This window comes from Pseudorca crassidens, chromosome X (assembly GCF_039906515.1).
Source record: "Pseudorca crassidens isolate mPseCra1 chromosome X, mPseCra1.hap1, whole genome shotgun sequence".
Lineage (NCBI taxonomy): Eukaryota > Metazoa > Chordata > Mammalia > Artiodactyla > Delphinidae > Pseudorca > Pseudorca crassidens.
In genome coordinates, this window is record NC_090317.1 from 1,900,086 (window position 1) to 2,007,373 (window position 107,288).

General features: G+C 56.8%; 7 protein-coding genes and 1 long non-coding RNA gene across 34 annotated transcripts; 6 read left to right on the forward strand and 2 right to left on the reverse strand.

Moving 5' to 3' along the window:
- Nucleotides 1-23,094: 23,094 nt before the first annotated feature.
- IKBKG (inhibitor of nuclear factor kappa B kinase regulatory subunit gamma) lies at nucleotides 23,095-45,741 on the reverse strand. 8 transcript variants are annotated; one of them, XM_067722905.1, is made up of 11 exons: nucleotides 45,562-45,741; nucleotides 39,000-39,121; nucleotides 36,991-37,192; nucleotides 33,477-33,688; nucleotides 28,818-28,936; nucleotides 26,372-26,524; nucleotides 25,788-25,863; nucleotides 24,646-24,789; nucleotides 24,220-24,362; nucleotides 23,990-24,051; nucleotides 23,095-23,721 (listed from the first exon to the last, which is right to left on the reverse strand). In XM_067722905.1, exons 3-11 carry the CDS (start codon nucleotides 37,175-37,177, stop codon nucleotides 23,579-23,581), a joined length of 1,239 nt encoding a protein of 412 aa, XP_067579006.1. In that variant the 5' UTR covers nucleotides 37,178-37,192; nucleotides 39,000-39,121; nucleotides 45,562-45,741; the 3' UTR covers nucleotides 23,095-23,578. The 8 variants fall into 8 exon arrangements, with proteins under 8 accessions (XP_067579006.1, XP_067579007.1, XP_067579009.1 ...); XM_067722906.1 differs by lacking the exon at nucleotides 45,562-45,741 and adding an exon at nucleotides 40,663-41,066; XM_067722908.1 differs by lacking the exon at nucleotides 39,000-39,121 and having other exon boundaries at nucleotides 28,818-28,933.
- Nucleotides 41,195-53,931, forward strand: G6PD (glucose-6-phosphate dehydrogenase). Of its 4 annotated transcripts, none has more exons than XM_067722897.1 (13): nucleotides 41,196-41,352; nucleotides 42,207-42,334; nucleotides 49,532-49,569; nucleotides 49,650-49,758; nucleotides 50,281-50,498; nucleotides 51,305-51,463; nucleotides 51,551-51,676; nucleotides 51,929-52,022; nucleotides 52,301-52,487; nucleotides 52,575-52,810; nucleotides 52,899-52,975; nucleotides 53,059-53,151; nucleotides 53,252-53,931. In XM_067722897.1, exons 1-13 carry the CDS (start codon nucleotides 41,241-41,243, stop codon nucleotides 53,340-53,342), a joined length of 1,668 nt encoding a protein of 555 aa, XP_067578998.1. In that variant the 5' UTR covers nucleotides 41,196-41,240; the 3' UTR covers nucleotides 53,343-53,931. The 4 variants fall into 4 exon arrangements, with proteins under 4 accessions (XP_067579001.1, XP_067578998.1, XP_067579000.1 ...); XM_067722899.1 differs by having other exon boundaries at nucleotides 41,198-41,315; XM_067722898.1 differs by lacking the exon at nucleotides 41,196-41,352 and adding an exon at nucleotides 41,482-41,640.
- Nucleotides 45,087-48,076, forward strand: LOC137216824 (uncharacterized). The gene is made up of 3 exons (XR_010939864.1): nucleotides 45,087-45,364; nucleotides 46,405-46,501; nucleotides 46,665-48,076. It is a non-coding gene; the product is annotated as an uncharacterized lncRNA (long non-coding RNA).
- Nucleotides 53,932-54,816: 885 nt separating the features above from the next.
- On the forward strand, nucleotides 54,817-69,892 carry FAM3A (FAM3 metabolism regulating signaling molecule A). 9 transcript variants are annotated; one of them, XM_067722918.1, is made up of 10 exons: nucleotides 54,817-55,113; nucleotides 59,231-59,303; nucleotides 61,335-61,448; nucleotides 62,045-62,068; nucleotides 64,150-64,273; nucleotides 64,359-64,435; nucleotides 64,780-64,830; nucleotides 65,152-65,236; nucleotides 65,313-65,439; nucleotides 66,152-66,843. In XM_067722918.1, the coding sequence occupies exons 2-10, from the start codon at nucleotides 59,291-59,293 to the stop codon at nucleotides 66,245-66,247; spliced, it is 711 nt and encodes a 236-aa protein (XP_067579019.1). In that variant the 5' UTR covers nucleotides 54,817-55,113; nucleotides 59,231-59,290; the 3' UTR covers nucleotides 66,248-66,843. The 9 variants fall into 9 exon arrangements, with proteins under 9 accessions (XP_067579019.1, XP_067579020.1, XP_067579018.1 ...); XM_067722919.1 differs by lacking the exon at nucleotides 54,817-55,113 and adding an exon at nucleotides 58,111-58,225; XM_067722913.1 differs by lacking the exons at nucleotides 54,817-55,113; nucleotides 66,152-66,843 and adding exons at nucleotides 58,699-58,896; nucleotides 69,247-69,892.
- Nucleotides 69,893-70,041: 149 nt separating this feature from the next.
- Nucleotides 70,042-74,488, forward strand: SLC10A3 (solute carrier family 10 member 3). Of its 4 annotated transcripts, XM_067722894.1 has the most exons (3): nucleotides 71,870-72,336; nucleotides 72,710-72,861; nucleotides 73,011-74,488. In XM_067722894.1, the coding sequence occupies exons 1-3, from the start codon at nucleotides 72,221-72,223 to the stop codon at nucleotides 74,255-74,257; spliced, it is 1,515 nt and encodes a 504-aa protein (XP_067578995.1). In that variant the 5' UTR covers nucleotides 71,870-72,220; the 3' UTR covers nucleotides 74,258-74,488. The 4 variants fall into 4 exon arrangements, with proteins under 4 accessions (XP_067578992.1, XP_067578996.1, XP_067578997.1 ...); XM_067722891.1 differs by lacking the exon at nucleotides 71,870-72,336 and adding an exon at nucleotides 70,042-70,757 and having other exon boundaries at nucleotides 72,710-74,488; XM_067722895.1 differs by lacking the exon at nucleotides 71,870-72,336 and adding an exon at nucleotides 71,154-71,494 and having other exon boundaries at nucleotides 72,710-74,488.
- A 611-nt stretch (nucleotides 74,489-75,099) lies between these two features.
- On the forward strand, nucleotides 75,100-77,780 carry UBL4A (ubiquitin like 4A). 2 transcript variants are annotated; one of them, XM_067722920.1, is made up of 5 exons: nucleotides 75,100-75,267; nucleotides 75,442-75,547; nucleotides 75,763-75,977; nucleotides 76,092-76,198; nucleotides 77,616-77,780. In XM_067722920.1, the coding sequence occupies exons 1-5, from the start codon at nucleotides 75,220-75,222 to the stop codon at nucleotides 77,725-77,727; spliced, it is 588 nt and encodes a 195-aa protein (XP_067579021.1). In that variant the 5' UTR covers nucleotides 75,100-75,219; the 3' UTR covers nucleotides 77,728-77,780. The 2 variants fall into 2 exon arrangements, with proteins under 2 accessions (XP_067579021.1, XP_067579022.1); XM_067722921.1 differs by lacking the exon at nucleotides 77,616-77,780 and having other exon boundaries at nucleotides 75,102-75,267; nucleotides 76,092-76,277.
- A 5,400-nt stretch (nucleotides 77,781-83,180) lies between these two features.
- LAGE3 (L antigen family member 3) lies at nucleotides 83,181-85,771 on the forward strand. Its single transcript, XM_067724122.1, has 3 exons — nucleotides 83,181-83,538; nucleotides 83,892-84,020; nucleotides 84,276-85,771. The coding sequence occupies exons 1-3, from the start codon at nucleotides 83,306-83,308 to the stop codon at nucleotides 84,388-84,390; spliced, it is 477 nt and encodes a 158-aa protein (XP_067580223.1). The 5' UTR covers nucleotides 83,181-83,305; the 3' UTR covers nucleotides 84,391-85,771.
- Nucleotides 85,772-89,752: 3,981 nt separating this feature from the next.
- On the reverse strand, nucleotides 89,753-105,414 carry PLXNA3 (plexin A3). 5 transcript variants are annotated; one of them, XM_067724117.1, is made up of 33 exons: nucleotides 105,332-105,414; nucleotides 104,064-104,166; nucleotides 102,867-103,489; nucleotides 102,003-102,542; nucleotides 101,406-101,588; nucleotides 100,307-100,435; nucleotides 100,138-100,238; nucleotides 99,748-99,871; nucleotides 99,506-99,662; nucleotides 99,330-99,429; nucleotides 98,703-98,817; nucleotides 98,383-98,583; nucleotides 97,764-98,180; nucleotides 97,539-97,684; nucleotides 97,332-97,452; nucleotides 97,079-97,215; nucleotides 96,826-96,996; nucleotides 96,550-96,643; nucleotides 96,225-96,464; nucleotides 96,003-96,146; nucleotides 95,691-95,925; nucleotides 95,463-95,605; nucleotides 95,120-95,376; nucleotides 94,965-95,031; nucleotides 94,633-94,779; nucleotides 94,388-94,547; nucleotides 94,123-94,226; nucleotides 93,797-93,893; nucleotides 93,312-93,502; nucleotides 92,839-93,008; nucleotides 92,106-92,318; nucleotides 91,804-91,954; nucleotides 89,753-90,841 (listed from the first exon to the last, which is right to left on the reverse strand). In XM_067724117.1, the coding sequence occupies exons 3-33, from the start codon at nucleotides 103,461-103,463 to the stop codon at nucleotides 90,746-90,748; spliced, it is 5,748 nt and encodes a 1,915-aa protein (XP_067580218.1). In that variant the 5' UTR covers nucleotides 103,464-103,489; nucleotides 104,064-104,166; nucleotides 105,332-105,414; the 3' UTR covers nucleotides 89,753-90,745. The 5 variants fall into 5 exon arrangements, with proteins under 5 accessions (XP_067580218.1, XP_067580221.1, XP_067580220.1 ...); XM_067724120.1 differs by lacking the exon at nucleotides 105,332-105,414 and having other exon boundaries at nucleotides 95,120-95,334; nucleotides 97,764-97,954; nucleotides 98,084-98,180; nucleotides 104,064-105,007; XM_067724119.1 differs by lacking the exon at nucleotides 105,332-105,414 and having other exon boundaries at nucleotides 97,764-97,954; nucleotides 98,084-98,180; nucleotides 104,064-105,005.
- Nucleotides 105,415-107,288: the final 1,874 nt, after the last annotated feature.

The following is a 107,288-nucleotide window of genomic DNA, read 5'->3' on the forward strand; positions in this document are numbered from 1 at the left end:
ACTTGGTTGCATAAAAGAGGTACTGTAAGCGTTAACATTTAATACGTTTCCAGTTTTCCCTATTATAAGAAACGAGTCAGTGGAATTCTTCTGTGTAAGTATTTGCCTGACTGGTTATGTCCTCAAGGTAGATTCCAAAGGGTAGAATTGCTGAGGTAAAAATTCACTTTTCTATTGATTTTTTAAGGCTGTTGGTGTACAGTACATGGTTGCTGCTCAGAAAGTGTGCCCTCCCACCAGAATTCTAGTTTGCCCACCACCTTGTACCAGTAGGTCTGATTCCTGCCAAAATAAAAAGCTTAGTTTGCAGAAGATCAAACAACCCAGAAACACTGGAACTGGAACTTTGTGGTCTACTGACCTTGTTTCAGACGAGTGAAGAAAAGTTTTGGGACAATTAGTTAAGTCTTTGGGGGAGGAGTTAGCCCCCTCTAATGTATAGTGTTTCCTGCAACCTCGCTAAATTCCCTTATAGTTTTAGTAGCTCTTCTGTGAATTACATCATATTTTCTACATACATGATCAGGTGGTCTGCAGATAAGGTAGTTTTACTTTTTCCGTTCCACTTGGGATGCCTCTTTGTGATTGATTTCTCTCCTAATGGGACTGGATTTTCCTGCTGCTTTTCGTGCGTGGTGATTTTATATTGGACGCCAGACATTGTGAAATTTTACCTTGGATGCTGGATATTGGTGTTCCCAAACATATTCTTGAGCTTTTTTTCTGGGACTCTGTTAAGTTACTTGGAAACAATTTGAGCCTTTCAAGTCTTCCTTTTGGTGAGAACAGGGCAGGTTTCAGTGTAGGAATAATTTAACTAATTAACAACCTCCAATATTTGTTAGAAACAGAGACTTTTATACTTTATCAGTTGGAGTGTTAGTAAAGCTATCGGGACATTTATTTGGCATTTTACATTGAAGTTTAAGCTGTTCTTACCCTTTGGCCTACCTTTGGGAATCTTTCAGAGAGAAACTCTTGCATATGCAAACAAGGCAGAATTAACCAGAATGTTAATTATAGCATTGAGTAAAAAAGCTTCAACTGAGTAAAGATTCAGTAAATTACAGTAAGCCCATCCTAGTGGAAAACCGTGTGGCAGTTAGAGAAAGAGCAAGGTAGATAGCTGGGTACTAAGAAAGATTAAAACAAGTTGAGAATCTCTGCGTGGTATATGCTATGTTCTCTGTATGGTATGTTCTGTTCTCACACTGTGCTGCCACCATGTGAATGTGTGGGGATATGCATAGTAACTACCTAGAGTGAGCCACCTCCACTATCAGGAATGCTCATCTCCAGACATTAGCATTAGCGACCTGGTAAATTTCACACGTACATTAGCATTACCCACCTGGTAAATTTCACACGTACGTACTGTTTAAATATTTTCATCACGTATGTATTCCTTCTGACATAAGTATTTTTATTTTGGGAAAGTACAAATACTGTTCTGTTAGATTAAGGAATAATCTTTCCTAGTCTTGTTCCTTTAAAACATTGGACATTGATTTTGAATTTGATGAAAAGTCTGCACCACTGTAGAGGACATCTATGGGTTTTGTCACCCAGCATCCGTGTCCCTTCTCTTGGTACCGGTATCGTCATGTCACGCTGGAAAATCTCCCCTTTCCTTTTCTCTCGGCCATTATGGTTCTGATAGAGTTGACGTCACCTCTGATTCCAGGGGTGGGCATGTGGCTCAGGCCTGGCCAATCGGAGCACTGCTTTCCTCCGGCCGTGGTGATCCCGTCCAACCAGTGACACTTTTGGGGCTGCAGGAGGGCAGACTGGTAATGGACAGAGGGGAAGCTAGAGCAAGAAGAAGACACATCTCAGAGAACCGAGTCCTGGATCCAGCCATGCCTGAAGACAGGAACTACCTCTGTACCTTTCGGTTATACAGACCCAGAAATTCTCCCTTTCGCTTAAGGTAATGGGAATATTTTTGATTGTTTCTGTTCTACTTTTTTTCACTTGCAATAGCAAAGTCTTGAGTATTAATGAATTGAGGGAATCATAATTTTATTTAATCATAAATCATAAATTTATTTTCATAATTATAATCATATTTATTTATAATTGAGGGAATATTTTTGATTGTTTCTGTTCTACTTTTTTTCACTTGCAGTAGCAAAGTCCTGACTATTAATGAATTGAGGGAATCATAATTTTATTTATTTAACTACTGTGGTCTGAGGACTTGGCCCTCCTTTATTACTTCAAGGGAGAAATAGGCCTCTTTTCTTGTTAAGGGATTAGCTCCTTGCTGATCAACTCATATTGTGGTAGAAAAGGAGACAAATGAGTCAAAGGAGGGGAGGCACTGCAAGGGGCAGCTGGAGGAAAGGGACAAGGAGAAGGACCTTCCCTTTCCAGACAGGGCACCGAAAATTGGCCCAGAAGTGGGCCATATAGTGGATTTGGAGAAGCCTGTGCCTTCCACATTGTTTTCAATAGCTGTATAATATTCCACAGAATGTGTATACCATAGTTATTTTAACCAATCTCTTGTACATAGGCCTTTAGGCTACTTATAATTTTTCAGTATTATGAACCATGCTGAAATTAATACCCTGGTACATTTGTTTTTGTGTAACACATTATGTACAATAGGATTTTAGAAGGAGGCTTGTTGGGTCAAAGAGTAATCTCTTTTTAAAGTGTTTGATATGTATTACCAAGTTGCCCTCCAAAACGTTTGCATCAATTTAACTCCAACCAACTGTGTATGAAAGTGTCCATTTTCTTACTTCCTACCCTCTATTTGGCAGCTTAGCCCGCCATAATAAAATAATAATAAAATACCACAGACTAGGTGTCTTAAACAGCAGAAATTTATTTTCTCATAGTTCTGGAGACTTGAAGTCCAAGATCAAGGTGCCAGCAGGTTGGTTTCTGGTGAGGCCTCCTCCTTGAGTTACAGACAGACACCTTCTCGCTGTGTCCTCACATGTCCTTGTGTGTGTGTGTGTGTGTGTGTGTGTGTAGGGAGAGAAAGAGAGAGCTCTTTGGTGTCTTGTTCCTCTTCTTATAAGGACACCAGACCTATTGGATTAGGTACCCACACTTATGACCTGATAAATATAACCTTAATTACCTCTTTAAAGTCCCTATCGCCAAATACTGTCACATTAGACAATAGGATTTCAACATACGAATTAAGGGGGGATACAATTCAGCCCATAATGCACACCAAGCAGGACATTTTCAATCCTTTAAATCTTTGCCCATATAGTAACCAAAATCATATCTCAATATTGTTTCACTTTCTTTTGATTTCTAAACTGGTTTAACAATATTCATATGACACCTGGCCACTGGTAACTCCTCTTCTGAGAACTGTCTTTTCATATCCTTTTTTTCTATTTTTTAATTGTAATAGTCATATTTCACTTATTGATTTGAGAGTGCTCTTTATATGTTAAAGATATCAAATCTTTGCTGTAATTTGAAAACGCTTTCCTTCCTCATTGCTTCATTTTAACTTTGGTCATACTTCTTTTCTATATAGAAGGTTTTTAAAAACTTTTAAAATGTATTTAAGTCACCGATCTTTTCATTATGATTTCTGTAGTTTATGTCCAATAGAAAGCCTTACCCACTACTGTAAAACTGTAAAATTTGTCACTCATAACGTCTTCTAGTACTTTAAAATTTTAATCCACTAGGAATTTATTTGGGTGCAAAAAATGACATTGACCTAATTTTGTTTTGCCCCCAAAGGTTAGTCAGGTGTTGGAACGTTATTTATTTATTTATTTATTTATTTTTAGTTTTTGCAGTACGCGGGCCTCTCACTGCTGTGGCCTCCTCCGTTGCGGAGCACAGGCTCCGGTCGCCCAGGCTCAGCGGCCATGGCTCGCGGGCCCAGCCGCTCCGCGGCATGTGGGATCTTCCCGGACCGGGGCACGAACCCGTGTCCCCTGCATCGGCGGGCGGACTCTCAACCACTGCGCCACCAGGGAAGCCCTGGAACGTTATTTATTTATAACGTTTATAATCCGTATTTCTCGACCGAGTTGAAATGTCGTCGTCACCAAAGTTTAACCCCCACCTTTGTTTATTCTTGCAATTTGTTCTTCTAGCTAATTCGGGTTGAGTGATCTGGGATGGCCTCTCTGAGGAAGTGACCTGAAGGATTCAGTACAGAAAGTTGGGATTGGGGAGGGAGAAGAAAGAGACAGAGAAAGACAGACAGACATTTGATTGGTTCAGCTTAAGTTGCCTTCCCAAGAATGCAGGGAATAACGTGAGGACAAGAAGGGGATGAGAGAGAGGAGATTAAAGCATCAATGGATTAGAGGACTGTTGAGTTGGGGATACTTGAACATTTGAGTTTTTCTGTTTTTTACTATTATAAATAATGGTGTTGTGAATATTTTGTTTAAAAAGGTTGCATACACACATGTGTAAATATACAGAGTCCAAGGTTTAGTGATGAGAGAGTTTTCAGGTGGAGTTCATAATTTTGCAAGAACTATGCATTCCCACATGACATATTTATGCAGGTCTCTGTAATTATAGCATATTACCTGGTTAGGGAATGAGGGAACATTACTCTACCATGTAGTAGGGTGAAGGATAGGTGGAGAAAGGCCAAGATATGTGTCTGCAAAATTGACGTCCAAAATAAAAAACAAGTTCCATATTCTCACGGAAGGTAGGGTTTATCAGCCAGGATGCCAGCAGTTGTGTCTAAGGGACCAAGCCAGAGATGTGACTGGAGAGAAAATGTAAAATTAAGTCAGCAGTCAGAGTGAAACCGAAATTGAAAGAGTACATAAAGAGCAATGGTGAAATTACTTGGATTACACAAGTCAGAAGAAAGCTGGTCTAGATTTTACTTTTCACAGAAACATTAATTTCCAAAAGAATTAAACTTGAAATGGGAATAAATGAAAGCATACAATTAAATAGAAAATATGAAACCATAAAAATGAAAGGAGAAAACATTGATGAAGACATTTATGCATGATACAAAACCCAGAAGCCATGCATGAGTAAATATGAATCAATGTCCGAACACAAAGAAATGTGAAACGTATTTATGGCAGAAAACACCGTGAAAGCATCAAATTGGGAATCAATTGGGATGATTCTTTATAAACCAGATAGTAAAAAATGCAGGAGGGCTTCCCTGGTGGCGCAGCGGTTGAGAGTCCACCTGCCGATGCAGGGGACACAGGTTCGAGCCCTGGTCCGGGAAGATCCCACATGCCGCGGAGCAACTAGGCCCGTGAGCCACAACTACTGAGCCTGTGCGTCTGGAGCTTGTGCTCCGCAGCAAGGGAGGCCGTGATAGTGAGAGGCCCGTGCACTGCGATGAAGAGTGGCCCCCGCTTGCCACAACTAGAGAAAGCCCTCGCACAGAAACGAAGACCCAACACAGCAAAAAAATAAAATTAATTAATAAACTCCTACACCCAGCATCTTAAAAAAAAAAGAAAAAAATTTAAAAAAAGGCAGGATACAAAGTGCAGAAGGCAAAAAAATAAAATAAAAGCAATGTCTAATTATACAAAAATGTTAAACTCTGTTATGAACAAAACACCATAAATAAGATGAAAAGACAAACGAGTTAGGAAAAAATCAGTGACACAAATAGCAAGCTAAAGAAAATGTCTTTAAAATGTGAAAAAAAACCCAAAAAACTCTTAGAAATCAGTACATAAAAGACAAACAATCCAATAGGGAATTGTACAAATGACAAGAACATGGCATTCATGGAATAAGAATTATAAACAGCCAAATTGGTACTTGATGTGATCTTATTTATGTAAAAAAACATTGTAAATGCAGGTTAGCATATCCTAGGAAAAAATCTGGACGAATACACATAAAACTGCTCATAGGGGTTAGTGCAGAGACATTATGAGGAAAAATTTTTATTTATTTATTTATTTATTTATTTTTGGCTGCCTTTGGTCTTTGTTGCTGCACTTTGCGCCAGCAGGGACCACTCTTCGTTGCAGTGCACGGGCTTATTGCGGTGGCTTCTCTTGTTGCAGAGCATGGGCTCTAGGTGCGTGGGCTCAGTACTTGTGGCTCGTGGGCTCTAGAGCGCAGGCTCAGCAGTTGTGGCACACGGGCTTAGTTGTTCCGCGGCATGTGGGATCTTCCCATACCAGGACTCGAACCCGTGTCCCCTGCATTGGCAGGCGGACTCTCAACCACTGTGTCACCAGGGAAGCCCCCTATGAGAAATTTTAACTTTCTAATAATGCACCTTTATGTAAAGCATAAATGATTTTATTTATTTCATTAAATTTTTTTTAACCATTTATAAAATTGAAGTATAGTTCGTTTACAGTGTTGTGTTAGTTTCAGGTGTATAGCAAAGTGATTCCATTACACACACACACACATATTGTTTTATATATATATTCTTTTTCACATTCTTTTCCACTATACTTTATTACAAGATATTGAATATAGTTCCCTGTGCTATAGAGTAGGTCCTTGTTGTTTATCTATTTTATATATAGTAGTGTGTATATGTTAATCCCAAACCCCTAATTTATCTTTCCCCGTCTCCCTCTGCTATCCTCTTTGGTAACCATAAGTTTGTTTTTTATGGCTGTGAGTCCATTTCTGTTTTGTAAATAATTTCATTTATATCATTTTTTAAAGACTCCACATATAAGTGATATCATATGATATTTGTCTTTCTCTGTGTTACTTCACTTAGTATGCTAATCTGTAGGTCCATCCAGGTTGCTGCAAATGGCATTGTTTCATTTTTTTATGGCTGAGTAATATTCCATCGTATCTATTCCCACATCTTCTTTATCTGTTTATCTGTCAATGGGCGTTTAGGTTGTTTCCATGTCTTGGCTACTGTGAACAGCGCTGCTCTGAACATAGGGGTGCGTGTATCTTATTGAATCATAGTTTTGCCTGGACATATGCCCAGGAGTGGGATTGCTGGATCATATGGTAGTTCAATTTTTAGTTTTTTAAGGAACGTCCATACTGTTCTCCATAGCGGCTGCACCAAATTCATGCCCACCAACAGTGTAGGAGGCTTCCTTTTTCTCCACACACTCTCCAGCATTTATTATTTGTGGACTTTTTTTTTCTTTTGCTGCGTTGGGTCTCCATTGCTGTGCGCGGGCTTTCTCTAGTTGTGGATGTCGGGGGCTACTGTTCGTTGTGGTGTGCAGGCTTCTCATTGCGGTGGCTTCTCTTGTTGCGGAGCACAGGCTCTAGGCACACAGGCTTCAGCAGTTGTGGCGCGTGGGCTCAGGAGTTGTGGCTCGCAGGCTCTACAGCCCAGGCTCAGTAGTTGTGGTGCGTAGGCCCACCTGCTCCACGGCCTGTGGGATCTTCCCGGACCAGGGCTCGAACCCGCGTCCCCTACACTGGCAGGCGGATTCTTAACCACTGCGCCCACAGGGATGTTCCCCCAGCAATGTTTTAAACAGTCCCGCCCCTGCCTTCTGGTGTCTCTGTTTGAGAGAACCACTGGCTTCAAGTACGACCTATTCATTTCCTAGTGGTTTAAACTCTTGCCCCAGAGCAGGAATGAGAGAAGCAGCAGACACAGACACTCTCCACACAGACCTTTGCTGAATTAACGTTTGTTAAGTAAGTGGTTTTAAAGGGAAAAGAATGGAGCAGGCTATTGTTTTCCACAGGAAAATCATTTCAAAACGAATAATTCCTTATGAAAATATTTAAACAACATGGAAATCTAAATAGTGAAAGGTTTCCTCCCTAAAGCCCAGTGATGACATTGAAAGCAGGGTGGCTCATTCCAGGTGGTGACTCTGCCTTTCCCCACATGGTCATATGGTCGGAATGTATTCAAAAACAGGAATATGCCATACCCAGAATTCTGCAATTTGCTTTCATCTCTTTCCATATTAGTTCCCAGCTATCTACTGTGCTCTGACTGCCGTATGGTACTCCACCAGGACGGACTTGCTGTGATTTACTGAACGTTTGCCCTGTTGATGTACATTCTACCGATTTTTCACAATGACAAACAATGCTGTAAATAACACTGTGGTCAATGCTGCCTTGTTCACATACACAAGAGTTTTTCTGTGATAGTTTCCCAAAGGTGGGTCAGAGGATATGCATATCTTAATATTTAAGAGGAAATGCCAATCAAGTGTCCAGATAGATTTTACCACCACTCTGAGAGTGTATGAGTCTTTGTTTCTAACTATAGCCTTCTCAAACACAGAAGATTTCAGTTAATTAAATTAATCCAAAGAAGACGTGGCACATATATACGATGGAATATTACGCAGCCATGAAAAGAAACGAAACTGAGTTATTTGTAGTGAGGTGGACGGACCTGGACTCTGTGATACAGAGTGAAGTAAGTCAGAAAGAGAAAAACAAATACGGTATGCTAACACATAGATATGGAATCTAAGAAACAAAAAATGGTCATGAAGAACCTAGGGGTAACACGGGAATAAAGACACAGACCTACTAGAGAACGGACTTGAGGATATGGGGAGGGGGAAGGATAGCTGTGACAAAGTGAGAGAGTGGCATGCACATATATACACTACCAAACGTAAAACAGATACCTAGTGGGAAGCAGCCGCATAGCACAGGGAGATCAGCTCAGTGCTCTGTGACCACCTAGAGGGGTGGGATAGGGAGGGTGGGAGGGAGGGAGACGCAAGAGGGAAGAGATATGGGAACATATGTATGACTGATTCACTTTGTTATAGAGCAGAAACTAACACACCATTGTAAAGCAATTATACTTCAAAAAAGATGTTAAAAAGTATTAATCCTACAGTGAGACCTGCTCTGGTCCCAAAAAGCAAATCTTATAAAACTAAGACTCAGGGGCTTCCCTGGTGGCACAGTCGTTGAGAGTCCGCCTGCCGAGGCAGGGGACACGGGTTCGGGCCCCGGTCCGGGAGGATCCCACGTGCCGCGGAGCGGCTGGGCCCGTGAGCCATGGCCGCTGAGCCTGCGCGTCCGGAGTCTGTGCTCCGCAACGGGAGAGGCCACAACAGTGAGAGGCCCGCGTAACGCAAAAAAACAAACAAAAAAACTAAGACTCAAGAGGTTCAAACTGTTTCCAAGTCACTTAATAGGATCCCAGAAGAAAGCTTAAGAATAAGTTCAGGAATAGAAACACATCCAGCACCCAAGGGAAATCTTATAATGCCTAGCATCCAATCTAAACTTACCGGGCATGCAAAGAGGCAGGAACATCCAAACCGTTATGACAGAAATCAGTTAAAATGCATCGATTGGAAAGGAAGAAGTAAATGTGCCTTTATTTACAGACAAAATGACTGTATATGTAGAAAGGCCCATGGGATTTATAAAAAGAGCTATTACTATCAACTAGTGAGTTTAGCAAGGTTGCAGAATACAGGAGCTTATCACCTCACCCCAAACACTTAACCAACTGCCCCAGCACTTTTCTTTGCAGACCTGAAACAAGGTCGGTAAGCCACAAACTCTTGCTTAGTATTCTGGCGTTATACGTTAATATAAAAATGTAACTATAGAACTAAGAAAATATTCCAAAATTAACACTGAATGGCAGGACACAATTTTCTTTTTGTTCCACTTCTGACATTGTCTTCAATTAGGTGTGCTACCGGAATAGCTGAATCCCAGACCTCCCCTCCAACCTGAGCACAAATGCAAGAATATTAGGAGGTGCAGAAGCTAAAACTAAACTCAGACACAGAACAGCAGCTCAGCTGTATTTTCTGCAGTTAACATTTAATCACCAAACAGAATACGTGCACACTGAGCGCCCAAGGGCCAGTACAGGCAAAAGACGAGGCCGCAACAACTGGTGACCACGGAAGAAAGCAATGCCCTAGGGAAGGCCGCCAAGGACACGACACATAAGTTAGGGTTAGCGCCCTGGGGCCTGCTGACGCTAAACGTAAAAGCGGGTAAAATTGTATCGCAAGATGTGAACCACCCAGGAAAGCTGGTCGACACAGAAGATGATGGAACTTCGGAGTTGGCCAAAGTCTTCAGCAGTGAATCGGCTAAAAGGGAGGGAAAAATACAATTCAAGTTTGGGGAGGCACACGTCCCTCCCTGTCCCCCCACACCGACAATCCCAGAGCAGCACACTTCTTCTTTAGGCTTAACCCTCCCTTACAGCTCCACCTGGCCTGAGCCTGGCTCTGGCCACCTGCCACCAGCCCCTCCCTAGACCCCTGTAGAACCCACATGACCAGGACGGGGCCCTCCACATTGAGCTCCCTCTGAATGGGCTCTGGGACTACAAAGTATACACTCAGCAACTGGTGGGCGACCTCCGCGTCCATGGGCGATGGGAAATGCACAGTAAGGGTGCTGGAGGAGATATGGTTAAGGCACCACCCGCACTACTGATTTCGCCTGTGCCTCACGTCCGCTGGGGACGGCGTGGGGCCGGGCCGCCAGGGGCTCCAAGGCTCCGGGGACACAGATTTCAGCGACTTCAGGCTGCAGGCTTGGCCCGAGCTGGCCTGGTGCATGGGGGAGACCGGCTGGACGCAAGGGCTGCGGTGGCGGGGGATGGGGTGGGGGAGGGGTGGGGGAGGGGCGGGGGTGGGGGAGGGGCGGGTGCCCCACCCCAGGACCACCCCCAGTCTCCTGGCCGTTTGGTGGCACAGACCTCATGGGCTTTCCCTCCCCCAGGAAAAAAGTCTTGCGGCTCTCCGGGGGCCTGGAGGTTCCGGGTGCCCTCAGCTGGGAGGTGACCCTGTGTCTGCGGGCCTGCTGGGTGACGGTCTACTTCTGTGTCTTGAAGGGGGTCAAGTCAACAGGAAAGGTACAGCCGGGGTGACGGCAGGCCTGGGGGCAGCACTGCCTGGGGGGGGGGGGTGTGGGTGTCTGCCAGCAAACACTGCTGCCACGGGAGGAGACGGCACGAGGGCCAGAGCCCGAGGAGGGGCAGGGACTTCAGTCCGGGCCACTTGATCCCCACCCTCTGGCTGGAGAGTCCTCCCCACCCTGTGCCTCCAGGCCTGGCAGCCTTCTCTCCCGAGTGGATGTGGAGAGGCCCAGGCAGCGGCTGCCCCTTCCCTGGGGTGGGGGGCATCCCTGGCTCGCCTTCCCTCCCTTCCAGTTCCTCTCGGTTCTGGTTCTGAGTCAGTTTTTGACCGTCTCGGTAGACCTGGTCTACGCCTGTCTCTCTCACCTGCCTGTCTGCCCTCGGGGACCCGGCGGGGAGCCTGGACACATGGCTCCCTCTGGGGCTTCCTGTCAGGTGGGGAGACATATGTAAGAACAGTTGTGCCGCAGAACAGGGCTCACCGGATGAAGGTTGAAGTAGATGGCGAGGGGCCAAGCCACAGCACTCAGCAGGGTCCACCCTCTGGCTACTGGACTCCGTAGTAATAGCTGGCACTTCCTATGTTCCATACACTGTTTCTATTGCTTTGCGTGTATTAGTCCATCATGTAGGTTTTCAGACAATATTGCCAACGTCAGTCTCCTGTCTCCCATTTTGCAACTCTCCTCCAAACAGATAAAACACACCCACTCTCTCCCCAACACTAGCGATTCAAAGACTTACCCTTCTCCGGGGGGGTGTCCTTTCCATGTCTAATTTAAGCAGATACATGCACCCCAATGTTCATAGCAGCACTATTTACAATAGCCAAGACATGGAAGCAACCCAAACGTCCATCAACAGTTAATGGATAAAGAAGATGTGGTATATATATATATATATACAATGGAATATTAATCAGCCCTAAAAAGGATGAAATAATGCCATTTGTAGCAACATGGATGGACCTAGATATTGTCATACTAAGTGAAGTAAGTGAGACACAGAAAGTCAAATATATGATATCACTTATATGTGGAATGTTAAAAAAAATGGTACAAATGAACTCATATACAAAACAGAAATAGAGTCACAGATGTAGAAAACAAACTACGGTTACCAGGGGGGGTAAGCGGTGGGGGGAGGGAGAAACTGGGAGATTGGGATTGACAGATACACACTACTATATATATAATAGATAACTAATAAGGACCTACTGTATAGCACAGGCAACTCTACTCCATACTCTGTAATGACCTATATGGGAAAAGAATCTAAAATGAGTGGATATATGTATACGTATAACTGATTCACTTTGCTGTACACCTGAAACTAACACAACATTGTAAATCAACTATACTCCAATAAAAATTTTTTGAAAAAACCATCGTCGGACCTATCATTTGCAAATATTTTCTTCCATTCAGTAGGTGGCCTTTTGGTTTCGCTGATAGTTTTCTTTGCTGTGGAAAATCTTTTAAGTTTGAGTAGGTCCCATTTGTTTATTTTTGCTTTTATTTCAATTTCCTGAGGTGTCTCAGGGCACCTGTCCTGTTCAAGATGCCTTGTGTTATGGAGTGCCTGGTTGTTTTTGAACTGTGTACTGCTCATTGCCCTTAAGAAGTTTTTCTGTGGGGATTCTTTGGAGCCTAGGATGGCATTCTCCAGAAAAGAATTGATTGCTTTTGCTTGGCATCTAATGGTACTATTATGGGTTGAATTATGCCATAGAATGAATGTTTGTGTCCCCTCAAAATTCATGTGTTGAAATCCTAACCTGCAAAGTGGGGCCTTTGGGAGATGATTTAGGTCATGAGGGTGGAGCCCTCATGAATGGGATTAGTGCCCTTACAAAAGAGACCCCAAAGAGCTCAGTCGCCCCTTCTGCCATGTGAGGACACAGTGAGAAGACGGCTGTCTACAAAGCACAAGTGGGCCCTCACCAGACACCAAATCTGCCGGTACCTTCATCTTGGACTTCCAACCTGTCTGTTGGCAGCAGACGTTCATCCACATGGTTCTGAGAAATCAGTCCCCACCTCGCCCCCAGACCCACAATGCTCAGAACCAATGGAACCAGTGGAATTCTCAGAACGGTTCCATCCCTGGGTCTCCCTGCTTCCAGAGCCTCCAGGACCTACCACACTTGCCCTGAGCTCTGCTCCACCAAGGATGTGGTAGCGTCAGCTGCTGCCTGCCCACCCCCGACATGCACACCCCCCTCTGTGGGGGGTTCACCTCTGAATGACTCTAGAGAAAGCAGCCTCTAGGGAAAGGACAGAGTGGGGTCACCTGCAACATGAGACCAAGGCAGACAGTCCCCTGTTCTCTTCTGCCCTGTGGTTAGTGCACACGGCACCACCTGTCCAATGGTCATCTGTCAAACAGAGCTTTGGGAAAGGTGTAAATGTTTTGCTGTATCTTCATTTGCATTTTCAAAGGAGCTCAGAGGAAGCTGCACAGGGCTCTTGGACAACGTTTTTTTATAACGGCTTTATTGAAATAAACTCACACACCATACAATCCAGCCGTCTAAAGTGCACAGTCAAGCGGGTTTTAGTATATTCATAGATTTTTGCAACCATCACCACAACCAATTTCAGAATCTTCTTATCATCCCTGTACCCACTAGCAGTCACTTCCCAATTCCCCCAGCTCCTGCAGCCTAGCAGCCGCCAGGTGGCCCTGCTTAAAATTTAAACTTACATTCACAACAATTATAATCTAAAGGAAAATCCAGTTTTTTGGCATGGCCTGAACTGGAATTGCTTTCACAGTTTTCCCTTCCACCTTTGGTTTTTTTGTTCTTGTTTTGTCTTGTTTGGTTTTTTTGGCTGCGTTGGGTCTTCATTGCTGCGTGCGGGCTTTCTCTAGTTGTGGCGAGCAGGGGCTACTCTTCGTTGCGGTGCCCGGGCTTCTCATTGTGGTGGCTTCTCTTGTTGTGGAGCACGGGCTCTAGGCGCGAGGGCTTCAGCAGTTGTGGCATGTGGGCTCAGTAGTTGTGGCTCGTGGTCTCTAGAGCTCAGGCTCAGTAGTTGTGGCACACGGGCTCAGCTGCTCCGTGGCATGTGGAATCTTCCCAGACCAGGGATCGAACCCGTGTCCCCTGTGTTGGCAGGCGGATTCTTAACCAGTGTGCCACCAGGGAAGTCCCTTGCCTTCTACCTTTGGTTGTGCACTACTCTAAGTGTGTTGCGTGCCTCATCTCATTAGTAACTCTGAAGTAACCAGATGGCATTCTGCCCTTTTTACAAATGGGGAAACTACAGCTCAGAGAGATTAAATAAGGGGCAGAGCTGTGACTTGTCCAGGTGACCCCAGGGTCTGTGTTCCTGCCTGTACATAGCCAACATGATCTACCCATTCGTGTACCAGAGAAATATCAATAAAAAATACAGATGGTTATAAGAGGCCCCCCAAGTTAAGTCACATGCTCCCTAAAAGAGGTTTTCTGTGTGATCATCTCTAGCACATTAATACACATTTCTGTCAAGTACCATTTATCGGGATGGGGTGATGTCTGCAAAAATATGGACAGAGGGATCTTGATGGGGCTTCAAGGCAAGCTCACGCCTTCTATATGCACACTGTTCCAGGGGATTCTGCCCTCTAGTGGAGGGAGATGGAAAACAAACCAGAAAAGATGGGGAATTCAAACAGGGCAATGGATTTAGGATGGAGACTATAGATGAAGGAGGTGATGTTTCAACTTCAAGCTGAACAACAAAAGAGAAACCAGCCATGCAAAGATTTGGAAAAGGGCATTCCCCGCAAGGGGGTGGGGAGGCCAGCTGGAACAAAGACCTAAATACACAGTTGAGGAAGGGGAAGAGCGTGACGTTGAGAACTACAAGAACTCTTGGCAGGAACATTCCATTCAACCCCTGGCACTCAGGGATGGCAAACACTGTCTGGCTTCTTGCAGCCTAAGGTCACGACCCTGGGCCGGCCCAGCCCCCTTTTGAGTTCCTGTCTGAGAAAAGAGGGCTGGCAAAAGAATGTACTGTTTGCTCCAGCCAACACCTGACCTAGACCCCCACCATCCTCAGAGCCTTTCCTAAGAGGGCTCCCAACATGTGAATCCTTCCTCTGTCCCTTTGAGACAACCCAGGAGTCTTTCTTGGGGACCTGAGAGCCATTCCTCTGAAACGAAATCCTCAGGAAGGATAGGGCCTCGGTCTGCGTGTGTCTGCGTGGGATGGAATCCTAACTTCCAGAACTGACTCCCGGGGTGGACGCTGCTGACCTCACCGCACTGACACTGACCCACCCCGCGTGGGTTTTCACTTGAGCCCCTGCTCGTTGCCCCCACCTCACTCTCCCTTCAAATCGCCAGCAATTCTGTGCCCATCAGAAGGGTGCGCAGCACCTTCCCCTGCTGTTGGTAGTTACCAAACAAAACCTGTTTTTACCCCTTTACCTAATGGCCGGCTGAGCTGCTCTTTGCATGTCCTACGCTGCTGACACAGGACAGAGATGAGGACTGAGAGGGTGGGAAATGGGGTTAGTGTCTAACAGGGAGAGAGCTGCAGTTTGGGAGAATGAAAAAAGTTCCGGGGATGGATGGTGGGGATGGTTGCACAACGCTGTGCAGGCGCTTCATGCCACTGAACTGTGCGCTTAAAAATGGCTAAGATGGCAAATCTCACGTGTATTTTCCTACAGCTTATAAAAACACCCACATCACGAAGTGTTCGGAGAACACCTTTGAAAATAAAATTTTAAAATCATCTTTTTAAGCTTTCGACAAAATTCAACACCCATTTATGATAAAAACCCTCCAGAAAGTCAGCATAGAGGGAACTTACCTCAACATAATAAAGGCCGTATATGACAAATCCACAGCCAACATTGTTCTCAAAGGGGAAAAACTGAAACCATTTCCTCTAAGATCAGGAACAAGACAAGGCTGCCCACTCTCACCACTATTACTCAACATAGTTTTGGAAGTTTTAGCCACAGCAATCAGAGAAGAAAAGGAATCCAAATAGAAAAAGAAGAAATAAAGCTGTCACTGTTTGCAGATGACATGAGAATCCTAAAAATGCTACCAGAAAACTACTAGAGCTAATCAATGAATTTGGTAAAGCAGCAGCATACAAAATTAATGCACAGAAATCTCTGGCATTCCTATACTCTAATGATGAAAAATCTGAAAGTGAAATCAAGAAAACACTCTCATTTACCACTGCAACAAAAAGAATAAAATATCTAGGAATAAACCTGCCTAAGGAGACAAAAGACCTATATGCAGAAAATTATAAGACATTGATGAAAGAAATTAAAGGTGATACAAATAGATGGAGAGATATACCATGTTCTTGGATTGGAAGAATCAACATTGCGAAAATGACTCTGCTACCCAAAGCAATCTACAGATTCCAAGCAATCCCTATCAAACTACCACTGGCATTTTTCACAGAACTAGAACAAAAAGTTTCACAATTTGTATGGAAACACAAAAGACCCCAAATAGCCAAAACAGTCTTGAGAACAAAGAACAGAGTTGGAGGAATCAGGCTCCCTGACTTTAGAATATACTACAAAGTTACAGTAATCCAGACATTATGGTACTGGCACAAAAACAGAAATACAGATCAATGGAACAGGATAGAAACCCACACATGTATGGTCAACTTATCTTTGATAAAGGAGGCAAGAATATACATTGGAGAAAAGACAGCCTCTTCCATAAGTGGTGCTGGGAAAACTGGACAGCTACATGTAAAAGAATGAAATTAGAACACTCCCTAACACCATACACAAAAATAAACTCAAAATGGATTAAAGACCTAAATGTAAGGCCAGACACTATCAAACTCTTAGAGGAAAACATAGGCAGAACACTCTATGACATAAATCACAGCAAGGTCCTTTTTGACCCACCTCCTAGAGAAATGGAAATAAAAACAAAAGTAAACAAATGGGACCTAATGAAACTTAAAGGCTTTTGCACAGCAAAGGAAACCATAAACAAGATGAGAAGACAACTCTCAGAATGGGAGAAAATATTTGCAAATGAAGCAACTGACAAAGGATTAGTCTCCAAAATATACAAGCAGCTCATGCAGCTCAATATCAAAAAAGCAAACAACCGAATCCAAAAATGGGCAGAAGACCTAAACAGACATTTCTCCAAGGAAGATATACAGATTGCCGACAAACACAGGAAAGGATGCTCAGCATCACTAATCATTAGAGAAATGCAAATCAAAACTACAATGAGGTGTCACCTCACACCAGTCAGAATGGCCATCATCAAAAAATCTACAAACAATAAATGCTGGAGAGGGTGTGGAGAAAAGGGAACACTCTTGCACTGCTGGTGGGAATGTGAATTGGTACAGCCACTATGGAGAACAGTATGGAGGTTCCTTAAAAAATTACAAATAGAACTACCATATGACCCAGCAATCCCACTACTGGGCATATACCCTGAGAAAACCATAATTCAAACAGAGTCATGTACCACAATGTTCATTGCAGCTCTATGTACAATAGCCAGGACATGGAAACAACCTAAGTGCCCATCATCGGATGAATGGATAAAGAAGATGTGGCACATATATACAATGGAATATTACTCAGCCATAAAAAGAAATGAAATTGAGTTATTTGTACTGAGGTGGATGGACCTCGAGTCTGTCATACAGAGTGAAGTAAGTCAGAAAGAGAAAAACAAATACCGTATGCTAACACATATATATGGAATGTAAAAAAAAAAGGTTCTGAAGAACCTAGGGGCAGGACAGGAATAAAGACGCAGACGTAGAGAATGGACTTGAGGACAGGGGGAGGGGGAAGGGTAAGCTGGGACGAAGTGAGAGAGAGGCATGGACTTATACACACTACCAAATGTAAAATAGATAGCTAGTGGGAAGCAGCCGCATAGCACAGGGAGCCCAGCTCAGTGCTTTGTGACCACCTAGGGGGCGGGATGCGGGGGTGGGATAGGGAGGGTGGGAGGGAGATGCAAGAGGGAGGAGATATGGGAATATATGTGTACGTATACCTGATTCACTTTGTTATACAGCAGAAACTAACACAACAAATGTAAAGCAATTATACTCCAATAAAGATGTTTAAAAAAATTAGCTTTTTAAAAATGAATTACCAGTTTGGAATTATGTGCTCTTAGGTTTCCAGAATGAGTCGCATCATGTTTGAAGTTGCTTTGGGAGCACATGTGGACAGCCGTGCAGACACCTCGATGTCTCACTTGGGCAGGCCAGGGATCAACACAGAGTTAGCAGTCAGAGTGTGTGTGTGTGTGTGTGTGTGTGTGTGTGTGTGTGTGTGTGTGTGTGTGTGTGTGTGTGTGTGTGTGTGTGTGTGTGTGTGTGTGTGTGTGTGTGTGTGTCTGGTTTGTTGTGAGCAACACCATGCAGTTGCTGGGGACATGCTCAGAGAAGCCCAGCTGTTAGGAAGCCAGTGGTTGCCAACAACTGGGTAACAGAAGCACTTATGTAACAAACCCCCGGGTCTGTCAGAAGTTCCTCAGCTGTGTTACCACACTCGAGAATAAGGCTTAGATGCATTGTTCACTTCTTCCTGATTTCCTAAAGCAGCAGCTCCTCATGCCTGAGTGAAACATGGGGTTGGCCACCCCTGTGGTTAGCAGAGCAGCTAATCCAACCAAGAACACTGGAACCTCTGCCGTGGAACACCGTGTTTACAACATTTGTGTCAGCCCAACAGTCCCGCTATGTTCTTATGAAATCAGTTTTGCTTCCCACCCTACGTTCAGTTGGTTGCACTTAACTGCTCTCAGATGTCAGGGTCAGCGGGAAAGGTACAAGCACGGGTCAGCGTGCAGCTGTCTGTCCGAGCACGTTTTCGCATTCCATTTCTGAATATCTACACACTGGTTTACCTTGATGGGGCTAGAGAGGTCTTCTGTAAATAAATGAGGAAACACAGTGAAGGCTCATGACCATGCCCACCTGGCTGACCTCACAGATGCGGCAGTAACGTGCTCCCCATTTTACACACCTGGATTTGGGGACATTCCCCCACCCACCCACCCATGGTGCAGCGCGCAGCTTGACTGTAGGTTGAGACGTCTGCTTCGGAGGCTTGTGGTTTGCACCTCAGCCACAGTTCAGCTCTGCCTTGGCCAAGGTTGTTCAAGACCCGCCCTTGCCGTGGCTTCACCGCCACTAAGGCATGAGACACTCCAGAAAGTAAGGGAGGAGGTCGCAGAAACCATGAGGCAGCCACACCCCACACTGCCCACCCGGAAAGTGCTGCTACTGCAGTGCTATTTCGTTTCCTCTTCTCCATCCGCCATGTACGAACAGTGTGCGAAGGACAACCCGCTCAAATGGAAGCCGATACTCGGATGGTCCCATTTCATGGCTGAGGAGCCTGAGGCTCAGAAAGGTAGAGTCACCAGGCCGCCATCAAGCAGCAGACGGGCCAGGGAGACGCCGTCTGGGCCCATCTCCTCCCCAAGGAGCCGCTGCTGCTCTTGCTCCTAGCGAAGCGCGCACAGGGACGTGTCTGCTCTGTCTGTTCAGACGGGCAATGTCCTGCCGCGGCCAAGGGAACCTGCTCAGCCCTGTCCCCTTTCTAACATGTCAGTGGTTGGCTGGCAACCAAAGGCATCCAACTCGCAATGCAGGCAGAGCTGTGTTTTCTAACAGAAAATAGCAGACTCGTTGCTGTCTCGGGCCTCCTATAGAACAGGGCTGAGTGACCCACGTGCTATGGTTGGAATGTGTGCCCCCAAAGAAGACACATGGGAGTCCTCGCCCGCAGGACGTGAGAGTGCCACTGCATTTGGAGACAGGGCCTCTACAGAGGTGAGCGAGTTAAAGTGAGCTCACGGGGGTGGGTCCTCATCCGATGGGACTGGCGTCCCTATAAAAAGGGGACATTTGGAGGCGCAGACACGCACAGAGGAGTGACGGCGTGAAGACACAGGAGCAGACGGCAACTACAAGCCCAGGAGAGAGGCCTGGAACAGACCCCCCCTCGCGGCCCCCAGAAGGAACTGCCCCTGCCCACAGCCCTGGATCTTGGCCTCCCGGCCTGCACAACTGGGAGACGACACGTCTCTGTCGTTTGCCCCATGCACTGTGCGCACGCAGCATGGAAGCGTCGAGTCGGCCCTCGCACCATCTGCTGTCAGCCACCTGGTGTCAAAGCCCCCTGCTGCACCCACCCCAGGGCAGTAACATACATCCTCTATGTATCAAACTCATACCTGCAAATGATAGGCACCTAGGAAATACATACATGAGGAAAGCTTAATCACTGGTAATCCTACCACCACATCCATCCAAGTGGTAGCAGGGTGTGCACGGCATCTTTTGCTCTTTTATTGGGGGTCGCACTTTATACATAACTGTGTCTATTGGCTTTTTCACACCAAGGTGCTACAGAGTGTATTCCAGGTGATGAGGTGTCCGCAGTGCTGGCTGCACAGGCCCAAGTCGTCACCCCGCCTGACCGGCCCCCATGGAAGGGGGTCCCTGCGCCTTGTCGGCAGAGCACTGGAAGTCTTCATTTGTCGCTATTTTGACGTCACTTTGTGTGTAGTCTGAGTCTGTGTTGTTTTAGTCTTTCGTGAGGGAGAAAACCTTTCATATGCTGCTTATTTTATGGTCATCTGGATTCCTCTTAAGCAGGTAACGGAGTGGTGCGTGTGGGAATGACAACAGGGATGTGCTTCTGTCTGTCTGTCTCTACCTCCCAAACCCAGGGTCACGAGTGTCAAGGGGCCACAGCTAATCCTACAGGCAGGCTGCTTCCCTCACGGGAGGAATCCAGCCACTTGTTCGCAAAGCCAGAGAGTGGAAGCCCTGGTTTAAAACCCTCGGTCTCTCAGGTCCAGTCGGCCCTACAGGAGGAATCAGGCTCCCTAACTCCAGACTATACTCCAAAGTTACAGTAATCAAGACAGCCTCCAGGAAGAGAGGATTCCAAAGAGCAGTGGTTCTCGGCCAGCGCCTGGTCCCATCCCAGCCCCGACTCAGCCGGTCCGGGGCATGGGCAGCACGAGTGTCAAGCTCTCGCCGCTGCCGCCGTGCGGCCTGCGTGGGGGTCACCGCCGAGGTGCTGGCGCACTCCTTGGGGGGGAGAACGTCCGCCTCGCACCACTCCAGGGTCTCCCCTTCTTTCAACCCCCTTTCAGAAAAGGGAGCTGATCAGAGAAGGGCTCCTGTGCGCCTGCCACCCTGTTAGAAGCACGAAGCCAATCCCTACACAGCCAGGAGCCAGCACAGGTTGCAGGTGGTCCAACGGCACTGACCCCTTTTCCCGGCCACGTCCACTGGCCGCAGCAGCGGTGTCCAGCTGGAGACAAGACGTCCTAAGGATCGACAGTCCCCAAGCCTGCAAGGGCCCACCCACCGCCAACTCCAGCTTTCCTCACCACCATCACCCTGGGGAACAAGCCCTCCGACAGAGCTGCAGCTCCTGGAGACGCCTGCCTTTGACTGCGTTTGTCCTAATCTGTGGGCTCCAGAAGACGCCCCTGTGCTGGGCTGAATGGTGGCCAAGAGAGATATACGTGTCCTGACCCCCAGAACTTGCGGCTGTGATCTTATTTGGAAAAAGCGTTTTGGGGGATGTGATGAAAGTTAAGGGTCTACAGATGAGGCCATCCTGGATGACACAGGTGGGCCCCAAATCCAACGACAAGTATCCTTAGAAGAGAAGAAAGAGGACACAGACAGAAGTGGAGAAGCCCACGTCAAGACGGAGGCAGATGCCGGAGAGACGCGTCTGCCAGCCAAGGAGCACCGAGGACAGCCACCAGGAGCTAGGAGACAGGCCCAGAACTGAGGCTCCCTCAGAGGCGCCAGGAGCCAAGCCCGCCCACACCTGAACCTCAGACTCTGGCCTCCAGAACTGGCAAAGAATGAATTCCTGTTGTTTTAAGCCACCAAGCTTGCAGCCATTTGTTACAGCAGCAACAGGAAGCTAACACATTCCCCCCAAAACACAAAGTGCTCGTCGAAAAATTGCAGGATGTGGACTGAAACACAGCACCCAGGAGCGGAGAACCTCTCTGTGCCTTTAACGTGCTCCCGAAGGACCATCTGCAACTCCATACTTGGGCTTCAGGAAGTGGGCCAGCCCCTCCCACCCCTGCAGATGCCAAGAAAGCCCCCAGCCAAGGCCTGTTTTTGGAACAGGATGCTGGCTGGGCCGTCTTCCAGCAGGAGACTTATACCCCGATCCTAGCCCACCCTGTCACTGCCGCATAGCAGGGCGGCCTGGACAAAACCCATTCCCAACCAGGGCAGCCCACGGGGTGCAGGAAGAGGCTGGGCGCTGAGGAGCAAACCACAGTTGCAGGGGTAATGCCCACAGCTTTGACATCCTCGGAAATAGCCAGAATTTTGCAAAACAACCAGGAAGAGTCCTCTGGTGCTGGTAATCTGCCAAAGATTGCTGAGTGGCTTCTGCTGGCCAGGCCGGGGCATTTGCGGCTGGTGTGGGGAACGGCATCACAAACTTCTGGAATGTGATGACATACGGCCGCCACTGCTCACGCTGGGTGGCAACGCACTTGGGGAGGACAAGAGCGCACTGCAGTGTCAGGGCAAGGACAGGGCAAGCGTACATGTGGGACGTGCCCCTCGCCAGACCAAGAGGTGGTCGCAACAACTCCAAACCCAAAGCCGTGAAGGAACAGTGGATAAACGTGACTACAAAGATGACAAGCTCCAGGGCTTCCCTGGCGGCGCAGCGGTTGAGAGTCCGCCTGCTGATGCAGGGGACACGGGTTCGTGCCCTGGTCCGGGAAGATCCCACATGCCGCGGAGCGGCTGGGCCCGTGAGCCATGGCCGCGGAGCCTGCGCATCCGGAGCCTGTGCTCCGCAACGGGAGAGGGCACAACAGTGAGAGGCCTACATACTGCAAAAAAAAAAAAAAAAAAAAAAAAAAAGTGACAATCTCCAGTCCAAACACACCGGTACCAAGTCAGGAAGAAAAGATAACCGAAATTTCTATCACACACAAGAGCTGATCCCACTAATGACCAAAGAGCTGCTGTAAGTCAAGGAACAAAAGACTAACAGCCCAATAGAGAAATGGGCAAAAAATACAAACAAGCTGTCTACACCAGAAGAACTGAACAGGACCCTTCAAGCTCTCAAGAGATGCTCAAGCTCCCTCTTAACAGAGAACGGCTCGCCTGGTGGACGGCACAAGCCCACGGGCTGGACACCCATCATCTGCGGCAGGGCGATGGGGAGTGAGGGAGGAGTGGGAAAGCACGCCCAGGGTAGGGGAGCGCCGGCACTGTCTACCCCCCTGCTCAATGGTGCCGCTTCTGCGGCATCCAACCAAAAGGTACATATGACGGACGCACAAGGATTTTCAGCGTGGTGTTGTTTATGACAGTAAAAAGACCAGTAACAACGCAAACGTCCGCTAGCAGCAGACAAGTTCAATCCACAGTGGTGCAGCCGCCAATGGAACAGCACACGGCCCATGAGAGCAGCACCGCACTGTGCCAGGCGGCCGGGACGAAGGGTCCTGCCCGTCTCAGCCTGGGAATCAGTTGTCTGGGAGCCCTGGCCTGGGCTCTTGGCTTCCCCAGCACAGGTGAAAGAAGAGCGAACCCCGGACTCAAGCAGACAGAACGAACAGAAAAAGCAGAGCATTGCACCTATCTGGGGCTCTGTGTGCCCTAAAAGAGGTGAACCAGCGGACGGGGACGTAAGGCCCTGCGGCTAGGTCTCGGGGCTCAGAGAAGGGGCCCACCCTCTGTCACCCAGCCCCTAATTCAGGACCAGGCAGACAGGAGAGGAAAGCAACAGATTGCACTGTCCTGGGCTGGGTGTCGGTAGGCAGCCCTACTCGATGCACTCCATGACGTGTATCTGCAGGGTGTCCATGTCAGGAGCCTGATACTGGCACTTGGGGCAGCAGAAGTTGGGCGGCTCTTCAGGGGGGCTTCTCCTCTGGCTGGGCAGGGCCATGTGAAAGGAGTGATGAGCTGGGGAAAGAGAATAGGCACTGGTGGGGGCGGGCTTCTTGTGTGTCCCCTTGCACAAACTGCAGGGAAGGGCCAAGGCAGAAAGTGCCAAGATACCTTGGTTCCAGTGACCTGGGTCCCCACCGCTAGCGCCTCCCCTTTAGCCCCGCTCCCAGGGGCGGTACCGCTGGGAAGGAGGGGCCAGGGGCTCTCTCGCTGGGCTCCAGGATCCTCAGCACCTCCTCCCAGCACCCTGCCCTCCCCAGCCCTCCCCCTGCAGCTCCCTCACCTGGGGCAGGGGCTAAGGGGGCCTGGGAGACCTCTACATGCCGCTTCCTCATGTCTTCGATCCTTTGAGAAAAGAAACCGTCCGATCAGTACGTATGAGTCAATCTCCAGCACGTACAAAGCTGATGGAAGGACGAGGCGCGAGGCGGGGAGAGGGAGGCCAGCTCCCCCTAACCTGACAGGCCCGGTACCCGCTGCCACTCCCCGTGGGTCCCGCGCTCCGAGGCCCACCTGGCCGACTCCTGACAGCTGGTCTTCAGCCTGTTGTGCTCCCTCTGCAGCTGCTCCAGCTGCGCCTGCAGGAACTCCTTCTTCTCAGCCAGCTTCTCCCGGGCCTGCCTCTCAGCCTGGAAATCCGCCTTGTAGATATCCGCCTGGCAAAGCCAAGACAGGGGCAGTGCCCACTCTCCATCAGCCACGCACTGGACACTCCACGGCAGCCACGGGGGCCGGGGGAAGGCAGAGCCCGCTCCTGTTCTCCCAGAGCCCACAGCACGAAGACAGTCACCCCAGAGGCATCGAGGCTTCCAGGAACACTGCGAGGGACTCAAAGAGCTTCCGAGAGGCCAGTGCAAAGCGCTGCCAGAGGCATGCCGGTCCCAGCGCCAGTGGCCCGGTCTGCTCACCCGCGCGCAGGCCGCAGAGGAGAGCCCTCACCTGGGCTTTCAGCACCGGAACCGTCTCCATCACAGTCTTGTGTTGCTCAGCCTCTTCCTTCAGTTTGTCGATCAGCTCCTGTTTAGCCACCAGGGCCTCCTCGGCCTGCTTGAGCTGCTGCTTGAGATCTTCCAGCTGCAATCCCTAGATGTGGGCGACGGGGAGCTGACAGGGCCTGGTCTGGCTCAGCCTTGGGGCAGGGCTGCCCCCAGGCCAGCTGCCGCTCCAGGAAGGCAGAACCGAGAGGAACGAGAGATCGGGCCCAGCCAGCCCGTGCTATGCAGGGCCCAGGAAAGGCGGAGGCTGGAGGGGACCTCGAGGTCATCTGGCACAACCGCCCCCAGGCCGACATTCCCTTCCCAGCTGGACAGTCCTCTGACCCCTCAAAGGACGGGGGCCACACTCCCTCCTGAGGCCACGTGCTGCACACTGAGCCAGTCTCATGCACTAATGCTCCACCATGTGCCCGCTAAGCCGAGGCCCGTCGGTCCTTCCGCTCTGCCACCTGGTCGAGGGTCTGCTGGTCCCTCACGGATGCCCCCCCCCCACAGCCCCACACACAGACGCACACACACACCACCAAGCCTTCCCTCTGGAGATCAAAGGGACACGCTTTCCTAACTAACTCTTCCTCATGGGACCCACTTTTCAGGCTTTACCCTTATAAATCTCTTCCGGGTATGTTCGGGTTTGACTACATCCTTCTTAGAATGTGATCACTAGAAGCCGCACTCAGTATAAGTCTGACGAGGACAAACTAGAAAAGGGGTATCAGCCACCTTCAACACTGGTATGGAAACATTCCCAGGGAAATCTGGGGACGCCTGGCGGGAGGGACCAGCTGCAGAGACAAGCGTGGTCCTGCCCACAGGCGGAGCATCTGGAGGCGCCGCCTAGTCCAACATGGGCTGCAAACAACACAGCCCCAGCGTCCCCGCCTCCCCACTGCCTGTCCTGAGCCATCACCCCAGAGCCCTGACGAAGCTCTAGGTCGAATGGAGGATCCCTCTCCAGAGCCAGCTGTGTGAGTCTGTTAAGGTAGGGCCTTGAGTTCCAGTACCCCTGAGCTGAGGGAGTCAGCCCCAGGCCGGCAGCCCAGGAGATGCCGCCACCATGTCCACTCGGCTCCACTCACTGCTCACCATGCTGCTCTTGATGTGGCTGTCATACTCTTGGAAGAGCTGGTGATAGGCCACCTGCAGCTGGGCCAGCTTCCTCCTACGGAAAAGGAGCTGAGGCTGGAGAACCACCTTGTGCTGACCCAGCCACAGCTCTTACTGCTTCCAACTCCACCCTCTTCCTTGTCGTCACGGCCACAGACCAGAATGTGGCTTTCAGGGTGCCTGTGTGCCTGGAAGGCCGTCAGCTCTGAGGCAAGCTTTGCTACCTATTTCATATCATTTTCCATCAATCTGGCATTTCAAAATGTACACAAAGAAATGTTTATAATAAAACAGAGCTGTCCTGTACTGGTCAAAAAAGTCAAGTTCAAGAAAAACAGAGAAAAGCAGGAGGACTGTTCTAGATTAAAGAAGACTCAAAAGACACGCCAACAAGGAGAAGGTAGGATCCCAGACGGGACGCTGTTGACATGTGGACCGGAGAGCGAACAATGTCACCCTCTGAAAGCCAGATCGTTGGGGTGTGACAACGGTAAGGGACAGCATTGGGCCCTCCCCACCGGCCGGCCCCTGGAAGGGCTCCCAGGAGGCAGCGGCCCACTCACTTCTCCTCCGAGGCAGCCTGGCGCTCCATGCGCAGGGCGGCGTCCATGCTCTGGTTCTGCAGGCGCAGCTGGTCCACCTGCACGCTGTGCTGCTGCTGCAGCGCCTCGCGCTCGTTCTCCAGCTGCCGGGCCTGCTCGCTGGCGGCCCGGACCCTGGTGAGGGCATGGGCGGTCACAGAGGGCCTGTAGCAGGACCCTCCTGTGCTCCCAGCATCCCCGCCACGCTGTGCAGAGGCAGGGACAAGTCACGGCACAGTGGGACCAAGGAGGGGGGGACAAGTCACAGAGAGGTGGGACCAAGGGGGTCCTCCAGGCATCACAGTGGACGCACTATCACTGGAAACAGGGACAACTGCAGGGCAGCCGAATGGGGGCAGGGTCGGGCTGATGGCAGCCCCCAGAGAAGCCCTTTGGAAGGCGAAGGAGGTGGTCCCAGGGGAGAGGAGCCCCAGGGAACTGCCCATTGGGTTGCGACACGTGGGCGCTGGGGGCCCTGGCCAGAGCCATCTCAGTGGATGGGCTGGGAGGGACTGGGAGGAAAGCAGGTGGAGACAGCCAGCAAAGAGAGCCTTTCTGGAAGCCGGAGAGGGAGAAGGTGAGAAATGGGGCAGGGCGGGGGGAGGTGAAGGGGAGGCAGGGTCAGTGCTCAGAGGCTCTCTGCCGACCAGTCACAGCTCCAGAAGTGGCGAGGGGGCGCAGGCCCGTCTGGGCCCTGGGGTCCGCACCTGCACGAAGAGCCTCGCGCCTGCCCACCCAGGAGACAGCAGCAGCCTCAGCAGAGAATTCCCGGTGCCCTGTCCCATGGCGCAGTGACAGCTCAGCTCTCCTCAGCCACCTCCGGCCCAGCCCGCCATCTCCCCGCTCCACATCCCTACGTCCACACAGCTCCCTGCGCGACGACAGTGGCTGCTTCTTGGTGGGGGAGGCTACTGGGGATGGTCTCTGGTCTCACCGTGTGCACGCGCCCATCCAAATCTACTGAACACAGGTCCCCATCTGGGAGCCGACAAAAGTTAGCGGCTGCCACTGTCATCAGCAGATGGAAGTGCTGCCTGCCAGGGGCCCGATGTGACAGGCCAGGGCTCAAAGGGCAGCCATGTGCATTAAGTCTGAGGCCACTTAAATGGCCACGCCGAATGATGTGAGATGCGCCAGGCTTCCTGCCCCGAGCCGTCCAGCTCAGCACGCACATGCTCAGCCACGGAGACAGGGGCGGGGGACAGGGAAGGAGGGTGCCCAAGAGCCTACAATTGCTGGAGGAACGCCCTTGCAGGGTCATTAAGTGACCAAAGTTGGCTTCTTTCATGTGCATAGAAAAAAGATAGGCGGGGAAGACCCAAAAGCGCCCTAAAAATTACACGTGCCTTTTTGAAACCCGGAGGGACAGAAGCGTGTACGGGAAACAGCAGAATGCGAAGAGCCAGGGGCCAGCAGGCTCAGCCTTCCGCGGCCTCCCTTTCGCCGTCTTCTTTCTAGAGGGCAGCGCGCTCACACGCTGTCACCCCTGCCTGCTCCTCCAGCCTCCTTCACAAAGGCGCCCCCGACACCGCCCAGGGCACCCCGATCACCTCCCGCGCTGGGAGAGCTGGGGCCACCTCTGTCGCCTGGACCCATCTTTCTGGACGGCAGCAGCCGGGCGGCGTGAGAATCACTGAAACATCCGTGCCCTTTGACCCAATGACCCCACTTACAGGAACCTCCCTCTGCAGGAGAGAGCGACTGGTGGACCTGAGGCTGCCAGCTTTGTAAGGGCCAGCTTGCAAGGCTGGCCCCGGGGTGGTGCCCGGGCAGTGGGCTGGTGCGAGTGCCCTGCATCAACAAGACACTTTCCCTACTGATAAGGGTGGTCCCTGTGCCTGGACTCTGGCACCACAGGGTGGTTTAGGGGGCGCACCTGCTTTCCTCTGGGAATCGGGAAGTTTGGCACGTGCCGGGCAGCGACCAGCCCTCAATGAAACCCGGGGCGCTGAGTCTCGAGTGGGCTCCCTGGGTCTCCAGGGAGGCATCTGTCACTGCCGGAGAAGGGAGAGTGCTCGGCTGGCCCCTCATGGGAGGGAGAGGGGAAGCCGAAGGTGTGGGGTTCTCCACCCCCGACCCGCGTCTTCTGTCCTTGGGGGTGCCGGCGCATGCCCTGTCCCTGTCATCAACCTCAGCCAGGAGGGCACTGGAGTGCTTTCCTGCAGGTCACGGGGGTGCTCTTCCCCACTGCCCGGCAAATGCCCCCTCAGGAAATAATCCAAACTCCAGCAAAAGGTCAGAGAGGCCAGAAGTGCCGCTGGGACTCAGGTCCTGGACACCCAGTCCACAGCCCCGCCACACACCTGCCCCACGCCCGTGTGCTCCCATCCATCCTGTCACAGAGGAGCTCTCTGGAAGCCCCTGAATGGCCTCATTCTTCTCGGGCGCCCTGACACGGCCTCCAGGCTGGCTTTCCCTCCCTACTCACCTGCCCTCCAAAGCCTGCCGCTCCTTGGTGGCGGCCTCCAAGCGGCTCTGGCTCTCCTGCAGCTCCCCCAGCAAGGACGTCACCTGGGCTTTCACTGAGGCCTTGTCCTCGGCCATCTGCTGCATGAAAAAAAGCCACCTCCTGTCGGCGATGCTTCCCTACCAGCTGCTCACCCCTGGCAGCCCCAAGCCCCAGGGCAGCTGAAAGCACTGAGACGGGTCCCCCGAGGGCTCCCCTCGCACCCTCAGCACCCCTACTCATCTCACCTCTCACCTCTGGAAGCTTCTCCCCCCCAGCGAGGCAACTGAAGTGGTGGAAAGGGATCGAGTCCCATGAGCCCCCACTCCAAGCCCCTCCTCATCCCTGCAGATGGGGCAACAGGAGACCCAGGGACACGGGAGCACGGAGGTGCCTCGAGTCTCACGAGGCTGACAAGCAGGCCGCGAGGGCTGAGCCCAGCAGGAGTCTGTGTGCCTCCGTCATCAAACTGTCCAGATCCCGGTCCCCTGAGACCTCGGGCTGCTCAAGCCAAGGATGCAGCCCCGGTCTTCTGCATACCCGGCCCCTCCGCAGTAACCCCTCGGTAGGAACCAGCAGCCCTGTGCTCCCGGCCGCACACACGGCCCCACCCACCATCCTTCTCAAGGGCAGTCTCAGGGCCGCATCTCCTCTCCAGCTATACGCGCACGATGATGACCTGCTCCGTCTCAAGGCTTTCAGTACCCTCCACGGACTGAGGGCTTCCAGATTCCTCCCTCCAGGACAGACTTCCCTCCGGCACCCCAGCTTAGCTACCCAACTGCCTGCCCAGCTTCTCCACATTGAGGCCCGGAGGCTGCAGTAAGCTTTCCCCAAAAGGACCACAAAGCAGGGGGCTTAAGACAACAGAAACGGATTGCCTCTAGAGGCCGGGAGTCCAAGAGTAAGGTGTCGGCGGGCCTGGTTCCTCCTGAGGGCCCTTGGCTGTAGCAGCCTCCATTGTCACGTGACCATCTTCCCTGGGTGTCTGTTTCTCTTCTTTGAAACATACCAGTCATTGGATTTAGGCCCATCCTAAGCCAGTGTGACCTCATCTGAACTTGATTACATCTGCAAACACCCCATTTCTAAATAAGGTCACATTCTGAGGTCCCAGGGGTTAGGATATGGGCATTTCTTTTGGGGGAACATAATTCAACCCATAACACCCCTACACTAGACAGGAATCCAGATAATGTCTCACACTAGCACAGCACCTTCCCACGGGTCCTGTCACACTCAGGATCAAAGCCCAAATCCTTCACTGGCTTACTAATCCCACATGATTAGCCCCACCATGACTCTGCCCTCCTCAGCCCCTATCCACTCTGCCCCAGCCATGTTTGCCTCTTCGGTCTTCCCTGAACATCACAGACATGCTCCTGCCTAAGGACCTTTGCACATGCTTTCTCCACCTCTAAAACAGTCTTTCCCCAGATACCCACATGTATTCCAGTCCTGACTAGATGGCACCCCGGTGAGGCCTTCCCCATCTAGTCCATCCTCCAGTTAGCGGCACAAAACCTTGGAGTCTTCTCTACCTCTCACAGCTCACATCGGATCCACCAGGAAATCCTGTCAAAATGTTTCTTAGAATCTATTTGATGACACTAAGCAGGTAACGGTAACTACTTTAGGTGTGATGGTGGTATTGTTCTTATGTTTCTTAGAGATGCACACTGAAATATTGACAGACAAAACTATGAGGTGTCTGGAATTTGGTTCAAAATAATGGGGGAACTCCTAGGTATCTACCTGAAAGAAGTGAAAACCCACGTCCACACAGCAGCATTACTCCTAACAGCCAGAGTGGAAACGACCAAAATGTCCATCAAATGACGACTGGATAAACAAAACGCAGTCTCTCCATGCACTGGAATATCATCCAGACAGACTACAGCGTGGATGGACCTCAAAACACATGATGCTGGGGCTTCCCTGGTGACGCAGTGCTTAGGACTCTGAGGTCCAATGCAGGCGGCCCAGGTTCCATCCCTGGTCAGGGAACTAGATCCCACAGGCATGTTGCAAGTAAGAATTCGCATGTCAATAGGGAGGGTGGGAGGGAGGGAGACGCAAGAGGGAGGAGATATGGGGTTATATGTATATGTATAGCTGATTCACTTTGTTATAAAGCAGAAACTAACACACCACTGTAAAGCAATTATACTCCAATAAAGATGTTAAAAAAATTTAAAAAAGAATTCGCATGCCATGACTAAGGAGCCCACCTGCCACAACTAAGACCTGGTGCAACCAAATAAATAAATAAGTAAATATTATTTTTTTTTAAAAAAAAGTGATGCTGAGTGAAAGCAGCCAGACATGAGAGCCACACGGTGGATCCTACTCACAGGAGACGCCCAGAGCAGGCAAACACAGACAGGAAGGTGAGCATGTGCCCGGGGCTGGGCAGTGACTGCTCGTGGGGACGGGCTTTCTCCTTGGGATGATGACAATGTTTTGGAAGCAGATGGAGGTGGCGGTTGGACAACTCTGTGACTATACTAAAAACTACTGAATTCTACACTTTCAAGGGGTGAATTTCATGGTATGTTGAGTTTTATCCTGGAAGAGCTGTTGGAAAAAACTCCAGCCTGTGGCTCTACCACTTTCTCCAGGGACGGGCACTCAGCTATGCCCAGGTTTTTGCTGGGGTCACCGTCTTATCCCCATCACCTGTTGTCCATGTGCAGGAGTTTCTCTTACGTATACCAGGGGTGCAACTGATGAGTTGGGGGTGACCTAAATTTTCAACTTGAAGAGAAAAATGCCAAATAGTTTTTCAAAGCAGTGGCACTGGGGCTTCCCTGGTGGCGCAGTGGTTGAGAGTCCGCCTGCCGGTGCAGAGGACACGGGTTCGTGCCCCGGTCCGGGAGGGTCCCACATGCCGCGGAGCGGCTGGGCCCGTGAGCCGTGGCCGCTGAGCCTGCGCGTCCAGAGCCTGTGCTCCGCAACGGGAGAGGCCGCAACAGTGAGAGGCCTGCGTACCGAAAAAAAAAAAAAAAAAAGCAGTGGCACCAACTGATGCTGCCACCAGCAACATGAAGCCATGGCCCCTCCAATACCCGCTACTGTCAGGCTTGACAGCTAGAAATAGGGCTTTGGCAGTGGCTCTGATCGCTACCGTGAAGCCAGCATCCCATCACGTGAGCACGGGGGAGGCGGATGCTCTGAAGGCATCCTGAGAACAGCAGCCTTCTCCTTCTCACTTTTGCGCTGAGTACACCAGTTCAGGATTGTAGTGGCTTTACCGATGGCCCCAAAGTGACATGGCCACGGCCTAACCCCCAGTACCTGTAAATGGGACCTGATTTAGAGACAGGGTCTCTCCAGATGTGACCAACTTAAGATGAGATCGTATTGGAGGAGGGTGGGCCCCTGATCCAGTGACTGCTGAGAACTACAAAAGACTCGGACACTCGAGCAAACTCTAGAGTGGCTTCTTGCAGCCTAAGGTCACGACCCTGGGCCGGCCCAGCCCCCTTTTGAGTTCCTGTCTGAGAAAAGAGGGCTGGCAAAAGAATGTACTGTTTGCTCCAGCCAACACCTGACCTAGACCCCCACCATCCTCAGAGCCTTTCCTAAGAGGGCTCCCAACATGTGAATCCTTCCTCTGTCCCTTTGAGACAACCCAGGAGTCTTTCTTGGGGACCTGAGAGCCATTCCTCTGAAACGAAATCCTCAGGAAGGATAGGGCCTCGGTCTGCGTGTGTCTGCGTGGGATGGAATCCTAACTTCCAGAACTGACTCCCGGGGTGGACGCTGCTGACCTCACCGCACTGACACTGACCCACCCCGCGTGGGTTTTCACTTGAGCCCCTGCTCGCTGCCCCCACCTCACTCTCCCTTCAAATCGCCAGCAATTCTGTGCCCATCAGAAGGGTGCGCAGCACCTTCCCCTGCTGTTGGTAGTTACCAAACAAAACCTGTTTTTACCCCTTTACCTAATGGCCGGCTGAGCTGCTCTTTGACACCAGTGTCTTCATAAGAGGAGGAGAGATGCCCAGACATGCGGGGAGAAGGCCCCATGACAGTGTGTTTGCAAACCAAGGGACGCCAAGTCCTGCCAGCCAGCACCCGAGGCTGGGAGAGAGGCCTTGGCCAGATCCTGCCCTCATCTTGATCTTGGACTTCCAGCCTCCAGAACTAGGAGACAATACGTTTCTGTGGCTTAAAACTATCCAGTTTGTGGTACTTTGTCACAGCAGCTCCAGGAACCTAACACACCTCCCCAAGGGCCCCCACCAAGCAGTCTACACCACCAGGGTGATTTGGGGCGGGGCCCCAGGCCACATGTATCACCTTGACCTGCGGGGCACAGAGACCCGGGAACTCAGGTCAGTCACGTGGGTGCCCCAGGCCTCCAGGACCAACCCCCACTCAAGTCCCCAGACCGCACCATTCACGGGAGCTTCCCTGGCGGTGGTACCCGTGCGTGCCATCACACGTGGCCCAGCCTCTCCTGGACCCGCCCTCTGTTCCTTTTATCTTTGCTGATTTCAACCTGCATCCCTCCTGGGTGACTAAGCCTAACGCCATGACCACGAGGACAATGGCTTTTCCCAACTCCAGGAGCCCCCCCCCACGACCCCGAGCACAGTCCCTGCGGGTCCGGGGCGGGCAGCAGTGGCCCGCTACCTGCTGGCATGTCTTGAGGCGCTCCACCTCCTGCAGGGCCTGCTCCCTCTGCCGGTGCAGCTCCCGCTTCTCCAGGCTCAGCCTCTCCACCAGGTCCCGGGCCTCCTGGAACTTCTGCATGAGGAAGGCCTTCTCCTCCCTCTGGCTGCCCTGGAAACGCTGCAGCTCCTCACAGCGTTCCCGCAGCATCTGGTTGCTCTGGCGGATGGCATCTGCAGAGGTGGCAGGGGGCAGGTGAGCCTGGTGGCCGCGGCCTCCACCACCCCGCGGCCTCTCCCACCCTGACAGCTTCCAAACACTCCCTTCACTTCGCCAAGCGCTTTCGACGTCAACTACGCAAATGACGTGCCCCCAGTGTCTCCAAGATATTAACCACGTCAGCTTCACTTGAAAGCATGTGTCCGGGAGCTCCCTGGCGGCCTAGTGGTTAGGATTCCAGGCTTTCGCTGTCAGGCAGTGGGTTCAATCCCTGGCTGGGGAACTGAGATCCCACCGGCCGCACATGGCAGCCAAAAAAAAGAAAAAAGCACGTGTCAAGTGCCACTTTCTTTGCAAGTGACTCTGGAACTCATCTGCCCTCTGCGTGGGTCAGAGGTGGGCCGCCCTGGGGCCCTGGGTCACTGCCTTCGGGATCAGACTCGGGGGCACAGCCACCAGAACAAACTTGCCCGTGGCACTGCTGGCCACAGACCGGGGGGGGTGGTGAGAAGCCTTGGAGCAGGCCACTTAGCCACCTCTCTGAGCCTCACCATCCTCATGTCCATGTTCAACGGGGACAAGCACACCCATCTCACAGGATGAGGAAAGGTGAACAAAAAAGCAGCCCAAGTGCCTGGTTTTCAAGACAACCTCAAGAACCAGTCCATCCTCCTTTCCCCGGGCAGTCAGCAGGGCCTAAGGAAAGGACAGCCACACACCTGGGGACACCCCAGGCAGCAGAAATCCGTTGGGAGTGACAGAACTGATCCGTGGCATGCAAAGGTTCTAGCCACCACAGAGCTGGACAAGAGGGGGCAGGCAGTAGCTTCAGGCCCCGCTCTGGTCAAAACCCCCAACGAGCTAACTGGTGCCTACTGATGGAACATTCTTTCGCCGGAACCACAGTGGCTCCTGAGCCTGGCTCCAAAGCCACCTTGTGCGCCCCACTGTCCCCTGCCTCAGGTTCCTCACCAGCCTCCACCAAGGCTCAGCTCAGCTCACACGCAACTTCTGTTTTTAACTGAGGTACAATTCACAGAACACCAAATTCACCACTTGAACTATTTTAAAGTATCCGGTCACTCAGTGGCTATAGTATACTCACCAAGCTGTGCGCCCATCACCTCTGCCTAGCTCCAGAGCATTTCCATCTTCCAAAAGAAACCTCATACCCACTGGCAGTCACTCCCCTCTGGCCCCAGACACTGGCGCCCACTCATGCTTCTCACTGGACTCGCCACATCAATGGACTCCTACACCAGGTAGAAACAACTTCTACCATGAAGCTTACCCACAAATACTCCAAACAAATCCTACGTCCTCCCTCCTGCCCCCTCCTCCATGGACACAATCACAAGCATCACAGGGGCAGACACCTCGGGCCCCAGGGGTTTGGACCAGGGCCTGATACACTGCAGCCATATAAGCAGAAACGTGCAGAGCCCGAGCTCCCTGGGGGGCAGCTGGGGGTCCATGGTGCCTGTCTGGCCAGCCCGAGTCCCCTTTGCCAGAGCGCTGTCCTGGGGATGAGCAGAGACTACGCACATAGCTATGGAGGGTGAGCTGTCTCCCCGCCCCTCAGCCCGGCTGCCAGCTCTATGTGGCCCCAACACAGTAGGACATCTGATGACATCTGGGGATACTGATGGTTGTCTTAACTGAAGGGGTGCTATTGGCACCTCGTGGGTAGAGGCCAGGGACGCTGCTCAACACGCCACAGTGCCCAGAACAACCTCTAGATGTCTGAGCGCTGAGGGGGAGGACCCTGTCCTCAAGCAGGTAGGTCCCAGCCCTCTGTGCGTGAATCAGGGCTGTCTCCAAAGCAGGCCAGCGCTCCAAAAGACCAAGCAGCCCCTAAGTGGCCGGCTGACCTTTCCATCCTGCAAGAGAAGGCGACTCATCTTCACAGAAAAAGAGACACATATTCTGGGCACAAGTTTGGTCCCTGCCTGCAGGGCCTCAGCCAGCACCAGTCTCCGAGGCCTACAGGGCACGTGACTCATCAGCACAGGGCCCCGCGTGACATCCCATCACACCAGAGGATGCACTGTCCAGCAGAGGGGTCGGGGAGTGGTCCCATGACTGTGGCCTCCACTGCTTATGTCACATGCCAACCTGCCCACCAGCTTGGACAGTGGACGGCTGAGTGAAAATAACCAAGGCCCTGTCCTCTGGGATATGGTGTACACAAAGGCTGCGACCTTTCTAAGCCCTGAGTTGCCAACAGGAACCAGGATGAAGCAAAAGTGGCCATGTGCCCCATCACTCCCCGTGACCCACCCGGGGAGTCTGCGCCGCCCACCTCCACCTGCAGCTCTGGGCTCGGCAGTGTAGAAGGTCCTCACAGCACAAAACACAAGAGTCTCACTGAGTGAGAAGCAGGGGCGCCGCCTGGGCACCTGGGGCTACCGTACCCGAGGAGCGGCGCGCCAGACGAGGAGCCCCCGGGGCACGACCACCAGGGGGGAGGGCTGTCTCACGCGAAGCAGGCAGGAGTGGGCCACACCCCAGGGCAGCCACACCAGGTGAGGGGCGCGATGAGACGGCCCCTGGGGCCTGGAGAAGCTGCCCCCGATGCAGGCGAGCACATGGACAGTGAGTGAGCGGGGGCTGTGATGGCGATGGGGAGGGGGCGGCCCGGAAGGTACTCGAACCCGGCCACCTGGGGGGTGGGTGCTGCTGGAGGACAGCCCTCAGCTCCGGCATCTTCGAGGAGCGCCCCGCCGGGCTCATGCCCCGCCCACAGAGCCTGGACGCCCCTTTTCCAAAGCAGCCCACTGGCCCTTCTCAGGGAGGCCACGCCCATTCCCAGAGCAGACCGCAGCCCCTTTCTGGAGCAGGTCACGCCCCCTCCCCAGGATAGCCACGCCCCTTCCCAGGATAGCCACGCCCCTTCCCACGAGAGCCAGTGCTTAATGACTGATCAGTACGGAGACACAGGGGGCCTGGCCGCGTTGGCCCAAGTGGGACAACGCAGAAGGGTCTTTCCCGCTCCAGAGCTCCTTGTAGGGCTGGCCTGCACTGCGGCCCAGCTTCTCCCTCCGCCCTCCCCTGCTTCTTCACTGCCCTGCCCTTCCCCCCCCAGTGTTACTCCTAAGAGAACTCTAAATAAACGTCCTGCATGCCACTCTGTATCTCAAAGTCCACTTCCAGGGAATCCCACCTGAAACAAAGGGGAAGCGTGGCTGAGCTTCAGCCTCTAACTGGCCCACCCCAGTCCCAGTCAAGGCAGAGGGGCAGGTGAGTGCGATAATCCTTCCCCCAGCAGTGCCGGGTCCCCGGACATCTTACTCCGCACACCCGCTGTCTCCCTCACCTCGGAGCTCTTGATTCTCCTCCAGACAGCGCTGGAAGGTCTCAGGAGCAGCCTGCTCTGAAGGCAGGTGGAGCATGGCTGGCTTCCCCAGAGAAGACTCTTCACCCAGCACGTCCTGGTCCCCTGCCGGGCCGCCGCTAGGCTGCACCATCTCACACAGTGGACTCTTCCAAGGGGGCCTGCTCATCCAACACGTCAGGGTCTGAAACAGACAGCCAGCAGAGGCATCACGTGAGGAGGCCTATGCAGAATTCTCCCACCCTGCAGGCCGGGGAGGAGTTCGGGCGCCACACTTTAAGCAGAATGACGAGCACTGTGCCAAGCAGAAAAGGCTGCTAAGAGGTGGCACATACTCCCATTCCAAAGGGAGGCACAGGCATTTATGTGGCGCTTGGAAAGGTCACGGTTCAGCACTGGTTGTAAACTGTGCCTAGCACTATCTCCAGGCTGTAACCTGAGGAACTTCACCAGAGAGGAGAAATCACAGAGATTATTTTTGGAGGGAGGTGCCAGTGTGCCGGGAATCCTACCCCGACACCTACACCTCCAAGCACGAGTAGAGGGTGCTGGCCCCTCACCTAGTGTACTGAGTGGAATGATGGCCCCCAATAAGGTATGTCCACGCCCTGACCCCCAGAACCTGTGACTGTGACCTGACTTGGCAAAAGGGTCTTTGCAGATGTAATAAAGTTAAGGATCTGGAGATGAGATCATCCTGGATGAGAGTGGCCCTAAATCCAATGGCAGGGTCCTTATAAGACACAGAAGAGCAGAGATACAGACGCAGAGCAGAAGCCACGTGAAGATGGAGGCAGAGATGGGAGGGATGCGGCCACAAGCCAAGCGGCACCTGGAGCCCCCAGAAGCTGGAAGAGGCAGGAAGAACCCTCCCCTGGAACCTCCAAAGGAAGCACGGCCCTGCCAACACCTTGATCGCAGGCTTCTGGTCTCCAGAGCTGGGAGAGGATAAATTTCTGTTGCTTTCAGCCCCCTGGCTTGTGGAAATCTCCCACGGCAGCCCTAGGAAGTCCAGACACCAAGTAAGAGGGGCTTCACTCAGAGCCTGATGAGTGTTCCCTGGACCTGAGGGGCCGAGGTGGACATCTAGCATCTGATGTGTACTGAAGCATCTGAAAGTGGGAGCTGGGCTCACAGCCGAAGAGAAAGTGGCAGACACAGGCTGAGCTGTTTGCGTTCTCTTGTGAACTAGAGTATAGAGAGGGAGGCTATGCTGGACAGCAGCAGCCTGGAGCCCTTTTAAGTCCTGACCAAGAAGACTGACTACATGGAGGAGGAGGCCAATCCCAACAGAAGTTTCCAGGAGTAGGGCCTGAGCTTCAGCCAGAGACTCGAACACCAAGTGAGCCTGGACGTTTCACTATTACTGATACTTACCTGAACACCCTCCTGACCCACCAGCAGTATCTGACGGATCGCTGGTCCCTGATTCCAGAACAGCCCACTCTCCTGGTTCTCCTTCTGCCTCACGGGCTGCCCCTGCTCTGGCTCTTTCACTGGACCATCCTCGTCAGCCCAGCCCTTCACATGGCGGTGCCCAGGGCTCTGTTCTGGGATCTTTTCTCTAACTCCAGTCACTCCAATACTAATTCCATCCAGACTCAAAGCTGTAACCCTCATCTTAATGCTGATGATACCCCAAATCAGAACTCCTTCCTGAACTCCAAACTAACACATCAAACTCCACATCTCCACTTGGGTATCTAGTCATCCTCTCAAAACTAATGTCTCGGGCTTCCCTGGTGGCGCAGTGGTTGGGAGTCCGCCTGCCGATGCAGGGGACGCAGGTTCGTGCCCTGGTCCGGGAAGATCCCACGTGCCGCGGCGCGGCTGGGCCCGTGAGCCATGGCCGCTGAGCCTGCGCGTCCGGAGCCTGTGCTCCGCAACGGGAGAGGCCACAACAGTAAGAGGCCCGCGTACTGCAAAAAAAAAAAACAAAAAACTAACGTCTCTAAAACTGCACTCCTGACAGTTCCCAGAAGCCAGCTCACCCATGGCCTTCCTTATTAGCAGTTGGTGGCAAATCCATCCTCCAGTTAGCGGGACAAAACCTAGGAGTCCTTCTTGAGTCCTCTCTGCCGCTCACAGCTCACGTCAGATCCATCAGGAAATCCTGTCAAAATGTATCTTAGAATTTATTTGATGATGCTAAGCAAATAATGGTAACTATTTTAGGTGTGATAGTGGTATTGTGGTTATGTTTCTTTCAAAGTCATTTCTTAGAGATGCACACTGAAATATTTGTGGACGAAATTACACTGTCTGGAATTTGGTTCAAAATAATGGGGGAACTCCTAGGTATCTACCTGAAAGAAATGAAAACCTGTGTCCACACAGGGATGTTCACAGCAGCATTACTCCTAACAGCCAAAGAGTGGAAATGACTGAAATGTCCATCAGCTGATGAATAAACAAAATCTAGTACGTTCCCACGCTACAACATTATGCTAAGAGAAAGAAACAAGTCACAAAACACCACTATTATATGATTCCATTCATGTGAAATGTCCAGAACAGGCAAATACATAGAGACTAGTGGATGCTTAGAGCTGGGGTAGATGGGGTGATGGGGGTGATGGCTAAAGTTTATGGGATTTCTTTTTGGAGTAATGAAAATGTTCTGGAATTAATGGTGATGGTTGTGCAAGTCTGTGAATATACCAGCAAACTGTACACTTTAAATGGGTGAATTGTAAGGTATGTGAATTATATGTCAATAAAGCTATTTTTGAAAATAATAGAATACTGTGAGGGGTATAAATTAAACAAAAGTAGCCACGAGTTGGTAACTGTTGAAGCTGGGAAGTGGATACATTGGATTTACCAGACTATTCTTTCTACTTTTGAACATCTTTGAAATTTTACATAATAAAATGATCAGAGCAGCATCGTCTCTCACCTGGATTACTACAATAACCTCCTAACAGGTCACCCTGCTCCTACCCTTGCCCCCTGCAGTCTGTTCTCCCCACCGCGCCAATCAGCGAACAATCAGCTGAACAATCAGCCTAAAAGGTGACTCTGATCACATTCCTCTTCTACTCGGATCCCTACCATGGTGTCTCATTGCCCATCGCGTAAAACTCAAAGACCCTACAACCCGCCTACAAGGCCGTGCACTATCTGGTCCCCCATGGCTTCCACTCTAAGTACTCTCCCCTCGCTCACTCTACTCCAGATATAGTGGCCGCCTTAATGAGTTCCTCGAACATGCCAGGATGGCCCATTCATCCTCAAGTCACAGAAAGGATATGAGGTCCGGGAGACAGTCACCTTTTGCAAAAGGAGCAAAATGAGGCACATGAGTTAAGATACTTAGCTGCCAAGTTATATTTGAGGCCTTTTTAAAGAACTTAACCTCAAATGCAGTCAAGTTTGATGAACAGAAAATGTCTCCGAACTAGAAGAGTCATTCACAAACTAGGGGTGTGGTCAGACTCCGCCGTGGTGGAGGAAGAAGAGGCAGGAACAGTCCCGCTCGCCGCTAAAGTAACCTGAGTCCTAAATCGGCTGGGCTCGGCCCCTGGTCTAGAAGCTGGCGGCAGAACCTGGCTGGGGCCCAACAGGAGGGGGAAGCCTGGTCGTCCGGGGGGGGTCTCGGAGGCAGCGGAACACCCACCGATGGTACCCTGTCTTCGGAAAAGAGGACCACACCTGTCAGCAGAGTCGGTCCGACGTGAGAAAGGCGGGAGTGGCGGGCCCCGAGCGCTCCTCGGGCCCCGATGCTCCGAGAAAGCCTGGGTTCCGCGGTAGCCCTTCCCTTCTCCCGCTGCCAAATTCCCACTTCCGGCTTCCGGTGTCGTAACTGTGGGATCCGGAAGTAAAACACTCAGGCCCCGACCCCGGCCGGCCGGGGAGAGGTGTGAGGGAGGCTGCCTCAGACCGAAACCCGAGCCCGGCAGCTTCAGCTGGCCCTCAGGACGTTCCCCAGTAATATGCGTCGCGAGCCGCATTCCCCCTTGTCTCTCCGTCGGCTGCATCCAGCCTCGGGGCGCTTGGCCGCCCCGCCCCCGTTATGGGAGGAGCCACGACGAGGCTATCATCTAATAGGGCCGGTTTGACCTGATCCGGCGACCGGTCCAGCGAGGGGACGGGGCTGCTGAAGGCCCCGCCCACAAACAAGGTCGAGGGGCGTGACCACGCGGCCGGCGGAAGTGGAGCCCTTCGCGAGGGCGCGGGACCTCCCAGGGCACGCGAGAAAGCCGGACTATAGGGGCGGGGTCGGGCCGGGGATGGGCACGCGGGCGAGCAGCAGAGAGCAGCACGCGGACTTTCGAAGCATCGGGGACACGGTACAACGGCGGCGGGTAAAGAAAGCAGCTCGTAGCCCGGCGGCCAGCGCAGGTGCTCAAAGGGCAGGGTGGGCCAGGGCTGGGCCCTCGCACAGGGTCCGCTGGGGGGGGGGGGGGGGGGGGCGGCCTGGAATGCGCGCGCACCTGCCCGCCCCTTGGCCCTCCCCGCCCCTCGAGGGAGGGGCCTGCAGAGGCCCCACCCGCGCGTCTCGCCTGAGGCTGGTCAGCTCAGACCAGGTGCCCGCCCCCGCCGGTTAAATGGGCCGGCGGGGAGTAGCCCCCGGAAACTGCCGGGAACTCCGGGGCTGCGAGCGCGACGGGTGGCAGCGTCGAAGCACAGGTAACTGAGTGGGCGGTCGCGGCGCTGCGAGGCACTTTGATTTCCCATACTTGGGAACGGGGCAAAATCGAGAGGGTCTTAGCCGATCTTACAGTCCCCTACATCCCCGCCCCCCCGCCACACTGGACACGGGGCTTGCCGGTGTCTCGCAGCGTGGCAGGAGGAGGGCTGGAGCTACACTCCATCAGCTGCACAATCTAGCATGCTCCAGCTCATTGTGGAGTTTCCGCCTGAACCCCGGGTGAGATAGTCTTAAGCAGGTCGTACAATGCTACAGCAGGGTTTTATTCAGTCCCCCAGAGCGGAGGCCCTAGAAGGAATTCATTAATGCTTTGGGTAATTTGGTAACATACACCATGAAAGAAGGTTGCCCAGAGAGTATGGCCAGAGCCCAGGGCCAGCAGTTTCTAACCTCCCAAACGTCCTGCTCCCCAGCCATTCACAGTGAGTGGTTTCAATAATCAGGCACCAGCTGGGTGAGAGCCCAAAGGACCCCTCCAGAAAGGGGCCAGCTTCTCAATGCTCTTCTGTTCTCCTGCCTTGTTAACCAGTTTTTCTTCTACCAGAGAGCATCATGGCAGGGCAGGTGGCTCTGAGCCGGACCCAGGTGTGCGGGATCCTGCGGGAAGAGCTGTACCAGGGCGATGCCTTCCATCAGGCTGATACGCATATCTTTATCATCATGGGTGCATCGGTGAGTCTCCCCCAGGCCCCACATCGTAGAATCAGCAGACTTAGAGCGTGACGTTGCTTCAGTTCCCTTCCCTTTAGGTACCTGGGCTTTCCCAACTGATTGTCGTCGGGTCCCTCGGGCTCTGCTCGGTTGGGCTCTCGCTGTTGCCCTTGCTCATGTGCCACTCCTGCCACCACCCAGTATACACACACCGCGAGGCATTTCTGAAGTCCGTGTGCAGCCATTGACTGTAGACCTATGTCCTGGAGCTGGGAGGTCCTTAGAGACTGTCTCGTTGGACTTCCTCCTCCACAGGGAAAACTGATATGCAAACAGGGGAAGCGATTCATTCTGGGAGTATGTTTTCCAAACCTGTTTCTGACTTGACAGATGTCACACAGTTAGATCCAGAGGTAGGATTCGAGGCTGGGTCTCTGCCTTATCTCTCTACTGTCAAGTTCCCTGAGGAAAAACACTCAACCTTTCTTGAAATACCATCTCTTTGCCCCAGCTTCCAAGGCCTGCTGAGGAACTGAGACCAGCCCCATTGTCTAGCCAGTGGAACTGCCACTTTTCTCTGATCAGAAAGGCCAAAGAGTAGAAGCAAAGTCAGAAGTAAAGCACGCTGACCATACGTGATGAGGGTGGGGGAACAGGAGAGGGAGGGTGGGTCCTCAGAGAGCCATGACCCCTGACGGAAGCACTCTCCCCACGTGCCGTGTGGAAACAAGATCTACCCAGTGGTAAGACATGAGCAGGGGCTGGGGAGCTGTCAAGGTTTCGTCTCAAAGTGAAAGTGGTCTTTTTTCTCTTTTCACTTTTCACCGTGGACTTGACCAAGAATCTGCTACCCATGATATGAGCATCTTTGCTGGTAACTTATTATATAAACCTCAAGCAAGAGTTCTACCCAAACTAGTCAGCTCTTGACGGAGCAGACATTGTCTCTCTGTGACTTCCACACCACTGTCCCCTCAGCTCTGGAGGAACTCAGTTCTTCGTTCATGTGTCGTAACACGCCACCGTGCTTTGCAGAGCCTGCCTCCTGCCAGTTTTGTGATTCTCTTCAGAACTTGGAAAAGTGAGCCAGAATGCAGGGCTCTGCCAGTGGGAGGGAAGGAAGGTCACCCCAAACACTGTCCCCTGACCCCCTGTCACCCAGGACTGGGGGGTGCCCAGGAGGAGCACACGGAGCAGACCTGGCCCCCACCCTGGCCCCGGCCTCATCCCCTTAGAGGAGCCAGAAACCTTAACACCTGGGACCTTGTCTAAGAAATAGGTTGGGGGAGAAAGTAACTCAGGATTATTTTTCCTCCTTCCCCCCGTCCCCCCCCCCCCGCCCCGTCCCCATACCGGCCTGTCACAGGATGCTCCAACAGAGGGTCCCAGGCCTCAGTAAAAGGCATATGACCCCAGGCCCTCAACACTTAGATACCTCATTGAGAGCATCCAAGTTTGCTCTGTGGCCTGGGGCAGGTGTCTTTCCTTCTCTGAACCTCATTGTCTCCACTTAATAACTGAGGTCTTTTGAAACAAGTGTGGAGGGCCCTGGGGCTCTGCTGAGCTGATTCTGTGACTCCACTGCATTCATGTGGGATGGGCTTGGGCTTAGGCAACTTTGTTTCTTTGCCAACAGTAGGGTTCCCCTTTGCTCTCCTCTGCTGTGGGAGCAATAACCAGAGGCTTCTAGAGCAGAAGTGGGAAGTGCCGCTCCAGCAGGGTGGAGTGGGGGAGGAGGAGGGTCCTTGAGGAAGAGCCCTTGTGTATTTCTCCCTCCTCCTGTTCCGGGTGCGGGGGGGGGGTGTCCCTGCAAGGGCAGCACCTAGAAGAGCTCCCACCTAGCCCAGCTGGGAGGCTTCCTCCCTCCTCCCTCCCCCCTCCCCCCTCCCTCCCCCTCCTCGTGGGAACTGTGCTGGGGGCCGGAACCCAAGGTGAGTGCATGTGACAGCAGACACTGCCAGGCCTTCATGTTCCCAGGGCCATGGAACAGAGCCTTCCTCTCAGAAGGACGAGCGGACGCAGAGCCCCTGGAGCAGGCTGGGCTGCGGGGCCGTCCTCTGCCCCCTCTCCTCCCTGGGCCACTTACCCAACCGTCGCCCGCATGCCCAGCTTCCTTCCTGGGCGTGTCCTGAGGCTGGCTTGTGGTCTTACCGATGGGCTTTCAGCCACTCTCTTCTCCCTGCTCTGAGACCACTATCTCCCTTCTCAGGACTCCCACCCTCAGCTGGGAAGGGAGTGGAGGTACTTACTGTCCCAGTCCAGAGAGCTCTGGAATGAAAGAGCTCAGTTTCTCCTCATAGACCAGCATTGGGAGAGGAACCTGGGGCCTGGCAGATCACATGTGTCCTCTCCCAGGCCGGAGCCGCTTTCCCCCCACAGTGGATGGAGAGAGCAATCGGGGCGAGAGAAAGAGAACAGGACTGGGAGCCCCCTCGGGCAAGATTGGCTCACTGCATGGTCCTCAGCACGTCCCTCGCCTCTCTGGGCCTCGGTTTCCCCACCTGGACCACGAGGGCCGTGGGCTCAATCGGTGCTCAGGTCCCATCCCAGTGATGGGCCTGTGCACGGCATGATCTGGCAGCCTCAGCCCTCCCTCTCCTCAGGGTGTTTCTGGGCTGCCTCCCCTCTTAGGGCGATAAGATTCTTGCTGTGTCATGATGACTCTGGCACTCCCCCAAAGGCCTGATGATTCATGAGCCCCAGGGAGTAGGAGTGAGGCCCTTTTGTTGGTTTTGCAGCCCAGCCTGCCTCAGCAGCCCCAGGGTCTCACCCCAGTGGCTGGGATCCAGCTGGGCCCCAGCAGAGCTGCGCTCCACCCCAGGACCTGGGCGATCCTTGACCCGGGTGGCCCTAGTGGGACAGGGATAGCCCACCCCTTCCTGGCCTCCAGCTGGCAGCCGGCCTCTGCATTCTCTGCCGCGCCCCTCCACCCTAAAAGCCTCTGAGACCGAGACCGAGGGTTTATAAAACTGGAGACTGAGGTCAGACCTGGGCGGTGACAGGCAGGTGGCGGCCCACGGCCCTTTGCTGACAGCTGGAAATTTGAATCAGGTACTGCTTCTCCTGCTACATCACCATGTGTCCCCAGGCACGTCCCTCCCTGCTGTGGTCCTCGGGAGCCCCATCGTCGCCCCCACCATGTGCAGCATGCTCTCTTCCCACAGCGGTCCTGGCAGAGGAGCCCAGCCCAGGCTGGTGGGGAGGGTGGGCCTCCCCGGGCCCCTGCCCCCCACTGTCCTGGGTCCTACCTCGTCTTCCCGTCGGGTGAGTCGGAGCCCAACAGGCCACTGGTTGCAGGGCTGAGCTGAACAAGGCGAGCAGGTTCTATCGCTAGTTAATCCCAAAGGGACCAGCGAGAGCAGTGGGGTGTGGGGCGCCGTGAGTCAGGCAGGACGGCCCGGCGGGCAGCCTGCTGGAATTTGATCGGAAGCAAACATTCCACTTGGCCAGGAAGGCGGGAGGTGGCTGTGGGCCGTGGTGCTGGTCGTTTCTCCCGGCCAGTCCCCGACAAGCCCGGGAGGAGACGGGGCCCACCGAGCCCCGGGGACCAGAGTGGAGTCTCCCACCGGCCCGGTCCCAGTGATGGAGAAGCAGGAAGCAGGCGCCGATGGGCCCTGGGAGGAGGTGGCCGCAGCTGGGGGCTACTGGGCTCGGGGGCAGCTCGAGGCCCCGGCTGGGGGTCGGAGCCGGACCTTGATGCACTGCTGTCTCCCATGGAAGATGGCAGGCACGTGGGGGATCAGTTCTGAGCAGTTGGCAAGACATGGGCAGGGGCAGCAGCATGGGGAACGCTGGCTTGGGAACCGCCCACTTCGGGCAGTCGGGGTCCCAGTGGAGCCTGGAGGTGGTGACCTGGGGTGGAACAGACACCTGGGCTTGTCTGCATGCAGAGGTCGGCTCAGCCCGGGAGTTGGAGGCTGAAGCCAAGGACAGGAGGAACGCGAACGTTTGAGTCTCATAAGTGGTCCGCCCCGACCTCCACCACCACCCAGGAGCCCCCCAAGTGCCTTCCTAACTGCCTGTCTAGGGGGCAGGGATTTTAATCAGGTTGGAATTGCTTCACTTCTGGTCACGCAGCTTCCATTCTGCAGTGGTTCATAGAACCCGTCCAGTGGTTACGTGGCTCCTAAGGTCATTTTGCCGCGAAGATTTGGGTCCTTATCTCTGGAGGTGGTTTTCCTGCCCAGGGTGAGTCCAGCGCCTCCGCCCAGCGGCCCTCCCTGATTACAGGGCGGGCGCATGAAAGGGTGGCCTGCTGTGCCCCGCAGGCTTCCTCTGCCCCCCACCCCACCCCCCCAGCCATGCCCTCGCTGGAAGCCTCTTCCACCTGAGTGGAGAATTCCTTTGTCAGGTCACCAAATTAACGCATGTTGCCGTGGCCACGGCGACTGAACTGGAGTGGAGAGAAGGGACTTTTCAGTGACATTTTAGTGAGTCTTCTGTCACTTTCGTGGGATGACCATATTGTTGCCCACAGTTACTGTGTGTTCATACCCTTGCTCTTACTTTGGAAAGTTTCACGCGCACACAAGTCAACAGCTAAGCGCTCAGGCTACCCGGGCCCCACCCTCTGCTCGGTTATTATTCTTTTCAGTCTTTTTATTTTTAGGTAAAACTTGTACACGTTGAAAGGCACCCATTTTCACTGTAAAGGTGCACACACCTTTATTAGCAAAGAGGATGTTCCCACCTCCCCAGGAAGGCCTTGGGCGGTGGTCCACCTCCTGCTCTGGAACACCGCGGCTGCCACTTCCATCACCGTGCAATCATTTTGCCTTTTCTAAAGCTTCACTTAAATGAGCTCAGGGTATTTAGTCTTGTGTCTGGGGCTGGGGCTTAGCATTATGATTTTGAGATTCACATGTGCTGGGTGGGTCACTGGCTCATCCCTTTTTTGTTTGTTTTTGTTTTGGCCTCCTGCACAGCTTGCAGGATCTTAGTTCCCCGACCAGGGATCGAACCCAGGCCCCCTGAAGTGGAAGCAGGAGCCCTAACCCTAACCACTGGCCCGCCAGGGAACCCCTCGGCTCACCCCTTGATGCTGCCTGTCCATCCCCTGTTGATGGATTTGAGCCTTTGGGTGGATTCATCTTCTTTTTTTTTCTTTTTTTCTATTCACCTTCTTAGTAGTGTATTATGGTGAACAGGAGTTTCTAATTTTGCTGAAACCTTCATTTATCCGTCTTTCTGATTACTGCTTTCTGTGTCCTAAGAAATCTGTTTCTACTCCCATCTGTTGATTTTTTAAAATCTATCAGCCTTGCTAAAATCTCATTAATTGTAATAATTTGCCTGTAGCTTGCTTTGAGGTGGTTTTCTTTTAACGGACAGACTGTCAGCTACAAAGAGGGCCAGCGTGGCTCTTCGTTTCCCGTCCTCACGTCTTGTCTGCTCTCCACCTGCCGCTGTCAGGGCTTCTGGTGGGGCATTGAATAAACAGCCAATGGCAGGCGCTCTTTTCTTGCTCCTGGCTGTTTAAAGGGGATTATGTCAACATTTCCCCACAATATGTGATGTTTGTGAGAGTTTTTATAGGTGCTGTCTATCAAGATAAGGAAGTTCCCTTTTATTCCTGGTTTGGTAAGAGGCCCTATTGTGATAGATGTTGATGTCTGGAACACTTTATCCACATCTGGTGAGTTTAGCAAGGTTGCTAGATTGAAAAATCAAAAGGAGTAGACAGGTTTCTTACAGCTTTTTTTCCTTTAATCTGTTAATGTGGTGAATTTCAGTGATTTTTTTTTTTTTTTTTTTTTTTTTTTTGCTTTTCAGCATCAAACCAACCTTTCGTTTGCAGGATGACCCCAACTTGATTCTGACATATTCCATTTTTGACGTTGCATGATTGGGTTTGCTGGTATCTTCTGCAGAAATTTTGCATCTGTATCTGCGTACATGGGCGAGATGGGCTTGGGGCCTCCTGTGTGCATTTCTCAGAGGTTCCAGCCGCAGGGTTCTGGGGCCCCATCACATGGCTCAGCAGGTGCTTCCCAGGCAGGCTTTGCCTCAGACTGGTGTTCTCTCTTCCTGGGAGACCCGCTGGCAGAGCTTTCTGTGCCAGGATCAGGGCCAGGCTTGTCTCGTTGGGAAGGCTGTGGCTGCAATCCTGTCTCCTTTATAACCATTGCCTGCTCAGGTCCCTTGCTCCGTTTTGGTATATTGGATTTTTCTAGAAATGTGTCCATTTCATGTAAGTTGTCAGACATGCAGTAAGGTTGTTCATAAACCTCTCTTCTGTCTTTCCCATCGGTAGTTTTGTCCCACTGCACTCCTAATTCTTGGTGCCTGTTTAAAAAGCAGTCTTGGGACTTCCCTGGTGGCGCAGTGTTTAAGAATCCACCTGCCAGTGCAGGGGACACGGTTTGAGCCCTGGTCCGGGAAGATCCCACATGCCTCAGAGCAACTAAGCCCTTGCGCCACAGCTACTGAGCCCGTGAGCCACAACTACTGAAGCCTGTGCTCCACAACAAGAGAAGCCACCACAATGAGAAGCCCACGCACAGCAACCAAGAGTAGCCCCCACTCGCTGCAACTAGAGAAAGCCCACGCACAGCAACGAAGACCCAACGCAGCCAATAATTAATTAATTAATTATTTTAAAAAACCAGTCTTGCCAGAAGGCTGTCTGTTTCGATTAGTCTTTTTCAAGCACCAACTTTCGGCTTTTTGATCTTTTCTTTAGGTTTGTTTTCCATTTTATTCATTTTTATTTTTCATTGTTCTCTGCCTTGTAATTTGTTTGGGTTTAAAATTCTGCTGTCCTTTTTCTAACTTCTTCAATTGAATTCTGAGCTCAGCAGCTTCCAGCCGTTCTTTTTTGCTAACCTAAGCATTTAAGGTCATGTCTCATTTGATGTGTGCTACTTCCATTGCCATTCGGTTCCAGGGAATTTAGGGTTTTCTTTAGCCCATGAGCTGTTTAGAAGCGGGCATCTTGTGTTGGCTTTGGTTCTGCCTGCTCGACCAGAGACTGGGGTCTGTGGATCGTGGAACCAGCGGGTTGGTGGTTGCCTCCTGGCCAGCACGAGGTCTCTTTGCCTCGAAGTGCCCCCGGCAGTGTGCGAGCACTGTCGGGTCAGGGTCAAGGGCTAGGCTGGGCTCTAGTTCAAGCTGCTCAGGCTGTACACAGGGGCAGGACAAGGATACCCGGGTGTCCTGGGGGGAGATGATCTAGGGCATGTCCTCAGCTCCTAACCATGCCTGTTTTCTCTGCCACAGGGTGACCTGGCCAAGAAGAAGATCTACCCCACCATCTGGTAAGCTTGTTCCCCCACTGCTCACTGCCCCCCACGGTCCTCTTGCCCTCGCCCTCGCCACAGCTGTGCTCTGCCCTCAGGTGGCTGTTCCGGGATGGCCTTTTGCCCGAAGACACCTACATCGTGGGCTATGCCCGCTCCCGCCTCACAGTGGCTGACATCCGCAAGCAGAGCGAGCCCTTCTTCAAAGTGAGTGGCTTCTGGGGTCTCCATACGTGCCACACCCGCCTCCCATCGCAGATGCCCTTCCTCCCTCCCCCCAGGCCCAGCCTTTCGCCCCTGTGCCGGGGCCACTTCCTCCCTAGCGATCCTCAGCCTGGCACTCCTCCCCACCTGCTCCCACTGCTTCCTTGATGCCAGCCTGAGACCCCTGTTTCCCAGCCCCCTCTGACTTGGGCTCACCAGTTCCTCCCCACTGTACCCTGTGGCCCCTCCACCATGGAAATGCTGCAAGCCTGACTTTTCTCAACATACCATACTTTGGTGGAATGACTTTGGAGAGAGATCTGTCTCCCAGGTCAAAGTTTCCTGAACTCTGGCTTCCGTCTTAGGTCACGCGGCCCCCGCCCCCATGGGTGTGCAAAGCCGACGAGATGGGAGTGAGCCCAGTGCAGGGCTAGGATGGCTGACTTCTCAGGAAGCCCACCCTGCCTATGGGATCAGGGAGGGAGGGAGGGGCCGGTCCGACATCCTTGTGTCCGTATTTTCTAGGCTGCCCCGGAGGAGAAGCCCAAACTGGAGGAGTTCTTTGCCCGCAACTCCTACGTGGCTGGCCAGTACAACGATGCAGCCTCCTATGAGCGCCTCAACAGCCACATGAACGCTCTCCACCAGGGGCCACAGGCCAACCGCCTCTTCTACCTGGCCCTGCCCCCCACTGTCTATGAGGCTGTCACCAAGAACATCCACGAAACCTGCATGAGCCAGACGTAAGACTGCTGTTTCACCCTCCCTTCCTGCCTCCTGGGCCGACCGATCTAGGGAGTCTGAAAAAGATAGATGTCCCGTGTTTGTTCTTGCCATGAATTACCTCTCCAAAGAAGGCAATAGGAGTAAGAGTAGTTCTCTAACAGCCTTTACTGAAAATGCTACCACCCGTGTTTAGCTTCCAAATCCCCCGTATGAAATCCCGTTGTCCCTGGCAGCAGTCCCGCCTAGGACCACAAGGTGGCAGTGTTGCTCCACGAAACTCTTGCTGCCAGTCGCTTACTCTAGCTTTCGGCGTTTCTCAGGGTCCCTTCGACCACCACCAGAGGGCGGCGTTGGTCCACGGGAACCCTGCTGCCTGTGCCGCAGCAGCTCAGCGCTCTGTCGTTTTTCCAAAGCCACGGCCATGTCGGTTTCACTTTGTCTCACATTAACTCTCCGTGAGGAATAAGGGATCTTTCTCCACATTAAAATCCATGGAGGTGGCTCTGCTTTTGGCATCCCCTCCCCGTTTTCTCACTAGGTCGGGGCCCAGGAGGGAGCAGAGCCAGCCAGTGGCGCTCCTTCCAGCCACCAGCCAGTCAGCTTTGAGCGTGGCGCTGAGGGCTGGGAAGGAGAGGAGGTGTTCTCTGTGCCGAGGCCGGGGGAGGGCCGGCCCGGCAGAGCTTTGCTGGCTCATCTCACTGCGGAGCGGCGGCAGGGAGGCTCTGCCCTCACTCCCTGGGGAAGGGGCTTTGGAGGGGGATGAGGGGCTCAGCCCTGGTCCCCAGGGAGGGTGTGGGAGTGACGCAGCTCTGGCCTCCCGCAGAGGCTGGAATCGCATCATCGTGGAGAAGCCCTTCGGGAGGGACCTAGAGAGCTCCAACCGGCTGTCCAACCACATCGCCTCCCTGTTCCGCGAGGACCAGATCTACCGCATCGACCACTACCTGGGCAAGGAGATGGTCCAGAACCTTATGGTGCTGAGGTGCGACCGGGGCCAGGACTGGGCGCTGGGGGGCCCTGCTGCTGCCCCCTCGGACGCCCACCAGCCTTCACCCTGCCCCTCCTGCAGGTTTGCCAACAGGATCTTCGGCCCCATCTGGAACCGGGACAACATCGCCTGCGTCATTCTCACCTTCAAAGAGCCCTTTGGCACTGAGGGTCGTGGGGGCTACTTCGATGAATTTGGGATCATCCGGTGAGAGCCTGGTTCCCCTTCCTGGGAGATCGGGGGGGCGGGCATCCCGCCACCCTGCAGGGTCGCCTCTTCCTGTTTTGGCAGCAGGAGTGTCTGAGCAGTCAGGAATAGTCACGGTCTTCTTCCTTTGCCTTAAGGGGACCTGGCAGACACGGGGGATCAGGAAACAAGCCCAGTTTAAGGCCCTGAGCCCCCAGAACCTGGCCAACAAGGAGAGGCCTTAGCTCACTGTCCGTTCCTTCCTCCCACCAGGGATGTGATGCAGAACCACCTCCTGCAGATGCTGTGTCTGGTGGCCATGGAGAAGCCCGCCTCCACCCACTCGGATGACGTCCGCGATGAGAAGGTGGGTGGAGCTGTGCCCTCCCAGGCCCCTCCCCCTTCTGCAGCAACCAGCCCTGAGCCCGAGGTGTCTTGTCCCAGAACTGACCTTCTAGGCCTCAGCTTCTCCTTCAGAAACAGTGAGGGTGGGCTGAGGTGGCCCCAGAGGGCCCTTGCATGACGGAGCCTCCTGACTATCTGGGCCACTCACCCGTCCAGGAAGGCCACCCCTCGGAGTCACATGGTTCCTGGCACCTGCTGTCCTTGTTACCCAAGGGGCCCCTCTCCCTGGCTCTTCTCCAGGTCAAGGTGTTGAAATGTATCTCAGAGGTGCAGGCGAGCAACGTGGTCCTGGGCCAGTATGTGGGGAACCCCAACGGAGAGGGAGAGGCCACAAAAGGGTACCTGGATGACCCCACAGTGCCCCGGGGGTCCACCACAGCCACCTTTGCGGCCGTCGTCCTCTACGTGGAGAACGAGCGGTGGGATGGTAGGTGATGCCGCTGGGCCCGCGGTGGTGGGACCTGGCCCCCTCATCCACCCGAACGGCCCCCCAAGGCTGGCCTTGTCCCCCCAGGGGTGCCCTTCATCCTGCGCTGTGGCAAAGCCCTGAACGAGCGCAAGGCCGAGGTGCGCCTGCAGTTCTGCGACGTGGCCGGGGACATCTTCCGACAGCAGTGCAAGCGCAATGAGCTGGTGATCCGCGTGCAGCCCAATGAGGCCGTATACACCAAGATGATGACCAAGAAGCCTGGCATGTTCTTCAACCCCGAGGAGTCGGAGCTGGACCTGACCTACGGCAACAGATACAAGGTGGGTGCCCACCTGTGAGGAGGGGGTGGCGTCCAGGGCTCCAAGGGGCGCGCGCTTCGGTGACTCCCTCCCGCCTGTCTGCTGGCAGAACGTGAAGCTCCCCGACGCCTACGAGCGCCTCATCCTGGACGTCTTCTGTGGGAGCCAGATGCACTTCGTGCGCAGGTGAGGGGTGGCCCCTCCCCCCCTTCCCCACCTCCTTCCCTCTGGGCCGCCACCCACCCCATCGCCGCCCCCTGTCCCCTCAGTGACGAGCTGCGGGAGGCCTGGCGGATCTTCACTCCTCTGCTGCACCAGATCGAACTCGAGAAGGCCCAGCCCATCCCCTACGTCTACGGCAGGTGCGGGGGCCGGGCAGGGGGAGGTGATGGGGGTGATGGGGGAGGGGGACTCTGGGGCTCAGGGTTTCCTCACCTCTCCCCCCACCTGTCCCCCTCCCAGCCGTGGCCCTGTGGAAGCGGACGAGCTGATGAAGAGAGTGGGCTTCCAGTACGAGGGCACCTACAAGTGGGTGAACCCGCACAAGCTCTGACCCTGTGCCGGGCCCACCCCCGCCTCGCCTCTCCGTGCTCCCCCGCCGCCACCACCCCCTCCCCGCCCCCGCCTGACCCACCTCGGGAGGACCCGCCTCTGGAGGACTCGGGACCACAGCCCTTAGCCTCACATTCCCGCCCGGGCTCGGGCCACGCCACCCGCCCCTGGGCCCAGTCTCATTCCTCTGCCACCCAGCACTGTGACCATCCCCACCCGAGCCAGCCTCTGTCCCCCAGACTGAGCCCTCCTGGAGGAAGGAGAAGGAGGGCTGCAGTTGTGGGCAGCAGGGGGGCAAGGTCCTCGGAGCGCAGGGGAAGGGGGCAGGCGCGGCCCAGTCTCAGCGCCACTTGACATTCCTGGTTCCCCACTGGAAGGGACCTCTGTGCTGGAAGGGCCCAGCAGCGCACCTGTGTCGGGCCTCCCGAGTGGCCTTCTGCCCCCCACAGCTCCCGCGGCCACCCTAACTCAGCACTCCACGGCCGCCCCATCTCACCCCGCCCTCAGGTGGTGCCCTCGCCACCAGAAAAGCAGAAGCGGCAGGTGGGATGCCCCGGCTCAGTCCCCTGCCATTAAATCCGCAGACAGGCCTGCCTGTCCCCTGGTTGTTTCTTTCCTGCCACCTGCGACCATGGGCCCCAGCCCTCGCCTCTCCCTGCCACCCACTTCCCTCCACCGCTGGCTTGGGCGGGAACGTGACCTTCAGTCCTGACCAAGCCCGGCCTTCCCCTCCTCTCTGCCCCGCACCCTAGAACTTCGTCACGAGACCACCTTGGGCACAAGAACAAGTCACGTTCATTTCCCCTTCCCTCCCCAGGCAGTGCCCCTGCCCCAGCCAGGGCACTCAGGAGCACTGCCGGCCCACTGAGGCGACAAGTATTTAGGAAGGAGTGGCTAAGGGATTCGGGAACAGATGCCAAGGGGGAGGGGCAAGTCCAGGGCGCACCCTGGGCACCGTGGAGAGGTGCACAGCTGGCCTCACCAGCCTCCCTTGCCTGTGTTTGCTGGGGCCCCTGTAACAAAGCACCACACGCAGGGAAGCTTAAGGCAACAGAAAGGTATCCTCTCCCAGTGCCGAGGCCGGCAGGCTGAGCTCCAGGACCAGCGCCCTCCAGGGGCTCAGCTGGCCACGTAGACCCGTCGCTCCGGTCTCTCTGTGTCTTCATGTGACATTCTCCTTCGTGTGGCTGTCTCGCTCTGTTTTCCCTTTACAAGAACACCAGTCATATTAGATTTGGGGCCCAGTCTCCTCCAGGATGACCTCACCTTGATCTGATTACGTCTGCACACACCCCACTTCTGAATAAGAGGACACTCCCTGGGCGTCTGTCCTGCCCCTGCCACCGGCTCAGCTCTTCACTGAGCTCCGGGGAGAGCAGCAGGCTGACCCAAACCAAACGAACAGACAAAAGACTCAGATGCTGGTACAGAACGAGCCAGCAGCCCGATGCGTGCCCCAGGCAGGCAGACTCCATGCCTCAGGGCCTCACAGCTGGCAGGGCTCAGGGCTCCCGTGTCGGGGACGCTCTGTGGCAGCGGGGCCAGGCCCTCAGGCCGTTGGCAAGAACCTGGCCCGTGGCTCCTCCCTTCAGCTGGGCCTGTGGCCCGTCTGTCCCCACCCCCACTGTTGAAGGCAACTGTCCAGGGCTCTTCGCTCCCATCACGTAGGCCTCTCCTCAGCCTGACGCTGACAACCAGCTCTCCTTAACCCCCGCACGGCCCCCGGGGCTGGGGGCAGAGCTGAGGCTCCCGCCCAGGACTCTGCAGCAACGGTAAGTAGACGAGAAGGAACCCAAGTGGGGGCTGGCCGCCTCCTGTCCCACAAGCTAGGGTGGTGAGTCACAGCCTGCACACAGCTGCATCCTCAGGTGCCATCCCCGCTCTCCCCGACCCCTCCTGTAACCAGAGAACGTGCCGCTTCCATCCAGCTTCTGCAGGAGGGAGACCACAGAGTTCACGTAGACCTAGGTGAACGGGGACGGGGTGGCGGGGGGGGGGTGCTTTCTGGGACAGGGGCGGCTGGAATCCGGATCCTGCAGTGCCTCCTGGCCCAGGTCCATGCAGAGCAGCTGAGAAAGCCCCACGTGGACAGGACTACAGGCCAGGCTTCAGCCTGGGGGCGGGGGGACGGGCAGTGGCCTTGGTCCTCCCGATGCCTGTGGCCTGGAGAAGGGGCCGTAAGTCGCTCAGGTTCGCCGGGAGCTGATGGTGTGGGCCTAGGGACTCGCGCCCTCCTGTAACACTTTGGCTCCAGCGTGGCTACAGAGGGTCCTGCCCTTGACTCTCTGTGGTGCAGCCACGTGCCCGTGAGGGGCAAATGAGGCTTTGCAAAAGGCCCAGGATGGCACCAGACCCCGAGATGGTGGCCCAGAATGCGGTGGCGCGGGTCCTCGGAGCTGCAGCCTGGCCTTCTGCTAGCCGCCAGGGGCGCTGTGCTGCTCCCGGGGAAGGGACAGCCGCGTCCCCGGCCCAGTCCTGGGACCTCAAACCCTCAAAATCCGGGCCTGAGGATGACCACAAACCTTCGGGATAAAAACCAAATAAACGGAGGTGCAGGGAGCCCTTCCTGACCCCGCTGGGGTCTTGGTGCTCAGAGCCCCCTCACAGAGCCCCACAGACGCCTACAGCCTTTTGGGGGACCCAGTAGAACTGTGTGCTGGGGGTAGTCCTCCCAGGACCCACGCTGCTTGGGGAACCTTCTGGCATGGCGTCACCGAGGGGGACTCTTAGCAACACAGAAGATCCATGTAGGGGCAGGAGCCTGAAGTGGAGGAGGGACCCAGCTCCTCCTGGGCCCCCAAAATGTGATAACCGCCTGTGAGAAGGGAGGGAGGGAGGGAGGGGTGGGGACCCTCCCCTCCCCATCTGTCTGGGTGGGGACCCTCCCCTCCCCATCTGTCTGAGTGTCCCCACCATGACAGAGGGCCCAGGTCAGGGCAATCAATGGACACCTCCGATCTGGGTGCTACCCTGTGGCAGTGATGAGAGGGCTCTGGTGAGGATGGTCCACTGTCACCTGACACCGGGTGCCTGTGAGTGACAGAGATGAGAGGCCTGAGAGGGACAGTAGCTGTGATCTCAGCTCTAGGAGCCTGAAATGAGGAAGAAGCATGAGGTCCCGGGTAAGGACGTTCAGCTGTCACCTCCACTCTGGAGCCGCAAGCATGAGGGACCCCGTGAGGACAGTCACTGGTCACCTCATCTCTGACATAGTCCTTAGGGCCTCGCTGAATTGAGACAAATGTCACAGCTGTGGGGCCCTAGGATGGGGAACAGACACAACGGACTAGTGAGGAAAGACACCTGTCACCTAAGCCCTGGGTGGCAACATTGGCGCCGAGGGCTTTCAGCTGGCACTGAATCCCTGCAGTGGGACACAGCAGGAGGGCCCAGGCGAGGACAGCCAACAGTCCCCTTAGCTCTGGGCGCCTACACTGAGCGAGAGGCGTTGGGCCAGGTTTCAGCGTTCAACTCACATTTAACTGTGGGATGCCTGGACCGGGGCGAGGCTTAGAGGCCCAACCTCAGGTAAAGGCATGACGGGCAGGCAAGGGCACACAGGCAGCCCTTCAGCGATGGCAGCCACCCTGGGGCAGAGACGTGAGGCCCAGCAGGGGGCACTCAAATGCCACTTCACCTCTGTACAGCTCCACACCACAGAGACGTGAGGGCCCAGGTGAGGTGAGTCGACTACAGGCACAAATCTTGGTAGCTACACTGGAACGGAGTGAGGGACCATGGAGGCCATTTAACTGTCACCTCAGCTCTGGACTCCTACACTGTGGCAGAGGTGGCCTCAGGTGAGGGCATTCAACTGTCACCGGAGATCTGATTGCCTAATCTAGGGTAGAGGCAAGAGGTCCTGCAATAAGACAGTCGCCCGTCACCTCAGCTCTGGGTGCCTACTCGGGGGTAGAGGCGGGAGGTGCCGGCACGGGGGCATGAGCATGCAGGCCCACGTGACCACTGTCAAGTGACAACTCCGTGCTCGGTGTCTACACTGAGAGGGGAACGAGGGATCAGCTGAGCACGCGGGCTCTGGGTGCCTACACTCAGGCAGGGACACGAGGAGCCAAGGAAACAGTGAACTGGTGCCGCAGCTGTGGGAACTACATTCTCTGCCATCTCCCGCTGGGTGCCCGCACTGGGGCAGGGCCATGAGGGTCTATGACAAGAGGGTCTCATGCTCTCCAAGTCCCCATCGAAAAACATTCCTGGAGAAACAAAGCTGCCCCTTGAGGCACAGAAGGCTTGGGATGAGTCCCAGGCCTCTGGCCCTCTCGAGCGTGGTGCCCCTGGGGTTGGTGAATGTGCCTCTGGGCCCTCAGGGGGGCTCATTAAACCAGCCTTTCCAAAATGCCTGCTCTGAGCAAGGTGTAAACACTGTCCTCTAAGAACCAGCCGTCTGGCCACTGCCCTGTGCCTGGCAGGAGCTTCGTCTACTGGGCACCACGACTGCCAGCATTACAGGGAAGAGCGCTAAGGAGGGCACGGTGCCCAGGGCTTGGTACTCACAGATATGTGAGAGTTTGGCAAATGGTCAGTGCTATTTCTGGTCCCAAATTCCATGACAAAACTCAAATACCAACCCGTGACAGCAGCACAGGGGCCTGAAACTTATCACCTTGATCCTGTTAGGGAGAACGAGGAAGTGTTGTGAATGCCAGTGGAGAAGCTCCTGGATGCTAACCAGAGCTCTGTCACTGCCTGGCTCTATCACCTTTCTCTGTATTCTGGGTTCTTTCCTTAGGAAGGTTTCCAGAAAGCGGTGACATTGGGTCAAAGGGCACGGATGTTTCGGTGGTTCTCACGCCGCCCGGCTGCTGCCGTCCAGAAAGATGGGTCCAGGCGACAGAGGTGGCCCCAGCTCTCCCAGCGCGGGAGGTGATCGGGGTGCCCTGGGCGGTGTCGGGGGCGCCTTTGTGAAGGAGGCTGGAGGAGCAGGCAGGGGTGACAGCGTGTGAGCGCGCTGCCCTCTAGAAAGAAGACGGCGAAAGGGAGGCCGCGGAAGGCTGAGCCTGCTGGCCCCTGGCTCTTCGCATTCTGCTGTTTCCCGTACACGCTTCTGTCCCTCCGGGTTTCGAAAAGGCACACATTTGAACTTTTAAACAATGTCTAATTACGCCCCCAGATCCATCCGCCCCTTCCTAAACTTCAGAAATCCGAGCGCGGGGCACGACCACAGCCCCGCCCTCAAAGCCTGGGAACGCTGGGCTCTCCCTCCTGAACGAAGCCTCAGAGGAGACCTCGGGGGCGGGGCTGAGTAGGGCCCCTCCCCTTGGCAGCCTGGCAGCCCGGCCCCGCGGCTCCGCCGGACCGTGCGTCAGGGGCGGGGCGGGGCGGGGCGGGGCGGGGCCCCTCCCACCCGGTGGCCGGTCGCCCAGCCCCGACCGATGGCGGGGTGGCGCCTGCGGGCCGTGCTACCGCTCTGGGCCGCCATTGCCGGGCCTCTCGCTCCGCGCAGCGGAGCTCCCTCGCCTCGCGTCGCCGAGCAGAGCGGGGCGGCCGGCCTGACGGGGCTGCCCCTGACCGAGCTCGCATCCCCCCACCGCCAGGCAAGTCTCTGGCCGGCCCGGCCCGCGTCGCCGACCTCCAGGCCCGGGGGGCCGTGTGTGGGGCCCGAGCTGGGGCCTCCCACTCCCGCGTCCGGGAGAACCACTTCCACTTCCCAGGCCCAGAGGCTCCCGTGGGCACGATCGTGAGCCTCCAGGTTCCCGAGGCCCCTCCGGTCCCAGCCGGGCTTCTCTCCGCCTTCCCGAGGAGCCTGGCCATGTAGTTGGCCGAGCAAGTCGGTGCACCGACCGCGCCCGCCCCACAGCTGGGACCCAGCACGGGCTCATCATCCCTGACCCCCACCCAAACCTGCTCTTCTGCTTTGTTGCCCCCCAGAGCGCACGGTCCACAAACGCTGCACCTGACGGCTGCCCCACCCCAGCGGGAGAAGTGGACATGAGGTTGGCAGGTGGGTGGCTTCCACAGTGAACCGGAGAGAGTTGGAAAGGAGACTTGGCTGGAGGCCCAGGTGTCCAGAGGTCTGTCTGGAAGGGCCAGGGGTGGTGGCACCACTGGGTTTGGGGGGGGGGAGGGTTTATACATTTATTTATTTTTTATTTATTTATTTTTGGCTATGCTGGGTCTTCCTTGCGGTGCACGGGCTTCTCATTGCAGTGGCTTCTCTTGTTGCAGAGCACGGGCTCTAGGCACGCGGGCTTCAGGAGTTGTGGCACGTGGGCTCAGTAGTTGTGGCTCGCGGGCTCTAGAGCACAGGCTCAGTAGCTGTGGTGCACGGGCTTAGTCGCTCCGCGGCATGTGGGATCTTCCCAGACCAGGGCTCAAGCCCGTGTCCCCTGCATTGGCAGGCGGATTCTTAACCACTGCGCCACCAGGGAAGTCCCTGGGTTTTGTTTTTGAAACAGAGGACTCTGCACAAACAGTCATTCTATGACCTTGAGCAAATCCTTTCACCTCTGAGGACTTCAGTTCCCAGCTCTCTCTTTTCAGCTGTGAGATGAGGATTATAATAGATTTCTCCCAAATGGGATAAGTGGCCGCTGTTTGGAAAAAGTTGTGGGAGAGAGCTCCAGGGAGCACGGCGGCTGGGTGGACAGGGAGAGGCAGTGGTCTTAGATGAGAAGCTGACCATAGTGGCCCTGAGGTTGGATGTGAACCCAGTGCCAGCCCTACTGTCGCCTGGACAGCTAAGATGAAGGGGGCTTGGGGGTGGACTTCATACCTTCTAAAACTGAAGCATTTGCATATACCCCGAGGAAGCTGACCCATGAGGAGCTGGCTGGGAGAGTGGGGCCTCAGGAGTGGTAGAATACAGCCAGTGCCCGTGAGGGTTAGTTCAAGGCACCTCTAGGTAGAGTCGAGGCAGGAGGGGAGCCGGAGAGTAGGGTAGAGGCAGAGAGGACACTGGGACAGGAGCTGGGGAAAGTCCAGCTTTTCAGGGGAGGGTCAAGGAGGACGATCTAAGCCAGAAGGACGAGGAGCATCCAGGTGGGGCTCAAGGGCGCCGTCCCAGAAGCCAGCCGAGCAGGGTTTCCGTGGGAGGGCCACAGCCTGCGCGGCCACCTGAGGGGTCAAGGGACATTAGGGCCAACAGGTAACCCGGGGCGCTGGCATCAAGAAGGTCCCAGGCGGCCTTGGCCGCAAGCCGTCCTGCGGGGGTAATGGAGGCAAGGGCAGAGTGGAGCAGGTTGCGAGACGGGGAGGGAAGTCTGTGGAAGAAGCCAGCACACAGGACTTTGGAGAAGCCGGCAGGGAGAGGAAGGGAGGGTGCAGAGCCCCACCGCTGGCTGCGGATGTGATTCCGAAGGAGGCCTTTCCTCCCGCGGTTTCTGAGGATGGGAGGTGTTGAAAGTAGAGGGGAAAGGGCCTCCCTGGTGGCGCAGTGGTTGAGAGTACGCCTGCCGATGCAGGGGACACGGGTTCGTGCCCCGGTCCGGGAGGATCCCACATGCCGCGGAGCGGCTGGGCCCGTGAGCCATGGCCGCTGAGCCTGCGCGTCCGGAGCCTGTGCTCCGCAGCGGGAGAGGCCACGACAGTGAGAGGCCGGCGTACCGCAAAAAAAAAAAAAACAAAATAGAGGGGAAAGAGGGAGACAAAGTGACCGCTATGCTAAGAAAGCCGAGCAGGGTGGAGAGCTCGGTGCCCAGCTCACAGCAGGAGGACTGCCTGGCCTTCCAAAGGAGTAGGAACCTCCACCGTCACCATCACAGGAGAAAGGAGGGCAGGATGGCAGGGACTCAAAGACATTGGTAGCCTCAGAAGCAGGAGGTTAGGAGGCCCCTCCACACCGCCAGGGAGAGCCAAGCTGAGCCTTGGGGTTGGAGCTCAGCTTCCTCCTTCACCCGCCAGGAGCTCCCACCTTCCTGGTCTCCACTCGCTTCTTCCCAAGTGCCTGGGGAGATCCGATCATGAGAGGCCCTGGGGTCGTTCGGGAGCTCGCTGGCATCTGAGGAGGCCTTGCCCGTGTCTGTCATGCCTCTAGGTCCCCTCCGCATCATGGCCCTGGTCATCTCCGTGGGCCTCACCTGGCTCGTAGCCAGCATCCTCCTCGGTGGGCCTGGCGGCGGCTTTCCTCGCATCCAGCAACTGTTCGCCAGTGAGTGTGGGACTCTCCCTCGTCCCGCTACGAGGTCCCCGGCGCGGCCACCTGGGCCTGCGGCCTGAGGCTCGGGGTGGAGGTGGCGGTGGCCTGGGTTTTCTGTCTCTTCCTGGCAGGGCACCTGTAGCTGCCCTCGGTCCGCCTCCTGGCATCCGGCACAGCCTTCCCCCTACCACCCAGTTGCTTCGGCTGGAAACACCAATCCCCGCTAATTAGAATCCTTTGTTCACTGGGGCCCATGTGAGGGGCAGGGGGGCTTTTGCTGATCACTGGGGATGACTCCCAAGTTGTTCCCTGCAGGCTTTCTGCTGGGTTCTGAGATGGGGAGGGGACTCGACACCTCGTTACTGGTGACACATCACCTAAGTACTTTTTGCAATTCTGATCTACCCTTTTCCTGGAGCAGAGAGCTTTGCATCTGAACATCATTTAGACTTGAGCGGGAACGTACGTGGCAAGGTCAGCCTGGCTTAGCCCTTGGCCCCTGAACCTGACTGCCCCTCCACCTTGACTTCACAGTATAGGAGCAGGCTTCCTTGCTGCAGGCCCTAGGAAAGGTCCACACTAACAGAAACAACTCTCTGTACCCACAGGCCCAGAGAACTCAGTGACTGCAGGTAAGGCTCCTGTCACCTCCCTGCTCCTCCCTTGTGCCCACCCCTCTTACCACTTTTGTGACACTCGTGCCTGTCCCCAGCCCTCCAGGCTTTCTCTTCTCCATTCATCCCTCCCCAAACTAGCTGTCACAGCCCACGAGCTGCTTGCATGCTGTGAGCCTAGAAAACAAGTTACCTGCTTCCAGAATACACTAGGGGGACAGGCATAGGATAGACATTCCCATTCCAAAAGGGAGAAATTGGAAGGTATAAAGGGGTCATCAGTCTCAAGCAAGTCCCAAACCCAGCAGGGCAAATCCATTCGATTTCAAAGCATAAGAAGAATCCCTGGGCCTTTGGTGGGGGTAGGGAGGATCTGGAATGTAGGGGACGATCCTACCCTCCCTCTGGGCCTGAGCCATCTCTGGCCTCTGCAGCCATTGCTCTGCCCTTGGAATCATCCTTCCTCCCTTCTGTCCTTTCTGTGTCCCTTTCGGTCCAGGCTGGCAGTGTTTCTACTGGTATAAAATTCTCAAAAACTTTGTTGATCTCTTGCGCAATTCATGAGGGTCTAAGCTGTAAGACACGAGAATCCTCCAGATCTTTCCTGGATAACCTCACCTCTCCATTCCTAGCTTCCGCTGGCGTGCTTGAGCGGGCCCACAGGCCACGCGGCCCAGCTCTTCATGAACAGTTGTCCAGCCACACCCGTGGTGTTCTCTCCCAAGCCTGCTTTCTCGTTTTTTGCAATATGATTAGCCTGAGAATCTTCTAGATCTTCGCATTCTGGTTCCTTCATACTTAACAGTTGCATCCTCAATTTATGTCTCTTCCCTTACATGTTACTTGGAGCAACAAGGAGAAACCCTTAACACTGTGCTTGGAAATCCCCTCAGCTCAGTCTCCAAGTCCAGCATTTACAAGTTCTACCTTCCACAAAACAGCAGAAAACAACCTGGCCAAGTTCTTTGCCACTTTATGACAAGGATGGCCTTTCCTCCAGTGTCCCATAACATGTTCCTCATTTCTGTCTGAGAGCTCACCAGAAGCACTGTTAGCATTCACATTTCTAGTGACAGTCTGGTCCCGATGACATGTGCCTTATCTCAGACCATAGAAGCTCTCTACTGCTCTTCTCTCTTCTTTCTGAGCCCTCACCAGAATCACCTATAATGTCCATATTTCTACCAACAGTCTCTTCAAGGCAATCTAGGCCTTTCCTAATATGCACCTCAAAATTCTGCAGCCTCTACCCATTACCCAATTGCAAAGCCATTTCCACATTTTTAGGGATTTATCATGGCAGCACCCCACTTCTTGGTATCAGAATCTGTATCAGTTTCCTGGGGCTGCCGTAACAAAATAGCACAAACCAGGTGGCTTAAACAACAGTTCCGGAAGGTAGAAGTCTGAAATCTAGGTGTTGGAAGGCTACACTCCCTCCAGAGGCTCCAGCTTCTGGTGGCCTCAGGTGTCCCTGGACTTGTGGCCGCCTCCCTCCCATCTCCGCCTCCATCTTCACAAGGACTTCTCCTCCATGTGTGTGTGTCTTCTCTTCTTTTATAAGAACATGTGTCATTAGATTTAGGTCCCACCCTATTCCAGGATGATCTCATCTTAATGAATTATAACTTCAATGACCTTATTTCCACAGAGGATCACGTTCTGAGGTCCTGGGAGTTGGGACTTGAGAACATCTTTTGTGGGGACACAGGTCACCTCGTAATAGAGACCAACCTCCTTGTGCGCTCTCCATGGGGTCCTTGCACCTGCCCTCCCAGCAGCTTTTCCTTCCCTCCTGTCCTCTGCTCCCGGTGGGGCCACAGCCCAGGCCAGCCCTCCTGCCTCCTTTCTCTTCTCCCACCAGTGGCCGAAGAGCCTCCCTGGGGTCCCTGTCACTTTGCCCTGAGGCCAGCCCCAGTGGGATACAGAGTGTCCATGGAAGTGTCCCTTCCTTGGCCTGAGCCACGTCCCCACCCCACGCCAGTCCCTTGGTCTGTGGTCACTCATTCCTCCCTATGGGCTGGTCCTGACCTTCCCCTCTCAGATCTCGGGTGCCCCCAGGGCCAGGCCCATGGGTCACCCCTGTTGTCCCTACCCAGAGCCGAGGGCCAGGAAGTACAAATGCGGCCTGCCTCAGCCGTGTCCCGAGGAGCACCTGGCCTTCCGCGTGGTCAGCGGGGCTGCCAACGTCATTGGACCCAAGATCTGCCTGGAGGACAGGATGTGAGCCCCTCAGGCGGGTGGGGGCGGGGAGGGGAGCTGGGTCTGCGAGGACCGGGGTCGAGCAGGGTAGACGTGCCACTGGAAGGCTCTGTCCCCCTGCTAGGCTCATGAGCAGTGTCAAGGACAACGTGGGCCGGGGACTGAACATCGCCCTGGTGAACGGTGAGTTGCCCACGGAGCAGAGAGGCAAAGCTGAGCCGTGACCTGCCGCCCTCCTTCCACCCCGCCACCAGGGATTCGCAGGGGGGCCTGGGAAAGGGTCTGTGCGAGCTGAAGGCTCCACAGAAGAGGTGACCCGATGGACGAGAGCGTGGCAGCAGTGAAGAACTGGAAGTTTCCAGGAAGTGGGAGGCTGCTTCATGGGGAGCCCCTGGAGGGCCCCCAGTACTGAGCAGAAGCTCCACAGCCTCGGGTGGGTCCCAGCAGTCTGAACGAGGGGCACGGTGGGCGTGAAGATGGGGGGAGGTGAAAAGCTTCCAGCAGCACCCATCCTTCCCTCCGACCAGGGGTAAGCGGAGAGCTCATCGAGGCCCGCGCCTTCGACATGTGGGCGGGAGGTGAGTCAGGCCGCGGCCTCTGCCTTCTGACTGTGGGCGGAATGACGGCATCTTCCCCCTGAAAGCTGCTCCTTCTGTCTGCTCGCTGGGGAGTCTTGAGCACTTCCTTGGGTTCAGAAAAGCCAGGGAGAAGGACAGGTGTATGGTCAGGGCTTCAGCCCTGGCTTCTTATACCATTTGGTCCCTGCACTCACTCAGCAGCCCTGGCCGGGGTGCGTCCCTGGCCTGATCACTACTTTAGTTTCCTCATCTGGAGAACAGGGGTTGGTGAGGGAGGGGTGCTCAGTGGTGCCTGATGCTCCATGGGAACTGTCCCCCTAGATGTCAATGATCTACTGAAGTTTATCCGGCCGCTGCATGAAGGCACCCTGGTGTTTGTGGCTTCCTACGATGACCCAGCCACCAAGTAAGTAATGGCCGAGGCTGGCCGAGGCCTCACCCTTCTGTGGTCATGGCTCATATCTCTTCCTTCTGTGGGGCAGGATGAATGAAGAGACCAGGAAGCTTTTCAGCGATCTGGGCAGCAAGAATGTCAAGGACCTGGCCTTCCGGGACAGCTGGGTGTTTGTAGGGGCCAAGGGTGTGCAGAACAAGAGCCCCTTTGAGCAGGTATGGGCACAGGCCCTGGGACCCCCACTGCCCGGCACAGGCCAGTCTGCCCTCCCCTCCTGCCTGCATCCTCTGAGGTCCCCTCTGTTCACGCCCAGCACCCACACACACAGCAGCCCACACGTCTTTAAGATGCTCCTGGGACTTCTCCGATGTTTGGGACTCTGCGCTTCTGCTGCAAGGGGCACGGGTTCAATCCCTGGTCGGGGAACTAAGATCCTGCAGGCCAGGCTGCTCAGTCCTGTCCCATCCCCCCAAAACCCAGCACCCCAGTTCACACTGCACACCCTGCTCCCCACAGCAGAACAAGGCAAACAGGCTGTTCCACCAGTTTCTGGAAGGCTCCGGCTGCCGAAAGAGCAGCTCAGCCCCCAGAGAAGAAACGCCCCCTCTGGCCTCGCTCTTCCCGGAGCTTCCAGCAGCTCCCTGAGGGCTGGGTGAGGGCAGGGACACACTCCCCCTCCTTCCCTTCCTAGCGTGTGCCAGGCCCACCTAAGTTCAAAGAAGGTGATCCCCCCCTCCACCTGCGATGGGGCAGGCCAGGGCAGCTGCTGCCATCTTTAGATGAGAACGCTGAGGCGCTGGGACAGACAGGTGGCGGGTGCCCGAGGCTGCACGCTTGGTTGACCCTGGCACAGGGGGACAGGGAGTTCTGTCTGGCCCTGGTGCCCGAGGGCTGAGCCCGTGCCTTCCTGCCCCCACCGACCCGCAGCACGTGAAGAACAGTAAGCACACCAATAAGTACGAAGGCTGGCCCGAGGCGCTGGAGATGGAAGGCTGCATCCCCAGGAGGACCACAGCCAGCTAGCGGCCAAGCTCGAGGACCAGACTAAGCGAGGCTGTGTGTACCCAGTCAGGAGGGGGCGCCGGCACAGCGCCGAGGCCCGACCCCACGCCCAGCCAGGGGCACTCCTGCCCCAGCACGGCAGGGCTCCGAGGCAGTGACTGGTGACCAGACCATGCCCAGTGGTGGGGCTGCGCTGCGGCCCCATGGCGCTTTGTCCTGGGACCCCAGGTACCCGTCTCCTTTTCCTAAAGCGCTCTGCTGGCCGACACCCACCCAAGTCCCAAGCGCCTGAGGCCCCCAGTCTGGTAGCAGCTGCCTGGCAAGTCGGGGCATCTTCCGGAGCCTCTCCATTCCAGAGTGGCTCGCTGCTCTGCAGGCCAGTCCTGTTTCCAGTGTGATTCGTTCTGCTGAGCCGAACGCGGTGGCCACTCCCGGCGCCTGGCTGCCTCCTGCCTTGCTCTCGCGGGAAGGGGTGCCCGCCTGGGAGCCAGGCCGGCCGGGCAGTGAGGTCGCCGGCCCGATGGCGGTTCCCAGCGTGGCGGGTGGCAGCTCCTGCGGTTTGTCTGTCAGAGGGCCCGCTTTCTAAATGACGTCTTAATAAACTGGTGGCCCCCGAAGGAATGAGATGCATTCAGAGGGGAGTCGGGTGGTGTTGTCCTTGAGATGTGATTCAGGTGGTGAGCAGAGGGGCTCCCCTGTGGGCATCCCTGTAGCCTTGCCCTTAGACACGGCACAGGCCTATAGGGACAGGGATGGGGATTAAAACCAACCCAGGAGCTTCCCCCCTCCCCGCAGCCTCCCGCGAGAGCTAGTGTGTCTCCCCCGCAGTGCTCAGCGTTAGATGCCTTTGAAATCAGGCCAGCAAGAGGCCGAGTCACGTGGGCTATTTGGCATTTCTCACAGATTGCAGTTATATTTCCCTGCAAGGGGTGAGAACCAGCAAGAAACTATAAGGAGTTTTCTGGAAAAGTACATGAGGGTGCAGAAATGGTCTGGGGTCACAAAAAGGAGAGAAGGCGGTTGGGACTTCCCAGATGGAGGAATCGGGGCACCAGCCAGGTAGGCTGAAGGGGGCCGTGGCCGGGGCAGTGGACCTGCGAGTCCCCCCTCTAGGGGTTAGGTGCTGCGAGAGTGTGAACACGGCATCAGGAAATGAAAGTATTTAAGGAGGTGGCAGAAGAGGAGAGAGAGGCGAGGGACGGCCCAGGACGAGAAGCTGTGCTTGTGAGGCCATAGCCACGACTGCAAAGGACCAGGAAGTGGAGACGTGAGGACGGCCCAGGTCGCTTACCTGGAAGATGGTGTTCACGGAAGCTGAAACGCAGCCTGACCCTGTGCCGAGAGCTTTATGTGTCTTCATTTTTAAATAGACTTCCTGTTTTAGAGCAGTTTTAGGTTCCCAGCAAAGTTGAGCAGAAAGTCCAGAGTTCCCACATACCCAGCCTCCACTGACACGTCATCACCACCCAAAGCCCAGGGTGGACATCAGGGTTCCCTCTTGGTGTCATACAGTCTGTGCGTTTGACAGTGTTTATAATGACGAGTACTTACCACTAGAGTATCATACATGTATTCATTTTTAAACCTTCTATTATGGACATTTTGAACATCCTCCAAAGTAGAGACACTAGTCTGATGAATCTACATGTACCCAGTGGGGCTGCCACAGTGATCATCGTGTGGCCAGTGTTTCATCTGCACACCCTAGCGAGCAATGCTGCTGGTTGCTGGTGAGCCCCATTTACGGAAGATAAATGGTCCCTGGTGTGCTCAGGAAAGTTTCCCTGGAGCTGGGAGGTTAGAAGCCAGATGAATAGGGCCCCACAAGGTTAGTCGCTTGCCCCAAATGAAACGCATCTCAGCGAAGGGCCGCACCGCAAGGCTGGGAGGTGCCTCTGTATTATACAACTGCTGAGCCAGCTGACCTGCCCCAGACCTTCACTGCGTGCGCCAGAGCCACACAGATGGAAACGGCAGGCCAGCTTTATCCCCCACGTGGCCCAACACAGGTAGGATGCTGACAGTGGTGTGCAATGCGGCCCGCCCGACCTTCCAAAGCGGAGGTACATCTTTACATCCTGCGGTCCTCTTCCGCCAGGGTTTTGTCCCCCAGGCCTACCCTCAGGAGTTAAGACATCGTCAGTTACAAATGACAGGGTCCCAACCCAACTGGCATATACAAAAATAAATACATAATGACGGGGGGGGGGCTTAATGTTCCTGTAACAGACCCCAACGCCCATGGGTGATTCCAGCTCCAGTAACGTCCTTAGGATACAGGCTCTCCATCTCTCGGCTCCGCTTTTCTTTGTGTTTGCATCCTTTTCAAACATGCTGTCTTCCCCAGGCAGGGGGAGTGACAGTAGATGTCCCAGGTTAGCAACCCCAGCAAGAAGAGAGCTCCCACCTTCCCAGTCGTTCCAGCCCAAGTCCCCAGGCACTACCTCTCATAGGTCCAGATTGGATTATGGGTTTATCCTTGTCTCAATCTGTGTGGCTCTGATTGGCTACCTCTGGGCCTGTGCCCACCCTAGAGGCCAGTGTTGGGGTCATCCTCATGCAAACCTTGTGTACCGAGAATGGAGGAGGGATGGCCCCCCCAAAGAAAACTCGGGGGCCGTGACCTGTTGCTGGGCATGCAAAAACACCAGTTGTCACTACATTTCCCGGTAAATACCAAATGCATCCCATACTTGTGCTTGTATAGAGTACGCCTTCCATGCGTGCTGATTTATCACACGGTCTACTTGGAGACCCCTGCCTGGAGAGCAGGAGGTAGGCACACTTTTCAGGGTCATCACTGTGGCCCTGTTAGCAGGACTGTGGCAGGTCTCCCATCTGAAGTGCACGGATGTTGTTTCAGCTGTCACTATCGTTTGTGCCATCTATTCTGTCGGTCCAACTGACTTCTCTTTTGGAACTAGATATCCTTGACTGATTCGTAGAGACCTTCCTTCTCCTCTGGGGTAAATTATTAATCCCCTAAACTAACTACAAACATTCTCTTGTCTTTAATTTAGCCACGCCTGTTTTCCTGCAGGGAAGGCCTCTAAACTCCCTCCTGTCGGACAGCCCACCAGCCCGCTCTGGCTTTTCAGGGAAGACTGAAAGGACTGATGGTAGAGCGGGGAGCAGCCTTCTAACTACATTTGCTCTCCTTGACCCCTGGCACCAATTCCCGTGCAGCTGGAATATAAAAACACAGGTTTCCTCAAGGGCTAACACATCTTTTAGGTTTTCCATCCCCAGTCCTTCCAGCTGACCCATCCCCCTTCTCCCTCTGGCCAGTTTTACCCCATCCTCAGGCAGCGACAGCACCACTGCTCTTTTGCAAACTGCAGTCTTCCACACAGCATGTGCCAAGTTCAGCCCTCTCACCTGTGCCAGGCTGCTTCCATCAGGACAGCTCAACCCATTTGAGAGGGACAGTACAGACTTTCTGGGACACCAAGTCCACACACACAAATGGCTTATGAACTGAGGCTAAAGAACAACCTAGAGCTATGGCCTCTGAATGTTTCTGGATCATTGACATAAATCAAACCCAGAGTGTGTACCCTCACCATGTTTGTGTCTGCTTACATGTCACACGCATGTACTAATCTGAACTTTATAGCACACATACACAACTAGAATTTTTAAACAAGTAAAATGTATTTAAATAAGGCTAAATGAAAATAGGTTTTTATTTAAATGATTACAATTATTTATTGGAAAAATTAAATAGAAGAGATGCTACGGGTCTTTTTGGACATTCTCTACGATGTGTCTTATGAACCTCCTGGGGGCAAGAACCTGCAAGTTTGGGCACCACTGGCCTCCATCACAGCCCTGACAAGAGGTCTTCCAGAGCAGTGGGCAGCCCTCGTCCCGCTGCCTGACCGCAGGTGCCCAGCAGCCTCTGGGAACATGGAAACCCCCGTCATTCTACACTTGCTTGCTTACTGTCTTCCCACGTCCACATTCTACGTCCTCACCACCTTTTTGCCCTTCCTTATGCCATGTGTGTGCGTTCCTTTTCCGTGAAGCCTCCGGACCTTGCTGGTGGCCCCAAATAGTTTTGAGAGGTTTAAAAGTTCACTGATATTACACAGTGTGGAAATAGGCGCTCGGTCGACGTTTGAAGGAAGGTGGAACAAGGCCGAGCCCGGGCCCCGGAGTCTGGGTCGGTCGGACCCGGCTCTCGGGCTACAGGACTGGGCGCCCTGAGCAGGACCGTGGGCGAAACCCTGACCCCAGTCTCCCGCCACCAGCAGCAGCCCTCGGGCGTCCGAGCTCAGCTAACGTCTAAGCCTGTGTCCCAGTTCCCCCAGAGGTCACGGCGTGTTTGGGAATGACTGGGGTGCCTACGCGGAGCGAGTCGCCCCGGCGGCGACCGCACAAGGCTGGGACCCGCGGCTCGGTGGCCACACGAGTCCGCACCCGGTGCCGACCGACCGCCACCCGGAAGGCTGACAAGCCGGCGCGCGCGCGCCACCACGTCGCTCCCAGACACGCCACATCCGGTCGGGACCCGCCCCGGCCGCCAGAGGTGAGGAGGCCGCCGCGGGGTGGGCGGGGCGGGGCCTCGTCGGCTCGGGGCGGGGCCCCGGCGGGCCGAGCTCGCAGGCGTCCACCCGCCCTGCCGGCCGCGGAGGCAGGTGAGAGCCTCGGTCTGGGAAGGGCGGTTGGAAGGCGGCTTCTGGCCCCGGCCGGGGAAGGGCCACCACCGCGCGTTCGTGAGGCCTGGCGCGGCCGTGGGGACCGGGAGTGGCGTGAGAGACCCCGGGACTGCCCGGGCGGGTCGCCGGCCTGCAGGCTGCGGGGCTGCAGCGCGAACCCGGCGGCGGCGCGCTCCTTCTCCCCCCCCTCCCCGATTCCTGCCCGAGCTCTGATTGTGCCCCATCCGCCAACTTCTGGACTCCCAGGTAGGGAGGAGACCCGGGTCAGCACTGCCAACTGCCCTGACACCGAACGCTTGGCCCGTGTGGAAAAAGCCACCGGCCCGGGGTTCCCTCGCCTGCCTAGGGGCGCATCTGCCCAAACTCTAATGGTACCTCAAGCAGAAATAGTGGGGATCCGGGCCAGACCCCTCACGCAGTGACTCAAAGCCGCCAGCGGTACTGGAAGGACGGGGTGGATAGCCCTTCGCCTCCTCTGCCTCTGAGCTGGCTCACAGCACCCGGCGCCTTCAGTGCCGGGCGCCTTCATCCTTTCCCTGTGACTCCCTCTGGTTTTCCTGCCTCCCTCTTCAGTGGTGGGACTCAAGGCTGGATCAGGGCCTCCAGGGTAAGTGACGCAAACCCCAAGCCAGGAGAGGCCATGGCATCCCAGGGTGGCACAGCGGAACTTCACCACCTACTTCCCCTGCTCCCCCGGCGTCGGTGAGGGGGGGGAGGGGGCAGGACCCAACCCTGATGGGATCTAGAGAAGCAGGGGCCTCTTCCGAGACTGGGACAGCGTAGGATGTGACTCAGTCAACAGTAATGATGAAAAATCACTGTGCCCTCATCCTGGTTGCTCCAGTTCCTGCAGGTGATGTGGCAATCGGCTGCTGGCTGCCCAAACTGAGAAGTGGAAGGAGACAAACGTACTCCTTTCCCCCTGAGGCGCCCTGCCCTCCTAGAAACACTCCTCCTGTCACTGGTAGTTCAGGCTCTGCTAGGGCCATGTGTGGGCAGGGGAGGAGTCCCTGGACTTTGGCACAGTGGCTCTAGGAGCTCAAATTCTGGGACCGCCAGGGGAGTGGGAGCTCTGACAGAAGGAGGAGAACCCCCGGTGGACACGTGGCCCAATCTGATCCCTTCCTGCTGCCCCTTCCAGCAGCTCCCCTGGGGAGAGGGGACCTGTGCCCTCCCAGAACCCCCATCGCACCCCTGTCAGCAGGAAGGGTAGGCCAGGTGGCCATGCACAGCAATGCCGTTCATGCGCCAATGGTGAACATCAGCCCCTGGGGCCTTTGGCCTGGTGGCCACCCACTGCCCCACCCTTTGCCGGCTGCTCTCTGCCTGGCAGATGACACTCAAATGCCCTAACCTGCTCTCAGCGGGCCGGCTTCCTTGGCATCCCTGGGCAGTCCTTCAGAGATTTCGTCCCAGTGGTGGTACTGCTGCAGCTGCGTCTCAGAGCAGGTGGGGCACAGGCTAGGGGTGACAGGACTGAGGATGGCTCTCCCAGATCCTCTGGTATCGGGACATCTCCAGATGGTCACTGTGGTGGGCAAACCCAGGGAAATCAGCGCGTATCAGCGGGCTGAAGGCGAACTCCGACCTGTAGGTGGCCCCTCTGGGTGAGGGATGAGAAGCTTGATGCAGTTGCGACTGGGATGGGGGCAGCCGAATGGCACTCAAGGGCCAGCACTAGGCCTTCTGTTTCCATCCCCAGGCTCGCGGCAAGGGGCGCTGCCACGTCTCCGAACAGTGGGCTTCCAGATCCTGCGCTCCTGGGCTCACAGCTGCTCGCCTTCACCAGCCACCTACCTCTCTGTGTCCCTTCTCTCCTCAGGAAGAGCTCTGCTATCAAGGAAGGCAGCACAGGGCCAGGCCTTGCCCATGGACCCTTCTCAGGACAACCCGACGGCACCCGCAGAGCTGCTCTCCTAAGCCGCAGGGGGCCCGGGCTCCTCACCTTTTGGGAGGAGCCATGGTGTTTAGAAGGTGGCTGGGCCTGGGGGGTGGCAGTGTCTGCACGGGCCCCCGAGGCATGCTCAGGGCCAGCCTGCTGCTTCTCAGCCTGCTCTGGGGGGCGCGGGGCACAGCCAGCGCCAGTCTCAGCGCGGCTGTGGGCCGTACCGTGCCCCTGACAGGGCGCCGCTACCTGAGCATTGGGGATGGCTCCGTGACGGAGTTTGAGTTCCCAGAGGAGAGCGAGGGCATCATTGTGGTCTCAAGCCAGTACCCGGGCCAGGGCAACGGGACGGGGCCCAGCCCCGTGCTGAGGGTCACCTCCCTGGACACAGAGCTGCTGACCATCAGGAACGTGAGTGCCATAGCCTGGGCTGGTGGGGGCGGCTTCGTGGTGAGCATCCACTCGGGCCTGCCTGGGCTAGCGCCACTCCACCTCCAGCTCCTGGACCCCTGTGAGGCCCCGCCCACGCTGGTTGAGGAGCGGAGAGATTTCTGCATCAAGGTCTCACGTGCTGAAGACCCTGCCGCCCTTGGCACTGACTTGGCCCACTTCTCAGAGAACCCAGTACTCTACCTGCTCCTGCCTCTTATCTTTGTCAACAAGTGTTCATTTGGGTGCAAAGTAGAGCTCGAAGTTCTGAAGGGGCTCCTGCAGAGCCCCCAGCCCATGCTGCTGGGCCTCCTGGGCCAGTTTCTGGTTATGCCCTTCTATGCCTTTCTGATGGCTAAGGTCTTCATGCTGCCCAAGGCCCTGGCTCTGGGCCTCATCATCACTTGCTCGTCGCCCGGCGGCGGGGGGAGCTACCTCTTCAGCCTCCTCCTTGGGGGGGATGTCACCCTGGCCATCTCCATGACCTTCATCTCAACAGTGGCTGCCACCGGCTTCCTGCCGCTGTCCTCGGCCATCTACAGCCGCCTGCTCAGCAGCCACGAAACACTCCACGTGCCCATTTCCAAGATCCTGGGGACCCTGCTGTTCATCGCCATCCCCATAGCAGCGGGCGTGCTGATCAGGTCGAAGCTCCCCAGGTTCTCGCAGCTGCTGCTGCAGGTCATCAAGCCCTTCAGCTTCGTGCTGCTCCTGGGCGGCCTCTTCCTGGCCTGCCACATGGGGGTCTTCATCCTGGCGGGCGTCAGGCTGCCCATTGTGCTGGTGGGCCTCACAGTGCCCCCGGTCGGCCTCCTGGTGGGTTACTGCCTGGCCACGTGCCTGAAGCTGCCAGTGGCCCAGCGTCGGACTGTCAGCATTGAGGTCGGGGTGCAGAACAGCCTGCTGGCCTTGGCCATGCTGCAGCTGTCCCTCCGCCGCCTTCAGGCTGACTATGCCTCCCAGGCCCCCTTCCTTGTGGCACTGAGTGGCACCTCAGAGATGCTGGCCTTAGTTACTGGCCACTTCATCTATAGCAGTGTGTGTGCAGTTCCCTGAGGCCCCCCGGGTCAAGCTTTCGCCACCCCTAGCCCCAGCCTCCACCCACGGCCCCCACAGTTCTGTGTACCAAAGGCCTTTAGTTCTCATGCACTCTATGCACTCAGAAAAATCCAGGCTTATTTTTTTTACTCGTTTTTTATTCTCCAGCTTTCAGTGCCAAAGAGGCCATGCTGAGTTCAGTAGGTGGGCACTGCCTAGAAAATATATTTCAATAAAAGAGAGAAGCAAGCTTGGGTCCCTTCCAGTCTTTGCCCTCTGAGGCCGGCGGGCGGCGGCGGGGGGGGGGGAGGGTGTGGCTGGGTAAGTGTGGGCCAGGGGGGAGGGCTGGCTTGGGTGACACGGTGACCTCTGCCCAGACTTTCTCTCTCAGCCCTTCTTACCCATGCATCCCCTCTGAGAGTTGGGTCTCTCTGTTCCAGAAGGAGCGGTGGGAAGATGAGAGCGGAGGACTGGCTCCCCCGCCCGCTCCCAAGCTCAGCTGATTTTCCATAGGCCGACTAGAAAGGAGGCAGCAGGAGGGCCGCGGGGCGAGCTCTGCAGGGCCGGGTCATCAGCGGACTCCTGAGAGGCAGGGAATCGGCCTCAGCGCCGACCTGTTCCGCCCTCGGGCAGTGAGCGGGGGCGAGCGAACCCCTGGCCCGCCTTCTCCCCAGAGTCCCAGCTCCCCGACTCCGCCGACCGGGCCCGACTAGTTCCTCCGCCCCTTCTCATCCCCGCGGGCTTCCCGGCTCAGTCGCCGCGGGGCCCGGGTCCAGGCCGGTCCCCGTGCTCCGGGGTGCGGGGGGGGGTTGCGGGGGCGCTGGGGAACGCGACACGGGGGGCGGGGCCGCGACGCCAGGCGCGCCCCTCGCGCGACTTCCGGCACCGGCAGCTGGTTCTGGCGCGCGCCCGGGGCGGCGGCGCGCGGCGGGGGTCTGTAGGGCTTCGCGCCGGCCGGAGTGGACGCCGCCGCGGCCGCCATGCATCTAACAGTGAAGGCGCTCCAGGGCCGCGAGTGCAACCTGCAGGTAGCGCCGCCGGTCCCCGCCGCCGTGCCGGCTCACGCGGTTGGCCCCTGGGCGCAGGGCCGGGCCGAGGGCGGGGACGAACCGGGCGGGCTGGCCGCTCAGGGGAAGCCAGGAGAGCCGCCCTCCGCGGGGGCTGCGGCCTCACCGCGTGCCTCTCACCCTCGGCCCGGCCAGGTGTCGGAGGACGAGCTGGTGTCCACGCTGAAACATCTGGTCTCCGAGAGGCTGAACGTCCCCGTCCGCCAGCAGCGGCTGCTGTTCAAGGGCAAGGCCCTGGCAGGTAACCGGGGAGAGGAGACGCCCGGGGAGCCCCGCGGGAAGTCAGGGGATGGGGCGTCCGGGCCGATCCCGGGCAGCAGTGGAGTGGAGGGGGCTCTGGCCACTTGACCCCCGGGGAGGCTGCATCCTCAGCCGGATGCCGCGGCGCTCCGCCTGGCCTCCCCGAGGCCTTTCCCACCACCGCGGGCCACAGCTCCATCAATCTCTCTCGGGCAGATGGGAAAAGACTCTCCGATTACAGCATTGGGCCCAATTCCAAGCTCAACCTAGTGGTCAAACCTCTGGAGAAGGTGTTACTGGAAGAAAGCAGCGCGCGGACAGTGGCCGAGGCCCCGCCCCCACCCCCGGCCACCTGGCCTCTAATCTCCAAAGTCCTGGCCCGTCACTTCAGCGCCGCAGATGCCAGCAGAGTCCTGGACCAACTCCAGAGGGTGAGCAGGGTCGCCCGGGACTTCCACGTCCCACCCAGCCGCTCGCAGCCCCTGCCCCTATCCCAGTGTCCCCCCGACCCGCGCCGCTGAATCCTCCTGGCCTTCTCTCCTCAGGATTATGAGAGGTCCCTGAGCCGCCTGACGCTGGATGACATCGAACGCTTGGCTGGCCGCTTCCTGCACCCTGAAGTGACTGAAGCTATGGAGAAGGGGTTCTCCAAGTAGGATTCTCGGAGTGTGGGGAGGAGCCGGGCCAGGCCACAAGCTGCATGTAGCATTAAATGTGTTCTCATGTTGCAATTCGGCTCGTAATACTAGCTGGCGGGTACGCGGGTACCCGTATCCGGCTCTTGACCTGGGTTTGCTCCCACGTTTGGCGCTAGTGCTGAAGTGGGAGAGCCACAATCTGAGTCCAGCCAGCTTCTAGAAGTGCCTCAGGGTGAGAGGGTTGTTTAGGAGGGTTCTGAGGGGTGGGCTTTGGCATTCCGTGTTCAGCCTACTGAGGATGAACCCTCGAGCAATACCTTTCCAGGCCTGAAAGGGGAAGCAGCTGGCCCCTGCTGCCCAGTCCTGTCACCTCGCCTCTGGCAGGTCTGACATTGGCAGGTCAAGTGACAGCCAGCCTTGGGCCCCCTCAAGCTGCTGCCACCAGTGTGCACTCGATGAAGGGAAAGCGTGTTGGGGGGTCTGGGACGTCACCCAGCTCTGGAGTGTTACCTTGGGCAAGTCCCTGTGCCATGTTGGTCCCCAGCCATTGACTCTGCACAGTGAGGGCCACTCCTTAGACCTCAGTCAGTTTCCTTTACCCCCAACTCCCCCGGGGTCGGGAGTCTGCAGCCATCCTCCCCCTTGTGTCCCAGATACAAAGTGAGGCCAAAAGCTGAGTGATGGCCAAGCGTGGCCCAGAGATGGGATGCCCTGGCCCTTAGTGTCACAGCTTTTCTCTGGGCACCCCCTCTGCTTGTCTCCTCCTGGACACGGGCGGTCCTCGACCCTTAGAGATGACAGGTGATGGGCTCGAGGTTACTCAGCCAGGCCCCTACACCCTGCGCTCACCCACAGCCTGAAAGTAGACCCTTCCCCCGCCGCGTGTGTACAGGGACTTTCACTGTGCACACCACTCACTGCCTGACAAGGAACCTTGGGGGCCAGGGAGGGGCAGAAGCCGCTGGCGGGTGGGCCCTAGAGATCATCGAGGCACCTGCTCCTTGGAGGAGGGCGCCTGGGCCGCCCTCCTGCCTGGGCCTCGTGGGGTAAGCGCCGGGTCCCCGGGCTGGGAGGACGGACAGAGGCCTGACGGGCAAAGGCTTTGAAGAACAGATGGAAGGCCCTGGCCCCGCCCCGCAGCAGGGCCCGTGTGACAGACTTGCCTGCACTCTCATTTCGCTTCCGTCAGGAAGGTTTATACTGACACTTCCAGTCGCACTAGAGGTGAATGTGAGACTTTGATCTGAAAGGAACTGTATTAGCTGGGCGGCTTTTGGTTTCCAGTAATTGATTTAACCGTAGAGGAAGTTGGTTTAAGCAATAAAAGAAATGTATTGGTTTACGAAACTGAGAAGTCCAGGGGTATTGGCAGCAGATAAACAGTTTCACCAAATACCCAGTTTCTTCCTACCTCCCCTCTGCACTCTGCAGCGTCTGCTTCATCCCAGGCCTCTGCCTCAGGATCAGAAGATGGTTGCCTGCAGCTTCCACCAAATCCCTCGATCACAGCCAGCAAGGAGCACCTTCCCGACCTGTAGCGTAGCTTCTTTCTCAGATGCCCCCGGCAAATAAACGCTGTCCTTTCGTTGGTCAGAACCGGGTGGTGCCTCCATCATTTTGGCGGGGGGGGGGGGGGCTTGGGCGGGAGAGGGGGATTCTCAGCGAAAGCCAGGTCCTCGGGGAGGGCTGACCGGTGCAGTGCAGGGGAGTGACACACGCAGACGCATGTTGCAGACAGACCCTAGAGGCGGTTGTTGAGTCCCTTGTGCCAGTGCCTCCCGGCTTGGGGGTGACAAAGCCATCTGCTGGGCAGTTGGACGGGGGTGTCAGGAAGTCGGTGGCGGGTAGATCAGGCTGGACAGGGAGACAGGAGTGGCGTCTTCAGGGTGTATGGTAGGCGCCTCGCTGACAGAACCGACTGGGATCTGGACCCGGTCTGATTCCACAGCCCCGTGCAGCCTTCCATGACGTTCGGGAGCGGCCTGTGGACACGATGTCCTAGATGCCGTAAGGACGGATGAGACGGCTTCCCTGGGAGCGTGGCATAAAAAGAGGGGAGAGGACTGGGCCATGAGGGACTTCACCAACTGGAGACGCTGTGGAGGCTGCAGGGAGAGCTCGGTGTCAGAGGCCAAGAACGCCCCTCCAGGAAGACGTGGGGGGGGGGGGAGTTGTCTAGTGGTGCCGAGAAGCACAGGGAGGGCATGGCAGAGCCTCCTCTCGCCTCGGTAGCAAGAAGGTCGTCGGCGGCGCCGTGGGGAAGGGGCCGTGACGGTGACCGCGGACCCCTGCTTCCGGAAGCTTGTCTGCGCAGCAGGGTGTAGCTGTGCAGGGGCAGGGCCGGGGCGGGAACATGGAGAGGGAGGAGATGCTGCCGGCATGAGAGATGGGAGGCCCGGGTGGGAAGGCCCATGCCATCGTGAGAGGAGACGGGCGACCGCACGTGAAGACAGAACGGCCGCAGGCTGCATCCCGCCTTTGCCCTTAGATTCTCGGGGTGGCCCCATGTACACCGCAGGCTCCAAATGCTGAGATCCTTCCACAGGGGCCGGAATGTCTATCGTGGGCACTGTACCCCTTGGGCCAAGTGTCCGCCCCGGAGATGGGTGCTGACCCACCTGTTACCCCCTGGCCTCTGGCCACTGTGTGGCCCCGAGACCCGCTGTCCACTCCTCACAGAGGGGCCTCGAGCCAGTCGCTGATCCCCAGGGCCGTGGGGTGCAGCTCACAGCCCTGTGGTGACCACAGTGCCGCTAGGAGACGGCAGGATGAGTGAAGGGCCCAGCTGAAGTGGCCTCGCAGACAAATGGGCTGTGGCACCTGGGATGAGATGCCTGTGATGCCATTTCCCACGGGCACACAGGAGGAGGGGCAGACTCAGAGGAAAGCAGCGTTTCTTTGGGGGTGGGGCTCATGGAGTTGGAAGCACCCAGGCGACAGATCAGCCGTGCCCACAATTTGCTGGCGCCTTGCAGGCTTTCCCTACAGGCCTGGACGAGACCGGGCCTCACCAGCTCCAGCAGGTGGGACAGGCGCTGTTCAGCCGTGCCAGGCCCTGCCAGCAGCAGACGCGACAGCCGTGGCGGCCTCAGCCCTCCGGGCCTTGAAAAGCCTGCAGGAGAGACAGTCGCCCCTGTCCCCCTCCAAGGCCCAGCCAGAGCAGTCTCCCCTAGTTCCTGGGGACCTGCCCCTGGCCACCTCTGCTGCCGCCCTCTCTGCTTTTCCTTCCGCTTGGTGGCTCACTCCTCTGGCTCCTTTGCTGGTTCTCCCCCCACACCCCCATCTCTTACTGTCGGGGGGCCCCGAGACTCTGTCCCCGGACCCCTTCTCCATGTCACTCCCTGGGGAGCCTGCCCACCTTCATCACCATTTCTGAGTTTTGCACCCGTGTCTGTGGCTCATCCCAGCCCTGTCTCTGAGCTTCAGGCCACAGCTCTGGGCTGCGACTCCCTTGTAAAGTTGCATTTTCCCTCCCCAATGCACAAGTAATCTGGGTGACACCTTGAGACCCAGTGACTGTCTCTCCCCCAGCAAGCTTTATCTCATGGTTTTGCCTTCCAAGGATGACCCCCAACTGGATGAATTGCATTGGCGGCTGCAAAGTGGTGGTTTTCTCACGCTTTCCTTCTTTCTACAACTTTTAGTTGGCATTTCTCTGTAAAGAGCTTTCCCTTTTCACAATTGTCATGGTGGACGCATCGTTTCTTTGTTTTTTAAATAAATAAATTTATTGATTTATTTCTTTTTGGCTGCGTTGGGTCTTCGTTGCTGCGTGCGGGCTTTCTCCAGTTGCGGCGAGTGGTGGCTGCTCTTCACTGCGGTGCGCGGCCTTCTCACCGCGGTGGCTTCTCTTGTTGCGGAGCACGGGCTCTAGGCGCGCGGGCTTCAGTAGTTGCAATGCGCGGCCCCAGTAGCTGTGGCTCACAAGCTTAGTTGCTCCGCGGCCTGTGGGATCTTCCCGGACCAGGGCTCAAACCCGTGTCCCCTGCGTTGGCAGGCAGATTCTTAACCACTGCGCCACCAGGGAAGCCCCTGCATTGTTTTTTTTGGACTATAGCGTGCATAGAGTAATGTGCATAAATCGTCAATGTATGCCGCCTTCCCTGGTGCCTCCTCCAAAAGGTTGAATAGCCTTTTGGATGCTCAGATATTCTAGCTTTGGTTCTTTCTGGTTGGCTCCCATGTCCTTTTGACATACCTCATCCTTTTGCTTTTCAAGCATGTCCTTACTTTCTGGCACCACAAGGTGCTCCAGGCTCATCTTGTATTTTTTCCTGCCCCATACCTAGAATCTTCCACCTCTCCAAGGACCTCTGGTTCCTTTTAGTGGAGAATGGTATTGAGAAACCAAGGTCTGGGTACAGGGTGTGTTCATTGCTACTGGAGTTTCACTGCTTCTAGACTCTTTCACTGGACAAAACTAGGAAATCTATTTTTTAAGAGTTCATACTGCAGTCCCCAATTCCAGTCTGGCAGTACAGTTCTTTTCCCTCATTCCACAGTGATGTTCCTGTCAACATCCATGTACGGATATATTTACTCATGTCCTCTACCAGATACAGTCTACCTTAGACTCTAGCTCCACAATCACCTCAACACTATCATTGCCAACAACATACATACTGGGAATAGAGCGGAGTCTTTCTGTCCTTAGAATATATCCCATGAAGGGAGCACAGTCAGAAGGCTGAATTTGGAAGGTACCTGACTTATTTTCTCTGTGTGGTTCTGTTGTCAACTGGATATGCAGTTAGGCTTATTTGCTTTTGTTTATATTCAATTTTGGCTTTTTTTCACTCTTTCAAATATATATATTTTTTTAATTATTTATTGATTTATTTGGCTGTGCTGGGTCTCAGCTGCAGTGTGCAGGATCTTCGTTCCCTGACCAGGGATCGAACCCCGGCTCCCTGCATTGGGAGCGCAGAGTCTTAACCACTGGACCACCAGAGAAGTCCCTCAAATGTATTTTTGAACATATAAAATATTTGCATGGTTCAAAGTCAAAACTATACAAAAGGATATATTACAAGAAATCTCATACCCATCTCAACCCCCTATAGGTGATAATTTTCACTAGTTTCAGGGTTTTCCATCCTCCTTACATTTTTTTCCCCAATAAGCATGTGTGTCTGTGAGCGTGTGTGCAGTTGTCATTTGCACCCTGCTTTTTACACATTTTCATATAACAATATATCCTGGAAATCATTTCATTTTTCATTAGAGATTTTCATTCTTTTTACTGCTGCTTAGGACTATTGTATGAAGAACCTAGGGGTAAGACGGGAATAAAGACACAGACCTACTAGAGAACGGACTTGAGGATATGGGGAGGGGGAAGGGTAAGCTGTGACAAAGCGAGAGAGTGGCGTGGACATATATACACTACCAAACGTGAAACAGATACCTAGTGGGAAGCAGCCGCATGGCACAGGGAGGTCAGCCCGGTGCTTTGTGACCACCTAGAGGGGTGGATAGGGAGGGTGGGAGGGAGGGAGACACAAGAGGGAAGAGATATGGGAACATATGTATATGTATAACTGATTCACTCTGTTATAAAGCAGAAACTAACACACCATTGTAAAGCAATTATACTCCAATAAAGATGTTAAAAATAAATAAATAAAATTAAGTTAGAAAAAAAGAAACAAACAAAAAAAAGGACTATTGTATGAATGAACCACAATTGATTTCACCAGTTCCCTGCTGATGGATATGTGCGTTGTGTCCAATAGTTTTCTATTACCAGTTATATTACAGTGAGTAATTTTATAAATATGTTGTTTCATATTTGTGAAGTAACTTCCTACATGTGGCATTGCTAGGCCCAAGACACTGAGTTTTGTACTTGCTTAATACACTGTTTCATCCGACAAGCAGCAAAGCACCTACTGCATAAACTGCAGTGAAAGTGTACCAGAGACAGTACATCAACAGAAGTGAACAAAACAAAGTTACAATTTCAGATTATTAGAAAGGCAACAGACTGAAATGGGCAAATGTGATGAAGGGTGCCTGGGGGTAGTATGTTAGATTGGTGATCCCGAAGGCCTCTCAGAGGTGACACTGGAGCGAAGATCTTAACATCTTAACGACAAGAAGGAACCAGCCACGGGAGTCTGGGGACAGAGTCTTCCAAAGAGGAAGAGTAAGTGCAAAGGGGGACGGGGGCAGGCCACCCTTGGTCAGGAGCAGAGAAAAGAAAGACCCTAGAGGCTGCAGAGTGAGGAAGTAGGCAGGTGGGGGCTGAGAGTGGAGGAGCCGGGAGCCAGGTCACACAGGAAGGAGTTTGGTTTTGATTCTAAAGGCAATGGGAAACTGTTTTAGGATTTTAAGCAAGGACATGATATGATGTGATTTATATCAAAAATTAAGAACTGATTCTACTGTGTGGAGAGAAGTGGGGTGATTTAAGATTTATTTTCGGGGAGATCCAACAGGCTTCGGTGATCCAGTTCAGCTTTTTGCCCTTCCTTATGATTACAAAGTAGGAAAATAGAAAACTAACAGGACTATCACCATCGGAAATTTCACGGCAGTTTAAAAACTTATTTTTGATTAAAAATGTCGTATAAGGGCTTCCCTGGTGGCGCAGCGGTTGAGAGTCCACCTGCCGATGCAGGGGACGCGGGTTCGTGCCCCGGTCCGGGAAGATCCCATATGCCGCGGAGCGGTTGGGCCCGTGAGCCATGGCCACTGAGCCTGCGCGTCCGGAGCCTGTGCTCCGCAACGGGAGAGGCCACAACAGTGAGAGGCCCGTGTACCGCAAAAAAAAAAAAAAAAAGTCGTATAAGGTCACTGTCAAAAACTTGCAGGAAAACAGAAAAAGGAAGTTAAAATCGCGTCACACAGTTTGCGAAGGGCCAGGGCTTTGGGAGGGAGCCTCAGTTCCTCTGCGGCCAAGGGAGTCTTGGAGGACGCCCAGCCAGGCCGGTTCCGCGGGAAGCCACCACGCACCCCCTCGACCTCAGCGGGGCCTGTTTGCGCAGGCGCACGGGGCGGAGTCAGCGCGAGGGGCGGAGCTTCAGGAAGGAGCCGTTGTCTCTTAGCCGACATCGGAGAGAGCGGATGGGGAGACCAGCGGCCGGAAGACAGAGTCGGAGGCAGAGCGCGCTGCAGCCATGCAGGCGGCAGAGGCGGACGCAGGCGCAGGCAGGATGGCGGGCGGCGCTGAAGGCCTGGACAGCCAGGGGGGCAGCGGGGGCAGGGGGGACCGGGGCGGCCCTCGCAGCGGGGGTGCTGCTGCCGCTGCAAACGACGGAGCTCTGTGTGCCGCGCCGGCACAGCACTCTCCGGGGCCGGGCGGACACCCCGCGTCCACAGCCAGAAGGCCGGGAAGCCGGCCACACGTATTGTATCCTACCCGAGGGCGGAGTGGGAAATGGGCTGCAGGCTGCGTGCGGTGGGAGGTGGGACAGAGGGACGCACGAGTCAGGGGCAGCCTGGGAGCGAAGGGGAGAAGGGGGAGTCAGGGGCTGCTGCGGGGTGGTCTTGAGCGGGAGAAATAAGAGCAGAAGGAAAGCCGGGGCGCCTGGGGGCGAAGAAATGAGAGCACGGGGCAGCGGGGCGGCTAGGGTGGATTAGGGCCAGGCGTGGTCTGGGGGGCTGGAAGCAGTTCTGAAAGGGGTGAGGCTGGTCAGGGTGCCCTGAGACAGGGCCCAAAGCACCAGATCCGTGTGGATGTTGCCTTAACCGAATCTCCATCAGCGCCCTAAGTGTGCCTTTCCCGTCCACCTTGGAGGCGGAGATCGCCCGTGGGTCCCTGGCCCCAGATGCCGAACTGCACCATGGGGCTGTTGGGAAGGAGCTCACAGTAAGCGGCAGCGTCCTGGCGGTGTAAGTTCTAGAAAGGGCTGCTTGGGAGTGGCAGCAGGTGGCCGGGCCAGTCTCCCCCAAGGGCGCTCTATTGGAGACTCGGAGATACTCCAGGGTTGGATCTAGGGAGGTGACACGGTGCACTGGACCCATCTCCGCCCCAGCAGGCACTCCAATGGAGATGGCAGCGGCTTCGGTGTCATAGAGGGGCAGAGCCAGAGAGGGACTGGAGGGGTTGCTACCATCACCTTGATTTTCTTTTTCCATCACTTTTAGCCACTGGAGAGCTGAAGATTCCCACCTCCTCCAAATTTCCATCGTCAACTTTCTTGACCAGCTTTCTCTGGTGATACGGACCATGCAGCGCTTTGGGCCCCCTGTTGCACGCTAAGCCAGGGCTAGAGAAGGGGATTAAGGTCTAAACTTGTGTCCCTTCCTAGACAGTGCATCCCTCCTAGGGCAGTGATTTCTGTAGTAGTTGCCACTACTGGCCCTTGCGTGCTGAGGGTTCACTTACTTTGTTTGGTGCTTAAATGTTTCTTAACTACTGAAAATAAAACTGAGCTATGGGGCTTCCCTGGTGGTGCAGTGGTTGAGAATCTGCCTGCTAATGCAGGGGACACGGGTTCCAGCCCTGGTCTGGGAAGATCCCACATGCCGCGGAGCAACTGGGCCCGTGAGCCACAACTACTGAGCCTGCACGTCTGGAGCCTGTGCTCCACAACAAGAGAGGCCGCGAGAGAGGCCCGCGCACCACGATGAAGAGCGGCCCCCGCCTGCCACAACTAGAGAAAGCCCTGGCACAGAAACGAAGACCCAACAAAGCAAAAATAAATTAATTAATAAAACTCCTACCCCCAACATCTTTAAAAAAAAAAAAGAAAAACTGAGCTACGATGCTATGTCTGACTTTATTTTCAACTACAGCACCTTTAAATATTCTTGCCTCTGTCCTTAAATTGGAGGGGAGGTTCTGTGATTCAGATATTCAAGTAGTACAATGCAACTGAAGACAGTTGAAGAAATGGAAGAGGATAGGTCCTGTCTGTCATTCAGTATTAACTACTGTCAACATTTTGGAATATTTTCTTAGTTTTATAGTGGTATTTATGTAGTAAATGTGTAACAGTAATAATATTTTGCAAGTTTAGCATTTTTCCTCATATTTTTCATCTAACATGAACCTTTTTCTAAAAATTCTTCAAAAGCATTATTGAATGGATACATAAAAGATACATTATTGAATGTTTGAATCATTTTCAATTTTTGCCATATTATATAGGTAATGATTCAGTGGAATGCTGGTATGTAGAGCTTTGCCTGAGTGATTGTTTTCTTAAGATAGACTACAAGAGGTAAATTGGTTAAATATGTGAAGCTCTCACACTGCAGTGTGTGAAATTGCTCTCCAAATTGTACAGAAAGTGTGCCCTTCCACCAGAACGCTGGTTTCTCACATCCTTGTCACTACTGGGTCTCCTCGGTAAAATTGTTTTTAAAACTGGGTTTGTATGACAAGAGCAAACAGCCGAGAAACACTCGAATAGGAGCTTTGTGGCTTACTGGCCTTGTCTCAGATCAGTGAAGAAAAAGTGCTAGGACAGTCATTCAAGCCTTTAGTTAGAAGGAGTTAGCTTCCTGTAAAAGGTGGTGTATCCCGCAGCCTTTCTAAGCTCACTTATATTCTAGTAGCTCTTTGGTAGATGCCGTTGGATTTTCATCGTTGATCACGTTTTCTCAGAATAAAGGCAGTTTTGCTTCTTCCTTTCCAATCTGCGTGCCTTTCAGTGATGAACTTTTCTCCTGGTTAAGGATTGGATTTGGCTGACTCTGTACCCCTGGTAGTTTCTTCTTCAGTGTCAGACGTTTGGCCTTTTTCCCTGGGTGCTGGGTATCTTTGTACTCCTAGACATATTTTTTGAGCTCTGTTCTGGGATGCTGTTACGTTACTGGGGACAGATCCTTTTGAGTCTTGCTTTGAAGATGTGCTGTGTGGGACCAGAGCAGCTTTCAGTGTAGGGTTCACTTTTTTTTTTTTTTAGTTTTTGGCCGCGCCCCGTGGCATGTGGAATCTCAGTTCCCCGACCAGGGATCGAACCCGCACCTCCTGCATTGGAAGTGTGGAGTTCTAACCACTGGACCGCCAGGCAAGTCCCATAGGATTCATTTTTTTCCCACACTACTGAGGCGCGAGCCTTCTGAGCCCCCTTCAGGATGCCTCCCCAATTATGAGGTTTGCATTCTGGCCGGTGCGGACCGCCAGAATGGGACCACCAGTCCCTGTCCTGCTCGAGCGCTGGGCAGACTCACCTTCCATCCTTTGGGTGGCCCTGTCCCCCGCCTCGCAGAGTTCCCTTCCACACTGATGCTGCTCAGTGGTCCTCGGCGCGCTCCAATGGACCCTCCGCCCTTGGGCACGGTTCTCTCCCTGTGCCGCTGTGTCCTCTCCTGTCCTCCACCCGCCAACTCCGGCTGCGTGCGCTCTGCGATCCACCCCCGAGACCCGGGGAGGCGGCTGGACTCGGTCCGGACAGTCCGTGTAGACAGCAAGCTGGGGAAGCTGCACGGCTCACCTCTTCGGGGTCTCAGCTCCCAGAGATCCCTGACGGTCCTCCCTCACCTGAGGCCCAGTTTCTTCACAGCCTGTGTTTCATATATTTTGGCTGCATTTAGGGGATTCTTTCAAGCCAGTGCGGGGGAGATCCGGTCCTTGTTCCTGCATGTGCGTGAACGGAGTCTGCCGGCACAGAACCCAGAGAGCTCTGGCAGCGTGGGCTGGAGGGAGGGAGATGCTGGTGGTGGGGATGGTGGCGGTGGGCGTGGCGATGACGGTGATGATGGAGCGTCTCCCCCGCCAGCACGCAGCAGCTCTGGTGGCTACAGCAAGGGTCTTTTTCTTTCTTCCCTTTTTAAAAACCATTTTTAAGACTTTAATTATCGATGGGGAGATGAGAATTGAGCACTTTCACGCCACTGTCCCTCTGCCTCCTCCCCAAATGGTTCTATTCTACTCACTCCAGAAACTGTGCCCTCCCACCACAATTCTGGTTTCCCCACATCTATGTCACCATTAGGTTAGTGTCCCGCAAAAATTAAAAACTGAGCGTGTGTGAGAAGAGCAAACAACCCAGAAGCACTAGGCTAGGAATTTTGTAGTTCACTGGCTTTGTTTCAGATCAGTGAAGAAAACTGCTGGCGCACCTGGCTCAGGGTCTGGGCAGGGGGAGTTAGCTCCCTCTAAAATACCCTGCGATCATGGGAGTTTTACTTCTTCCTTTCCAATCTGGTTGCCTTTTATTGATTGCTCTATCTATCCCCTTCTAATGGGCTGGTCTTTACTTACGCTTTTCATGCCAAGTGGTTTTGCTTGGATAGCAGACCTTGTGTGCTTTCCCTTGGGTGCTGGCTACTTTTGTGTCCGTAAACATACTCGAACTTTGTTCTCAGGTGCTGCGGTTATTCGGAGACAATTTGATTCTTTAGAATCTTGCTTCTAAGATTTGCTACATGGCGCTAGAGCAGCTTCTACTGTAGAATTAATTGTTTTCCCGCTACTGAGGCAAGACCCTTCTGAGTGCCCTCCCTCAGACCTCTTGAATTCCGAGGTTTCCATCCTGGCCAGTGGGGACAGGTGCTCATCCAGGGCCTGCTTGAGCCCTGAGCATAGTTCCCTGTAGTCCTTCCTGGCAGCCCTTTCCCAGGCCCGGGGCGGCTTCCTCACACACTTGTGCCGATCAGCACCCCGTGATACTCCAGGGGGACCCTCTGCAGATCCCCACGATCCTCTCTGCCGGCAGCTCCCGAGCTACAGTACCCCAGGCTCTAGGGCCCGACGTCAGTCTGATTCTCCCTCCCTCACCCAGCAAAGCCCAGAATCAGCCTACTGCCTTGGCCTGACAGGTGAACTGGTGAAGCTGCCAGGTTGCTTTAAAACATAAGTCAGATTGCGTCACTCTTCTGTTAAAAAGAATCTCCAAAAGGGACTCTTAGGGACAAAGCCAAAGAACTTACAGTGGCCTGAAAAGCCAGATGTGAGGGACTTCCCTGGTGGCGCAGTGGTTGAGAATCCACCTGCCAATGCAGGGGACACGGGTTCAATCCGTGGTCCGGGAACATCCCACATGCCACGGAGCAGCTAAGCCCATGTGCCACAACTACTGAGCCCGCGCGCCACAACTACTGAAGTCTGCGCGCCTAGAGCCCAAGCTCTGCAAGAGAAGCCACCGCAATGAAAAGCCTGTGCACTGCAACGAAGAGTAGCTTCCGCTCGCCGCAACTAGAGAAAGACTGCGCGCAGCAACGAAGACCCAACAACGAGGATCCAGTGCAGCCAAAAAAAAAAACGCCAGATGTAATCCAGCCCGTTTCCTCTCCAATATTCTCCACTCCCACCCTTTCGTTTGCTCATCGTGGTTCAGCCTCACTGGCTTCCTTAACTGTTCAAAAATGCCAGGCCAGGGGCTTCCCTGGTGGCTCAGTGGTTAAGAATCCGCCTGCCAATGCCGTGGACATGGGTTCGAGCCCTGGTCCGGGAAGATCGCACGTGCCGCGGAGCAACTAAGCCCGTGCGCCACAGCTACTGAGCCTGTGCTCTAGAGCCTGCGAGCCACAACTACTGAAGCCCGCGTGCCTAGAGCCTGTGCTCCGCAACAAGAGAAGCCACCGCAATGAGAAGCCTGCACACCGCAAGGAAGAGTAGCCCCCACTCGCCACAACTAGAGAAAGCCCGTGAGCAGCAACAAAGACCCAACACAGCCAAAAATATAAATAAATGTTTATTAAAAAAAAACAAAAACATGCCAGGCTGGCTCCTGCCTCAAGTAAGTTTATTGGTTTTTTTTTTTTTTTTTTTTTTTTTTTTTTTTTTTGCGGTACGCAGGCCTCTCACTGTTGTGGCCTGTCCCGTTGCGGAGCACAGGCTCCGGATGCGCAGGCTCAGCGGCCATGGCTCACGGGCCCAGCCATTCCGCGGCATGTGGGATCTTCCCAGACCGGGGTGCAAACCCGTGTCCCCTGCATCGGCAGGCGGACTCTCAACCACTGCGCCACCAGGGAAGCCCTCAAGTAAGTTTATTAAAAAAAAACAAAAAACATGCCAGGCTGGCTACTGCCTCAAAGCCTTTGCACTGGTTCTCTTCAGTCTGGAACCCTCTTCCTCTGGGGATCCCTCTGGCTCACCCGGAAATCATTCCTGACCGCTCTATTTAACATCGCATCCTGCTTTCTCCCCACCCGGCTTACTTGAACAGGTGCGTGGCACAAGAGGGTGAGAGGCAGGAGGGAGGTAGGAGCACAGTGATTGCAGTGCACTTGGGACGTAGAGTTGTCAGATATGAAGGCGTTTGGGGGCCATGAAGCCCTGGATGGTTTTGAACAGAGTGGGGACAAGGTCCACCGTGTATGTTAAGAGGGAGGGTCCCAGTGCCTCCCAAGCTGAGAAGAGGCTGAGGGCGGCCAGGGCAGAAATGGGGACCCTGGCATCCAGGCAAGCAACAAGGGCGGCTTGGACCAGTTGGGGGCAGTGGAGGTGGGGAGAAGGGCGCGGATTCTGCATGTGTCTTGAAGGTGGAGCCACCAGGACTCACTGATGGATTGGACGTCGCCCTAGAGCGCCTCAAGTCCTCAGAAACCCTGCAACGAGTCACCCTTCCCCCCATCAAGGGCGAGCAGCTCATGCAGAGTCCGACAGCCTCCCCACCTGCTTCCACGTTCTGGGAGCAGCCACCTGCCCGAGGACAAAGCCACACACTGCATCCATTTCTCAACATTTAATTAGGAAAAAAAATTACAGGGACAAAGAAAACCTCATGCAAAAAAGAGAAAAAGGGGCCAATTGGGTTTCCAGGAGCGCGGGCTGGGGCCAGATTCCTCTGAGGAGGCAGAAGGACAAAGGAGTAAGGCACTGCTGCCTCTGCCCCTCGGGGCGGGCGCAGGACAGGGCAGCGGAGGATGAGGGGTCCGGACGCGCAGACCACACTGAGGGGGGTTAGCAGCAGGGCCCGGAGAAGGGAGGTTCGGTGCTCCCAGGCCCAGCTCACGCCCTGGCAGGAGCCTGGTTCGAGCTCTCCAGGCGCTCAGAGAGAACGGGGCCCCGGGAGGGGGTACAGTCCCGGCCCGAGAAGTCTGGAGGGGCTGCTGCAGTGGCCGCAGGGGGACCCCTTGGCCGAGCCACCGTCCGAGGGCAACTTCGGTGCCTCACCGCCCCCAAGGACTGCTGGTGCCGAGGCCCCGTCCTCGGCATGGGTGGGGCCAGCCAGGGCAAGGGGGCGGGGCCAGAGGCTAGGCCAAGGCTGACCATGTCACAGGGGAGTCGGGAGGGCTCAAGGAGAGAAGGTGAGTGAGGCTGGCAACCTCGGGGGTGGGAGGGGGGTAGGGGGTCCGGGGGAGGAGGGGGCGCGTATTTACAGATGGAGACGACGGTGAGGTGGAGATAAATTAAATAAATAGGTGGTTGGGGTATAAATAGCAAGGAGGGCAGGGGCAACCACAACCCCCGGCACGAGGGCAGGAGGGCGGGGGTATTGCTGCTGCCGGGGTGGGGGGCTTGGTCCGTTCACCCCCTCCCCATGCAGGGCCCAAAGCAAGGCACTAATGACAGGGGCCCGGCTGTGCCAGGGGCATCTTGGCCCGGTGACCTCATGCCACCCGATCCAGGGCTCAGCCCCGGGACCCAGGCGGGAGACGCCCCTCTGCACGGGAGTACGGCTCAGGACTCAGAAGCCCCCTCCTCACGGGGTCCACCTCCCTTAGCTGTTGCTGGATGCGAGGCCGATGATATGTTCCAACTTCTGGCGCAGCTTCTGCTTCCGGCAAGAGGCATCTCGGTCCAGAGCGGTGAGAACCTGCGGGAAGAGGCCCAGAGCCGGGCTCTTGAGGGGCGGGCTCCTCCTGGCCAAGCCCCACCCCCGATGCCCCCCACCCCTCCCACGTGGGAGGGGCCCAGCGGCTGGCCTCCGAAAGGGCCCGCAGCTCCTCCTTGACCCCAACCCCTCCTCCGACTGCACAACCTCTTCCCGCCTTCCAACAGCCAGCACACAGCCCCTCCCACAGGGTGGTCTGGACTGGAAGCCCCCCTTTCCCGTCCCTCCTAACCCCCACCCCACCCCAGACCTCTCTCACCCAGGTCTCCGCGACCTCGGGCCTCACCTTCCGTGACCGTGGGCAGCACCCGACAGAGCCCATCGCTCCCTCCTCCCTGACGCCCAGGGCGGGGGTGGGGGGGGTCCTCACGCGTGTTCCAGGACCCGTCTGGCACTCGGGGGCCCCTCCCGAGCCTCCTCAGACTCTGCAGCCGGTCCCCCCTCTTCTCTGCCACCTCTTGAATGTCCCAGGGCCACTCAAGTTCTTGGGCCACGTCTCCCTCTCCAGCTGCCCATGGCCCCCGCCTTGGGGAGCTCATCCAGGCTCGGGGCCCTCTCCGGGCCCACCCATTCTCATCTCCAGCCAGGAATCCACCCCTGGAGCCGGCGCATCTGTCTTCCCTGACTCTCCAGCCACAAACCGGGCAGGTGGGCTGACCGCGCCTACCTTTGGCCCCAGCCCGTCAACCCAGCCCTCCGTGTGCTCCCGGCCCCTAACTTCTGCCGGACCAGAACTTTGCGCTCCAGCCAGTGGCTTCTCTACTGGGTCCCTCAAATCCCAGCATCTACAGAGCGTGTCACCTGTGCCACCTTAAGGGCCTGGTTGGGGGAGGAACTGTGAGGAGTCCAAGAGCTGGGCTCGCTGACCCCCACCACGCCCCCGCCTTTGCCACCAGCTGTACCCTCAGAGCCAAAGAGCAGGGGCCCGAGGGGGTGGCACGCACCTCCTGGCGGTACTTGGTAACGTAGAAATAGAGCTCACTGAGCGCGCTCAGGACGTTGAAGTCACTGGCATGGAGACGGGACTGCTCCACCAGGTACGCGTCCATGTCCTGGTCACTGATGGACGCCATCTTGGCGATGTCCCGGTAGTACCTGTTGGGGCCCCGAGGAGGTCGTGCCAGCAGGCGCCACAGAAGCCAAAGCCCCTGCCCCGGCTGCCAGGCCAGCCTCCGGGCCTTCTTCCCCCGCCAGCAGCCGCGTCCCCTGGCGTCCCGGCCCCGCCTCCCCACACACTGGGGCCCACCTCTCCACCCAGCTCTTGTAGCTGGGGATGTCCTTGGCGTAGAGCAGCTTGTTGGAGGGCGAGTCCTTGCCCAGGCGGTGCTCAGACGTCGAGCAGGAGTCCATGAAGGTCTGGGCCACCACCGACAGGCAGGCGTCCGTGATGCTGCTCTTGTGGATGTCGAACACGAACTGCGGGTTCTTGATCACGTTCACCCAGAAGCGCAGGGGCAGGCTGGACAGAGGGACAAAGGCCCGCAGCTCCGCGATCTCCCTGCACACACCCTCCCATCCGCGCTCACCTCCGCAGGCCCACAGGCAGCGAGAGTGACACACTGAGAGCTGGCAGCCTCTTCTTTAATTTTCTGCCTGATTTCAAGCAGTGAGAAGTCAGAGTGGACGGTCTTCCGTCCTCGGTGAGTTTCAACGCGCCCCCCTCGCACGGCTAACCCCGGGACCGGGCTTCTGGTTACCTCTGCCCTGTGTCAGCGGTATCACCAGGTGAGCAGCAGGGCCAAGGGCACCTCTGGGTGCTGGCCACACTACCCACATCCCAGACGCCCAAAGCCCTGGCAGAGCCCACCTGCGGAATCAGACGCACTTGCTCTCTGTGCTCGGCGGCACCATCAGTGCCAGGCCGCTGTCCTCTCCTGCCAGGGTGACCAGCCAAGCCCCCGCCGGCATCCTGACCGTGGTCCCCAAGCCCCAGCCAAGCCTCCTCACGCCCCCGCCCGCGGGCCGGTGCACGGCAGTACCAGTTGCTCTTCCAGGTGTGGCGCACGTCGGGATCGCCGATCTGCCGCTGGTCGGCCTGCTCGTCCAGGAAGTCGAACATGTACTTGATGGCCAGGGGCAGGGCCGAGCCCCGGTGCGCCGTGCTGAACACGGTCTCGAAGAGGTCGTCCACGAACTTCTGCAGTGTGCCCTGCAGGGGCGCAGCAAGGACACCAGCTGACGGGGAGCCAGGGCGGGACGTCCCCACGGCAGGACAGATGGGGACGGGGAGGCTTGATAACGAGCAGGGCTTCCCTGCTCAGCCACCACCCCTCAGACAAGCTTGGCCTCGACCTCAGGGTGGCAGTTCCCGTGGCAAAAGCGTTGAGCAAGTCCCTTGGGATTGGAACAATCCAGTGGCCCCTTCCCCAGGCAGCCCAGGCCAACCCCAGGGCCAAGGCCAGGCTACAAGGCACGTGCACTAAGGCCAGGGTGGCGCGGGGCAGGCCCACACCTTGGTGGCCAGCAGCCGCGTCAGGTAGATCTCCGAGACCATCTTGCTGCCTCGGTCTCCCTCTCGGTGGTCGGCGTGGTCGTGGTTCTTCACCAGGTGCCACAGCTTGGTGCCCGTCTCCTGGTCGGGCGTGATCATGGGTGCCCGAGAGCGGAGGCTGTCAGGGCTGCTGGCCGTGCGGAGCAAGCTCTCTGGGGCAGAGGGTGGTGTGCCCCTTAGGCCAGTGGGGCCACACCAGCCATCGCCGTGGCTCTCGCTCCCCTCCATCCCGGGAGCCCTGCAGGCCGAGGGGGCCCGTCTGCTCTCACGGGCCCACTGCACTTCTAGGCTCTAAGGAACTAGAGACCTCCTGAGAGCAGGGTCCAGGGGGGCCGCCAGAGCCAGGCTGGCTGCTCAGACGGGGTGGGGCTGGGGATTCCCCACGATGGCCGACACAGCCTTGCAGGGCACGGGGCCAGCAGAGACCCCACACCGAGGACGCCTACCATAACGGCTGAGAGAGCGGGTGAAGGTGAAGGAGTTGGCCATGTTGTAGGCTGACACTTGTTTGGGCACCAGTGCCACCAAGGAACCGTCTGTTACCTGCAAATCCCAGAGACAGAGAGGGGGGCAATGCAGGAGGCCGAGAAGCCAAGGGGCCTGAGCCACCGCCTACCCTGGCCCGGCAGGGCACGTGTGGGGCGGCTACCCAAGGGGGGCCTGTGGAGCGGGGGCCAGAGAGGGGAGGGGCCGGGACCCCTACTCCTGTGGCCTCAGGGCAGGGCCATGGCTCACAAGGGCCCTGGGCGTGAGGCGACCTCCGGCTCCTCACCTGGTAGTGGGCCAGTGAGTTGACCCTCTTCCAGTCACACTCGATTTTGGTGGTGACATCCTCGTCCTGGAGAATGATGCGGGCCATGCGGCCCTGGCGCCACTCTGCGGGCCACAGGCAGCTCTGAGGTCCTGCTCCACGAGCCCTGGGACCCTGGGCCCACTGCCCTCAGAGGACAGAGCTCAGGTGGGGAGAGTGAACGCCAGCCAAGGTAACGTGGCCACAGGAGGTGGGGGGGCCCAGGAGGAGAGGGCAGGGGCCTCACCTAGGTCCATGTCCTCAGCTCTGGGACGCTGAGAGTAGGGGATGCCCTTGTACACAGCATCTAGCAGCTTGTCTTTGGCCTGGGTGATACTGTCACAATTGAGAACCTTCACCGGGACCTGAGCGCTGCCCTCGCTCTCCGGGCACACACAGTGCAGGGTCTGAGGGCGAGGGGGACCACAGGGTGGGTCCTGGGTGAGGCTTCCCCTCAGGCCCGATACCCTGCGCACCTGGACCCCCGCTCACCAGCGTCTTGTAGTCGATCTGCTGGCGGATGAGCTTGTCCTCGCTCAGGGAGTAGCGCGCCTCGCCCGTGATGGCGTCGATGGGGCCCTTCTCCATCTGCTGCTTGATGGCGCAGAACAGCAGGAAGAGCGGCTCCCCGGCGCACTCCTGTGGGCGGGCGGACGGGCGGCGTCAGGCTCCGCCCCAGCCGCTGCCCCGGGCCCCCCCCCCCACCCCGCGGAGACGGGCATGAAAATCCTGCAGCCAGGGCCGGGACACAGCTTGCCGCCCGCCTGCGGCCGACTGCTTCCTCACATCCCCTCGCCCCCCGCTTGCCCTTTGAGCGCACGCACCTTCAGAAACTTATGCAGCAGGAAGGTGAACCAGTTGGTGAGCATCTTCTCAGCCACGGACTCGGTCCTAGGGTGAAAGGGGTGCTGGGGCCCCGGCCGGGCAGGGCTGGGCTTCCCAGGGGAGGGGCAGGGCTGGCGGAGGGGGACCCAAGTACCTGCGCAGGAGCAGCTTTGGGTGGTTCTTGCTCTCGAGGTTCTTCTCGATGAGGTCCGCCAGCAGTTGCTTGAGCAGCCCCGTGGCGTAATCGAGGCGGCTCTGCAGGGCCACCATAGTGAGCGAGGCCACAGTGCCACGGTCGCGCATGGAGAAGCTGCTCTGAGCCTCCAGAGTGTGGATGAAGGTGAGCACGAAGGCACGGCTGTGCAGCAGCTGCCCAAAGAGACGCAGGGCCTTCTCGACATTGGGGGGTGTCTGGGGGCGGGGGGGACAGGGCATCTCAGACGGTGGAGGTGGCCCTGGGGGTGACAGGGCATGGGCAGGCAACAGGGGGCACTCACATCCAGCTCCTTGAGCACTGGGTGGGCCTCGATGCCCGGGAAGAGCACGCGCACGGCGTAGGTCCGGTAGTCCAGGAAGGGGATCTGCACGCCATCCATGTGGTTCGTCAGCTCGTTGATGTCTGTCTGCAGCTCAGCGAAGGCTGGGGAGGGCCGGTGAGAGACAGTGAGCAGAGAGGGAGGAGGGAGCCCCTGCCACCCGCCCCACCCCCACCCTCATGCAGGCACCTTCCTTGCATTCCAGGGCCACCCGGGACTCCAAGTTGTCCATCTGGAGCTGGAGGCGCTTGAGCGTGCGGTCGGCATCCTGAGTCTTGCGTTTGTAGGCGACCAGCACGGCAGTGATGGCCAGCAGCAGAAGCGCGCCCCCCGCCGCCAGCCCCACCACGGCCGGCAGGCTCAGCGCCCGGTCGGCCGTGATGTGCAGGGTGCCCAGCCAGAACTCCAGGCCGCCCACCAGCACCTGCAGGGACAGGCGCCGTAAGCTGACCTGCACCCCCGCCCCAGGCTGCTCTGGCAGCCTCCCTGCCCCCTACCCACCATGACCGGCTGCCGGCCCGTCTGGCTGGGGGAGTCGCACAGGAGTTGCGTGTCCGAGACGGTGAGCGTGCACGGCTGGCCCCCGATCAGCACCGTGTAGTTGAGGCGGGAGCTGCCGGCCGCCGCAGGGATCAGATTCTTGCCCTGCAGATGGAGAGCGCTGCTGGCCAGGGCTCCCCACCGCCCCGCCCCTCCCGCCCTAGGCGCCCACCACACTGGCACCTTCAGCACTACGTGGGAGCCAGGTTTGACATCCAGGACCCCAGAGGGCCCAAGTGGCTCGAAGCTGGGGTCGGGGTAGTAGGTGAAGGAGGACCGGTTGAGGGAACGGGCCGTCTGCACGTGGTCCAGCAGGAAGCCGAACTCGTCAGGGTGCTCACCCTGGGCCTGCGGCTGGGGCCGCCCCAGGAAGATGCCAGGGGCCTTACACAGCATGGCGGTGTCGTTGATCACCTGGCACGTCTGTGGGGACAAAGGTGGGCAGCCCAGCACGTGAGGCCACAGCGGGCAGAGGGTCAGGGGTGGGATGGCGGCAGCTGGCACTCACGTTGGTGGTCTCGATGCCTCGGTACTTGGCCCGGACCCGGGGCTCCTGGACCGTCAGCAGGTGGGTCCCACTCACGGTGATGGAGGTGCTTCCACTAGGTATGGGGGTGAGGGGCCTCAGGCTTCCTCCCCACCACCCTGAGCCCAGCCCTGGAGTGTTATCGAGGCTGCCATGGGAGCCCAGGGCCTCCCCAACCCTAGGTCACCTGGTCACCAGGCGAGGCCTGGCCCCCAGCCTCCCCTCTGCCAGCCAGGCCCATTCTCCCGAGGGCCTTACTTGATGATGCTCCAGGTGGGCTCGAGGCGAGTGACGGTGGGGTCCTGGGTGTAGGTGTAGAGGACGCCGGGACTGGAGATGTTGGCGCGGTCGATGGCCAGGGTGATGGAGGCCTGGCTCGGGCCCAGGGTGGAGACAGGCGAGATGCACACGATCGCTTCCGCATCCCTCCTACGCCAGCAAGCGGGGACTTGGAGCAGGCTGCCCAGGGCTGCCACCTGCCGGCCCCACGGCCCCCGCCTGCAACACTCACCTCACGAACTGGCACTCGCCGTCTCTCACGGTCACTGTGACTCTGCTGCCGGCGTCCAGAGAATGACCGGAAATGGTGATCCGCGTGCCCCCCGAGGCTGGGCCCCGACTGGGACTCACGCGGTCGAACGTGGGCGTCTATGGGAGAAGCAGCCCTGAGGGGAGCGGGGAGACGGCGGGCGCCCAACAGGGCCAGGCCACAGCCCCCTGCCAGGAAGGAGTGGGAGAGGGAAGGGGGCGGGCAGCCCACGTACCACGAAACTGTAGAGCTGCTCAGACTGCGTGCGGAAGTCAGCCGAGCAGTCGCTGATGCAGAGCTCCGCAGGCCCTGGTGGCGGGCTGGGCACCAGCGACTCCTCCATCTCACACACGATCCTAGGGGTCGGGTCAGGTCGGAGGTCAGGCCCGGGCGCGCGGCCACAGGCTGCGGGGAGGCCCAGCGCCCGCACAGCCGCACTCACCTCTCGGCACTGACGTACTCGGCGGGGATGGAGTTGCAGCGCACGCCGGCCACCCGCAGGCCCACGTCTCGGGAGGTGAGGCCCAGGTTCTCGCCCACGATGGTGATCCGGGTGCCTCCCTCCTTGGGCCCCATGAGCGGGTGGATCTGCGGAGCAGGAGGGGAGGCGGGAGGGTGAGCCGAGGCAGTGGGTACCCAGAGGGCGGCGGGTGGTGGGGAGGCCCACCTGGGCAATGCGGGGGTGGCTGCAGCGAGCGCCCTTCTGGTTTGGGTGCACCCAGTTGGTCTTGGGGGCCGGGCAGTGGGCCCGCAGCTGGCACCTATGCTCCGAGATGCACCAGCCACAGTTGAAGCGAGGGTCAGCCTTGAGGCAGAGGCCACAGCTGGGCCGCTGCGCCCAGCACTTGTACAGGAGGGCTGTGGGCACAGAAGGCGCCGCTGGGGGGCAGCTACGGGCCCCGACGAAGGGTCCCCTGTGGGCCCGGCCCCAGCACGTGCCTTCTCCGCCCCAGGAGGCGAGCTCCTCGGCCCCATCCCGCCGGTCACCTCGGAAGGTAGCGGGCTTGTCGATGGGGAAATCTCCATCCCAGACCACGGAGAAGTCCAGCTCGGTGTCACCATACTCGTCACCTTCATAGGAGTACTGGGGGAGAGGGACCCGCGTGACCCCAGTGAAGGTGACAGACCGCCCCTCCCCCAGCTCAGAAATCCCCAGCAGGAGACTCAGAAGGTCCCTGGCCACTGTCAGCTGAGGCTTCTAGAAGAGTCTGCTGGGCACAGATCTGCACCACGCCCAGCCCTGCACAGCCTGGACCCCCGAGGGAGGCGGGGCGGGTGGGCCTCACCGAGGCGTTCTGGCACTGCACGCTGCTGCTGTTGAAGCGGACGGCAGGCACCCGCTGCTGCCGCCCCTGCACCCGGACCACACACTCGTAGTTCTTCTGGCCCGACTGGGGCTGCGGCAGGTTCTTGGCCCGCAGGGTGAGAGGCTGCGTGACACCTGCTGGGATCAGGAGGTCCCCGCTGGGCAGGATCTCAGGGCAGCCCTGAGAGGAGAACGCCCATCAGCCAGCTGGGCTGGCCCCCGGTTAAGGGGGCTCCAAGAAAACCCCAAGACCGAAGGCAGAAAAGAGCCCAGCCCCCTCGCGTGTGGCGCGCGCCTCACCTCGGGGCTGTGGACCCTGCCCTCCTGGAAGGAGCACTCGTGGGGGTGGCTGGTACACACGTGGCGGTACTTACACCAGTGGCAGGGGTAAGGGCTGCCGACGCAGGACATGCACCTAGAGGGGAGAGGCTTCAGAAATCACGGGGAACCTAGAGAACGGACTTGAGGTTATGGGGAGGGGGAAGGGTGAGCTGTGACAGGGCGAGAGAGAGTCATGGGCATATACACACTAACAAACGTAGTAAGGTAGATAACTAGCGGGAAGCAGCCGCATGGCACAGGGATATTGGCCCGGTGCTTTGAGACAGCCTGGAGGGGTGGGATAGGGAGGGTGGGAGGGAGGGAGACGCAACAGGGAAGACATATGGGAACATATGTTTATGTATGACTGATTCACTTTGTTATAAAGCAGAAACTAACACACCATTGTAAAGCAATTATACCCCAATAAAGATGTTAAAAAAAAAAAAAAAAGAAATCACGGGGAAGACCGGGCCTGGCCCCTCACCGTCCCACCTGCGGGACACACGGGGAGCCAAAGGCAAAAGGCACCGGGGCCCGCCTGAGGCCTACACGACACCGCGAGCAACAGAGACACGGGGACGGGGTCGGGGGGCCGGTACTCACGACTGGAGGGCGCTGCAGTTGTAGAAGACGAAGTCAGCCCCAGCAAAGCTCACGCCGCTCTCCTTGGAGAGCAGCTGCAGCTGCACGGTGCGCGCGGCCCCTGCAGCGAGCCCAGGGGAGCCACACGTGAGCCGTGGACGGAGAGCAGCCCTGCCCCCCGCGGCCCAGCCACTGACCGTGCCCCCGGGTGAGAGCCCGGAGCTCCTGCAGGGAAGGCGAGGGACAGTGTAACTCTCCAGAGGGCAGCAGGACGGCCTCGCTCTCGGTCACCTCCTCGAAGGCACAGCTCACGCCCGCACTGAGGTCCGGCACGTTGCTTATGGCCACGGTCAGCTGGGGGAAGCAGAGGGCCCAGAGCTGGGAGCGCCCCCAACACGTGTGCACGGGCCTCTACACCCGCACGCTCCGCACCACTCACCTGCACCCCAGGCGATGTCACCGACACATTGTTGGGCCGGACCCGCACCTGGACACACTTGCTCAGCTCCTTGGCGAAGCCACGCGGGGCCGAGGCGCCTGGACAGGCCCCATGGCGGCAGCATCTGCGCGGGGTCAGGCCAGGCCCATCCCACAGCTGCCCCAGCAAGGCCCAGAGCGGGAGTGCAGCGGGGGCCTGGGGGGGACGGAGGGGACAGCCGGCCCAGCCCACGGCACCAGGCAGCCGCATGCCTCGGCCTCACCCCCTGGGGTCCGAGGGATGTCACTCGGGGTAGAGGTTCCACTCGCTAGCTGGAGAAAGTAGAAGGGCAGGGAGGGGGAGGCCACAGGGGCACAGCTTGGGGGAGTGGGCACTCGGGCGGCTCCTCACCTGTGCTGCAGCACACACCACCCACAGTGCGGGTCCCCCGAGCCCAGGCAGGCGGCGCAGCTTGGGTACTGCTCGCAGGTCTCCACCGGGAGCTGGCTCACCTGGGGGCAGCCGTGTCAGCACCCGCCCCACCCCCATCCCACCCCGCCGCACCACCTGCCGGGCCCACCTGCTTCTCGCTCAGGAGGTAGACGTGCCGGTGGTCGGGGCTGAAGAGCAGGTCGCGGAGTATGGGGCTGCCGTCCACCACAGGCACCGTCTCATACAGGTGGGCCTCCTGAGAGCCGTCGACCCGTACCTGGGCCACGAGACCAGCCACCTGACGCCACAGCAGCACCCCACGCTCCCAGGCGTCCTATTCTCAAGCCAGGGACCCAGCCTGCCCGCCGCCCCCTTTCTCACAGACCAGGGAAGGAGGACGCCAAGGCTGCCCCCTGGAGGCCCTTGGGTGTGACACAGCCAATCCAAAAAAGCTCCCAGGACATAGAGACAGAGATGAGCGTTGCCCAGAGTTGGGGGACAGGGAAAGTGTGAAAGCTAAAAGGGAAGGGATTTTTAGGATCATGGCAACATCCTGGAATGAGATAGCGGTTATGCTTGAGTAACTCCGCGGACTTACTGAAATCACTGAGATGTATGCTTTAAACGGGGAGGGGGGGTTGTGACACGGCACTTACACCCCAATAAAGCTGTGACAAATGCAAGACGGGGACCAGGAGGGAAGCAGACCAGGCCCCAAGAGCTCGGTGGCTCCCTTCACAAACCTGCCCCCAGGGACAGCCCCACATCCCCCAGGTGAGCAGGAAGGGAATGCGGCAGTTGTCCTGACTCCTGTCCCTTCAGAACACCCTGGAACAGGAGCAGCTGCGGCCCTGCCGGCACTGCAGCCCCCGTGCCCATGAGGGGACAAGAGGGCAAGGAGGGTTAGGTCCACATTTGTCTCCTCGTTCATTCGACTGAGGACCCAGCAACGACGGCTCCTGCTCTCCCAGTAGGGAGCACCGGAGGTGGGCCCGGTCTGCCCCCAGAGCCACAGGAAGCCAGCAGTTCAGGCCACGGCGGGCGGTGGCACTGCAAGCATGGGTGGCTGAGAGGCCACCCGTGGAGCACAGCTGGGCTCCTGGGCCCCAGCCTGGGAAGTCCCCCTTCCCCCAGGGGCCAGGCCCCATCCAAGGTGCTGCAGGGCTCAGCCGCACGTTCTTGACCCCAGCCCTCGTCTGCATCTCAGTGCGCCCTGACGCCCACACGCCGAGCGCTCCGGGGCTCACCTTCTTCAGACTGCCGCTGCGGGTGCCGATGAAGACCACAGAGTGCTGCTGGTAGGGGTAGGCGGCCACACTGGCCATGCCATCAGTACTGTCGGCTAGCAGGGGCAGGCCCTCGATCACGTGCAGGCCGCCCAGCGGCTGGTTCAACACCAGCCCGCAGAAGTTTCCGTTTATCTGCATGGGCTGGGGAGACAGGAGGAGGACGCGTGAGTAAGAGCCTGGGGCACCAGCTGGACAGAGGCAATGAGAGCCCACGTTCTAGGAGGGAGCAGAATCTGGAGCTCGCTCCTTACCAGCCAAGACCAACTGTTTGCCCCAGGACCCCACAGGAAATCGGGGGCTGAGGAGGGAGGCGAGCAGGCAGCAGCGGGGAGAGCAAGCTGGTCCACACAGAGAGGTGGTGGGTAGCAGCAGAGGCAGGGAGGGGAGGACGGGGGCGGGGGACCCCGGGCTAAGCTGTCGTTCCCAAGACTGAGCCCAGGCTGGCACACGCGGCGGCCCATCAGCTGCCGTACGACCGCCTGGGCTGGCCCCGCACACCCAGGAAGGGGCAGAGGGCCCAGCCCGGGGGCAGGGGTGGGGCGGGTGAGGGCTCACGGTGTTGATACAGGGCAGCTCCTTGTTCAGCAGCCAAGGCAGGGCCAGCGTGCCCTCCCCACGGTAGCAGGACTGGATGCGGCGCCGGATGTGGGCGTTGATGCTGCTGAGGGTAAAGAGGCAGAGGATGGTCTGCCGCGGCGGGCTGGCCCGGTTCTTCTGGCCCTGAGAGAAGATGGTGAAGAGGACGTCCTCGTCGGCCGGCACACCCAGGGCCTGGGCCAGCAGCAGGCCGGGCTTGGCCAGGTGGGCGCTCTGCACCAGGCGGTACTCCACGCCGCGCCAGGAGCAGCCGATGGGGAACTCCACGTACGAGTAGAACTCCGAGTCCCCCGAGCACATGCGCACGATCTTGGACGTGAAGAATTTCTCGCCTGCCGTGTCCAGCAGTGTCTGCTGGGTATCCAGCTGCAGTGTCAGGAAGTACACGAAGGAGGCGCTCACGAAGCCGTAGACGTAGTAGATGTCGAAGGCTGGGTACAAGGACAGCGTGTCTGAGGGGATCTTGATCTGAGAGGAGACGAACTCGTCCTGGTACACCTGGGGAGCAGGTGGAGGACACAGCCTGGGATGAGGCCTAGGTCCACCCTCGACCTCCCCAACCGTGGCCCCTGGGCCCCCGCCACCCAGCCTGGCCCTGCGCCCACAACATGGCCCCCGGGGGTCTTCCCTCACAATCTCCCTGCCCCTGACCCACGTAGTCGAAGGACCCCAGGCCAGAAAGGCTCCAGAGGCAGAGCCAGGACAGAGTGAAGGCAGGAGGGCACGGGAGCTGGCTCTTCAGAGGGGCGAGAAGGGAGGTGGGGGAGGGGTTGGGGGCCGGACAGCCTGCGAGAGCCCGAGCAGGTGGGCGGGCTCACCCACCAGACTGAACATGTCGGCACCGTCCTCGTCGCCAATGAGCTTTCGGGAGCTCAGCGTGGGGAAGTACTCAGACTTGCCATCCACGGCGGTGCCCACGAACAGCTTGCTGGGCCCCTGGCCCTGCTCCACGATGACGCCCGCCATGGAGTCCGGCTCCTGGGCCCCCGACAGGTAGTGCTCCTTGCGGTGGTGCGGCTCGCCCAGCTTGAAGAGGTCGTCCAGGCGCAGGAACTGGCAGATGCCCTGCCAGATGCTGCCGCAGGCCACCAGGCGGCGGGCTGCGTAGTCTATGAGCAGCAGCTTGTTCACGTTGTCCACAGGCGCCAGGCGGTGGGCACAGACACGCATGCTGGGGGGTGGGTAGCAGCGAGCGTTGTCCTCGACGGGCCCCGTGACGTGGACCCGCAGCTCGGTCAGGTTGGGGGCCAGCTTGAAGACGCGATTCACCGCACCCACAAACACCTCCCCGGTCACCCGGTGCACGGCCAGATGGGTGAGCGAGGTGTCCGTCACTGAGAAGGCAGGGAAGGGCGTGCTGCCACCCAGGGCCCGCCCCACGGCAAGGAGGAACAGCAGGACGAGGCCGACGGCGGGCATGGCCGGCAGCTGCCCCGGGGGTGGGCCTGAGGAGAGACGGGGAGTGCCGGTCAGAGGCCCCAGGCCCAGGGCGCCCAGCCGCCTCCGGCCCTGCCTGGCCTAGGGCCCCCAGCAGGCCGAGAGCCACGCCACAGAGGGTGGAGGCCAGTCGCCCACCACCATACCAGAGCCCCAGATGGCGACCACGGCTGGGAGAGAGGAGGGGCCTCCGCCAGGGCGCACGAGTGAGCAGAGAGCACAGGCAGACTTGGGGGCCATCAATCATCCCCCACCCACTGCTGGAAAGGAGCCAGGAGGCCTCGCCTCAGCTGGGCCACACCCAAGGGGGCAGCAGAGCCAGATGCTAGGAAAGGCAGGGTGGGGGGCCCTCCAGGAAGGAGAAGCCAAACACCAGATCCCAGAGCTGAGGGTGGCCAGCCGCACACAAGAGCAACCCAACCGTGGGCAAGCCAAGGCCACAGACGTGCCTCACACCCTAGCTGGGGAAAGGAGAAAAGGTAGGGAGAGAACAATCGCAAATTGGTGTCAGGACACCACCCCAGGACAGAGGTCTGAGGCATCAAAGCCTGAGACCAGATGGGAACCAGGGCTGCCACTTACACCTTCCTGGCCCCGGCTGCCTCCTCGCCCCAGGGGCCTCCGTCTGCTGGCTGTCCAGGAGGAGCCTGCCTAGCCTACCGGCTGGAACACAAAGCCGAGTCGCCTGCCCCCAGAGCAAAGCACAGAGACAGACATAAGTCAGGCTCTGCTCAGGCACAGCCAGACGGATGCCCAGGCAGCCCTGCGCGGCTCTCCCTCCGAATCCACACGTTAGCTGGGGAAGGGGAGATGCAGGGGGGCCCAAGGAGCCCTATGGAAGGGGAGCAGCATTCTGAAACACAGCTGAGACTTTGGGGAGACGGGGTGGGGGACCACAGGAGCAGTACTAGGCTTGGCTGGGTCTTCACCCCTAGGCCACACCCAGCTCTCGGCCAGCGCCAGGCAGCAAAGACAGCAGAGAAGTGTCGTGGCAGCCAAGGGGGCAGGGCTCAGCGATACCCTCTCAGTGCCCAAGCCCCAAGGGAGACCAAGTTACTCAGCTTGGGGAGGGTGCGGGGAACCAAACCAAGGCAGCAACCAAGGAAAGGGGAAAAAATGCATTTGCTAGAACAAGGAGAAGACCCAGCTTGGAACTGCAAAGTTTCAGCTCAGGCTGATCATCTCTCTGGGGCTCTTTTGTCAGGTCCGCATCCTGGATCCTTAATGCAAGAGCCAGAGAAGAACGGAAGACGGAGAAGGGAGGCCTCATGCCACCCTCACCTCCTCCACACCGCACAGGAATACAGGCCTAAGAATGGGGATGGGACAGATCGGGAGGGAGACCTGGAAAGGCAGAATTTGCAGCCCAAGTGCCCATCCCAAACCTCAGCCTGTAACCGGGAGCCTCGGGCATCACAGGCACACCCAGCCTCTCTGCTACGGCCCTGCCAGCAGAGCCCGAGGGTGGGGACAGACCCTCGCAGAGACCTGGCTCTAGCGCCCGCTCCCCAACGCCCCGCGCGGTGCTGCCTGCCCGGCTCGCCCTGCCCCCACCAGGGATTGCCCCCCCCCCCCCGGCAGATCCACGAGGACCCTAGTGGATGGAGGCGCCGCAGCAGTCCTCGCAGGGGCCGCTCCTCCGCCACAAAGGGTCCCCATCGGGCCGGGGGCTAGCCGCGGACGGACCGTCCCTACCGGCGCCGGGCACGAAGGACCAGTCAGGCCGGCGCCCGAGAGGCAGGGGCAGGGCCCGACCCCTTAAAGGCCGAGCCGAATCCCCGAGCTGCCGGAGCCCAGGGCCGCCGAGCAGGCCGGCCCGCACAGGCGGCTGGGGGATGGAGGCCACCTACCTGTCCCTCCGCCGCCGCTGGCTCCGGGTGGCCGCCCGCCGGCCACGTGGACGCGCCCTCGAGCCCCACACCGCCCCACTCGCGCGCCCCCGCCGCCGCACCCCTCGCCTTACACCCCGCGCGCCCCCGCCGCCGCCACCGCCCACACACTGGGCCGGCCCGCGGCCGCCAGGGCCTTTTAAACCCGGACCGTACCACCGCGCCGGGCGGGGGCGCCCAGGGAGGGCCGAACGGCAGGGCTCGCGGGCGGGGGCCGCCCCTCCCTGGGGCCGGGAGAGGCCCAGTGCTTAGCCCGGGCCCCCGTGAGCGGCCCGGGTCCCCGCCCAGCGAGCCGACCCCCCTCGCGCAATGGCCGCGTCCGTGGCGCGCGCCTCTCCCCCGCCACCCCCCGCCCCGGACCGCCGCCTCCCGCAACCCTGGGACCCGCGCGCCCCCGCGCCACACACCCCCTAGGACCCGGGGCACGCGCAGACCCCGCCCCGGTGCTCGGAGGCGCGCCCGGGGCCACCTGCCGCCGGTGCGCGGCCTCCGGTGTCCCAATCCTTAGGGCGCACACCAGCCGGGGACTCGCGGTCCTGGCTCAGGATACTCTCCCCCCGACGGTCCTTAATCCGGAGGGCCCGCGGCTAATAACATGCAGATGCTCAGCACGAGGACTTGAGGCTGTCGGCCATTTACACCTGGCCCCTTCCCCAGCCAGCCACCGCGGCCCTGAATCGGAGGATTTCATTCCCTTGGTTTCCTTTTCTTTTCTTTTTTTTTTTTTTTTGGTACGCGGGCCTCTCACTGTTGTGGCCTCTCCCGTTGTGGAGCACAGGCTCCGGACGCGCAGGCTCAGCGGCCATGGCTCACGGGCCCAGCCGCTCCGCGGCATGTGGGATCTTCCCGGACCGGGGCACGAACCCGTGTCCCCTGCATCGGCAGGCGGACTCTCAACCACTGCGCCACCAGGGGAGCCCTCTTCTCACCTTTTAAGACGATAAAAATATTCTGGGAGTAGATAGAGGTGATGGTTGCACAACATTGCGAATATACTCATTGCCACTGAAATGCGCATTTTTAAATGGCTAATGGTTATTTTTATGTTATGTGAATTTTTCCTCAGCTGAAAGAAATTGAAAATAAAAAACAAAATCCCACAGTTAAGAGACCACATGGTCTCTAAGCCATCTCAGGTTGCATATGTCCCCCACCCCTTGAGGAGTGACAGTGCACTGTGCTCGAGGCCTGGGAACCAGGACTCTCACCTGGTGGTGGTGCTGCAAAATGGGAGGGGCCGGGGGGGGGGAGTCTGCCACTGTCTGGAAAATTAATTATGCCTTCCCTGGCCATCCAGTGGTTAGGACTTGGCACTTCCACTTCCGGGGCACGGGTTCCATCCCTGGCTGGGGAACTAAGATCCCGCAGGCTGTATGGCACGGCCAAAAAGTTTTAAGAAGATTTAAAACGGAGGAGGCTGTGTATGCACAGATCTGGAGAGACACGCAGGCTACTGGGGGATGCATTGTTAAGCAATAACCGGGTGCTTTGTTGGGGCAACTGGACCCGGAGGGTGAAGAGCTGGCCCCCGCCCCTCCCGCTCATTCTGGGCACTGCCTCTCTGACCTTTCCTCCCTTCCTCGCCTTCCCCTCTCTCCTTCCCTCCCTTCCACCCCACTCACCTCCAGCCTGCCTTCCTGTGTCGACACACCTGCTCTCCTCAACGCCTAGCCCACCCCCGGCAAACACTAGTCCCCAGAAACCTTGGTGAGCACTCACTGGCCTCGGTGACCTCGTGTAGTTCTAGAGCATCAGATAATAGTCCCAGCAGCCCCCAACTTTCCTCTGCGGCCCCCGGACCTCTCCCCTACACTCCACACTCACGTGAGTTCAAGGTCCCGAGGAGAGGGCCCCCAGCACGACAGTGCCCCTCCTGGCAGGAGTGCTGGCCTGCACTGGCCTCCAGGCAGGAAGTAGG

Excerpts from the sequence above, each read along its gene's own strand:
- IKBKG (XM_067722905.1), bottom strand. The coding sequence starts at position 37,177 with ATGAGCAGGCCCCCTTGGAAGAGTCCACTGTGTGAGATGGTGCAGCCT. Across the intron at positions 33,689-36,990 it reads GGAGAATCAAGAGCTCCGAG|ATGCCATCCGCCAGAGCAAC; the intron begins GTGAGGGAGACA and ends CCACCTCTGCAG. Across the intron at positions 24,052-24,219 it reads AGCTGTCAGGAGTCGGCCAG|GATCGAAGACATGAGGAAGC; the intron begins GTGGGCCTCGGA and ends CTTTTCTCAAAG.
- G6PD (XM_067722897.1), top strand. The coding sequence starts at position 41,241 with ATGGGCACGCGGGCGAGCAGCAGAGAGCAGCACGCGGACTTTCGAAGC. Across the intron at positions 50,499-51,304 it reads GAAACCTGCATGAGCCAGAC|AGGCTGGAATCGCATCATCG; the intron begins GTAAGACTGCTG and ends GGCCTCCCGCAG. Across the intron at positions 52,488-52,574 it reads GGAGAACGAGCGGTGGGATG|GGGTGCCCTTCATCCTGCGC; the intron begins GTAGGTGATGCC and ends TTGTCCCCCCAG.
- FAM3A (XM_067722910.1), top strand. The coding sequence starts at position 58,735 with ATGGCGGGGTGGCGCCTGCGGGCCGTGCTACCGCTCTGGGCCGCCATT. Across the intron at positions 59,304-61,334 it reads AGTGGACATGAGGTTGGCAG|GTCCCCTCCGCATCATGGCC; the intron begins GTGGGTGGCTTC and ends TCATGCCTCTAG. Across the intron at positions 61,449-62,044 it reads CATCCAGCAACTGTTCGCCA|GCCCAGAGAACTCAGTGACT; the intron begins GTGAGTGTGGGA and ends CTGTACCCACAG.
- SLC10A3 (XM_067722891.1), top strand. The coding sequence starts at position 70,560 with ATGACTGGGGTGCCTACGCGGAGCGAGTCGCCCCGGCGGCGACCGCAC. Across the intron at positions 70,758-72,709 it reads ACCCGCCCCGGCCGCCAGAG|GAAGAGCTCTGCTATCAAGG; the intron begins GTGAGGAGGCCG and ends TTCTCTCCTCAG.
- UBL4A (XM_067722920.1), top strand. The coding sequence starts at position 75,220 with ATGCATCTAACAGTGAAGGCGCTCCAGGGCCGCGAGTGCAACCTGCAG. Across the intron at positions 75,268-75,441 it reads GCCGCGAGTGCAACCTGCAG|GTGTCGGAGGACGAGCTGGT; the intron begins GTAGCGCCGCCG and ends CGGCCCGGCCAG. Across the intron at positions 75,978-76,091 it reads TCCTGGACCAACTCCAGAGG|GATTATGAGAGGTCCCTGAG; the intron begins GTGAGCAGGGTC and ends TTCTCTCCTCAG.
- LAGE3 (XM_067724122.1), top strand. The coding sequence starts at position 83,306 with ATGCAGGCGGCAGAGGCGGACGCAGGCGCAGGCAGGATGGCGGGCGGC. Across the intron at positions 83,539-83,891 it reads GGAAGCCGGCCACACGTATT|CGCCCTAAGTGTGCCTTTCC; the intron begins GTATCCTACCCG and ends AATCTCCATCAG. Across the intron at positions 84,021-84,275 it reads AGCGGCAGCGTCCTGGCGGT|CCACTGGAGAGCTGAAGATT; the intron begins GTAAGTTCTAGA and ends CATCACTTTTAG.
- PLXNA3 (XM_067724118.1), bottom strand. The coding sequence starts at position 103,463 with ATGCCCGCCGTCGGCCTCGTCCTGCTGTTCCTCCTTGCCGTGGGGCGG. Across the intron at positions 97,685-97,763 it reads GCCACCCCCGCATTGCCCAG|ATCCACCCGCTCATGGGGCC; the intron begins GTGGGCCTCCCC and ends CCTGCTCCGCAG. Across the intron at positions 95,606-95,690 it reads GGCCCTGGAATGCAAGGAAG|CCTTCGCTGAGCTGCAGACA; the intron begins GTGCCTGCATGA and ends GGCCCTCCCCAG.